Raw genomic sequence first — 121,925 nt, forward strand, 5'->3', positions numbered from 1 at the left:
CAGCATTGGGCTAGTTTAACTTGCAATTGCGTAGCCATACAACACTGTACAGAAATTAAATTTATATCATTTTATTTCACACAAGTAGAGATTTCTTTTGGTGGTATTTTATCACTACTGTTTTTATTTTTTATTATATAAACAAGAAAAGCTCAAATTTTTTTTTTTAAAAACCCCAACATTTTCTACTTACTTTCTGTTATTAAAAATATGCAATAAACTCAAATGTTGTCATTTATTTCATTTAGGCCAAAATGTATTCTGCTATACAGTATGTCTTTAGTAAAAAAAAAAATAAAATCCAAATAAGTATGTAATAATTGGTATGTGTGAAAGTTATAGTGTCCACAAACTATGGTATATATACTGGATCTTACGCAGCTTTTACTTTCTGACTAACATTTCTTGTGGTGCAAAAATGCCAGGGCAGTACAAAAACTCCCCAAATGATCTCTTTTTGGAAAGTAGACATCCAAGGAAGTTGCTATGTTGAGCCCATGGAAGATTTTTTTTTTTGTTTTAAAAAAAGTAAAAAAAAAAAAGACAATTCTTTTTATTTTTAATTAATTATTTTTTTTACACAAAGTTGTCACTTTAATGAGATATTTCTCACACAGGCCATGGGTGTATGTGGAATGACAGCACAAAACACGTTTTACTACTTCTCCTGAGCATGGGGATAACATAATGTATATGTGAGACTTTTTGGCAGCTTAACTGTGTACAGGAGCCCAAAATCCAATGACCACATTCAGGCTTTCAAAGGTATTCATTTCCTCATTTCACTTCTTCACTACCTATCACAGTTTCAGAGGCCCTGAGATGCCACGATAGCACAACCCCAACCCAATGACCCCTTTTCAGAAATTAGACACCCCAAGCTATTTGCTGAGAGGCATGTTGTGTCCATCAAAGATTTTATTTTTTCCCACAAGTTTTTGAAAAATTACAAAAAAAAAAAAATATTTCTATTTTTTTTTACACAAAGTTATCACTTTAATTAGATATTTCCCAGACATACCATGGGAATTACACCCCAAAAAACATTCTGCTGCTTCTTCGGCGTATTGGGATATGTGTGAGACTTTTTGGGAGCCTAGCCACGTATGGGAGCTGAAAGTCAATGACCACCTTCAAGCTTCCAAGGGGAATATTTTCCTTATTTCACTTCCCGACTACCTATCACAGTTTTGGATGCCCTGGAATGCCAGGATAGCACAAACCCCCCAAATGACCCCTTTTCAGAAAGTAGACACCCTAAGGCTCCATGCACACTGGGCTTAAAAAAAAACGTCTGTTTTCTTTGGAGTAAAAAAACGTTCATATAGAGCATTTTTTGTACAAAGTTTAGACGAGTTTAGGAGAGTTTTATGTTTTTTCTGCCAGTAAGCTCCAATCAGAAACACGAATCAGAAGGGTTTTTGTTCCTGCCTCTAAACGTTGATCTTTAAATATGCCTGTAAACGTCCTAATGTACATGGACACGTAGGATAACACTGAGTTGCTTCTACTGGCAGAATACAAAACTCTTGTAGAAGCAATGTTTTTTACACCAGCGTGCATGAAGACTAAGCTATTTGCTGAGAGGCATGTTGTGTCCATGGAAGATTAATTTTTTTCCACAAGTTTTTTTTATAGTGACAAACTAAATTTTTTTTTTTTTTTTTTTTACACAAAGTCCTCACTTTAGTGAGATATTTCTCATGTATGTCTTGGGTATATGTGGAATTACACCCCAAAACACATTCTGCTACTTCACCCGAGTCTTGGGATACCACATGTGACAGACTTTTTGTCAGCCTAGCTGTGTACAGGGGCCCATAATCTAATGACCACCTTCAGGCTTTCAAAGGGCGTAATTTCCTCATGTCGCTTCCTCACCACCTATCACAGTTTTGGAGGCCCCGAAATGCCAGGATAGCACCACCCCCCTCTCCAATTTACACCTTTTTGGATAGTAATCAATCCACACGTCGGTGACGTCACTTCCAGTCATGCACAAAAAATTATCTCCATGTTTTTGGTTGGAATACTGCTCTATACATTTTATTCTTATGTGAGTGTATGTTTTACGTTATATAAGTCTTTTAATCATAATACGCAATAAGATTTCTCCCCTTTCTTTGAGCCACTAGTGAATGGGAGATAGTGAGCACAGTTTCCTTAAAGGGACCATAGTTAAGAAGTAGCTTCAAAGAGCTGGAGGTGGAACTGCATAGATCACTTACCAAAATGCAAATGACCTATTAAGTGTAGATTCACTACCAAGGTGTGCAGGCATTGCACCTAGAGGTGGAGTGACAGCACGGTGGATTGGAGCCCAATCGAGTGTTTATGAAGACCTAATGAACACTTTTATTGTTTGTATTGTTTTGTCTGTCAGTATTTTAGGAGGACCTGATCCAGACATCCCAAGTCTCCCGCGAGCCGCGGGAGTCTCCCGCATTTGGCTGCGGGCTCCTGGACACCTCCGAGCGCAGGTCGATCCCCCGGCTGGACCTGTCACTCAGCCACAGACAGCAGCCCGAGTAGCCGAATGAAGTACAGCTGCTCGGTCTGTGGCTGAGTGACAGGCGGCTGTAGGATGTGAATGTAGTCTCGGGGTTGACGGGGATTTCAGGAGCGAGTGATTTGTCAGGTGAATGGCTGGTTTTAGCCCTTGTATCATCCCAACACCATGCTTGATATGGTGCCAGGATGATCAAATCATATTATTTCTATTACTACATTGTAATATATAATGAAAAAGTTCAACTCACCATAATGCCGAATCATTGGGAACCCTGAGCTTGTCACTTGCCACCGTCTCCTGCTACCAGATGCAGGGTGTCACTTGCCCCCGTAGCCTGCCACCAGATGCATTGTGTCAGTTGCCACCATCTCCTGCCACCAGATGCAGCGTCACTTGCCACCGTCTCCTGCCACCAGATCCTGCCACCAGATGCAGCGTGTCACTTACCACGTCTCCTGCCACCAGATGCAGCGTCACTTGCCACCATATCCTGCCACCAGATGCAGGGTGTCACTTGCCCCCGTAGGCTGCCACCAGATGCAGCGTCACTTGCCACCATATCCTGCCACCAGATGCAGGGTGTCACTTGCCCCCGTAGCCCGCCACCAGATGCAGTGGCACTTGCCACCCTGTGCTCTTGCTGGGTAAGTGCCTACCTGATTCCTACACTGACCTACCTGCCCACTACACTGACCTACCTGACCCCTTAAATGACCAACCTGACCACTATAACCTACCTGACCTCTACAATGACCCACCTGCCCACTACACTGACTTCCCTGTCCCCTGCACTGACCTACCTGATCCCCCTGACCACTACACTCCTTCCTGCACTACTACTGACTAATCCCTCACACAAATATAAGGTAGATCGGTGGATTTCACTCACCACTCCAGGCCAGGACTCCATGAGGATCATCCATAGATGTCTATCCCCTAGTCGCTCCTCAGTATCCCCCGCAGGCCAGGAACTCTGCCAGCAGCCGCCGTACACTCATCTGCATCTAGCACCGCCCCTCCCCCTCACACACACGGTCTGCCTGTGGCACGCACCTGAGGAATCATGGGGGACAGGGCAGGCTGGACCACTGGAGTGCCTGGGCGGGGGGAGACCCGGGTGCTGAGGAGTGTCTGCCTCATTGGAGGTGTATGGTGATTATAGGGGCTGGAGCCTGGAACAAGTCACTTGGGCTGCCCACCCCCACGCTACAACACTGGGCTGGCCCGGCCGGATGACATCATTGACATTCGGCAGTCAATGGAAAATCGCGAACGGCTGCATCATATTCATTCCGCGACACTGTATTGTCCCGGAATGAAGGTGCCCGGGACAGACCTGCTGATTGCGGGAATGTCCCGGGCAATCCAGGACACGTGGGCACCCTAGCCAGACCCCAAAACCAACAGCCCAGCTCTAGCAGCCAGGCCCCAGCAGCCAGACCGAGGATGAGCAGCCGGACCCCAGGACAACCACCACAGCACAGTCCCAGCAACCAGACTATTGGCCCCAACAGCCAGACCCCAGGACCAGCAGCCCAGCTCCAGCAGCCAGGCCCCAGCAGCCAGACCCTGGGACCAGCATCCCAGCTCCAGCAGCCAGACCCCAGTACCAGCAGCTGTGTGATTAGGCTGCATTTCATGGGCACTTGTAAGGCTGCATTTCATAGGCACTTGTAGCATCACCTCCCTGAAATGAGTTTGAAACCTCCCTGAAATTAGTTTTTGCAGGTTGGGATGTCTGCTTGATTGGACCATTTATTACCCTCTATAGAGCGGTCGATGTCAAATCACAGGATCCGATCCTATCTGCTATTGATGGGGGATCAATCTGGCGGATCAGATCAGATGACAGTCGGATGGAAACAGACAGGCGGTCCATTTCCATCTGACTGCCCATAGAGGGAACAAGGAATAAGTGGAGCAGACACGGACCTGTCCTCGGCCTGCTCAGTGGGGATCAACGGACAGATTTCCTCCTGAGCAGGCGGATCCGCTGGCAGATTCCGCCTGCCTGAAAGGGGCCTAAGAAGGACTCAGTCCCAAAAGAGGGGCTGTCCATATAAATGAGGGACAGTTGGGAGCTATGAGGGGGGCACTGATGGGGACAACCGATGTAAGGGGGCACTCTGATGGTGACAACTGATGTGAGAGGGGACTCTAATGGGGACACTGATGTAAGGGGGCACTCTGATGGGGACACCTGATGTAAGGGGGCGCTCTGATGGTGATAACTGATTTTAGGGGAGACTCTGATGGGGACACCTGATGTGAGAGGGGACTCTAATGGGGGCACCTGATGTTAGGGGGCAGTCTGATGGTGACACCTGATGTTAGGGTGGACTCTACTGGGGACACTGATGTAAGGGGACTTTGATGGGGACACTGATGTAAGGAGGGACTTTGATGGGGACACCGATGTAAGGGGGGACTTTGATGGGGACACCGATGTAAGGGGGGACTTTGATGGGGACACCGATGTAAGGGGGGATTTTGATGGGGACACCGATGTAAGGGGGGACTTTGATGGGGACACCGATGTAAGGGGGGCTTTGATGGGGACACCGATGTAAGGGGGGACTTTGATGGGGACACCGATGTAAGGGGGGACTTTGATGGGGACACTGATGTAAGGGGGGACTTTGATGCGGACACCGATGTAAGGGGGGACTTTGATGGGGACACTGATGTAAGGGGGGACTTTGATGGGGACACCGATGTAAAGGGGAACTTTGATGGGGACATTGATGTAAGGGGGACTTTGATGGGGACACCGATGTAAGGGGGGGACTTTGATGGGGACACTGATGTAAAGGGGGACTTTGATGGGGACACCAATGTAAGGGGGGGGGCTTTGATGGGAAACTGATGTAAGGGTGGGGGCACTCTGATGGGGACACCTGATGTTAGGGGAGACTCTGATGGTGACATCTGATGGACATATTCTGTATGTAACAGAGTTAGGGGGAGATTGGTATAAGTTCGGCTCAGTTTGAGTAGTTAGTGTGAATGAGTCCTTCCATCTAGTTTATTATGACAGACAGTGGAAATAGTGATATCAAGCTACTATTGGTGCTCAGTCAGTAATTAGCAGCAGAAAGCAAAGAGTAACAACAAAAAGATAAAATTGCTTTAATTAGTAATGTTTTGTCAGCGAACAATAAAGTTCAGCTCCGCGCGCTGACGGCGTCACCTAGCAACAGCCTGGACGTGTCTCGACGTCACGTGTGCGGAAGGCGCGCTCTGTTGTGTACAGCGGAATACCGGTGGTGAGGAGGAGGAGGAGAAGGCAGCAGGCACGTGTAGCCCCGGGACACGGTAGGTGACTGGTATGTGTTCGGGAAGGGGGAGGGGAGGCTGGTCCATGCAGAGCCTGTGTCGGCTCCTATTATGTATAGACAACAAGGAGCTCAGGCGGTCACCCCCCATTGTAGTTGATCACATATGAGGGGGATAAGCGGTGTGTCCCCAGAGAGGTGAAGCTTTGTATTGTGGATAACTAGGAATGGTTCACACCCGGATGTGTACAAAAAATACGCCACCCTTGCGCATGCCGGTGGCGTGAATAGTGCGTCTTTCAAATGCACGCGCGTTTATTGCTCGGCAAACCGCATTGGTCTCCGAGTATCTCGCATTTTGGTGTGGCGTTAATTTAAAAATTGCGTTTATTTGTTTTCTTTTTTTTTTTTTTTTTTTTGTGCGTCTCTTGAAATTAAATGGCTGCCTGGAAGCGTGAAAAAAAAAAATGTAAAAAAAAATAGAGATTGTAGTTGGAACTCCGCTTTAAGAAGTGTGTTTTTTTTTTTTTTTTTTTTTTTTTATTGCTCCACACCTAATGTGTCTTGGGCCGGTGCCAATGGGGTGTGGGGGGGACGGCACCATTCACCACTTGTTTTCTGGGCTCTTTTACCCCTTTCATGACCAGGCCAATTGCACAGTCATTAAACATTGTACCAATATGACATATTTTTTTTTTTTTTTTTTATCATTTTTTTTTCCACACAAATAGAGCTTTTCTTTTAATCACCACGTGGGATTTATTTTTGCTGAACAAATCAAAAAAAGACCAAAAATGTTGAGAAAAAGTTTTTCTTTCTGTTATAAAATTTTGCAAACAGGTGTATATTTTTTTTTTTTTTTTTTTTAATTTTTTTTTTTTTTATTTTCTCCTTCACTGATGTGCCTTGAAGCTACACTGATGGGCAGTGATAGGCAGGGCTGATGAGGCCGCTCTGATGGGCGCTGATGAGGCCGCACTGATGGGGCTATTGTTTTATCCAGCTGTATGTACTCAGTGCAGCTTATAACATCCAAGTGAAAGATATAACACCAACATATCCATAAAAAAATAAAGATTCATTACTGAGTTGGAAAAAGGATCACCCCACCCCCCTTGTGTCAGTATTTTGTTGAACCACCTTTTGCTTTTAATGACGGCCTTTAGTCTGTTGGGATTTGTCTCTACTAACTTTGGAATATTTGTCCACTCTTCTTTTCAGAACTGTCTAGGTTCAGTTAAAGCAGAGTTCCAGCCTAAATCGCAACTATGGCTTCAATAATAGATAACCCCCACCCCACCCCCATTCGTTTTTGGATGAAGGGTGTTTTTTTTTTTTTTTTTTTTTTTCTTTTGTACCTTTTCTGATGCCTTGAAGCCTTAATTTCTGGTTTTCCATTGGCTCCTGGGATTGCTATGTCCTCAATCCCAGGAGTCAATGGGCATCCCCTGCAGCTAGCATTGCGTTATTTCCTACTGACCTACAGTGGGGCGCACTTCCTTCCCACTGCGCATGCGTGAGATCGGGAGGTGCATGATGGGTAGCCAGCATGCACCTGATCCCGGAAGAGGGGTCCCAGCAGGCTTCAGATGCCCACAGTCAGGATGGCCGCTCTGTGTATCAGGAGTTGCAAGTAAGTAAACAATGCTGCACAAATAACAAAAACAAGGGACAATTTTGAGGATGGCCAATTTGTCAAGACCAAGCAATGACTGTCACTGCAAGCAGATTTTCCTCACGAATTTGATGGTATTTTGCCCGATTTCTCTTCTATCCTGACGACAAGTGCTCCAGTCCCTGCTGCAGAGAAATACCCCCATAACAGGTTATTACCACCTCCATGCTTTACTGTAGGATCGGTGCTATTTGGATGGTGAGCGCTACTGGATTTCCACCAGACATATTGTTTGGTGCTGAGGCCAAATAATTTTAGTCTCATCTGACCAGAACACCTTTTTTCCATGTGGCCTCAGAATCTTCAAGGTGCATTTTGGCAAAGCTCAGTACAGTGGTGACTGCATGTGGCCTTTCTTGAGGAGTGTTTTTTTTTTTTTTTCTTGCACCCCTCCCATACAAGCCACATTTGTGGAGAATTTGTGGTGTTGTTGTCACATGCACACAATGACCACTCTGTCATAAATTGCTGCAGTTGCTTCAGAGTTACTGTAGGCCTCTTGGTGGCCTCCCTGACCAGTTTCCTCCTGGCTCTTTCATCCAGTTTAGAGTGACGTCCTGATCCGGGGAGGGTCTGTGTTGTATCAAATACCTTCCACTTCTTAATATTAGACCTCACTGTGCTTCTAAGCATTGATAAAGCCTTTAAATTTTTTTTTTTTTGTATGTATCTCCTGACTTTATGCCTGTCCAGAACTTGACAGCGCCTTGCCACCCATAGTTGATTGTTTGCTTCAGTTGCACTACCAGGGACTGAAATGCTCCAGGAAAGCTCTCTTCATGTTGAGCTAATCAAAATGACCACAGCTGATCATGGTTCTAATACAGGTGGCTTTGTGTACCATTGAGAAGGTGAGTGGCTACACCACTGATTGAGTTTACAAGTCATTTTTATGGGGGGGGGGGGGGTGATCCTTTTTCCAGCTCGGTGATTCTGTGTTTGAATTTTTTTTTTCTGACACGTTGGTGTTATATCTTTCCCTTGGATGTTATAAGTTGCACTGAGTAAATTCAGTTGGATAAAACAAAAACTGTGTCTCTTCGTTTTCAGGCTGCAAAGCAACAAAATGTTTTTATTTTAACCGATTGCCGACGTCATTATACTGCGGCAGGTCGCCACGATCCCGCGAGCCTTTGTAACTATACGTCGGCTCCTTTAAGCGGGATAGCAGGCGCGCACGCTGCATTGCGGGAGTGCCGATGCATGTGGCTGCCAGTCGCGATGACCGCTGGCCACGAGCGATCGCAGGCACGAGAGGCACAACAGGGATATGTGTGTGTAAACACACACACATCCCTGTTCTGTGAGGAGAGACAGATCGTGAGTTTCTAATCGCTAGGAATCACGATCTGTCACTTCCTCTAGTCGGTCCCCTCCCCCTACAGTTAGAGACACACACACAGGGAACACAATTAACACCTCGATCGCCCCCTAGTGTTAACCCCTTCCCTGCCAGTGACCTTTTTACAGTAATCGGTGCATTTTTATAGCACTGATCGCTGTATAAATGACCATGGTCCCAAAAATGTGTCAAAGGTGACGCAGTGCCGAATCGCAAAAAAAATGGCCTGGTCATTCAGCTGCCTAATCTTCCGGGGCTGAGGTGGTTAAAGGGGGTGATAAATAGTCAAGGTTGATTGACAGTGAAGTTCTGCTTTACGCCCGCGATCCCCCATCGCAGGAGAACGTGTGACGCAATTTTGGGTGCCATTATTGGCACTGCAAACGCAATGCAATTCTACGGCGATGGCCGTAAAAAGCGACTTTTATATGTACTACGCTTGTCGCCTAAAAAAGGAGCACTAACTTTATTTCGAGCGACAAACATGCATCGGGCATCACACATGTTGTGTATGATATTCTGTATAACAAGTACATTTTATTATATAGCACACCAACATTTTTCTGTTGGTGATTATGTACAGTCTTAAAGGGGTTGTAGACCCTCAGTCTTTCACCTTAATGCATTAAAGCGGAGCTCCGACCCAAAAAAAAAAAAAGCTACACATACTGCAGCTGCTGGCTTTTAATAATGGGAAATGTACCTGTCCTGGAGTCCAGCAATGTCTGTCTGTTTCCATCAGCTGTCTGGTGCTGCCACCACCATTGCGGGTAAGGGAACCTGATAGTGTAGCCTTATGGCTTCACGCCGGGAACCCTACTGCGAATGCATGAGGCTCCGCTCCTCTCTCCTACTGGGGGGGGGGGGGGGAGGGAGCCCGCCCCGTGGTGACGTCATGGGCCACGGCGCAGACTCCCAGAAGTGGGAACAGGATACGTTTCAAGGACCGGTATGCTGTCCCCCCCAAAAGGTGCCAATTGTGGCACCGGAGGGGTAGAGCAGACAAATGAGCGCAAGTTCCACTTTTGGGTGGAACCCCGCTTTAAGGTGAAAAACCTTTTGTGATGCAGCAGCCCCCCCTTTTTTTTCTTACCTGACCTTGATCTTTACAGGGAGGAGCACAGCAGCTCCAGCTGGTGTCTCGGGTCCTCACTGGATAGATTGATAGCAGCAGGAGCCATTGGCTCCCACTGCTGTCAAATCCAGTGACACGGGGGCGGGGGGGCGAGGACTGTCAATGAACGCAGCAGCAGGACTCGGGAGCGTGCCCGCATGAGTTCCCCCAGGGAGAGAGGCTCTCCCTGGGGGCACTCTAGAAGAGAAGGGGCCCAGAGCGCCGCGGGGGGACCCCAGATGGAGAATCGGGGTCACTCTGTGCAAAATCCCTGCAAAGAGCGGAGTAAGTATAGACCTGTGTTATTTAAAAAAAAAAAAAAAAGCAAAGCTTTACAATCAGTTTAAGTCTTTTCCTTATGTTTTAGTGTATTGCATTTTGTGTGGTTTTTGTTTTCTGCTTCAGGTTCCAACCTCCAAGATGATTGATCCTTTAGAGAATGACCTTTTTGGTATGCCTGATTATGAACACACAGACGATGAGCACTTTCCCCCTCTACCCCCTCCACGCTCTCCTGGGGGCAGAGAAGACCATGCTGGTGATGTGGAAAATGGAGGTAATTTTACTGAAGTTACAGCAATATATCAGTCAGATTTACTTTGTGCTTTTGGTCTTTTTCCAAACTATAAAGATAGAATATTCATATAAAATGCACAGTCCACTTTTAAAGCTAGCATTCCTTCCCCCACCTTTTTCCTCATAGCTGAGAACTCAATAAACCATTGCAAGCAGGGTTGTGTACTGTCCATGAAACCTTTTTTTTATGGAGTCCATTGAGGCACACAGTCAGGTTATACTGCCACCTACAGGAGGATTGAACACTGGCAAAATAAAATGTGCATGCCAGCCCAGGATACCTCTTCTTATTCCCAGTATGCCTCAGTTCAGTGGAAAGCAGTACCAGAACATGACCATAAACACCTAGGGGTGTCCCTCAGTGAACTCCAAGAAAAGTATTTACTGCAGTTATACAAAATCCTTTTACTTTTCTTGTCCATTGGGGGACCCAAAAAGATATATATATATATATATATATATATATATATATATATATATATATATATATATATATATATATATATATATAAATTTTTTTTTTTTTCTTCTGTTGGGATGTCCAAGTTGAACCGTGTGGGGGTAGGCAACAGCGTACAACCCCTAAAAGGCCCAAAGTGAACAAACTGGGGACTGCATGCAGCTAAAGAGCTGCTCAAGCACTGATGCCCAAAACTTGCACCAGATGGGCCCAAACCCCCCAGCCAGTAGGCCAGGTGGTATGAGCTTGGGAACAAAACCAGAAGGCAAATAATGCTTACAGTAGTGAGTATGGGGGAACCCCTAAACATGGACCATAACAAGGTACTGGTCAATCTGATCCTGCAAATGCAGAGTATGTATGTATTGCATCAATAAGGGCCGAAACGGTCTCCTGCAGTTCTAAGGTAAGGGCACAGGACGGCGATTCCACAATCTTATTTGAAAGAGGTTGAGAGTACCCCAAGTCTGAGATGGTGACTGCGATTGGTGGCCCGGCCTCTTCTTAGGCTGCGGGGAGATCTGAGTTTTGCTCAGCAATGGAAAGTGTTGGTCACCAGCAAGGAACTGGATGAGTTTGGCCACAAGGTCTGTGAACTGCTAACGAGGTCCTTGATAATAAGGCAGGGGGACTCGGCCTCACCCAGCAGAGCTTGGAGGTCTCCTTATAATCATAGGGGTAACCGCTGCTCGCCCCCGGAGCCGATGTGAGTGCCTGCCGGGCTCCCGCAATCGCTCTTGACACAGAGAACCGGGATCTCTGTGTGCAAACACAAGAGACTGATCGTGTGTTCATACAAAGTGTGAACACCGATCTATCTTTTCCCCTAGCAAATCCCATCCCCCCTTCAGTTAGAACATACACTATGGAACACAGTTAACCCCTTGATCGCCCCCTAGTGTTAACCCCTTCCCTGCCAGTGACATTTTTACAGTAATCAATGCATTTTTATAGCACTGATCTCTGTACAATTGTCAATGGTCCCAAAAATGTCAAAATTGTCCAATGTGTCCGCCATAATGTCGCAGTCACGATAAAAATCACAGATCGCCGCCATTAACAAATCAACAAATGATAATAATAAAAATGCTATAAATCTTTCCCCCTATTTTTTTTTTTTTTTTTTTTTTAGACGCTATAACTTTTGCGAAAACCAATCAATATACGCTTATTGCCATTTTTATTACCAAAAATATGTAGAAGAATACACATCGGCCTAAACTGAGGAATTAATGTGCTTTTTTTAAAAAAAATAGGGATATTTATTATAGCAAAAATACAAAATATTGTTTTTTTTTTTTTTTTTTCCAAAATTGTCGCTTAATTTTTTGTTTATAGCGCAAAAAAGAAAAAACGCAGAGGTAATCAAATACCACCAAAAGAAAGCTCTATTTGTGGGGAAAAAAGGACATCAATTTTGTTTGTGTACAGTGCTGCACAACCGCGCAACTGTCAGTTAAAGCGACACAGTGCCAAATCGCAAAAAAATGCTCTGGTCATTCAGCAGCAAAATCTTCCAGGGCTGAAGTGGTTAAAGTGGAACATTACCCATAACTTTAAAAATAATGTTCTTTAGCAAGGAACATACATTTACACATTAATAATTATTCTTACAAAAGTAATGTGTGCTGTAAATGGCCTCATTTTTCCTGCTTCTTCTTGCTGGAGGCAGCCATTTTGCTGAAGCCTAGAGCCCCTGAGCAGCAGTAAATCCTAAAGGGGAACTAAACAATCGATTTGAATTAAAAATAAACTGTTACATTACTGAAATTTGGGGATTGGTATTATATTTTGCTTGTGTCCTCAACCAAACTGTCAAACCATCAAATATCGGGTGTCATAACTGATCACCTGTGCAGAACCATGGCAGGTGAAGATCAAACAGAAGTAGCTTCCTTGGCTGTAAAGAATAATAGTTTAATCCTGCTTCAAGGCTGTCAGCAGATCAGCCTCTACAAATTCAGCAGTGCCTAAAAATAGAGAGCAACTGAGCATGTGCAGAGCAATATAAGACCGTGTATTATTGGATTTTACACAGTATAGGCACTTATTTTTAATGTTTTCCATAACTATATCTGCAAAAGGGGCCGGTCTGAGGTGATCTAGCAGGGCTTAAATTTTCTGACTACTTTGGGTAGAGGATGTGAATGGAAGGTTTTGAGACTAAGGATATTCTTTGTGTCACTTTAGGAGTATTTAAGAATCCCTGCTTGCTGCTGTGATGGGCAGAGATCTGTATTCTGGAGCAAAATCCAGGGCCCTCTGCACCCCTTCATTCAACGCTTGACCCCCCCCCCCCCCCTACACGATCACATTTTAACAGACTGATGAAAAATCTGATATGATCGACACCAAATGCCGCTGCATATTATTATTATTATTATTATTATTATTATTATTATTTTAATTATTTTTATTATATTTATTATTTTTTTTTCTGAACTGTTTTCTGATTTATATGAAACATAATCAATACTCCCTTATATTTTATTACATTTAGATGACTTGGATGACTGGACCAGGAATATGGGCGAGTCACAACCAGAAGAAGCACCTAAACCTGTCAGGAGAGCAGTGAAGAGGCCGCAGCCCAAACTGGATGCCAATCGGTAAGAATTTTTTGACCTGGGTAACGGGTCAGACCTATATTTTGGTAATCTGTAGGTGCATAGTAAGCTAAAGCCACTCCAGGCAGAGAATTCATTGCACTGCCTATGCAAGAAATGCTGTAGGAAAAATCAAAGTTCACATTTTACCACCACAGAGGAATGTTTAGCACAGTGGGATACCACAGTGTGTACCCAAGTACTGCCAATGTGAAAAGAAAAATCCTCATTTTTAAGTTGTGCCACCATACATTTATTTTCAGGTTGCTTGCATTTGACTCTTGTAAGATGATACTTTTTTTTTTTTTTTTTTTTTTTTTCCTAGGTTCACACTGATGTGGTGTAGGGAACCGCATTCCTGTGCAAATTGAATGCGATTCTTTGCAGTGCAAATTGCACCCATTTATTTTGTATGGCTCAAATCACACCTCATAAAAAAGGTGCATGCGCCATCCTTTTTTTTTTTTTTTTTTTTATCTGCAATAGGAGATAATCCTATTTTCGGTTGATAATATATCGGTGTTTCCCTAGTAGGGATAAATGAATAAGGTGTAAAACTTGCCTTATTCCTTGCTGAAGCAAGTTCTTTTCATCTATGCAATCTGTTCCACGAAGCCCCCCTCTGTAAGGCGCTGGTCTCCAGCTCACCCATCATGTACAAAGCACGGTTAAAGCTGAATTCAAAAAGTTTGTAAAAAGTGCAGGCACACCATGAGTTAAGTCCTAATAGCTGCCTGCCACGTGTGGACTTCTCTTTTATTAAAAAAAAAAACAAACAAAAAAAAAAAAAAAAACACGTCCCTATATATTTGGACACAGGTGCAATTTTTGATTCTTCAGGTATTTACCAAAACATAGTTAAGCTATAGTTATATAATGGATATGAAAGGTGCGCACACTCAGGTTTAGTTTGAGAGTATGTACATCCAAATCGGAAGGAAGGGTTTAGGCGTTGCAGCTCTGTGGGCTACTCCTTCATTATTTATTCATCGATTAAGCAGGTAAAAAGTCTGGAGTTTGGAATATATTGCTGTGAACCTACATCATGCGTTCAAGGGAGCTGTCCATGCAAGTTAAACAGGTCTCTGTAAAGCTTCAAAAAGGAAACCAATCCATCGGGGAGATAGCAGCAACATTAGGAGTGGCCAAATCTACAGTTTGGTACAGTCTGAGGAAAGAAGAACGCACTGGTGAGCTCAGCAACGTAAAAAGGACTGGACGTCCACGGAAGACAACAGTGGTGGATGATCGCAGGATCCTCTCTATGGTAAAGGGAAAAACCCATTCATAACATCCAGACAAGTGAAGGACACCCTCCAGGTGGTGGGCCGATCATTGTCAGACATTCAAGAGAAGACTTAACGAGAACAAATGCAGAGGGTTCACCAAAAGGTGTAAACATTCATAAGCCTGAAGAATAGAAAAGCCAGATTAGACTTTGCCAAAAAACATCTAAAAACGCCAGACAAGTTCTGGAAAAGCATTCTTTGGACGGATGAAACAGATTAATCTGTACCAGAATGACTGAAAGAAAAGTGTGGAGAAGGCCTGGAACAGCTCATGATCCAAAGCACGCAACGTCCTCTGTGGTCACATGGTGGAGCTTGCAGTGTGATGACATGGGCATGCATGGCTTCCAGTGGCATTGGGTCATTTGGTGTTTATTGATGATGTAACAGAAGCAACTGGATGAATTCTGCAGTGTTTAGAGATATACTGTCAGCCCAGATTTAGCCAAATACAGCAAAGTTGATTGGACGGCGCTTCACAGTACAGATGGACAATGATCCAAAACACACTGCAAAAGCAACCCAGGAGCTTTTGAAGGAATGGCCAAGTCGATCACCTGATCTTAACCCAATTGAGAATTTCACTTGCTGAAGGCAAAACTAAAGGCAGAAAGACCCACAAACCAAGAACAACTGAAGACAGCTGCAGTTAGAGCCTGGAAAACAATCAGAAATGAGGAAACCCCGTCTTTGGTAATGTCCATGGGTTCCAGACTTCAGGCAGTCATTGCCAGTAAAGGATTTTCAACATGAAAACGGGGGACTCTGTATATAAAAATGGTTGCCGTTCCTAAAATTTGTACCTGATATTTTATGTTCAACCCCTTAAATTAAAGCTGAAAGTCTGCACTTCAAATTAATTTGGATTGTTACATTTTTAATTTTAGTCTGGTGGCATACAGAGCCAAAAGTATGAAAATTGTGCCTGTGTCCAAATATATATATGGACCTAACTGTATATCTGACAGATTTATGACTGTCGGGGGGATACACTGCACACTCGAGTCTGTGAGAGAGGAGAGAAGTACAGAGAACAGCTATGCTCGCCCCTCCCCTCTGCTGCCAATTCACAGAAGCCTTTGTATTTTGTGAATAAGTTCACGCAATGCAAAGGCTTGTGTGATTGGGCAGTAGGAGGGGAGGGGCGGGCATAGTAGCTACACAGACTCTACTTAAAGGGGCTGAGTCCAGTCCAAGGTTGCTGAATTCCAGGAATTCAGCTTTAATAGCTCTGTACTGTAAGTAATGATGCCAAAGGACCGCCCAGAGCTTCTGGAAGAACAGAACCGCATTGGAGTGAGGGATGGGGGTAAGTAATTTACACCATCAACTGCAACTCAAGAGTCAATGGACATCTAACCTTGTGCAGGGGACTCTATAGCTTTAAGCTGTTGTATAATCTGTTTACTAGGCCACAGGGGTATAATTCTGTTTTTGCAAAAAAGCTAGCTAGAAAGGTTGTTGGGGTTTTTTTTTTTTTTTTTTTTTTGGCGTATTCACTTTTGTGTTTATTTTATTTTTTTCCTACAGGCTTACTTCACAGCGTGGTTTACCAGCTTTACGACATCTGTTTGATGATATAAAGTTCAAAGGCAAAGGGCATGAGGTGAGGCTTTTTCTAAGGGGAAGTTTTGTGTATTCCGGTACAGACAGTCCCATTCATTATATTTCTTTCTTTTTGATTGTGAGTGTCATACATGTCAAACACGAGGCCCATAAGACAAACCTGGCTCTCCAGGCCATTTCATGTGGCACTCACACTCAAGGCTTTTTTCCAGCTGGGATGTGGTTGAATGCTGTTCCGCCACCTCTGGCTCTCACCCTTCGCTCCCAGCTCACCACTGTCACTTGTAAACACGATCGCAGTGATACCGCATATGTGTATGTCATTTGTGGTTTGTACCCGTAGTTCAGCTCAAATACAATAGTGCGCATTAACTTCTTCCTTTTTTTTTTTTTTTTTTTTTTTTTCTTACCTAAAACACATTGGCACTAACTGAAACTGATACTAATTTAAAAAAAATTGACATTTGCTCTTTAAAAATTATGATTGAAAGCAAATCCACCCTGTTTCTAAGACCCCTTTCACACTGAGCCGCCCCGGGCGTCAGCGGTAAAGCGGCACTATTTTTTAGGTTTTAAACCCCCCCCCCCCCCGCTAGCGGCCGAAAAGGGGTTAAATCTGCCCCATTGTTTTCAACGGCTGCAAAGAAGCTGCTGGCAGGACTTGCCAGTGCAGCGCCCCAGTGTGAAAGCACTCGGGCTTTCACACTGGGTTTGTTAGCGCTGTAGCGCCTGAAAAACACCTCAGTGTGAAAGAGGTCTAAGTAATTTTCTAGCGATTAAAACCTGATTTTTACTTGTAAACAAAAAGTATCCAGAATAGGCCTAGTCCTTAAAGAGGTTGTAAACCGCTGGACTTTTAAAATTTTTTTTTTTTTATTACACCCTGCAAGGTAAAGGCATGTGCTAGTATGCATCGCATACTAGCACATTATGTTAAACTTGCCTTAAAAGAAAGCCCTCTTGCACCAAGATCTCAGAGCTGCAGCAGACTCCCATCTTCATCCATCTTGCTTCCGGGTTCGCGGGCTCTGGCTCTGTGACTGGCTGGGGCCGCGATGACGTCACTTCTGCGCATGCATGCGGGAGCCGCCGATTACAGCACAGGGCTCAGCCGTTCTTTCAGAGTGCATGCGCCAGTGACATCACTGGCTGCATGTAATATAAATATCCTAAACGGTACACGTTTTAGGAGATATTTACACTACCTATAGGTAAGCCTTAATATAGGCCTACTTGTAGGTAAAAGTAATGTGTGCAACTTTACTTCCACTTGTTAAGTGGTTATAGAAACCTATTCATCCAGCAATTTGCAGTATTCCTGTGTGACCGGAGGACTTCTATTACAGAAACCTTCAAATTATATGTTCTTCTTTTTTTTTTATTCAGTGTAGTCCTTTCCTGCGTCACTATGTAGCCGTATGTATTGTAAACTGAATTGCTATACTAAAGTACTTCTCATAAACCCACAACTTGTTCTGTCTGCTAGGCTGAGGATCTGAGGTTCTTCTCAGACAGATGGAGAATTGGGCACACCGGCTTTTTCCTAAGCTGAAGTTTGAGGATTTCCTAAATCGCTTAGAAACACTGGGGAACAAAAAGAGGTGCAGGTAAGTGAGCAGTATACATGTAAGATATAGTAACTGCAATGTAATGGTATGTAGCACCTGACCTGCTTTGGTTAATTTTGCACACTCTGGGTTCTAAACCAATATAACAGTGATGGTGAACCTTGGCACCCCAGATGTTTTGGAACTACATTTCCCATGATGCTCATGCACGCAGCACTGTGGTTGAGCATCATGGGAAATGTAGTTTCAAAACCTCTGGGGTGCCAAGGTTCACCATCACTGCCATATAACAAGTGTACTAAACACGAAGGCCTTGTTTACACTAGCAGTTGGGGGGCATTAAAACCCTAGAAGTTAAGCTGTGTCTTTACCGCTTCCCCTTTTAGCTGCAGAGGCATTGGCTGGGGGTGTACACATGCTGCAGCCGAAACGCTTTGCTTCATGGCAGGCAATGCATTGTACTGGCTAAAAGACTGTATTCAGAGAGTAGTGGTTAATGATTCATACTATGTTTATAGCGCAAACCCCCCCCCCCCCCCCCCCCCCCAAAAAAAAACGCAGAGGTGATCAAATACCACCAAAAGAAAGCTTGTGGGAAAAAATGACATAAATTTTATTTAGTTACAGCGTCACATGACTGCGCAGTTGTCAGTTAAAGTAGCGTTGTGCCGTATCGCAAAAAAAAATGGCCTGGTCATGAAGAGGGGATAAATCGTCCGGAGCTGAAGTGGTTCATATACCCATAGGTGCAGAGTGCAAGCAAATATGTGGCCGGATCTTGGTGCCGAGGGGCCGCATATTTGCGTGTATTAGTGCTGAGAGCTCGCTCCTCACACGGTGACCGGCAGCTCACGAAAAGCTCCAAATCGCTTCTTACGATCGGGAGTTTTCCAATCACGGCAGTCACACGCTCATAAGCCCCGCCTCTCAGAACGCCGAACCCCTTAAAAGGAGGGCGAGAGCTGGTGCAAAGGAGTTAATTTTATGAACTTTAATGAATATGGATTTATTGTCCGCTGATAGCATCTTTTATGAAGTGGTGTTAAAAATCCTTCTTGCTGCATATTTGCACCAAAAAATGCACCTCCCTATTGAAAAGGCAGAAAGAACACATCAAAAATGCACCTTGTGTTTTTGATGCTTTTTTTTTTTTTTTTTTTTTTTTTTTTTAGTCCTGTGACCTATGAAAACACACTATAAGCACGGCAAAATCACGGGCGTTGTGAGGAGCCGTTGTCGGCACTTTTTTTTTTTTTTTTTTTTTTTTCATTTCGGCGCAGCGCTGAAAACTCTATTTTTGACCGATTTTAATTTTCGGAAGGCATAATTTCGATCCATCACTAAAATAAACCACACAGTCAGCTGGTCAGGACGTGAAATGTTGCTAGGTGGAATGCACACCCCAGGAAACCTGACACAATCTAACTTTTTTTTTTTTTTTTTAATCCTGTTGTCTATTGTGTAACATGAGTGTGGTGGCAAAAGGGTGGGCTTTAACACTCACAGGCTGCACATATATGTCGCTGGGTGGCCAATGTGTCTGGGCTAACAACTGCTAGCCGGAGAGACCAGCTCCCAGTTGTGTGACCACTGTGGCAGCCAGTCACAGTGGTCACAAGATCGCTGATCCTTCCTGCCCCCCCCCAGGCGTTGGGGTTAAAAGACTAGCCGTTGCAAAACCAAAACCTCCAAATCCAGCAGGCATAGTGTTTTTTAATGTGTATCGGCATCTTTACTCCTCTAAATTCTTCTTATTCAAACAAATTGCATGCTCTTGTGTATTTTAATTTAATGCTGATATTTTGTCACTATTCAGACCTGCCTAAAAAGAATTCGGATGGATCTGCCCATCATCCATGAAGACTATGTCAGTGATGAAGGTATTTCCTGTTCTCGCTGTATTCTATATATTCATACTGTGACTATCCTAGCTTTGTCAGGGCAGATTTATAGTAGAACTCTTCTTACCAGGAGGATGTATGCATTCCACTTAAAGCGGAGTTCCACCCATTTAAAAGTCAGCAGCTACAAAAATGGTAGCTGCTGACTTTTTTAATAATCAGACGCTCGCCTGTCCCACGGTCCAGTGATGTGGGTGCAGGAAGCCTGACTTCTTTCCCTCTCCTCTCAGCGGCGCCGGCATTCTAACTGTGGGCGCCCGGCTGTGGCTTCACAACTGGGCACGCACTGCGCATGCACGAGCCTCACTGTGAAGGCCAGGCGATCATCTGGGACCTGTGACGTGTCCCAGAAGATTACAGGGAGGGAGGGGGAGAGGTGATCTTCCTTTTGGCGCCAGGGGAGGAAGTGGGAGCTGGGTGCCTCAAAAAACAGGGTACCCACTCCCCCTCAAAAAAAAATTATATGCCAAATGTGTCATGTCGGGGTCGCCAGCACTTAAAGCGGAAGTTCCATTTTTGGGTGCAACTCTGCTTTAAGTATAATTTCTTTCTTGGCATAGTATAACAAATAAGAAACCAAAAGCAGAGAAAATTCACAGCTCAACTCACCAGCCAGCCTGCTACCAACTAAATTGAGCTAACCATTTGCGTTAAAAGTGGGTGCATGCATGCGGAGACTGCGACAAGGCACCATTATTATCCGCAGTCCTAACTGTATACAATTTTGTGAGCCTCCCATAGTAGAAGCACCTGTATAATGATAGAAGGCAGGTGAGCCTGGATGGAGTCCACCCTTCTTTAAAGGCACAGGGGCGCACTGGACACCCAGCATAGAGCATACTGTCAGCAAAGGTGTCCAGTGTATCCCCCCCCCATCAGCATTCCAACAGTACAAACAAATGGCCACTGCCCCCACCTATAACTGACCTTTGCAGAAAGGAGTACATGAAAGGGCAATGCTTGTGAAACAAAACCAAAGAAAATAGCCAGCCTGCAACCAACCAAATTAACCTAACAGTTTGCTGCCTTTGTGGTATGTGCCAGGTGTCTAGTGCACCCCTGTACCTTTTTTTTAAGGATAGGTATGCTCCATCCAGGCTCACCTGCCCTCTATCTATCCATTATAATGTGTGTGCTTCTACTATGGAGGCTCTCGAAAATGTATAGAGTGAAGATGATACTGGGGTGCCTTGTCGTGGCCTCTGCAGCTTACGCCTTTATTTGCCAATGTGTGCTAACTAAACCCCTGCTTTTTATGCAAACTTTTAAACTGGTTAATAGCAGGCTGGCTGGGAGTGGGGCTGGGAATTTTCTTTGGTTTTGTTTTCCATGCATTGCCCTTCCATATGCTCCTTGCTGCGAAGGCCGGTTATAGGTGGGGGTCGTGGCCATTTGTATGTACAAGTAAGAAACCAGCAATTTAGTGTACCGGTGGTCTCTGCGTATCATCCAAATGCCAAACCGTGCCAGTTCGGGGGGAGACTGGAAGGGTCAATTGCCGACGGAGGTTGACAATCCCAAAACTTTGACACCCCTGAGCAGTCTCAAAATATATGGTAATATGTGCCAACAGCTGCCCGGGAACCAGGGGCAGTCTGACGACCTTTTTATCCAGTGCAATCTCTGGGGAGTATAGTACACCCTATGTAAGAATGCCATCTGAATAAGTTTGTCCCTGGAGGAGATCATTTACTTCGAGCTATCCTGAAAACAGTCCTCCCTTTCTAGGGTTGGAATATTAGCCCTTCAGGCCTCCCAAAGAGCCTCCATCTTGGGGGACTCCACACAGAACAATGCTAAATAGAGGGAGGAGAGAGGTGTAGACGAGGATTCTTGGGCCAGGAGATCCTCAATGGGGTCGGTAGCCTGTCGGGGGGGTATAAGATATTAATCCCTGGCCAATATATCAAATACATTCACCTAGGAAGTCTAAATTTACTCAAAAGCTCTGTAAAGGAGAGCAATGAGCCTGCAGAGAAGATATCACATTTTTACATCCCAAGCTGGATCAATGTAAATATGGTTATGCTATACCTGCGGGATCCCCCTGGAAGCTGGAAATCACTGAAGTAGACACCGCTACAGTGACTTCTACTGGCCTCCGGGTTCCATGCTGTGTGGCTGCCCTGATGCATTATGAACACAGGGAGTCGGAATGCTCAGCACCTGCGCCATTTAGAGAATGCTTTGCATCTTCTGAATGAATTGCAAAGTGATCTTTGATTTGGACATGGTGGAGAGGCAGGGCGCTCCTTCTTCCAATCTCAGAATGCTTTGCATTCATTTAGAAAGTGCAAAGCATTCTCTAAATGGCGCCGGTGCTGAGCATTCCGACTCCCTGTGTTCATAATGCATCAGGCTGGGCTACTCAGCACGGGATCTAGAAGCAAGTGGAGATCACTGGAGTAGTGGTGTCTAATTCGGTGATTTCCAGTTTCCAGGGGTATCCCGCAGGTATGGCAAATTTATGTAAAAATATACCATGCCAGCAAATTCTTTTTTTAACCACTTCAATACCAGGCACTTTCCCGCCCAGGCCAATTTTCAGCTTTCAGCACTGTCGCAATTTGAATGACAATTGCGCGGTCATACAACACTACCCAAACAAATTTTTTATCGTTTTGTTCCCACAAATAAAGCTTTATTTTGGTGGTATTTGATCACCTCTGCGGTTTTTCTTTTTTGCACAACAAATAAAAAAGGACCGCAAATGTTGAAAAAAACAAGTTTTTCTGTTTCTGTTAAAAATTTTTGTAAATAAGTAAGTTTTCTTCAATGACGGCACTGATATGGCTGCACTGATACGGCGGCACTGATGGGCACCAATGAGGGGGCACTGATGATGGGCACTGATCAGTGGCACTTGTAGGTGGCACCGATGGGCACTCGTAGGTGGCATTGATTGGTACTTATGGGTGGCACCGATGGGTAGGTATGGGTGGCACTGACAGGTGGCACTGATAAAACTGGTGGCATTGCTGGGCAGAACTGAAACATAATGGTGCCAATCAGTGCCCATTTGGCACAGATTGGGCACATGTGGATGGCCATAGGGTACATCCACGTTGGCCATCCACGTTGCCCCTTCCCTGGTGGTCCTAGTGGAGATCCCTGGTGGTCCAGTGTGGTCATCTGAGGGGGGGCTGCGCTGATAAACAATCAGCGCAAACCCCACTGTCAGGAGTGCCGCCGGTCGGCTCTCCTCTACTCGCGTCTGTCAGACGCGAGTGAGGCTCTTTACCAAGATCGGTGGAGCGGTGTGTCAGGCTGACACACCGCTCCACCGATTGCCACGATGCGCGCCCCCATGTTATCCTGCTGGACGTCATATGACGCCCAGTCAGGATAACGGAACCACCGCCCGGCCGTCATCTGCTATGGGCCGGGGGGGAAGTGGTTAAATAATTGGAAAATTCTGATGTGGTTAAACCTGTAGCTGTTTTTTGAGAAATGATCCATTTCTCTGGTGGCTTTCTAAGTGTGTGATGTTCTTAGGTGGCCCCTTACCTAGGGGAATGTGTTATTAAACTTAGAAAATTGTGTGGCAGATATTTTTTATATTTCTGTGTTGCATTGATTAGTAATTTAATGTGACATTAATACTGCCACAAAATAAAATGGTTCCTGCCGACAGAACCTCTACAGGCATTGGGGTTTCTGTGCGATGGTTCCATACATTACATTTTAGACTTTGTCTCATTATTAATAAAGCTGGTTTTAATTTATTTGCTGCGTGTTTTATGAATATTTTTTGCATTTGTTCTTTTCCCAGTTGTTGTACAGATGGAAGATGACCGCCTTGAGTCTGAGGACTTCCCAGCTTTCCCAGAACCCTCTGCACCATCTTTGTCACAATCCAGCACCACTGAGCTGAGTGAAGAGACAAGACAGAGGATAGAGAAGAACAGGCTTCTGGCTCTGGAGAAGAGAATGCAGAAGATGCAGGCACTAGCAGATAGCCAGGGTATGAATTGCACACGCTAAAGGCTCGTTTATACTTGCGTTTGGGGGGTGGGGCGGTAAAACCCTGCAGTTGAGCTGTGTTTTTAGTGCCCCCCTCGACTACTCCCCCTTTGGCTGCAGAAGCTGTGACCAGGAGTGTACACATTCCATAGCTACAGTGTGTTGCTTCATGGCTGCAGCAGAAATACTCCCTTTTATAATTAGCGGGCACTACCGCCTGCCGAACTAGACCCATTCAAGTGAACGGGGCTGCACCGTAATTGCCTCTCAACTGTGCACAATGCACTCTGTTGCACACAAGGTAGTCCTGCATTTAAATTGGTTGTAAAGGCTAAAAGTTTTTCACGCATGAAGGTAAAAAGCCTGTGTGCTACAATCCCCCCACAGCCCCGCTAATACTCACCTGAGCCCCCTCTCAATCCAGCTATGTGCACGAGAGCCTCAGTTGTCCCAGGACTCCATCTCCTCTACCAGAATTTTGAGAAGACATGCATGACTTGGCAATGTAAGGCCACAGCTAGGCTCGGATGAAGGGTAGGACCTGCCAGTAAGAACAGAGCGTCCAGCTCTTCACTTGATCCTAGCTGTGATCTTGCTTTGCCAAGCCATATCTGTCTGGTCAAAATCCCATAACTTTCTGACCATACTATAGCCAAAAGACGGCTACAGCATGGTCATCAAGTTCTCGGAGGGGCCGTCCATGGACGTCCTCTCAGAACCCCACCTCCCGCGCATCGGGCGCACTCCTGTGACCGGTGTCCTATGGACACAGTTGCTCACAAACTGCAGTAAAAGGCCAATCACAGCTGATCACATGTAAACAGCCTTGCCAGTTATTGGCAGTCCTTTTCTCACAGTGTCTGTGGGAGGAAAGGAGAGCCGTTAACCGGCAAGCCTGTCGGCACAACGTTTGCACTGATAATCGGGGTACTGATCTTCCCCTAAAGAATGGATTGCAAAGTCTTCTACCAGCTTCTCTGTTGGCTTCCTGTTTACCTGCAACTCTTGGCAATCAGTCTTCCATTCCTTTGCCATGGGATACCTGTACTAGCAATTTGTGTCCCTGTCTTTTAGCCTCTCTTCTGCACTTCAGATATTCACTAAATTGCTGGACCCAGTATTATATCATAGGGATAGAGGGGAGGAGTCAAACAAGAACACCACATCCCAATAGATAAATTGATAGAAAGGGGACTTGAGGCCACAGAGAGGCCAAGGGACTTTTATGGTGCTCGATAAAGTAAAAATTTACAAAGTAAAAAATATATTTTTATTAATAAATCTTTAAAAAAAGACAGCCCTGAGACAAAACACTGATGAATGTTTACAGAACAATTTTAGTAAAAATATGATACAGAGCTTAATACCACTTTCTTGACATGTTTCGCTTTCTTAAGCTTCTTCAGGAGATATAATGTGGCATCTGATCAACTATGGAATGAGAGATAAGCCATAAATACTCATGTCTAAAGATAACAACCATATTAGATTCAATTGGTATACAGGTATACATCAATACAATACATTTCTGGTTATGGATCATTGCAGGGTATAAATATCGCTACATAATGTGTCAGTGGAATTACAAAGAAGAAGAATAATACATTTGATAATAATAATATAATCTTGAAAAAAAGAATCAAGATTATTATTATTATTATTATTATTGTTGTTTTCAAATGTATTATTATTATTCTTTGTAATTTCGCTGACACATTATGTAGCGATATTCATACCCTGCAATGATCCATACCCAAAAATGTATTGTATTGATGTATACCTGTATACCAATTTAATCTAATATGGTTGTTATATATATCTTTAGACATGAGTATTTATGGCTTATCTCTCATTCCATAGTTGATCAGATGCCACATTATATCTCCTGAAGAAGCTCGAAAAAGTGGCATTAAGCTCTGTATCATATTGTTACTAAAATTGTTCTGTAAACATTCATCAGTGTTTTGTCTCAGGTCTGTCTTTTTTTTTTAAAGATTTATTAATAAAATATATTTATTTACTTTGTAAATTTTTACTTTATAGAGCACCGTAAAAGTCCCCTGGCCTCAAGTCCCCTTTTTTTCAATGGACCCAGTATTCTGCTGACTTTCATACAATGCAGTGGCGTACCATCAGGGAGAAGCCAGAAGTCTCGCCATGACAGGAGAAGTAGATAAGATCCTGTCCTCTTCATAGGATCAAGATGGCTGGTATTCATCTGCTCCTCATTGCTACAAACCAGCCCAGTGGGATGTGGTACACTGACCTAGTACAACTCCTAGAAGACACTCTTGTGGGCTCTACTGGAGTGTTAGGATCTTCTGTCCCAAGGTCCAAGTTTCCATCCTGCTTCATGGTAACTGGCTTTAACGGTATGGATGTTGAAGTCCCATGAGCACATGCTTAAAAGCTAGGAAGTCTGCACCTTACAATATCCAGACATGGAAGTCGCACTTTACTTTGTGTTTTCTCTCCTACCTACAGCTGAGTTGGGACCAGTATGTGACTTTTTGGGTCAGGTTTCTGCATTTCTATTCTGTTTTTTAGATCACTGGCCTCATTCTTCTTTAGGACCTTTGTAAAGAAGGTCTTCCATGTAACGCTGTGGAATCTGAACTAGAGGTCGACCGATATGGGTTTTTCTCTGGCCGATGCCGATGCCGATATTTAGAAATCGCGGTGGCCGATTCTGATATGTGATGCCGATTTTTTTTGGGCCGATATATTTGGCCGATTTTTTTTTTTTTTTTTTTTTTCCCCTTCATCTCATAAAATCTAACAGTTAGACCCCTTTCACACTGGGGCGTTTTTCAGGCGCTTTTGGGCTAAAAAGAGCGCCTGTAAAGTGCCTGTAAAACGGCTCCCCTGCAGTCTCAGTGTGATATCCTGAGTGCTTTCACACTGAGGCGATGCGCTGGCAGGATGTAAAAAAAAGTCCTGCAAACGGCATCTTTGGAGCGGTGTATACCACCACTCCTGCCCATTGAAATGAATGCGCACCGCTGCCGAAGCGCCTGCAAAGCGTTTCGGCAGCGGCGCTTCAGGGGCGCATTTAACCCCTTCCTCGGCCGCTAGCTGGGTTATAAGCGCCCCGCTAGCAGCCGAATAGTGCCTCTAAAATGACGGTAAAGCGCCGCTAAAACTAGCAGCGTTTTACCATCAACGCATGCCCGCTGCAGTGTGAAAGCAACCTTAAGTAATAAGTGATACAGAAAATTTTTTACATTTAAACATTAAACAAAACAAACCTCCGATCAGTTCACTTGTATGTATAATTTAGAAAAAAAAAAAAACTATCTTAAATATTAAATACACAAAAACAGGTAATCAAAACTTTTGGACGAAAAAAAATGGGCTAACTTTACTGCTTAGTTTTTTTTTTAATTCATTACTGTATTTTTATTTTTTTTAAATTGCGTTTAAAAGACCGCTGCGCAAATACCGCGTGACATAAAATATTGCAACAACCGCTATTTTATTCCCTAGGGTCTCTGCTAAAAAAAATATATATAATGTTTGGGGGTTCTAAGTGATTTTCTAGCAGAAAATACAGGATTTTTACCTGTAAGCAACAAGTGTCAGAAAAGATTTAGTCTTTAAATGGTTAAACTGAGAGCTTCTACACACGGTGTTCAGTCTATTGATAAAAAAGAACTTGAAGAGATACAAATGTATCTTCTTATCAGACTTGGCAGGCTGCCCAGAGGAGGAGAGAAGATAACTTTCAGGCAACGTGCATTGACTCTATTACAGAAGTCATTTGCAAGTCACGGCTGAAGTTACAATCGGCCTTTTTTATCAGCACAATCGGCCGATGCCGATTAAGTAAAAAATGCCAAATATCGGCCGGCCGATATATCGGTCGACCTCTAATCTGAACCTGATTTCTGTCTGGGCTTCAGAAACTTCTGTTTGAACCTGTTAGAGACATTTCTGCCTCCACTCGTGCTCCCCATCCTCTGTCTGGCTTCATTCAGCAAAAGAAGATTTTCCTTCATTGTTTAGATGTGATTTGGGCAGTAAAGGTTTATCTTTTAGCCACTGCTGCTTTCAGGACCACTAACCCCCCCCCCCCCCCCTTCTCTTTTTTTGTAACCCCAGATGAACTCTAAGGTTGGCTTTTTGTTCCACCATCTCTAGCTGGCTCAGACAGACCATCATTCAAGTCTGGTCTCAAGGATCCGGTTCCCCCTATTCCTCTCATGGTGCACTCTGCAAGATCTGTGAGTGCTGCTTGGGCTTTTCGGCATCAGGCATCTGCTTCCCAGATCTGCAGGGCTGCCACCTGGTCTCTCTTGTTCACACATTCTCTAAGTTCTACCAGGTGGATGTTGTGGCCTCATCTGATGCCAGCTTTGAGCATAGTCCTTCTGGTGGCCCTTTAAGCTGCAGGCATTCCCCAGGTTTCTGATGTTTTCTTAGGCTTGTTACGGATCGTTTGCTGTGTTGCACCTTCTCCTTAGTTGGGACTGCTTTTTTTTTTTTTTTTTTTTTTTTTTTTTTTTTATTTGGCGTCCCAAAGGGCTGTATAATCTGAAGGTTTAAAACCTTGTGTTCCCCAATTGACTCCAGAAAAAAGACAAGCAAAAAATTCCTATTTTCAGAACCCATTTGGATACATATTTATACCCACTTCCAGACCAGGCTTTTCCTGGCACTTTTTGTTTACATGTAACAATTTTTTTTTGCTAGAACACCCAAACTAATAAAAAAAAAAATAAAAAAAAAAATATATAATATAATTTTGGTTTTATTTAAATGTGGGGGGGGGGCCCACAATACATAACCCAATTTTTTTTTTTTTTTTTTTTTTTTTAAATATAAAAACTTTACTATCCATAGGCGATGCTTTAAAAGCCTTTACAGGTCACCACTATATTTACAGAGGTCGTCTGGTGCTAGAATTACTGCCCATGATCTGACATTTGTGGTGATACCTCATGTGTGAGATTACCGCTGTTTGCATTCCTGTGCGAGCGACGCGCACGTTCGCCTTTGCACGAGGGGGCGGGGGGCACTTTAAAAAAGGTGTGTATATATAAATTTATTTATTTATTTTTGCTTTATTTTTTTACACTGTTGCTTTACATTTCTTTTGACAGCAATAAAAGTCCTCAACCACTTCCTGCCCGCAGTACGTCATATGACGTCCTGGGCTTTGAGTGGGGGTATTTGAATGATGGGTGCAGCTGCAGGCATCATTCACATACCATTTTTTTTCCACCGGCGATTCCCTGCACCGTAAGAACAATGATAGCTGCACAGGTGGTGGGAGGGGATGTCCTCCCTCACCTGCCCCCCTCCCCCCGCTGCCCTTCGGTGCTTCTACCAGCTTGACCCGTGCGATCAGCGAGATGGAGACGGAATCTGCCAGCGGCGGAAGTTCGTCATGGAGAATACCAAGGACCAGATGGCCTCGACTCGGAGGCCTGGGCGCGAGGTTATGACATCGTGTCCGGCCTAGCAGTTGTAAACACTGCCTTGTACTCGGCTGGAAAGCCGTGTGTGTGTTTGTTTTTTTTTTTTTTTTTTTTTTTTTTTTTTTATCGCTTTCCAGCCTGGAGGAGAGATGTGGGGTCATCTCTCCATAGAGAGTACCTGTCATGCCTATTCCTATTACAAGGGATGTTTACATCAGGGAAAGTGTAAAAATAAAAGTGCCCCCGTCCCTGCACGCAGAAGCAAACGCATAAGTACGTCACGCCCACATATGTAAAAGGCGTTTAATCAACACATGTGAGGTATTGCTGCAAACGTTGGAGTGAGAGCAATAGTTCTATCCCAAGGCCTCCTCTGTAACTTTAAACTGGTAACCTAAACATTTTGTAAAAGTGTTGCCTATGGAGATCTTTAAGTACCAATGTTTGGTGCCATTCCACAAGTGTGCGCAGTTTTAAAGCGTGACATGTTGGGTATCTATTTATTCGACGTAACGTCATATTTCACATTCTACAAAAAAAATTGAGCTAACTTTTTAGTTTTTTTTTTTTTTTTTTTTTTGTTTTGTTTTGTTTTGTTTTGTTTTTTCTTAATGCATGAAACAGATTCTCCCCCCCTCCCCAAAAAAAAACTTTGAAAAATTGCTGGGCAAATACTGTGTGACATAAAGTTGTAATGACCAACCACCATTTTATTCTCTAGGGTCTCTTCTTAATTTTGTTTTTTTTGTTTTTTTTTTTTTATGTTTGGGGGTTCTGAGTAATTTTTCTAGCAAAAAATTATGAATTTTACATGTAGGAGCGAAGTGCCAGAATAAGCCCTGGTGGGGGCAAGGGGTTAAAAAAATATATATCCATGTGACAGGTACACTTTATGGACAGATCTGGGGTCTGTAAGACCCCAAATCCCTCCCCTGCCCTTAAAAGCATGCAAAACACCATTTGTGTTTTTTGAATGCTTTTGATTTTTTAAAAATGGCGCCGTTGACATCCAGGTAAACTGGAAGTGATGTCAGGTCATCACTTCTGGTGCTCTAACGAGAAGGGCCTTCTGATTCCTCCTGTATTATAACTGTACTGTCTGCCCTCATATTGTAAAGCGCTGCGCAAGCTGTTGGCGCTATATAAATCCTGTATAATAAAAATAATACCATAGCAGAGAGCTGATCAAAGCCAATCCTGGCTTTCTTTGTCTGTCCAGCCAGTGACATGCTGCCGCTTGGGTCTCCTGGTGGGACGGGAGAGCTCAAGAGTGCCGTGGAAGAGGGAGGTTGGTAAAAGCAATCCAACGAATAGTTAGCCGCTAGGATTGCTTTTTACAACTGACCGCCGGCTCTAAACAAATGGTACCGGGATGATTCCTGCCGCAGGCGTCATCCAGGTAGAAGTGCTTGAAGTCCAGCTGGTCAGCAAGTGAATTTCCTAAGTTTAATTGGGAAGAAATAGTGATATATTAGAAAAAGAAAAGTGAATTTGCAGCTTCAAAGTACATAGATTGCACAGTTGCCTCATAGATTCTAATCCAAGGATGGGAAGGGACTCCTGTTGCCAATATGAGAGGCGTTATTGTGGAGTTCTGTGGTCGTAAACACCGGCTCCTCTGCTTACATCTTTCTGTAGAAAACATTTTGCTGAAATGTTTTCTTTAGAATGTTCTCATGTATGTAGCAATAAGTTTGAGTAAAGGTAAAAAGCACAAAAACAGATGATGACCGTTGGATGTGGGCCCTGTAAGTCGCTCAGGAAAAAAAAAAACATTTTCCTGTCTCTAGATTATGGCTGTTTGTGTAAAAGTCTCCCTTTGCTCTTTCAGCAGTGACCCCGACACCAGTTGTGTCTCAGACTCCGCCTGCTGATCCCGATGAGATTCCGGAGGATTTTGATGAAGAGTTGTTGGAAGAAGTAGACAGTGTAGTAGAAAGCAGCACACAGCCAGCGGCCAGTTCAATAGTGACCTCAACAGCAGAAACGCAATCCAATGATACAAACTCAGAAGTACAAGATGATGATGATTGATGCTTTATACATATGTGTATATATATTTTTTCTTCAATAAACTATTTTATTTCATTAAAAGTTGTCTTAATGCCGACAATGTGATCACTTTTGACTTAATCCATACGTATACCATAGTAGGGATGGAGAGAAGAGGTCAGTTGGTTGTGTATGGATGAATTTTCCAGGCCAATTGCTATTGTTTTGCCCCAGGATCAGCTGCTCCCCCCTCTCTTCTCCATAGGGGAGCACACAGACCCTGGTGCAGTTCACCTTTTAGTAATAAGCCAAACTGAAATATAAAATCATTGCACTCACAGAACAGAGACTTGAAGAAAAAAAAAAAAAAAATCTTCACGACCGCCCTATAGCAGTTTTACTGCTACAGGGCGGCCGCTGTGTGCCTATGTTTGTGTTAAAATATGTATGTGTGTATATATGTGTATATATATATATATATATATATATATATATATATATATATATATATATATATATATATATATATATATATATATATATATATATATATTTTATTTTAATATATATATATTTTTTATTTCTTGGCTATTTTTCAGAGAATATGAATAACACAAACTTTTCTTTCCCTCATGGTTAGTGTTTGGCTGAAGCCATTTATTATCAATCAACTGTTTTGTTTTTTTTTTACGTCCTCCCCTATGCACGCGCACCCTGCAGGGCGCGCGGTGCGCGCGCTGTGATCACCGAGTCACGGAGACTCGGATGATCACAGATCCGAGTAAGGGGCCGGTCCCGGCCCCTTACCATGTGATCAGCTGTCAGCCAATGACAGCTGGTCACATGATGTAAACAAAAGCTCGGTGATCAGTTTCGTTTTCTCCTCACGCTGACAGCGTGAGGAGGAAAAAAAAGCCGATCACCGGCTTATGTCAAAGGGACATCGGTCCCGAAGAGGAAGGAGGCACAGATGCCTCATCTGTGCCTCCAAGTGCCATCTGCCAGTGCCCACAAGTGTCACCTATCAATGCCCACAAGTGCCACCCATCAGTGCCCATCACTGCCACCTATCGGTGCCCATCAGTGCCGCCTCATCAGCGTACATCAACGAAGGAGAAAAATTAACTGTTTGCAAAAATTGATAACAAAATATAAAAAATATATAATTTTTTTTAAAAAATTCTGTCTTTTTCAATTTTTTTAACAAAAAATAAAAACCGTAGAGGTGATCAAATACCATCAAAAGAAAGCTCTATTTGTGGGGAAAAAATGATAAAAATTTCATTTTGGTACCGTGTTGTATGACCGCGCAATTGTCATTCAAAGTGCGACAGCGCTAAAAGCTGAAAATTGGTCTTGACAGGAGGGGGGTTTAAGTGCCCAGTAAGCAAGTGGTTAAAGTGGAAGTAAACCCTCCTATCATTTTCAGCCAAAGAAGCTGCCATCTTGGCCACTATTTAATCTTCAACTGCCATGATGCTGCACATGTGATCAGTTATGACACCAGCCATTGGATGGTTTGACAGTATGGTTGAGAGCACAACCAATGTGACAGTTACATTCCTGGCATGTGCCGGAAATTTAACTGTTTTATGAAACTATTAAATCAATGGGTTTACTTCCGCTTTAATAACGTGTATTTTGCCCCCTTTAACATCAATGACAGCTTGAAGTCTTTTGTGGTATTTGTGGATGAGGCTCTTTATCTTCTCAGATGGTAAAGCTGCCCATTCCTCTTGGAAAAGCCTCCAGTTCCTGTAAATTCTAGGTCTGGCTTGCATGAACGGCACATTTGAGATCTCCCCAGAGTGGCTCAATGATATTGAGATTGGGAGACTGAGATGGCCACTCCAGAACCTTCACTTTATTCTGCTGTAGCCAATGACGGGTCGACTTGGCCTTGTGTTTTGGATCATTGTCATGTCGGAATGTCCAAGTACGTCCCATGCACAGCTTCCTGGCTGATGAATGCAAATGTTCCTCCAGTATTTTTTGATAACATACTTCATTCATCTTGCCATCAATTTTGATAAAAATTTCCTGTGCCTTTTGTAGCTCACACATCCTCAAAACATCAGCGATCCACCTCCGTATTTCACAGTAGGAATGGTGAACCTTTCATCGTTGGCCTTGTTGACTCCTCTCCAAATGTAGCATTTATGGTTGTTGCCAAAAAGCTCAATTTTGGTCTCATCACTCCAAATGACTTTGTGCCAAAAGGTTTGAAGCTTGTCTCTGTGCTGTTTGGCGTATTGTAAGCGGGATACTTTGTGGCATTTGCGTAGTAATGGCTTTCTTCTGGAGACTCGACCATGCAGCCCATCTTTCTTCAAGTGCCTCCTTATTGTGCATCTTGAAACAGCCACACCACATGTTTTCAGAGAGTCCTGAGAGACACCTGAAGTTTTTTTTGTGGGGTTTTCTTTGCAACCTGAACAATTTTCTTGGCAGTTGTGGCTGAAATTTAAGTTGGTCTACCTGACCGTATTTTGATTTCAACAGAACCCCTCATTTTCCACTTCTTGATTAGAGTTTGAACACTGCTGACTGGCATTCTCAATTCCTTGGATATCTTTTTATATCCCTTTCCTGTTTTATACAGTTCAACTACCTTTTCCCGCAGATCCTTTAATATTGTTTTGCTTTCCCCATGACTCAGAATCCAATGCAAAGCAGGAACATGGATCCATGTCTTCCCTTACATAGTTACATAGTAGGCGAGGTTGAAAAAAAAGACACAAGTCCATCAAGTCCAACCTATGTGTGATTCCCTTAATAAAAACACCTCTCCTACTGTACACCAACACTGGCTAGGACACAGTTAACACTTTGATCGCCCCTGATGTTAACCCCTTCCCAGCCAGTGCCATTAGTACAATGACAGTGCACATTTTTAGCACTGATCACTGTATTCGTGTCACTGGTTCCCAAAAAAAGCATCAGGTACCCCCAACAATCCATAACAGACTGAAGGGGTATGCTCTTGGAGGGGGAACCCATGCAGGTTTGTGTGTTTTTTTTTTTTTTTTTTTTTTTAATTTGGCGTGGTGTTACCCTTCAAGATCATCAGAACACAAGTCGTATGCCAAAGATGGATCAGTTAAGACTGCGATCCGACTTCAGTGATATTCAACGGGCTGAAGTAGCATCAAAGTCAGACCAAAGTAGTGCAGGGACTACTTTGAAGTCGTACTAATATGAATGGTAGTCATCGGAAATCATGGGGAACGACTTGTCATACGACTTTGCAGCCCCAAATCGTAGGACAAGTCATACAAGTGTGAAAGGGGCCCGAGAGTTTCAATTTGTATGCAATCAGGCAGGCCCTTACACTACATGGTTCTGCACTGCTTGCTACAAAACTGAGGACTCGGACTAGCGTAGGGGCCAGGAGGCATGGGCCAATGTAACTATGTCCCAATAATGCCTTCAGCTGGACCAATGTATCTATGTATACATATCCATACCTGGAATTCTACTTTAAGCCCTTGGCGCCGGCCGTACACAAATATGCGGCCTCTCTGCACCTGGTCTTTAGCGCCGAGGGGCTGCATATTTGCGTGAATTGCTGTGAATACACTTGTACCGAAAGAGTGCACGCACTCCCGGCACAGTTAGCATTGCCTAATCGAAAGCTCCCGATTGCAAGTTTTCGAATCGCATGACAGCCAATCACGGTGGTCATATGGTCTTAAGCCCAGCTTCGCATCCTGACATCGTAAACCTCTTAAAGGGCCAGAAGGCACCGCCGCTGAGAGATTAAAGTCATTTTTGGTAAACTGTGTCTTAGCTTTCTTGCAGTTCTGGATTCTCACCCACCATCAATAGTGGAGGCAAATCTCACACACAGATATTACTTAAATATAGATTCCAATAGATGACCACTACTGGACAGTTATCAACCAAATAACTCCAGCTCAGAGAACCACTGCAATCCTTGGCCAATACGGTGGTCTCCAAACTGTAGCCTTTTGCTTGGCTTTATCCGGCCCTAGGGACACTCATCCTTCCACTGATACTAACAGTAGGGCATAACTTCTCCCTCTGACACAAACGAAGGGGCGCTATTCCTTCCACTCCAATCGATAGGACACTAGTCCTCCCAATGATGGGGCGCTATTCCTTCTCCTGCCACCAATGATGGGGTACTGTTGCTCCCACTGACAACAATGGGGTGCTATTCCTCCCACTGACACCAAATGATGGGGCACTATTCCTCCCACTGATACCAATGATGGGGCACTATTCCTCCTCCTCCTCCCACCAATGATGGGGAACTGTTGCTCCCACTGACAACAATGGGGTGCTATTCCTCCCACTGACATCAACGATAGGAGGGCTATTCAACCCACTAATACCAATGATGGGGTGCTATTCCTCCTCCTAATGACCACAGGGGTGCCATGTTTTTTTTTTTTTTACCACCCTTCCCCCCCCCCCCTCAACTAAAGTCTGAAGGACAGTAAACTGGATCTTCGTTGAGAAAGTTTGGAGATCCCTGCTATAGACTATCAGGCACACTTACCCTCTCCTCAATTCATATTTTATATAGAAGAGGGAAAGATCAGGTGCCACTTGCACAAACATTTGTAATATGGAGAATCTTCAACCTTGTTATTGCCTTCTTGGTAGGAAAGATGGCCCTGTCAATGGAAGAGATGTTTCGGCTGAAGACTTTATTGAGGCCGTTATAGCCACCTACACAGACTGAAGGACTTAGGGCACCTGGGACTGGCCTCAACAACAACAACCCCTTTGTGGAATTAGGTCCAGCCTATCATCGAGAGGGGGGGTGTGTGTTGGCGCAATCTGTCACCTCTGGGCCAGCCCGGCTCTCCTCTCTATAGGTAGTGTGACTACAGCGAGGGAAAGGAGTAGTGGTGCTACGAGAAGGGGAGCAGTCATCCTCTGGTGGCTCTCACCACAACACACGGTTTACATCCATGTGTGATGATCTGCTGAAATGCATGTTGAGCTGCACTGGAAAAGTGTGTTGGGTTGCAATTCAAAATGAATACAATTGGATTCATATATATTGTATAACATTATGACCACAGGTAAAGTGATAAAACATTGATTATCTCCTACAGTAGCGTATGAAAGTGGGTGGGATATATTAGGCAGCAAGTAAGCATGTTGTCCCTGAAGTTATTGTGTTGAAAGCAGAAAAAATAGGCAAGTGTAAACGATTTGAGTGACTTTGACAAAGGCCAAATTGTAACGTCTAGAGTAGACAACTGGGTCAGAGCAACTCCAAAACTGCAGATCTGTAGTGGTCAGGACCGACCAAAACTGGTTCAAGGAAGGAAAACCAGTGATAGGGTCATGGGCGGCCAAGGCTCATTGATGAGGAGGGAAGGCAGGGCCGTCTAGTCTGATCCAATAGAAGAGCTACTGGAGCTCAAATTGCTGAAAAATATAATGCTGGTTCTGATAGAAAGGTGTCAGAACATACAGACCATCCCGGTTTGTTGTGTATGCGGCTGTGTAGCCGCAGACCGGTCAGGGTGTCCATGCTGACCCGTGTCCACAGCCAAAAGCTTCTACAACGGTCACATGAACATCAGAACTGGACTAGGAAGCAGTGGAAGAAGGTGGCCTGGTCTGATGAATCACCTTTTCTTCCACATCATGTGGATGGTCGGGGGCGTCACTTAACCTCCGGAAGAGATGGCACCAGGATGCAGTATGGGAAGAAGGCAAGCCAGCGGAGGCAGTGTGATGCTCTGTCTAGTGGCCTCCATGCCTCGACAGCTCAGGACTGTTTTGGCGGTAAAAGGGGGACCCACTCGTTCTTGGGTGGGTGGTCATAATGTTATGGCTGAGCGGTGTAGATAGATTTACAAACCGTACAATTGTTTGTCCCTTGAACATGCATTGGAGGGCAGCAGACTTCAAGTCAAGTTTTATTGTCATTCCACTACACGTGAGGACATACGGTAGAACGAAATATGTATTAAGATTTAAAGGGTTAGTTCACCTTTGTCAAAATGTTTTTAGCTACAGGTGCCCCTTACCTGCATGGGCAAACTGTGCAGCTTTCAATAAACTCAATCATGGTCTTGCTATAGGTTTTGGCCATTTATGTACCTCCTAGAAGCAGGTAGTCCCCAAACTGGGGGCCCTTTGCTTGCCTTTCTTTCCAGCCCTTGGAGCACTATTTCTCCCCCTGACACCAAAAGGTGGAACACTACTCCTCCCCTAATACGAAAACATAGGGCACCATTCCTCCCACTGCCGCTGGGACATTTTCTTATTGGCCACCCTAAAGTCTGAAGGACAGTAAACTGGCGCTTAGTTTGGAGACCCCGGTCCTAAAAACTCCCAGAGATAGCATTACACTACAGTAGCTGCTCTAAAGGAGGAGGTGTCAGATTGTAATGTGTATGGTGAGCTTTAGATTTTCATGGAACTTTTTTTTTTTTTTTTTTTAGAAAGAATACAGCCACACAAAGTAATAAAATCCCTGAAAAACTTTTATGAAAAATGTATCCAAAACATTACACATTCAGCACAAAATAAAACAAACGAGCTTTATCAGGATTATGAAGGGGTCCGGATGTGTCTGAGGGTAGAGCGGAATCAGTGCAGCTCTGCGATCTCCGAGACGTCTTCAAATGGCCCTGAAACAGCCGGTAGGATCTGTGCCGAGCAGTAGAGATCCTCTGATAAAGTAATTTCTGTTATTCTCATCGATCGCGAGCACAGGCAGAACTTCAGCCAAAAAAAAACGTAAAATACGAAGGCTGTACTGAAAGTAATACAAAAAGTGGGCCTAACTTTATTAATTTACATAGGTTGTTCAAATTTGATACGTTGGTGGAGCAAATTTTCATAAAAAGTTAAGTAAAGCAGCTCCCGGTCCCGTCCTCCATTCAGTACCGTGCTGCCTCTCCCTCCTCTGATGTAGAGCTGCAGTAAAAGGTAGAAAAGAGCTACAGTGAGGGGGAAAAAGTATTTGATCCTCTTGCTGATTTTTTACGTTTGCCCAATGACAAAGAAACAATCAGTCTGTATTTTAATGGTTGGTTTATTTTACCAGTGAGAGACAGAACAAAAATATCCAGAAAAACGCATTTCAAAAAAAGTTATAAATTGATTTGCATTTTAATGAGTGAAATACGTATTTGATCCCCTATCAGCAAGATTTCTGGCGTCTTCTATACAGGTAACGAGCTGAGATTAGGAATACTTTCTCAAAGGGAGTGCTCCTAATCTGAGATTGTTACCTGTATAAAAGACTCCTGTCCACAGAAGCAATCAGATTCCAATCTCTCCACCATGGCCAAGACCAAAGAGCTGTCCAAGGATGTCAGGGACAAGATTGTAGACCTACACAAGGCTGGAATGGGCTACAAGAGCAATCGCCAAGCAGCTTGGTGAGAGGGTGACAAATTCTCAAACATTCACAAATGGAAGAAAGACAAAATAACGGTCAATCTCCCTCGGTCTGGGGCTCCATGCAAGTTCTCACCTCGTGGAGTTTCAATGATCATGAGAACGGTGAGGAATCATCCCAGAACTACACAGGAGAATCTTGTCAATGATCTCAAGGCAGCTGGGACCATAGTCACCAAGAAGACAATTGGTAACACACTACACCGTGAAGGACTGAAATCCTGCAGTCCCTGAAAGGTCCCCCTGCTCAAGAAAGCACATGTACAGGCCCGTCTGAAGTTTGCTAATGAACATCTGAATGATTCAGAGGAGAACTGGGTGAAATTGTTGTGGTCAGAAGAGACCAAAATCGAGCTCTTTGGCATCAACTCAACTTGCTGCGTTTGGAGGAGGAGGAATGCTGCCTATGACCCCAAGAACACCATCCCCACCGTCATACATGGAGGTGGAAACATTATGCTTTGGGCTGTTTTTGAAGAGGACAACTTCACCACATCAAAGGGACGATGGACAGGACCATGTACCGCCAAATCATGGGCGAGAACCTCCTTCCTCTAGACCCCTTTCACACTGGGGCGCTTTGCAGGCACTACAGCGCTAAAAATAGCGACTGCAAAGCACCCTGAAAGAGCCGCTGCTGTCTCTCCAATGTGAAAGCCCCGAGGACTGGAGCGGTGCGCTGGCAGGACGCTAAAAAAAGTCCTGCTAGCAAAGCAGCAAAAAAATAGCGGCGCTTTACCGCCGACGCACCCACTGCCCCAGTGTGAAAGGGGTCCTAGGGAGGGCATTGAAAATGGGTCGTTGATGTGTTATTCCAGCATGACAATGACCCAAAACACACGGCCAAGGCAACAAAGTAGTGGCTCAAGAAGAAGCACATTAAGGTCCTGGAGTGGCCCAGCCAGTCTCCAGAACTTAATCCCATGGAAAATATGTGGAGGAAGCTGAAGGTTCGAGGTACCAAATGTCAGCCTTGAAAACTTAATGACTTGAAGAGGATCTGCAAAGAGAAGGGGGAAAAAAATCCCTGAGATGTGTGCAAACCTGGTGGCCAACTACAAGAAACGTCTGACCTCTGTGATCGCCAACAAGGGTTTTGCCACCAAGTACTAAATCATGTTTTGTGAAGGGGTCAAATACTTATTTCACTCATTAAAATGCAAATCAATTTATAACTTTTGTGAAATGCGTTTTTCTGGATGTTTTTGTTGTTCTGTCTCTCAATGTTAAAATAAACCGACCATTAAAATTATAGACTGACCATTCCTTTGTCAGTGGGCAAACGTACAAAATCAGCAGGGGACAAATACTTTTTTTCCCCCTCACTGTACCTACAGCTTTGTGTTGGGAGCGACAGGGAAAACAGCTATAGAGGGTAGATCTCAACCACTGAAAGGTTCCCTACCCCTGCTCTATAGTAACTCTTCTTCTTTTTTTCCATTATAGGTAAATAATGGATTCCAAGCAGAAGCAATGTGTTGTCGTTGAGTTCTTGATGAAGGAGGGGAGCAGGCTGTCCGACATCCACAGAAGTCTACAGAATATTTACAGAGATGTCTTCTCATTGGTGACTCTTATCAATGATGTCATTGCGCTCCTCAATGGTGTCATCTCTATAAACATTCTGTAGCCTTCTGTGGATGTCGGACAGCCTGCTCCCCTCCTTCATCAAGAACTCAATGACAACACGTTGCTTCTCCTTGGAATCCATTGCAATGCACTGGAATGAAAAAGAGGAGGAGTTCTTAAAGAGGAAGAGATACCAACATGTGAAATTTGAACAACTTATGGAAGTTAATAAAGTCCCGCCCACTTCTGCATCACTTTCAGCCCTCGGACATTTGAAACACATCTGTGAATCATCTGACTCGCCAAATGATCTCGAATTCCGGTCAGCCCGTCTTATGATATACATACATGATGTCTGATAAACACAAAATATAAACAAATATTTCAGTAGAATTTTAGACCAAAATTAGAGCAGCAAAATATACAAAGTCTATAAAAGAAAATAAGACAATTTACTACATTTTCTTATATAAAAATATTCTTTAGTTCTTTTCAGGCAGTCTATAAAACAATGTGTGTGTGTGTGTGCGTGTGCGTGTGTGGGGTGGGGGGGGGGAGATTTACTAAAACTTGAGAACTCAGAATCTGGTGTAGCTGTGCCAATCAGATTCTACCTTCAATTAAAGTGGAACTCTGCCCAAAACAACGTGATAAGTAACGTTCTTATATATTCTTATAAACATACATTCCACATTAAGAATTATCCTACCAAAATTAGTGTGTGCTGCAAACTGCCTCCAGCATGCCTCCTGTTTCTTCCTGCTGGAGGCGGCCATTTTGCTGAAGCCCAGAGCCCCTGAACAGCAGTAAATCATAAAGCAGGACTACACCAATTGATTTACCAGTTTCAAAAAAAGTTTGATTTGATTGTGTCCTCAACCAAACTGTCAAACCATGAAATGTCTGGTGTCATAACTGATCACATGTGAAGCGCCATGGCAGCTGCAGATCAAACAGAAGCAGCTTCCTTGGCTGTAAAGAATAGGAGGGTTTACTTCCGCTTTAAGGCTGTCAGCAGATCGGCCTCTACAGACTCAACAGTGCCGAAAACTAGAGAGCAACTGAGCATGTGCAGAGCAGGGTGGGGCCGTGTATTACTGGATTTTACACAGTATAGAAACATATTTTTAATATTTTACACCGCTATACCTGCAAAAGGGGCCGGCCTGAGGTCATCTAGCAGGACTTCATTTTCTGGCTAAAGTTCCGCTTCAAGATTTGACAATAAGCCCTCGTTCACACTGAATGCGACTTTGAAATCAATGCTACTTCACTTGAAGTCGCACAATTTCAAAGCCGCAGGTCAGTGCAATTTCAGGTGCGACTTGCCTGTTATCTGTGCGACTTCACGCACAAATGTCTATGCAAGTCGCACCTTAAAAAATGCCAAAAATAGTGCAGGAACCTTCTTTTTTTTTTTTTTTCACAAATCGGTGTGGCACCGCAAAGCCTGAGTCACACCGATTTGAACAGATCCATTGCTGACAATCGGGTGCGACTTGTCACACCCGCACGTGACAAGTCGCACTGGTGTGAACAGGGGGTAAAACCTGCAAGGTGATTGGCTACAATGCAGAGCTGCACCAGATTTTGCACATCCCCCCCCCAATTTCTTGTTAAGAGTAAAGTATGCCTGTTGGAATCTTATAGGCTGACATCGGCCTGAACTCTGTCTGCTTTGCTAATGGCAATGTTTCTAAGCAACTCGCCCCGAACAAATATGAGGATGTGCGGAGTAGACAGTTCTTACCTGCCTGGCTCTTCAGGGTATCAAAGCACTCAAATAAGTAGCAGGACAGCTCACATTTAGAGGAGACGTCCGAAATGATAGTCTCCATTTTTCTGTCATGACAGGTTTTCTTTAACCACTTGCTTACTGGGCTCTTAAACCCCCCCCCTGTCCAGACCAATTTTCAGCTTTCAGCGCTGATTCACTTTGAATAACAATTGCGCGGTCATACAACACTGTACCCAAATGACATTTTTATCTTTTTTTTCCCACTAATGGAGCTTTCTTTTGGTGGTATTTGATCACCTCCGCAGTTTTTATTTTTTGTTAACATTTTTTTTAAAAAAGACAGAATTTAAAAAAAAAAAAATTATATATTTTTTTAGATTGTTATAAAATTTTGCAAACAGGTAATTTTTCTACTTCATTAATATACGCTGATGAGGTGGCAGTGATGGGTACCGATGGGTGGCAGTGATGGGCACCGATAGGTGGCAGTGATGGGCACTGGTTGGTTACACTGATAGGCAGCACTGCTAGGTGGCACTGATTGGCACCACTGGTGGGCATTGATAGGTGGCACTCATGGGCATTGATAGGTGGCACTCATGGGCATTGATAGGTGGCACTCATGGGCATTGATAGGTGGCACTGGTGGGCACAGATGAGGCAGAATTGCCTCCTTCCTCTTCAGGACTGATGCCCTTTGCATATAAGCCGGTGATGGGCTTTTTTTCCCCTCACGCTGTCAGCGTGAGAAAAAAAAAAAAAAACGATTACCGAGCTTTTGTTTACATCATGTGATTAGCCGTCATTGGCTGACAGCTGATCACGTGGTAAGGGGCCGGGATCAGCCCCTTACTGGGATCTGTGATCACCCGAGTCTCAGTGACTCGGTGATCACAGGGAGCGTGCAAAGGGGAAGACGTCATATGACGGCCTCCTGAAAATTCGGTTTCGCGCTGTGGCCATCATTTGGCTATAGCGCGGACGGCAAGTGGTTAACGCCCAACTGCTTTATGGCATGCTAGGTAAGCTATGGGTTTAACTGCTGCTAATGACACCGTCTGCATGAAGTTTCTATGTTCTTGCTGGGTTTTCCTCCACAATTATACTGGTGGGACTATTTAGCTTGAGGCTTCATTCACACGTGTGCGACTTTGGACCCTAAAGTTGCAAATGGCCCCCCCCCAACTATGTTTTCAAATGGACAACCGTTGAAATATGAGCAACCAAGGCTCTATTTACAATTGTACGGCTCCAGTTGTGCAACTTTGGATGGGTGCAACTTGAATGTGACTTGTTGTCCCTCTGCAAAGTCGGACCCCATTGTTGCACCACCGTTGCATGTAAAACATTCAGGTACGACTTTCATGCAGCTTTTTAGGGTTAACATTGAAGTCTATGGTCCTCAAGTTGCATAAAAGTCGGACCAGAGTACTACATGAACTATTTTGAAGTCGTACACATGTGAATGGTTATCATTGGAAAACATAGGGGGAGGCGACCTGTCATGCTACTTTGATGTCCAAAGTCACATGACAAGTTGCACAAGTGTGAATGGGGGGGTCTCTAAAAAGGTTCCTGCACCACTTTGGTTCGACTTTCATGCGACTTAAGTGCCATGGACTGCAATGTAAACCCTCAGGTCGCAGCTGAATATTATAAATGTGACAATTGTGCAACAGATGTCTATTATCATTGGTCAAAGTCCCACCCATCCGAAGTTGCATCAACATTGCATACAAGTTGCACTCCAAAATCGTGCGACTTTAGAGTTGTATGAGTGTGAATGGAGCCTAAAACAAATTGGCCCTGGCATGAATATATTTGTAGCAGAGCAATAAATTGCTGCTGTTTAAAAGCAGACCTTCACTCCCCACCCCTTAACATTATAGCAGAATATATTATATATACACATTTTTTTTTTTTATGTTAAGCAGGTACTTTTTGTTAACAAATGCCCCCTCACACTTCCTCAATTCTCACCTAGGTAAGAATGAAGTGCGCACAGATCACATGTCCCCGGGAGGTTGCAGGACCAAGTCCCCCATGGCGTCGCATGATCCCGCACATGCGCAGTGGGTAGCTGGCAGTGACTCTTCAGGAAGTCAGAGCCAGCTCCCATATCCAAGATGGCGGCACCGGGTATCTGCAGCGGTAAAAAGAACCGGCTGCAGGCCGACGGTCGATCGACTCCAGGCCTTGGTAAGTACGGTATATTAATAAGTCAGCAATTTCAGTATTTGTGGCTGCTGGCTTTTTTTTTTCTTCTAAAGTCTGAAGAGCCTCTTTAAAAGTAGAATTTCAGCTTAAAGTGTCACTAAACCCACATCATAATAAATGGTGTATTACACGCTGTTCATGCTCAGTCACTATGAGATTCCTTTTCTGTATTCTGAGAAAAACCTGGTTGATCCTGCTGCTCTCTATCTCACCCTTCTGTCCATGTCCCCAATTCAGCTAGAGATTTTGCAGAGCAGTGGTGGCAACTCTGCACATGCTCAGTTTTCAGTGAGTTTCTATGCTGAGTATTTCCTCCCTATAACATCTGAGCAGCTAATGTGACTATAGAGTCACACATGTGGGCGTATACACAGCCGTAAATGACAACCCACTCCCTCCCTTATCCTCCACGCCCACTAACCATCTAAACACAATGGGGGCGGGATATTACATGTAGATTAATGGAGGCTTCACCTCCCTCTTATTCTAAGACACAGGCTGGAGGGGGCGTGGCAGTCTGACTGGCAGAAGTCCGCCCACACCATGTTATTACCAAATATATATTTGTATGCCAATTTAAAACAGTTTATTGATACTAATTATTGTTATTCTGTATTCGAAAGGCTTTTTTTTTTTTTGAACATGTGACCAGCAAAAGGACTAGAAGCTCCTCCTGCTTATGTTTTCCTGCAGACAGGCTGGGAGAGAGCCGGGTCATGTGACAGCTGGATATCCATTAGGAAAATGGTACTTATATATGTTTTTTTTAATTGAAGTGCTGTCATCCACATACAGAAAGAGAATGGATAATGTAAATTAAAGTGTGTGTTTTGTATCACTTTAAACTCAACTAGCCTTAAATATGCTCCCACCCCCCTTCTAACACCTATGCTAACTAACCAGTGTTAGAAAGAGGTATATACTTACCTATTTTTTGATCCCCTTGTTTCAGCCAGCAGGGGCTGCAGGGGAGAAGAGAGAGTGCTCAACAACAGTTGGTAAAGCCTGGATTGGTGATGTCACCCATAGGCTCTTATTGTCGATCTGTTGTCGGCACTCTCTACTCTCCCCTGCAGCCGCTGCTGGCTGACACAGGAGAGCTGGATCATGTGACTGAGCCGGCCTAGCCTGAAAAAAGGTAAGTAGATAGACCGTTCTTCCACAGGTTAGTCATCATAGGTGTAATTAGGGGAGCTTTTAAGAATAGTTAAGTTGAGGCTGGAATTCTACTTTAATTAGAAGATAACCGGCATGAATACTAGTTTTACTTTACTCCAGATTTTTATAAAATCGACATCCTGTGTTCTATCAACACTTAAAAATAAAATAAAATTATAAACACTATAAAAACAAAGCTGCCACTGAGTGCAAGGATTACCAACTGGTAAGAAATACTGTTCATCATTCACTCCTAAAACATTTCAAGTCTGTTATCGAGGTCCATTCCTCCTCATTCACACACACAATGGAGAGAGATGCGGCCCGGGGAGGTCATTCCTCAGACAGACTAAGTAATGCCAGGTCACGCACTTCCTCCAGCAAGGTGTACAGGCTCCTCCCCCGAGTTTGTCTATATTCCCGATTTTGTAACCCAAATTGTTTCTCTGCCGCCTCCTCCTCTTTAGCTAGCTGAGCCTCTATTGCTGTGCGGGTCACCTCCCTAACGAGTTCCGTCCTGCCGAGATTGGAACCGGGGGTGTTGGAGGGCAGCTCCTCCTGGGAGATATGGGGCTTATTACTAATGATATCCAAGCGAATGTTGTCTGCGTGGAAGCGGGAGCTTTGTACCCGAACTCGTACCTAGGAGAGAGAGAAAAAAATTAAAAAATAAGCATCCGATTCTTTTTATAATAGGGGTAAAACTAAACCATACATAAAAACTGGGCACACCGATCTGTGCTTAACCACTTGCTTGCCGCCCTAGAGCAGTTTGACTGCTAAGGGGCCACAGCATATACACACAAATAAATATATATATGTGTATATATATATATATATATATATATATATATATATATATATATATATATATATATATTTATATGTATGAGGTGCAACGGATCAAAAAACTCACGGTTCGGATCGTTTCTCGGATCAGGAGTCACGGTTCGGATAATTTTCGGATCAACAAAAAAAAAAATCTCCCCCACTGCAATATCCACAATCTCCCCCACTGTAATAATATATTAGCATGGTATTGGCAGAGTAGGGGCACAGCTGCCATCTGATCTCTCCCCTCCACTGTACAGATCAGTACACAGAGGGGCGAGAGGAACCGGCGTCATGACATGTTTGTTTGTTTTCAAGTGATCGCTCCGTCATTTGACGGAGCGATCACGTGGTAAACGGCCGCCGGGTGTACCAAGATGGCTGCCGCTCCGGAGCTAGGCCGAAGCCACAGCCTTTCCTAAGCATGTGTGCCGATCCGAACAGGCTGAACCGCTTGGATCACGGATCGGTGACGATCCGTTGCACCCCTAATTATATATATATTACACATATACACACACAAACATATATATATATTTATATATAATGTGTGTTATATATATATATATATATATATATATATATATATATATATATATATGAGCAAAAAAGTATTTAGTCAGCCACCAATTGTTCTCCCACTTAAAAAGATGAGAGAGGCCTGTAATTGTCATCATAGGTATACCTCAACTATGAGAGACAAAATGTGGAAACAAATCCAGACAATCACATTGTCTGATTTTTGAAAGAATTTATTTGCAAATTATGGTGTAAAATAAGTATTTGGTCTCCTACAAACAAGCAGGATTTCTGTCTCTCACAGACCTGTATCTTCTTCTATAAGAGGCTCCTCTGTCCTCCACTCATTACCTGTATTAATGGCACCTGTTTGAACTTGTTATCAATATAAAAGACACCTGTCCACAACCTCAAACAGTCACACTCCAAACTCCACTATGGTGAAGACCAAAGAGCTGTCGAAAGACACCAGAAACAAAATTGTAGACCTGCACCAGGCTGGGAAGACTGAATCTGCAATAGGCGAGCAGCTTGGTGTGAAGAAATCAACTGTGGGAGCAATAATTAATAATCTCCCTCGATCTGGGGCTCCATGCAAGATCTCACCCCATGGGGTCAAAATGATCACAAGAACAGTGAGCAAAAATCCCAGAACCACACGGGGGGACCTAGTGAATGACCTGCAGAGAGCTGGGACCAACGTAACAAAGGCTACCATCAGTAACACACTATGCCGCCAGGGACTCAGATCCTGCAGTGCCAGACGTGTCCCCCTGCTTAAGCCAGTACATGTCCGGGCCCGTCTGAGGTTTGCTAGAGAGCATTTGGATGATCCAGAAGAGGATTGGGAGAATGTCATATGGTCAGATGAAACCAAAGTACAACTGTTTGGTAGAAACACAACTCGTCGTGTTTGGAGGAGAGAGAATGCTGAGTTGCAACCAAAGATCACCATACCTACTGTGAAGCATGGGGGTGGCAACATCATGCTTTGGGGCTGTTTCTCTGCAAAGGGAACAGGACGACTGATCCGTGTACATGAAAGAATGAATGGGGCCATGTATCGTGACATTTTGAGTGCAAACCTCCTCCCATCAGCAAGGGCATTGAAGATGAAACGTGGCTGGGTCTTTCAGCATGACAATGATCCCAAACACACCGCCCGGGCAACGAAGGAGTGGCTTCATAAGAAGCATTTCAAGGTCCTGGAGTGGCCTAGCCAGTCTCCAGATCTCAACCCCATAGAAAACCTTTGGAGGGAGTTGAAAGTCCGTGTTGCCCAGCGACAGCCCCAAAACATCACTGCTCTAGAGGAGATCTGCATGGAGGAATGGGCCAACATACCAGCAACAGTGTGTGACAACCTTGTGAAGACTTACAGAAAACGTTTGACCTCTGTCATTGCCAACAAAGGATATATAACAAAGTATTGAGATGAACTTTTGATATTCACCAAATACTTATTTTCCACCATAATTTGATTTGTTTCCACATTGTGTCTCTCATAGTTGAGGTATACCTATGATGACAATTACAGGCCTCTCTCAACTTTTAAAGTGGGAGAACTTGCACAATTGGTGGCTGACCAAATACTTTTTTGCCCCACTGTACACACACATATACACCATATATATATATATATATACACATATACACACACACACATATATATATATACACACATATATATATATATATATATATATATATATAAATATATATAAAACACACACACACATATACATACAATATTATACGCCACTTCTGCTGTGAATATTCACAGTAGAAGCCGATCTGCGGGTGTCGGGCGCTCGATGTCCTCCGGCACCCGTCGATTGTCAGTAAACACCACAGAATGGGGATTTGCAAACAAGGCAGGTCTCCTTTCTGACAAGGGGAAAGGGATGAATTCTGTGTTCCTTCAAAGCAGGGACTCAAATCCATCTCTTCCCCTAGTAAAAGCACCACACACACACTACACACAAACACTGGCTAAGCACACAGTTAACCCTTTGATCACCCCTGATGTTAACCCCTTCCCAGCCAGTGTTCTCAGTACAGTGACAGTGCATATTTTTGCTTGATACCCACTGATCGTCGAGCAAAGAGACAGAACGGCGATCAGCCTATGTAAACAAGGCAGATCTCTATTCTGACAGGAGGGAAGGGATAAGATTTGTGTCCCTGCAAAAGCAGAGAATAAAATCCATCACTTCCCCTAGTAACAATCAGCTCACATAGTTTAGTAAAACACATGTTGGGTACACATTTAACCTTTTGGTTAAGGATTTCTGCCTTCCCACAGTACAAGCACCTACTACACGGTTAGCAAACACTCCCTAAGCACACATTTAACCCTTTGATCGCCCCTGCAGTTTAACCCCCTTCCCAGCCAGTGTCATTAGTACAGTGACAGTGCATATTTTTTAGCACCGATCACTGTATTATTGTGTCACTGGTCCCCAAAAAGTGTAAATTGGTGTCCGATTGTCCACTGCAATATTGCAGTCCCGCTATAAGTTGCTGATCGCCTCAATTACTAGTATATAAAAAAAAAAAAAAAAAAAAAAAAAAAAAAAAACACCTTTCCAGTATATATCCCATAGTCTGTAGGCGCTATAATGTTTGTGTAAACCAATCAATATACTTTACTTATGATATATTTTTTTAACCAAAAATATGTAGCAGAATACATATTGGCCTAAATTGATGAAGAAATTTTTTTTTCAATTATTTTTATTGGATATGTTTAATAGCAGAAAGTAAAAAATATTTTTTTTTTTTGCAAAATGTACTTTTTTTTTTGTCTGTTTATAGTGCAAAAAATGAAAAAACACAGAGGTGATCAAATACCACCAAAAGAAATCTCTATTTGTGAGGAAACAAATGACAAATTTTATTTGGGCACAGCGTCGCACGACCGCGCAATCGTTAAAGTAACACAGTGCCGTATCGCAAAAAATGGCGATTTTTTTTTAATCTTTTTTTCTATCATATAATGTTTAATTAACATTATTATTATACAGGATTTATATAGAGGCCAACAGTTTGCGCAGCGCTTTACAACATCGGAGAAGACAGTACAATTACAATACAATTCAATACAGGAGGAATCAGAGGGCCCTGCTTGTTAGAGCTTACAATCTAGAAGGGAGCGTCAAGTGGAACAAAGGGCTGTAGGGGATGATCTGATGGACAAAATAAAAATACAGTTCTTAGGTGTGGGTAGGGTAGGCTTCTCTGAAAAGGAGGGTTTTCAGGGATCGTCTAAAAGCTAATAGAGTAGGAGATAGACGGACAGATCGGGGTAAGGAGTTCCATAGGCTTGGAGAGGCTCTGGAAAAGTCCTGGAGGCGAGTATGGGAGGAGGTGATGAGAAAGCTAGAGAGCAGGAGGTCTTGAGAAGAACGAAGAGAACGATTAGGTTGGTATTTTGAGACTAGGTCAGTGATGTAGCTGGGGGCAGAGTTGTGGATGGCTTTGTAAGTAGTTGTTAGTATTTTGAATTTAATTTGTTGGGTGAGCAGAAGCCAGTGGAGGGATTGACAGAGAGGAGTAGCAGACACCGAGCGATTGGTAAGGTAGATGAGTCTGGCAGCGGCATGCATGATGGATTGAAGAGGTGATAGACTATGTAGAGGTAAGCCAATGAGGAGGGAGTTGCAATAGTCGATGCGAGAGATGACCAGCGAGTGAATTAAGAGCTTTGTTGTGTCATTGGTTAGAAAGGGGTGTACTTTGGAGATGTTGCGGAGGTTGAGGCAGCAAGATTTGGACAGTGATTGGACATGGGGCTTAAAGGAGAGTTCAGAGTCCAGGACTACACCTAGGACCTTGGCATGTGGGGATGGGCTGATAGATGTGCCATCAATTTTGACCGAGAGATCAGGGGAAGAGGCACGTGGGGGAGGAAAAATGATACATTCGGTTTTGGACAGACTGAGTTTGAGGAAGTGGAGTGACATCAAGGCTGAGATATCTGATAGTAAATTAGTAATATGTGAGGAGACAGAGGGAGTGAGCTGAGGGGTAGAGAAATAGATTTGGGTGTCGTCAGCATAGAGGTGGTATTGGAAGTCGTGGGAGGCCATCAGCTGACCCAGGGAGGAGGTGTAGATTGAAAATAGGAGAGGTCCAAGAACAGAACCCTGGGGGACCCCAACAGAGAAAGGAGGAGGAGAGGAGGCAGTAGAATTGTAGGTAACGCTAAAGGTGTGGTTAAATAAGTAGGTAGAAAACAAGCAAAGAGTACAGTTACAGAGACCAAAGGCGTGGAGTTTTTTTGAGGAGGAGGGGGTGGTCAACCGTATCGAAGGCAGCAGAGAGGTCCAGAAGTAGGAGTATAGAATAACATCCCTTAGTTTTGGCCATTAGTAGATCGTTTGCTAGTTTTAGGAGAGCAGTTTCTGTGGAATGTTGAGGACGAAATCCAGACTGAAGGGGATCAAGAAGACTATTATCAGCAAGGTGGACGCTCAGTCGGTTGTAGACTAGTCATTCAGGGAGTTTGGATATAAAGGGGAGCAAGGAGATGGAGCGTAGGTTGTTAAGATTGGATGGGTCCAGTGAGGGCTTTTTAAGTATGGGGCGGACAAGTGCATGTTTTAAAGAATTGGGGAAGATGCCAGAAAGGGAGAGATTGAAGATGTGGGTTAGAGAGTGTAGAATAGAGCCAGAGGGTGACTGTAGCATTTGTGAGGGAACAGGATCCAGAGGGCAGGTGGTAAGATGGACGTTAGCAAGTAATTTTGCAACCTCTTCTATAGTGGTGGGGTTGAAAGAGGGAAGTAATAATTGTACCAGTGGACATGAGGTGTAAGGCATGGAGGGTGTCTGAACAGTAGAGTGATTAAATAGGTCTGCTTGGCAGTGAGGAGGCTGGAATTGTATTTTTGGAGTCTTACGCCACAGGCGCTCAAGAGCATGGCTGTGTTTTTTTCAGACTTCTAGTGTGATCTGTTTGCCAGAGTTGAAGGGGGCGGGGCCTGATTCTGTGTGTAGTGAGGGGGGCCAGTGTGTCCAGTGAGGCTAGAAGTGAAGTGTTTGGTTAGTGTCGTTAATAGCGCCGCTTTCATTACTATTTTATTATAAAAGTTACCTTATAGTATTCCTGCTTAGTTGTGGGCAGGCGAAGCCCACAAGCATAAACTTCCGGGATACGGTGCTGCTGTCTTACCAGCATGCACCGCCCATTCTCGCGCATGCGCAGTAAGCTTCTCATGTTGCCATCACAACGGGCGTCGTCGTCGGAAGTGCCTGCTCCGTTGTAATGGCAAACAAGATGGTGCTGTGATCTGCCTTAAATTGCATCATTTCCTGTCGGGAAATAATGCGATTTTTTTTTCTCACAGTACTGCCCACTGACTCCGGGGAAATGACTCACGTTTTCCAGGAGCACAGGCGAGGGAGGAAGTGATGCAGAGCGCCACAGACCCGGAAGTGGCAGATTAGGAGCCACCACATAGCAACAGGGCATTTCTGGTGAGTTAAAAAAATATTTTCACTCCAAATATTTTTTAATACTAATAAAGAACTGTGAAAATGTAAAAATGTTTTTCAAGGTGGAACTCCGCTTTAAGTTGCAAAAATAAAAATTGCGAACAGACAGGATCCTTATTGCAGAAAAGACACACTGTCTCTATTCTGCGAAAAAAAATACTTACATGCCAGTTTGAAATACCCTGTAGATTGTACACCGAGTTGTCTGCATTCCAGCAAACTGCCAAGATCTTCCGCACATGAGCTATGAATGGGGAGGGGCAGATGATCGACAATTCCGGCTTCTCCATTCATAGATGCGATGTTATTCACAGAAGCTGTGATACGGCTTCTATAAATGGTCAATCTGGCAGGAAAGTACAGGCAGAGTCAAACTCTCTTAATGAGAGCTTCTGACAGCTCTTTAGTTACATTAACACCGTCATACAGGAAAATTACTGCGGTGGTGTGTGTGTGTGTGTGTGTGTGTGTGTGTGTGTGTGTGTGTGTGTGTATAGGAAGGAGGAAAATGTATTTTTAAAAAAAAAAAAGAGAATCAGCACAAGGGACACAACATGCTAACTAAGTTATGTCCCTTGAGCTGATTTTTATATTTTTTCATTTTAGCTAAACTTCCAGCTTTATTTCTCTTGCAATGGGACTGTATTTGTATAACACATTTCCCTCGGTGGTCATTCATTCGTTACTTACTGTCACATGATCAAACAGACAGAATGAGGTTTGTTGTCCCCCATCGGTTATTACTGTGATTCGGTCCGGGAGACGTTGCAGTGATCCAGAGATCCAATTACAGCCATTATCAGTAAAGGACAAGACTAAGCCTTCCATGTTCTTCAAATACGCAGCTCCTTTTATGCCATACCTGGAACAATACATAATAAATATGATGTAAACACTTAGGAAGATGTACAGCCTGAAAATCAGCAACAGGGCTGGCTGTGGTATAAATATGTTCTGGATTAGATGAACCCACTGAAAACATTGCGGCGGACAAATGTGACCCGAAGTGACACTTTTTGGGGATCAGTGACACCAATACAGTGATCAGTTCTAAAAAAAATGCACCGATTACTGTAAAAATGACACTGGCAGGGAAGGGGTTAACACCAGGAGCGATCAAAGGGTTAAGTGTGTCCTAGGGAGGTGCTGTCCAACTGTGTGGGGGATGGACTGACAGCAGTACATAGAAGTCGCTGTTCCCGATTACGAGGAACAGACAATCGCTCTCTACTCCCCTTTCAGAACGGGGATCTGCCTTGTTTACATAGGCAGATCCCCGTTCTGCCTCTCTGTGGAGTGATTGCAGGTGGTCGGTGGACATTCCGTCCGCCAGAAACAGCACATCGGCTCCCGCTGCAGGTGTGCGCCCACAGTACCTATTACATGAAACGACGTACGGGTACGTCGTTTCACACAATAGAGCCGCCCTGCCGCAGTATATCCACGACGGGCAGTCCTTAAGTGGTTAACCACGTGCCGACAGGCCAACAGTATTGTTACTGCCGGTCGGTGGCTTCCCCAGGCACCGCAATGTACCAGTCCCTCTAGGACTCGCAGCAGCGCAATCTACAACAGACACAGGATTTCTGTGCTCGCCGTTATCAGGCTTTTATGAGCGGCTCAGATACCATGTGACTGCTGTGCAATCACATCACCTAGTAAATAATAGTCATGAATGGAATCCATTCATTACACCACTGTTTACTACTGTGTGTGATCTGTGATTGATCACCAGTGATCACATGGTACCTGTGCCAATCAAAGCACCCTGTACCATATGATAGTTGTGGGCCATTTACAGCATCTCAATAGTAACGATATTCAAGACAGTTCAACGATTGCTGTTACAATCCCCTGATCATCCCCCAGAATTTTACAGTGTCACTATGGTAACACTGAACTACTCTGATGACCGTATGTTAAAAAAATTAAAATAAATACATTTTTATTAAAATTTTTTTAAACATTTATTTAATTTTTTTAAACTGTCACCAGCCACATGATGAGCCACATTTTTTACATACTGACAGTATGTAAAAAAATAAAAATTGTGAGCTTTTTTTTTTTGATTGTTTTATATTTAAAAACCGGAGCTCCAGCCCCCCCCCCACCAAAAAATTAAAAGTCAGCAGCTACAAATATTGTAGCTGCTGACTTTTACTATTAGGGCACCTACCTGTCCAGGGATCCCGCGGTGTCCTCACCCAAGCTCTTCACAGCCGGTTTTCCTACTGCGCATGCGCGAATCGCGCTGCGCTTTCTAAATAGGCTGAAACTCAGCAGGAAGTGTGAGCGGTTATCTGTCAAAACCAGGTACCCGCTCCCCCCCTTAAAAGGTGCCAAATGGGCTTCAACTTCTTCATTTTCCAAAAAATTACAACTTCAAAAAACTTGCCAAGCCTTTACTAAATATCTCAGAATGTCTATTTTCCAAAATGGGTCATTTGGGGGGTATTTGTACTGTCCTGGCATTTTTGGGCCTCTAGAAATTAGATTGGCCGTCAGTACATTAGGATTTATTAATAGTTTGTAGACTCTATAAAAAAACTTTCCTACAGACTAAATAATATACATTTATTTGGGTTATTTTCAAAATGTAGCAGAATACATTTTGGCCTAAATTGATGAAGAAAGATTAATTGTTTGCAAAATATTATAACAGAATTATAAAAGATTTTTTTTTTGAATTTTCGGCATTTTTCTTTATATAGCAAAAAATAAAAAAACTCAGTGCTGATTTAATACCACCAAAAGAAAGCTCTATTTGTGAAAATATTATATAAATGTCATTTGCATACAGTGTTCCATGACCGTGCAGTTACCAGTTAAAGGGGTTATAAACCCTCATTTTTTTATTTTTATTAACAAACATGTTATACTTACCTCCACTGTGCAGTTCATTTTGCGCAGAGTGGCCCTGAACTTCCTCTTGTGGGGTCCCACGGCGGCGCTGGTGGCTCCTCCCTGCATCAAGTGCGGGCGTGCTGCCGAGTCCCGCATTTGTGTCCATTTGCGCCGCGTCATTGGATTTATTTGACAGCAGCGGGAGCCAATGGCTGCTCTCAATCTATCTAATCGGGACACGAGACACCAGCTACAGATGGTGTGCTCGTACCCGGACAGAGGATGACAGCGTCCAGGTAAGTAAAGCAGGGGCCTGGGGGGGGGGGGGGGGGGGGGGAGTGCAGGAACCTTTTTTTTTTTTTTAAATCAGTGCGGCAACGCAAAGTCAGAGTTGAAGCAATCTGAACAGTTCCATTGCTGACAATAGGGTGCGACTTATCATGTGATTTGGACTTGTCAAATTGCATGACAAGTCGCACCAGTGTGAATGGGGGCTAAAACATCATAGTTAGTATCAAAGGGTATTGAAAATAATAGTATCCCGTATTTCCCCCCCCCATCTAGAAGGTGGACACGTTCCTACCTGGGTACGAAGAGTAACACTCCATTCGTGCGGATTGAGTATATAATGGCGTCACTAGTACAGCGTTGGTCACTTTCTGGGTCCTTATCCTTGAAGAACATGCACTGGAAGAGCTCTGTAGACTGTTTCTGGCAGTTCTGGGCAGCCTACAACAGTTCAAAGGGCACATTAGGTCCCAATAAAATCCATTTCTGCACCAACCACATCATCCACCTTACCAACCACTCAGCATCTGCCACCCTTCTCTGCTAATCCCTACACTGGCGTCCGATAACTCAAATCCAAAATATTACAGACATACAAAGCCATCCACAACTCAGCTCTCAGCTACATCACCAACCTCATCTCAAAATATCACCCAAACAGTCCTCTTCACTTCTCCCAAGACCTCCTGCTCTCCAGCTCCTTTGTCCTCCCATGCTCCCCTTTCAGGACTTCTCAAGAGCCTCTCCCTTTCTCTGGAACTCCTTGTCCAACATTTACGATTATTTCTTACTCTGACTGCCTTTAGGTGATCCCTGAAAACTTATCTCCTTAGGGAGGCCCTAAACAGTCCCGGCAGGGACAGGGGCATTTGAATAGAACTACAGGGTAGCCTTTTTGCCTACTGACTATGGGCTGTGGCTTTCGAGGGGCTCTATTCTTTGGGAGATGTGTGCCTGGGGGACCTTTGGAGTGTTTTTGCTTCAGATTCAGGTCCATGTCTCCCTGAAAATACACAGACTCCGGGAACCTAGGACCTGGATACAGATTTGGGGACTCTATGCCTAAACCAGCAATGACTGCTTCACCCCCCCCTCCTAGACTCAGAATATATGTTAATATAATCAGCTCAAAACAATCTAATGCTGAGGTCTTCTGCTATACTCTGTTTATTAAGGTGTCTTTCTCTCATGGTATAATCCCCCCATTGTGTGCCTCTTAGGTGTGAACTCCCAACTTTTATTGCGTCGCCTATTGTTTGTCTGTCTGCTAGTTTTGTGTACCTTGTTACCAAACTATTGTGGGATGTTTATGTTAGCTGTTCATTAGATGTACTCATATTACTGTTTACAGTTCGCATTGTTTAGGATAATGTGATCAGGCTCTTACCTGATTTTGTGTGGTATATATTCTGTGTGAATTTACAATAAAGTCAGTTCCAGTTTGCATCTAAGCGAGTATCGTCTAGTTCTTGGGTGCAATTCTCAGCTATAATACCTGGTTCAAGTTGAGGAATCTGCATCTTGGCAGATGCTGGGTGGCAGGCAGTCCGTCACAAGAGACTATCCCATTTCTACCCAACAACTACAGATTGTCTCTACGATGGAGCCCTGTCATGGGTGGAACGTGTTAGCGATGTGACCATAGGCCAGTGGTTGTCAACTTATTAATTAAAGGGGGCCTCAAATGCGGTCCTGACGTCACCACATAATGTTCAATATACGCAATTCTGGAGAAGAGTGTCAGTGACTGCAGATCTAATAGAGGAAATGAGGGTCAGAGAGTGAGGACAGGATACATTGTTGGCGGGGGATATGCTGCAGAAGACAATACAAAACTGGGAAGATGTTACATGAGGCTGGTAGAGATCATCGCTATTACCCTAATCAATGTTCTCACTACAGACTGCTGAAGTCCGAGGGCAGCACATTATATACTATGAGGTCCCTCAGGCCGCAGGTTGGGCACCAGAACCATAGGTGGGAGGCTTGCGGCGTGTGCTGTATCCTGCGTCTGTGAGTTCCACCACAGGGCGAAGGAGAACGTGGGGGAACATACAGAAAATCGCCCTGCTGTGGACATCACCCTGATAGGTCAACCACCCCCGCGCAGCCTGTGAATCGCTCACCCGGTTGCGATTATTGATGTGACGACACAGCTCATCCAGGTCCTTGTTTCCAAGCAGATGATCTTTTGTATTCTTGTGGATAGCAGCCAGGAGAAGCCGGTGCACAACAATATCAGCATAGCGGCGGATTGGTGAGGTGAAGTGGGTATATTTGTCAAGGGCCAAACCTAAATCATACAAAATTCAAGATACATAAAATGATACAAAGTAAAAAAACACATAAGTGTTTCCTCTAAATAACAGGGTAAAAGACAGCTTTTTACTTCTTTTTTTTTCAATGGCGCCAAACTTCAGTGCTTAAAAATCTCCATAGGCGACGCTTGATTTTTTTTTACAGATTACATGTTTAGAGTTAGAGGAGGTCTAGTGCTAGAATTATTGCTCTCGCTCTAACAATTGCAGCGTATGTAACCTGTGTGTATCTGGCTCTGATACTAGCCAGTGCCTCACCAGCCACCCACCTCACTGCACGTCCCTGCAGCACTGGACCTGTGAAGGGCACTCAACAAGAGTGCCAACTATGCCCCGGCCTTTCCTTCCCTCTTCTCCATTCATAATCTGTATTATATGGTTTCTATGGATGAAAATTGATCTATGTATGGAGCAGGTAGACCCTTCAATTATCCACCTGTCCTCCGTTCATTAAAGTAGAACTTTTTTTTTTCTTTAATTTTGGAGTAAAGGAGGGTTATAACTAGGATTGGGGAAAAAAATCGATTTAAATCTTGAATCAAATTGAGAGGTCAAATCGATTCAAAATTTAAGCAAATTGATTTTTTTTTTTTTCACCGCACTGGTCCTGAAGAGCTGCGGGCAGGAGTTTTTAGGCGAGGCCGCGGTTTCGGCCTAGTCCTCGAGGCCGGATGCTGCGGACTAGGCCGAAGCCGCGGCCTCGCCTAAAAACTCCTTCCTGCAGCTCCTCAGGACTGGCGAGGTGTCCAAAAAAAAAAAAAACTCGAATCATGAATCGAGTTTTTTTTTTTTTTTTTAAGAAAATCGCCCAGCCCTAGTTATAACCCCTGTCAGTATTTGCCATCTGTGTCCCATTGCAGAGATTTCCCTTCACTTCCTGTCCCATAGCGAAACAGGAAGTGAGAGGAAATCCCTGCAAATTAAGGCAATCCCTTGGGGACCCCCAGAACTAGTGTCCCCATTGGAAGATTTCCCCTCTTACTTTTCTGGGGACAACCCAAAATTAGGGATTTTCTTTTACTTTCAATAATGATAAACAGGACAATAAGATTCTCTCTAGCGGGAGCACAGACAGCAATAAAATCTGACAGGGGTTCTAATCCCTCTCCACTCCACCCAAAACTAAAATAAAAAGTTTTGCCTTTAGGTATACTTTAATCATTTTTCATTCATAAAAACAATAGTATAGCTTTTATGAATAGAGGAGGGGGGGGCGGAAAGTGGGGGGAGGGGCATAGTCTGTGCCTCTGTCGCAGGTCCAGAACTGATATTAACCCCCGCAGCACTAAAGGATGAAGGGCCAATCACAGAGGCCCTTTACCATGTGATCAGCTGTGTCCAATCACAGCTGGTCACATGTAAACAGACTTGCCCATTATCGGCTCTCCTTTCCTCACACGCTCTGTCTGTGTGAGGAAAGTATTGCCGTTAACTGGCAAGCCTGTCAGCACATTCAGTGCCCTGATTATCAGTGCCTCCTCATCAGTACTGCCTAGCAGTGCTGCCTCAATAGGGCTCATCAGTGCCGTCTCATCACTACCGCCTATTAGTGCTGCCACCCATCAGTGCCTCCTCATCAGTGCCACTTGCTTATTTGCAAAATTTTATAATAGAAACTAAGGTACATATAGGTACAGTGTTGCATGACCGTGTACTTGTCATTCAAAGCGCGAAAACTGAAAATTGGCCTGGGCAGGAAGGGGGTGAAAGTGTCCGGTATTGAAGTGGTTAACCACACCAATTGTCAATTTGTGATGAGAAAGGAAAAAGCACACATTACTGCACTGTGGCGCTCACCATAGTGATAGAATTCCTCCTCGCTGTACGATCCGGTGGAGAAATACTGAGCGTTGGACATGGCTTGTGTGGCCATTGATCGCAGCAGCCGATTCACCAGAGGGTCAGAAGGGTCATTTGCCTTATCCAGGGAATCTGCCAGAGATTTATTAGACCTGGGAGAGGAAAAGCAAAAAGACAAACATATTGTTAGGCACAAATGTGCCGAAGGACCAGGTAACCGCCCCCCCCCCCCCCCCCCTCTAAAAGAATATGGTTGCATAAGTGTTCACACCCTTACATTAATACTTTGTTGAAGCCCCTTTTGATTTTATTCCAGCACCAAGTCTTTTTGGGTATGAGTCTATCAGTATGGCACATCTTGACTTGGCAATATTTGCCCAATCTTCTTTGCAAAAGCACTCCGAATCTGTCAGATTGAGAGGGCATCTCCTGGGCACAGCCCTATTCAGATCACCCCACAGATTTTCAATGGGATTCAGGTCTGGGTCATCCCAAAACTTTAATCTTCTTCTGGTGAAGCCATTCCTTTGTTGATTTGGATGCATGCTTTGGGTTGTTGTCATGCTGAAAGATGAAGTCCTAAGTCCCTCTTCATGTTCAGCTTTATTGTCTGGCATTTGGAACTGTTCATAATTCCCTCTACCTTGACTAAGGCCCCTGTTCCAGCTGAAGAAAATGATGCTGCCACCACAATGCTTCACAGTGGGTATGGTGTTCTTTTGGTGATGTGCAGTGTTGTTTTTGTGCCAAAATTATCTTTTGGAATTATGGCCAAAAAGTTCAACCTTGGTTTCATCAGACCATAACACATTTTCCCACATGCTTTTGGGAGACTTCAGATGTGTTTTTGCTAAATTTAGCCGGGCTTGGATTTTTTCTTCATAAGAAAAGGCTTCCGTCTTGCCACTATACCCCATAGCCCAGACATATGAAGAATACAGGAGATTGTTGTCACATGTACCACACAGCCAGTACTTGCCAGATATTCCTGCAGATCCTTTAATCCTGTAGGCCTCTTGGCGGCCTCCCTGACCAGTTTTCTTCTCGTCTTTTCATCAATTTTGGAGGGATGTCCAGTTCTTGGTAATGTCACTGTTGTGCCATATTTTCTCCACTTGATGACTGTCTTCACTGTGTTCCATGGTATATCTACTGCCTTGGAAATTCTTTGGTACCCTTCTCCTTGACTGATACCTTTTAACAATGAGATCCCTCTGATGCTTTGGAAGCTCTCTGTGGACCGTGGCTTTTGTTGTAGGATGCAACTAAGAAAATGTCAGGAAAGACCTACTAGAACAGATGAACTTTTTTGGGGGTTAATCAGAGGCACTTTAAATGATGGCAGGTGTGTACTGACTCCTATTTAACATGTTTAAATGTGATTGCTTAATTCAGAACACAGCTACATCCCCAGTTATAAGAGGGTGTGCACACTCATGCAAACACAATATTTTCGTTTTTTTTATTTTTACGTCCCCCAATGATTTCAGTTTGTTTTTCAATTGAGTTGTACAGTTTATAGGTCACATTAAGGATTGAAAAAGTTCTGAAATAATTGTCTTATGGACACGCACACAAAGCATCTTGCTATGGTGGGCACTCAGGATGGGGGAAGGACGAGGGTCTGTGCCAATATTGCCTGGTATTTGGAACTGGTCATAATTCTCTCTACCTAGAATCACTTTAAATGATGTACTTAGTAAATGCTACTTACCGAGTGTCTATATGAAACCCTTTAGCCTGTGCGCAGGCTTCGAGTTCTTTAAAGAATTCCTGACGTGGGGGTGGATGAAGCCGGAGTAATGCCTGCTGAGGGAAGCTCTCCCAGATCTTCTTGGCTACCCAGTGATTGGCTAAGATCATACATTCTGCTATAGTCTCATGAACCTGTAAAGGTTGCTTAGGAACCAAGTCATCAATGCTATTCTCCACCCCCAACTGGACCCGAACTTCGACCCCTTCCAGTTCCAGTGCTCCGCTCATATCTCTCCGTGTCCGGACGGCTCGAGCCACCTCTGTCAGTTTACGTATCGCCCACAGGAGACGGTCCAGTTTTGTGGAGTCCTGAGAAACCGGCTGAAGTTCAGGGTCAGTATTTAGCGGCTCCAGATCTCCATCCAGCAGCTGCTGAGCCACTTCGTAGCTCAACTTGTAGCGGGAGCGGATTATGGTTCTGCCATACCACACCCTTCTGATATCATACGTCGCGCCGTCCAACTCCCACATTACACTCACCGCATACCTAGGACAAACGGGAAGTTTTGAAAAAAAAAAAAAACAAACATTCTATGTACTGACAATACAATACAAAACATCAACCAAAATAAATGACATCAGAAGACAGAAACACAAACTTATATGAACACAATGATTCTATCTGCGAGTTTAACACTTTATAGGGTGCTGGAGTTCTAAATTGCAGTAAAGACAACTTAAAGTAGAACTATGGGCAAAACTTTTTTTTTTTTCCCCCATTTTTGGTTAGAGTAAGGGAGGGTTGTAACCCGTCAGTTTTTTTTTGCGCCATTTGTGTCCTATTGCGGAGATTTCCCTTCACTTCCTGTCCCATAGCCAAACAGTGAGAGGAAATCCCTGCAAATAAAGGGAATTCCTTGGGGACCTGCAGGTCACCAGAACTAACATCCTCATTGGAAGATTTCCCCTCTATTACTTTTCTGGGGACAACCCACAAATTGGGATTTTCTTTTACTTTCAATGATAATGGTAAACGGGACAAATAGAGGAGGGGGAATCTCCCTAATGGGGGACACAGACAGCAATAAAAACGGACAGGTGTCAGTTTACGTATGTGTTCGCTTCTGCGTGCGAGCAAGCGGGGACGGGGGCGCTTTAAAAAAAAATATTTTATTGTTTATTCTAATTTTATTTTGACATGTTCACTTTAATTTTTTATTTTTTAGCACTTTTATTCCTATTACAAAGAATGTAAACATCCCTTGTAATAGGAATATGGCATGACAGGTGAATGAATGAATGACTTGTATAGCACTACCTATGCGAACTGAATCGCCTCAGGGCGTTTTTTGCTGCCGGTGTCCATCTGCGGTATAGTGTGGTCTTTTACCCCGTGGGGTCCCGACGCGCTTACAAACACATACAACATACACATATTTGCCCAATTTTTTTGACAGGATCTAATTACCCTACCAGCATGTCTTTGGAGTGGTCCTCTTTATGGAGAGATGTCAGGTCTACAAGTCCCCCCATCTCTCCTCTAGGCTGGAAAGCCCAAGATAAAAAAAATAAATAAATAAATTTGAGGCTCTCCAGCCAAATACACAGTAGTGTTTACAAGAGGGTCATAGAGATAACCAGGGACCATCTGGTCCTCGGTCAGCTCTATGGTAAACTTTCGCCGCTGGCCGATGCCTTCACCGGCTCACCGTTCGCACAGGCGAGCCAGTAGAAGCACCAGAGGGCGGCGGGGAACGTCCCCTCCCGCCGCCTGTAAAAACAATCAAGAGGCTATTATTATTTTTACATGACAGGAAATTGCCTGCAGAAAAAGAAGAGATCTGAATGATGCCTGCAGCTGCACCCATCATTCAGATTTAACCACTTAAACTCCAGGACATCGTCATATGACGTCCACCTAAGGAGAGGTGGTTAAAGCAGAGTTCCACCCACTTTTCAAAGGTAATAAACTAAAGACCCCCCCTCGTTTTTGGATATTTTTAATTACTTTTTTTTTCTTTAGTGCCTTTTTTGAAGTAATAAGTGTACATCCGTTCCAGCCGGGCCGTGGCACAGGACGTCCTGTCCTCTTGTGCAGCGAGCCCCCCCCCCCCATCTTCTGGGACCTGTGTGTGTCCCAGAAGACAAGCTAGCCACTCACAAAGCGCCACTCAACTCGCGCATGCGCAGTAGGAAACCGGTAGTGAAGCTGCAAGACTCCACTGCTGGTTTCCCTTAGTTACAATGGCTGCACTGATGGACGAATTGGCCTGGGGGGGGGGGCCCAAGTACAGCAGGGACCAGGTGGGTGGGAAAGGTGTATGGTGTTAGTCCACCTTTTCATTTTTTCTGAAAAGTTGAACTTACACTTTAAAGTGGATCTGTGGCCCCTGTTTTGCAACCCCTGCTTACCTGGTTGCAGGTCCTAGATATTTAAAAGGTTCTCGCCAACCCAGTAGATCCAACGTTTCTACCTCCCGCTCAGTCCTGCACCACCATCTTCTTTGGTGGCGTCATCTGGAAGATGCTGGCTGGTCCTGGTTCAGCCAGGGTCTTCCGAGATAACGATCTGCCTGGCCACCTCTTTTATCAATGAAGGACTATGCCTCCTATGCACAGCAGGCAAAGCGCACATCATTTGCCTAGACGAGTGCTGTGCATGGGGCAAGCCCTTAGAAATGGAACTGTGATGCAGAAGCTGCAGGTGGAGTTTACACTGAATTAAAAAAAATGAACACTTCGAGAAATATTTACCAGTTTGTGACAGTAGAGGGTGCTACTGCCCATCAATAGGTATTTCTGTGTTTAACAAGGGCTGCAGCACGTTCTACATTTTATGCTGTAAATAAAGCCAAGTGGTAATATCAGTGAATACAGTTGTCCAATCAAAATGCAAACTGGTGCTGAATGACAAACATAGCATCACGCTGGCTGTGTATCAAAAATGACAGAAAGTACTGTATAATCTAATAGAGAACCTATTACAGCAATCCTGTCACAAGCAGAGCTGGATAATTAGGGAATCATTTCCCCCAAATAAATCATAATGGTAACATGAAAGCAGAGTAAGGGGTTCTACAAATACATGGGGGTGGGGAGATTAGTCAAATGACTTTTTATTGTAGCTTTTAGCCTTTTAATTGAAGAAAGCAATACCAGGCGCATTTTAATCAGTTAAGAGCGTGGCTGAAACTGTAATCTGATGGGAAACATACAAACTGAATTAATCAAAGTGAAATTATCACAGACAAGTAACCCGTAACAACTAGGATTTCACTTCTTACCTGAATAATGTCATCTTATGGAACACTGCCTTTTATTGTGCTTTATTGAATACACCTAAATATACCTAAATATACCTATACGTCCTTCATTTATACTTTACAACGTATGTAAAGGCAACATTTTTTTTTGGTAAGTTTAACATAGTAGGGAAGGGTTAAAACTCCTCTCAGGTTATTTTTTGTGGGAGATTTCCCTTTACTTTCTGTCTTGGAGAAGCAACAGGAAACATCTCCCAATAGATAGAAATTCCCATCTTAGACAGCTGACAAAGTGTCCCCATTAGATGATTTACTCTTACCCCTTGCTGTGGTCACTAATACAGGGGTCTTCAAAATGCATCCTACAGGCCAGATGTTGCTTGCCTTTATCTGGCCCTTGAGGCACCATTCCTCCCACTGACACCAACGATGGGGCACTATTCCTCCCACTGACACCGATGGGGCACTATTCCTCCCACTGACGGGACACTATTCCTCCCGCTGACACCAATGATGGGCACTATTCCTCCCACTGACACCAATGATTGGGCACTATTCCTCCCACTGACACCAATGATTGGGCACTATTCCTCCCACTGACACCAATGATGGGGCATTATTCTTCCCAATGACACCAGGAAGCCTGAATGACAGTTAATTGGCCGTTTGTTTAGAATGTTTAGTGAGCCTTGCGCTAATATAATGAATTTTCATTCACTTTCTGTCTCTCTGACCACTGGTCTTTAGGAAAATAGAGAGGGGAATCTCCCCAACAAGAGCACAGACAGCAATAATAACTTGAGAGAGTGGCTGGCCCCTAAAGGATGCCTCAAATGCGGCCCCTGACATCACCAAAAGCCCAAACAAAATATATGTAATGCTGGAGAGGACTGTCAGAGACTGCAGACCTAATAGAGGAAATGAGGGTCAGAGGGTGAGGAGAGGATACATTGTTGGCTGGGGAGATGCTGCAGCAGACAATAAGAAGCTGGGAATGTTACATGGAGGATAGTAAAGATCAATGCTATTACCCAAATCAATGTACCCACTACAGACTGCTGAGGTTCAAGGGCCGCACATCCTGTATCAAAGGGCTGCAGCTTTGGCACCAGGAACTCTATACAGTCAAGGAGTTCTGCAGGTCAGGGACTTTATTACAGATAAATTTGTGTACAGTGTGTATAATAATGCTATACTTTGGTGAACTCCACATTACCTGTCAACACCTCCAAGCAAGGAGCATAGATCTGCACTCAGGATAGAAGGCAGCATGTCATAGCGACGATCAGCGAGGTAGTATGTTGTAGCTCTGTACAATAAGAAAAATCATATTGGATACAATGTTAGATAAAGACAAAAATACAAAGGCCAGGACATGTACCTATTGGGAGAAAGGGGATATTGCGTTACCCAATCCTTGACCACCCTGTAAATATACGGTGAGCTGGCGGCAGGTACAGGTACAATCACGTACCTGTACTTCGGGCATTTCTTCCAGATCTACGGCAAGCATGCTTGTGCCCCCTGCCACCCTGTCGGACACAGCATGAGTTTGGCAGCAGATTCCAGTCAATAATTTCAGCGGAAACCTGCTAATCGGCTGTGTCCAATCACACACTGAGTTCTATTTACACAGAACTTATGTGCATAGGAACAGCGTCCTGGCTGGTTCTTCTCCCTGAAAAGCAGGGAGAAAAAACAGCCAGATCAGTAAGTAAAAGCAGCAGATATTACACATTGTTAGGGCTCATTTACACTTGCTTCGGCTTCAACACACATTAAAGCGTCTAACGCTTCAACATGCTTTTTTGATGCATTTTTTATAGGGTGTCGACCAATACCGATTTTTCAGCCACCTTTCAGGCCGATATTAGGTGCCGATATTCTGTAGATTTAACTATTTTATTTTTACACGTTCCTTTTAATTCTTTTTTTTGTCACTTTTATTGCGGTCACAAGGAATGTAAACATCCCTTGCGACAGTAATAGGTGGTGACAGGTACTCTTTATGGAGGGATCTTTGTTTTAATTTTCAGTCTTTTTTCGTTTATAAAATAAAAAAACCCAGAGCTGATCATTTACCACCAAAAAAAGCTCTATTTGTATGAAAAAAAAAAAAAGATATACATTTCATTTGGATACAGTGTTGCATGACCACGCAATTACCAGTTAAAGTAGCATAGCGCTAAATAGCAAAAAATGCCCTGGTCATGGGGGGGGGTAAAACCTTCCAGAGGTCAAGTGGTTTGGATCTATATGAAGCATATGGTGGAATCCTTAACACCTATATGACACACTTGAAGGTGGTAGTTGTTTTCTTTTTTTTTTGACTCTGCGTAATAGATACTATAGGTATGTCCTTGTTCACAAAGTCTTGACCAAAATGAAAAATTAAAAAGGTTTCCTAGCCACTCACCTATTGGATGCATTGACCACTACCCTGAATCCTAACACATCTACCATTAACAGGGTCTTCCAGATTACGGTCCCTGAGGGTATAACCACTCGTATCCTTTGGGTGCTGAATACTCTACTCACATACACCAATATTACAATAGGAATTTTGAGGACCCTTTTTCAGGTTTTTTTTCCCCCATCCATTGGAAGTCCCCCCCATTCTCTGTCATTATCTGAATGGAATTATACTCTTAAAACATGAAAAGTTGATATACTCCCACCAACGGACTATTCATAAATTTGACAAACTGTGGACCAATTGGTTAAATACTGTAATATTGAATCTACCCAACCTTACAGTTGCTAACTTAAAGAGTAACTCCACTTTTGTGGACAAAAAAAAAAAAAAAAACCCTCCTCCTCTGGGTGATCTCTGTACATTGCAGGGATTTTAACAAACTTTGTTGCAGATTTCCACCTTTTGTTATTCTGAAGCATTAGCTGTGTGTTTCTGTGTGTCTTTTTGCACAGTTAATCTAATGGGAGTGATTCTATAATTATCAACCAGCTGCTGCACCCGCAGGGCACTGAGGAAAGTTGCAGGGTCTGCATCCCTTTAGACAAGATTTCCCTTTGGGGGCATCTCACCAAAAATGACATTTTTGTTGCAGGGGATGCCTGGAATTTGACTTGTTTAGTGCGGACTTCTGGGAAAATCAGTGAGCCAATCACACAAGCAGAAAATAAAATTTCGGGGGGGGGGGGGCTCTGTATACCATATGTGGACAGAACGCCTCCAGGTGGCCACATTGCATTTCACATAAAATTACAGCGGCTGCAGATTGAAAAAGGAAAGGTCATTTTTAATAACATTCAATTACAATATGACTTGTGTCGCAATTATATTTGCTAGAATAATTAGGCTTTTTTTTTTTTTTTTTTGCTAATTTTTTGTTCATGATAGTGGAGTTACCCTTTAACCACTACATCACATAATATCATAGGGTTGCAGCAATGATGTCTGCACCTGCAGGCATCATCCCAGTATTAACATTTTCAGCTGGCGATTCAATTTACAGTAGAAATGATTTGAGTGGCGGAAGGGAGTTCTCTTCCCATTTTCTTGTATGAGCTCCTTTGGCTAAAATATTTTAAAGATTTAAAATGGAAGTGGATCCTGAGGAATCTCTTATCAGGCGAAACGTGTCGATCCACCTGTTCTTCGCTCTCTATACAGACTGTTATATACTGTATTCTTCATGCTAGAAATGTAGCTACTGGCAAATGTTTTCTTAATGGTAAAATAAAAATAGTTTGTATGAATTTTTTTTTTCTTTTTGATTGTTTGGTCACATTGACCCCTCAGTAAAACAAACGTTATTGCCTGAACACAATTGTGCAACTTTGACATGCGTCAGTAAAACCGTACATTGTGCATCCAAGTGGATTATACCGCGTTTTTTTCCAGGACAAAATCTGGCTTTCTTTAGTGGTAAATGATAATAGATATCTCCCGATTTTTTTTTATTATCTAGGGAAAACTGGCCCAAAATAGTAAAGATAATTTTTTTTTTTTATTTATTTGTAGATTTCTTGCTATTACCATAACCTACCACCAAGGAACAACCCAAAAAAAAATATTCTCCTGCTCCTGATGATCGCAGCGATACACATATATGTATGTTATTTGTACCCATAGTAAGGCCCAGAAACAATCGTGTTTTGCTTTTTTTTAATCCTACCAAAAAACACACTGAAACTGATACGAATTTAATTGTTTTAATCTTGCCCAAAATATACTAACCATGACGTTTGACCCAAACACTGACCTAGAACTACATATTTTTTCTTTTAAACACACATTTGTATATAGATAGATAGATAGATAGATAGATAGATAGATAGATAGATAGATAGATAGAGAGAGAGAGAGAGACACAGAGACAGAGCGCGCACCTCTCTATCTAGGGAAAAAGTAAACAGCGGGGCGGGCTGCACAATGACTGATCACTACGATAGCCAATCAGAGGCTATCAAAGTGATCAGGTGACCCAGAACTGGGAATCCCAGTGTCCCGATCTTTAGTACGGGACCTGTGGCTCCCAGTGAGAGCCCAATCTCTGTGCTGTTAACCCCCTGTGCAGCGTGCTTCCAGCACAAAGCCAGATAAGCATATATGCAGCCCCACAGAAAAAAGCCCAGTTCAGGCAGAGCCGCATATAATACTGTCAGCTGGAAGGGGTTACAATCCCTATTCCCTTGGTCTCTTCATTTTGGGTAATTTTCTGCTGTTTAAAATTGGGGATAGTGCCACTAATATATTTGGACAAGATACTCCACCCATTGTAACGTATACCCAGGTAACAATGATGCTTTACTTCTACTGACCTTGCTTTTGCTTCCATATCCGTGTAAGAGTTTGGCTTCACAAAGTGTGTGACGTCTGCAATATGAACACCCAGCTCCAGGTGCCCATTTTTGAGTTCCCGAATAGACAAAGTATCATCTACATCCTCGCAGCCCTTTGGGTCGATACTGAGCACCAAATGAGTGCTGCGCAGATCATGTCGATCTTCCTCTTCTGGTGCCACCCGCCATGGGTTCTCTGGACTGTTTGTGGGCATTTCTGACAGCTGCAGAGAGAGGCAATAGGCAAAGTGTAAAGCTCTGAAAAGTGGTGTCGCTATGGGTGTGCGGAGCGCACTCAGGTGGCACCCACCAGAGGGGTGACACCAGGGCTGTCAATAGCGGGGCACCTCTGGGCCTTATGCATGTCCTCAAATATGTAATTTATTGGCCCCTTCTTTTTCTGAATTGGACACAGTGAGTGATCGGTATGGATCGCTCCTGTGTCCATTAATAATTGAGCACAGTAAACTGTTTACTACACACTTCAGTTTATGAATGAACAGAAGTCTCTGTCTCCTGTTCATTCATCTTCAGTGTAGCTGAGGCTGCAGAGAAAAGAACTGAAGAATCTGTGTCCTCAATTCCTCTCTTTGTCTTAATGGTGAGATGTTAGGGGTTTGTTTAGACTCCTGACATTTCATCAAACCCCCAATAGCATTGTAAAAAAAATTATATTAAATAAAAAAAAAAAAATTATATTTATATTTATATATATATATATATATATATATATATATATATATATATATATATATATATATATATATATATATATATATATATAAAAATTTAAAAAATAATTTTACAAAACAGTGTAATTGGGGGTGGGGGGTAGTTAGACACCATGTTTTACCATGGCTCTGAACCAACGTATTTCTTATAAACTTTATTACAATCTATGGACTGAGGGAGGGTATTCTTTCTGCTAAACTTTTGCGATTGCATGTGTGCCCCGTGCAGGGCCATGTTTTACCAGAACAGAGATGCACAGGTATTGCGGAACTGAAGAACAGTTGCAGTAGAGGCCTGGCAGAGCATCACCAGGGATGAAACCCAACGTCTGGTGATGTCTATGTGTTCCAGACTTCAGGCTGTAATTGACTGCAAAGGATTTGCAACCAAGTATTAAAAAGTGAAAGTTTGATGGATGATTGTTAATCTGTCCCATTACTTTTGGTACCTTAAAAAGTGGGAGGCACATATACAAACTGTTGTAAATCCTACACCATTCACCTGATTTGGATGTAAATACCCTCAAATTAAAGCTGAAAGTCTGCAGTTAAAGCACATCTTGTTCGTTTCATTTCAAATCCATTGTGGTGGTGTAGAGAGCCAAAAAGATTAGAATTGTGTCGATGTCCCAATATTTGTGGACCTGACTGTATAACAGTGTGAAAGTTATACCTTAACCATTCGTGATTAGAACTGACCTGGGCTTCGGAGAAGGGCTTCACACTAATACTATTCTCCACCAGTATACTTTGAATTTCTGTCTCCAGGTCACCAATGGGTCCTAATGATCTCACAAAGTGTCCATTAGGATACAAAGAGGTAGACTCCCAGGAATCGATTCGTACCACCACCCGGCAATCCTGTGTAGAGGAAAAGGGAAAAAAATACATTAATAATATTCTATCAGCACAGATGTCTTCTCTCTCTTCTGCTGGTAATGTAATCATTTTCCCCAGATCAAGAGGCATGGTTATATCAACTGGTTTTTATCCTTCGCTGTGTTGCAATTCTACAACCATTTGCAATAACGGACTAATTCTGTTATATTATTCAGCCTCAGCTACGCAATTTGTGGTCTTCCAGCTGTTAAAAGCCCCCAGCAACCCCACCAAGTGGCAAGGCTTAAAGGATAAGTTCACCTTTTGGAACATGTTCCAGCTCCTGCCTCCTCTCCCCCTGATCCCTCCCTCTCCATATCCGCAGTCACAACATGAAAAACAGCACAACCGTGCGAGGCTTCAACAACATGGCTGCATCATTCATTCACAAAGTTCTGCGAATGAATGAAATACATCTACATTTTTTTTTCTAGAAAGTTACTCAAAACCCCCTAAACATTATATATGTTTATTTTAGCAGAGACCCTAGGGATGAAATGATGGTCATTGCAACTTTTTATCTCGCACGGTATTTGCGCAGCAATTTTTCAAACACGTTTTTATTTTGGGAAAAAAAAAGTTTCATGCATTGAAAAAAACAAAAAACAAAAAAAACACTGAAGTTAGCCCAATTTTTTTTACATAATGTGAAATATGATGTTATGCCGAGTAAAAAGATTCACGGTTTATAATTGCGCACAGCTTTTTTTAAAGACGTGATCATTGTCAGCCCTCTCAGAGGTCACCAATGTAAAAAGCAGAAAAACGCCTGTAATCTGCCCCAAAGAAGCTCATGTTCTTTTTTGAGCTTAGGGCGTTTTTCAGGCGACAAAACGCTTAGATGTGAACAGGTGCCATTGAAATGAATGGGACTTTGCTTGATGGGCGTTTTACAAGCATTTTATGAGCTGAAAACGCTCAGGTGTGATTGCAGCCTAAATCACATTCATACATACACATACTAGGGCCAAATTAGACAAGAGCCAGCTAAACTACCAGCATGTCTTTGGAGTGTGGGAGGAAACCGAAGTACCCGGAGGAAACCCACGCAGGCACATGGAGAACGTGCAAACTCCAGGCAGGTAGTGCCGTGGTTGGGATTCGAACCGATGACCCCAGTGCTGCTAGGCGGAAGTGGTAACCACTTAGTAACTGTGCTCAATGGGTTATTTTGCATATATCAAACAGATATAAGGGTACTCCGGTTTCCTCCCACACTCCAAAGACATGCTGGTAGGTTAATTAGATCCTGTCTAAATTGTCCCTAGTATGTATGAATGTGAGTTAGGGACCTTAGATTGTAAGCTCCTTGAGGGTAGGGACTGATGTGAATGTACAATGTATATGTAAAGCGCTGCGTAAATTGATGGCGCTATATAAGTACCTGAAATAAATAAATAAATAATAAATAAATATAACAAAACACTTTCAATGGAGAATTAAACACACCAAAAGGGAGCAAAATCAGGACTTCATTGTTGGGGTCTACATACACTTTAAAGTCCCCCAGAAAGAGCCTTTCCTGTAATGGAACAAAATCAAAGTCCCAGGAGGCACACGTTAAGCGTCCCGTGTACATTAAGCCTAAAGCATTATCAGACTACCCCCCCCCCCCCAATCCCATCCCAAGCAGCAGAAAGGAACAGAACACAGACTGCTCAGCAGCTTGTCTACAAAACCTTTCAAAATGTGCTGAGCCGTGCCAAGAAAAAAAAAACGTCACTCATTGCAAATGACAGAGTTGCTGAAATGCACAAAATTCTGTAGCCGCATAATTTGCCCATACACAAGCCGCAAAAAAAAAAAAAAAAAAAAATTAGGATTTTTGCACTCACTATAAAAACCTTTTTGTGGAGTCCATTGAGGAACACAGCTTGGCACTAAGCAACCGAGGTTATGTTGCCCAAAACTAGCATCTGTGGAGGCAAACGCACGAACCATGTAGGAGCTCATGTATCTACAGATGACCAGGTCACAAGTCTTATGGCCCTGTACACACGATCCGAATATCGTACGACAGATCGTACGACAGATCGTACAACTCGCTTAATAGTCTCAAGTAGAAAATGAATAGGTTACTAAAGTCACAAAAATTCTCGTTTAACAGAAAAGAAAATAAAAAATGGGAAGTCGTGTGTTATAATGTGTTTGTATTGTATTTTCGGACGACAACTGTACTGACTAAACGTAAAAATCGTATGATCTGGTATCGTCCGATCGAATAATATCGGATGAATTGTCGTGATCGGCCCTCGAAAGCTCTGTACTAACGATCTGATTATCGTACGATCGCGTCGAAAGCGGTATTTTTCGTCCGATTTTCAGATCGTGTGTACGGGCCATTAGGGATCTGCGGACTGAGTGAAAAGCCAAAGAAGCACTTACTGCCCCCCTAGTGGTTTGGGCTTTAAAAAGGAGTAGTACAGCCAAAGCTCATCTGGCTGTACTTTTCCTGTGGATCACAGAAGTGTAGTTCATTCAGCACTCCTGTGACTCGTTTTCAGCAGACAGCAGCAGTCAGTCCCTATGACTAAGCTCCGATGGGTGGGGCTACAGGCATTGGGGGCGTGTCCTGGATTAGGTTCAGACTGAGGTTGCCATCTCTAGGGACTACACGGACGTGCAGCTATAGGGATTCCCCCTCTTGTTTCGAAGCCGGTTGACGTCATCAAGCCGAACCAGGCTCGGGAAGGATTGCAACCATATGGTTGGGATCCGCCTACATGCCTGGACCGGCACCGAACCGGCTGCTCCCGCCCCCTCCACACCCCAGTGAGTGCTGGAGGAGCAGAGCAGAGAGCTGCTGACTGACGGTCAGCAGCTCTCTGCTCACGGAGCTCTGAGGACCAAGGGATCAGTGGTGTTTGATCACTCGGTTCTCAGTGTTTGTCGAAGAGGGACCGATGCTGGATCCAGCTAGGCATATACAGTGGGGGCGGAAAGTATTCAGACCCCCTTAAATTTTTCACTCTTTGTTATATTGCAGCCATTTTCTAAAATCATTTAAGTTCATTTTTTTCCTCATTAATGTACACACAGCACCCCATATTGACAGAAAAACACAGAATTGTTGACATTTTTGCAGATTTATTAACCACTTGCCGACCGCCTCACGCATATATACGTGAGCAGAGCGGCACGGGCAGGCAAAATCACGTACCTGGTACGTGATTGCCTTCCCGCGGGCGGGGGGTCCGATCGGACCCCCCCCCGGTGCCATCGGCGGTCGGCGTTTGGCTGGGAGAGTTGAGAGACGAGGGGGAGGCCATCCGATCGTGGCCCCCCCCTCGCGATCGCTCCCAGCCAATGAGAAACATCCCCTGCCTCTGTATAGTACACAGAGGCAGAGGATGTGATGTCATCTCTCCTCGGCTGGCCAGTTTCCGTTCCAGCACCGAGGAGAGAAGACATGTAAGTGCACAAAACACACACACAACACAGTAGAACATGCCAGGCACACTAAACACCCCCGATCCCCCCCCGATCGCCCCCCGATCCCCCCCAATCACCCCCCCCCCTGTCACAAACTGACACCAAGCAGGTTTTTTTGTTTTGTTTTGTTTTTTTCCTGATTACTGCATAGTGTCAGTTTGTGACAGTTAGCAGTGGTAAGACAGTTAGTATTAGCCCCCTGTAGGTCTAGGGTACCCCCCTAACCCCCCCTAATAAAGTTTTAACCCCTTGATCACCCCCTGTCACCAGTGTCGCTAAGCGATCATTTTTCTGATCGCTGTATTAGTGTCGCTGGTGACGCTAGTTAGGAACGTAAATATTTAGGTTCGCTGTCAGTGTTTTATAGCGACAGGGACCCCCATATACTACCGAATAAATGTTTTAACCCCTTGATTGCCCCCTAGTTAACCCTTTCACCACTGATCACCATATAACTGTTACGGGTGACGCTGGTTAGTTCGTTTATTTTTTTTAGTGTCAGGGCACCCGCCGTTTATTACCGAATAAAGGTTTAGCCCCCTGATCGCCCGGCGGTGATATGCGTCGCCCCAGGCAGCGTCAGATTAGCGCCAGTACCGCGAACACCCACGCACGCACCGTACACGCACCGTACACCTCCCTTAGTGGTATAGTATCTGAACACATCAATATCTGATCCGATCAGATCTATACTAGCGTCCCCAGCAGTTTAGGGTTCCCAAAAACGCAGTGTTAGCGGGATCAGCCCAGATACCTGCTAGCACCTGCGTTTTGCCCCTCCGCCCAGCCCAGCCCAGCCCACCCAAGTGCAGTATCGATCGATCACTGTCACTTACAAAACACTAAACGCATAACTGCAGCGTTCGCAGAGTCAGGCCTGATCCCTGCGATCGCTAACAGTTTTTTTGGTAGCATTTTGGTGAACTGGCAAGCACCAGCCCCAAGCAGCGTCAGATTAGCGCCAGTACCACTAACACCCACGCACGCACCGTACACCTCCCTTAGTGGTATAGTATCTGATCGGATCAATATCTGATCCGATCAGATCTATACTAGCGTCCCCAGCAGTTTAGGGTTCCCAAAAACGCAGTGTTAGTGGGATCAGCCCAGATACCTGCTAGCACCTGCGTTTTGCCCCTCCGCCCGGCCCAGCCCAGCCCACCCAAGTGCAGTATCGATCGATCACTGTCACTTTTTTTTGTAGCGTTTTGGTGAACTGGCAAGCGCCAGCGGCCTAGTACACCCCGGTCGTAGTCATACCAGCACTGCAGTAACACTTGGTGACGTGGCGAGTCCCATAAGTGCAGTTCAAGCTGGTGAGGTGGCAAGCACAAGTAGTGTCCCGCTGCCACCAAAAAGACAAACACAGGCCCGTCGTGCCCATAATGCCCTTCCTGCTGCATTCGCCAATCCTAATTGGGAACCCACCACTTCTGCAGCGCCCGTACTTCCCCCATTCACATCCCCAACCAAATGCAGTCGGCTGCATGAGAGGCATTTTCTTTATGTCCTCCCGAGTACCCCTACCCAACGAACCCCCCCAAAAAAGATGTTGTGTCTGCAGCAAGCGCGGATATAGGCGTGACACCCGCTATTATTGTCCCTCCTGTCCTGACAATCCTGGTCTTTGCATTGGTGAATGTTTTGAACGCTACCATTCACTAGTTGAGTATTAGCGTAGGGTACAGCATTGCACAGACTAGGCACACTTTCACAGGGTCTCCCAAGATGCCATCGCATTTTGAGAGACCCGAACCTGGAACCGGTTACAGTTATAAAAGTTACAGTTACAAAAAAAAAGTGTAAAAAAAAAAAAAAAACACAAACAAAAATAAAAAAAAATAGTTGTCGTTTTATTGTTCTCTCTCTCTCTATTCTCTCTCTGGTGTTCTGCTCTTTTTTACTGTATTCTATTCTGCAATGTTTTATTGTTATTATGTTTTATCATGTTTGCTTTTCAGGTATGCAATTTTTTATACTTTACCGTTTACTGTGCTTTATTGTTAACCATTTTTTTGTCTTCAGGTACGCCATTCACGACTTTGAGTGGTTATACCAGAATGATGCCTGCAGGTTTAGGTATCATCTTGGTATCATTCTTTTCAGCCAGCGGTCGGCTTTCATGTAAAAGCAATCCTAGTGGCTAATTAGCCTCTAGACTGCTTTTACAAGCAGTGGGAGGGAATGCCCCCCCCCCCCCCACCGTCTTCCGTGTTTTTCTCTGGCTCTCCTGTCTCAACAGGGAACCTGAGAATGCAGCCGGTGATTCAGCCAGCTGACCATAGAGCTGATCAGAGACCAGAGTGGCTCCAAACATCTCTATGGCCTAAGAAACCGGAAGCTACGAGCATTTTAGGACTTAGATTTCGCCGGATGTAAACAGCGCCATTGGGAAATTGGGAAAGCATTTTATCACACCGATCTTGGTGTGGTCAGATGCTTTGAGGGCAGAGGAGAAATCTAGGGTCTAATAGACCCCAATTTTTTCAAAAAAGAGTACCTGTCACTACCTATTGCTATCATAGGGGATATTTACATTCCCTGAGATAACAATAAAAATGATTTAAAAAAAAATATGAAAGGAACAGTTTAAAAATAAGATAAAAAAGCAAAAAAATAATAAAGAAAAAAAAAAAAAAAAAAAAAAAAAAGCACCCCTGTCCCCCCTGCTCTCGCGCTAAGGCGAACGCAAGCGTCGGTCTGGCGTCAAATGTAAACAGCAATTGCACCATGCATGTGAGGTATCACCGCGAAGGTCAGATCGAGGGCAGTAATTTTAGCAGTAGACCTCCTCTGTAAATCTAAAGTGGTAACCTGTAAAGGCTTTTAAAGGCTTTTAAAAATGTATTAATTTTGTTGCCACTGCACGTTTGTGCGCAATTGTAAAGCATGTCATGTTTGGTATCCATGTACTCGGCCTAAGATCATCTTTTTTATTTCATCAAACATTTGGGCAATATAGTGTGTTTTAGTGCATTAAAATTTAAAAAAGTGTGTTTTTTCCACAAAAAATGCGTTTGAAAAATCGCTGCGCAAATACTGTGTGAAAAAAAAAAATGAAACACCCACCATTTTAATCTGTAGGGCATTTGCTTTAAAATAATATATAATGTTTGGGGGTTCAAAGTAATTTTCTTGCAAAAAAAAAATAATTTTTTCATGTAATCAAAAAGTGTCAGAAAGGGCTTTGTCTTCAAGTGGTTAGAAGAGTGGGTGATGTGTGACGTAAGCTTCTAAATGTTGTGCATAAAATGCCAGGACAGTTCAAACCCCCCCAAATGACCCCATTTTGGAAAGTAGACACCCCAAGCTATTTGCTGAGAGGCATGTCGAGTCCATGGAATATTTTATATTGTGACACAAGTTGCGGGAAAGAGACAAATTTTTTTTTTTTTTTTTTTTTTTTTGCACAAAGTTGTCACTAAATGTTATATTGCTCAAACACGCCATGGGGATTTGTGAAATTACACCCCAAAATAAATTCTGTTGCTTCTCCTGAGTACGGGGATACCACATGTGTGGGACTTTTTGGGAGCCTAGCCGCGTACGGGACCCCGAAAACCAAGAACCGCCTTCAGGCTTTCTAAGGCCGTAAATTTTTGATTTCACTCTTCACTGCCTATCACAGTTTCGGAGGCCATGGAAAGCCCAGGTGGCACAAAACCCCCCCAAATGACCCCATTTTGGAAAGTAGACACCCCAAGCTATTTGCTGAGAGGTATAGTGAGTATTTTGCAGACCTCACTTTTTGTCACAAGGTTTTGAAAATTGAAAAAAGAAAAAAAAAAAATTTTTTTTCTGGTCTTTCTTCATTTTCAAAAACAAATGAGAGCTGCAAAATACTCACCATGCCTCTCAGCAAATAGCTTGGGGTGTCTACTTTCCAAAATGGGGTCATTTGGGGGGGGGTTGTGCCATCTTGGCATTTTATGGCCTTCAAAACTGTGATAGGTAGTGAGGAGTGAAATCAAAAATGTATGCCCTTAGAAATCCTGAAGGTGGTGCTGGGTTTTCGGGGCCCCGTACGTGGCTAGGCTCCCAAAAAGTGCCACACATGTGGTATCCCCGTACTCAGGAGAAGCAGCTGAATGTATTTTGGGGTGCAATTCCACATATGCCCATGGCCTATGTGAGCAATATATCATTTAGTGACAACTTTTTGTAAATTTTTTTTTTTTTTTTTTTTTTTGTCATTATTCAATCACTTGGGACAAAAAAAATAAATATTCAATGGGCTCAACATGCCTCTCAGCAATTTCCTTGGGGTGTCTACTTTCCAAAATGGGGTCATTTGGGGGGGGTTTGTACTGCCCTGCCATTTTAGCACCTCAAGAAATGACATAGGCAGTCATAAACTAAAAGCTGTGTAAATTCCAGAAAATGTACCCTAGTTTGTAGACGCTATAACTTTTGCGCAAACCAATAAATATACGCTTATTGACATTTTTTTTACCAAAGACATGTGGCCGAATACATTTTGGCCTAAATGTATGACTAAAATTTAGTTTATTGGATTTTTTTTATAACAAAAAGTAGAAAATATCATTTTTTTTCAAAATTTTCAGTCTTTTTCCGTTTATAGCGCAAAAAATAAAAACGGCAGAGGTGATCAAATACCATCAAAAGAAAGCTCTATTTGTGGGAAGAAAAGGACGCAAATTTCGTTTGGGTAGAGCATTGCATGACCGCGCAATTAGCAGTTAAAGCGACGCAGTGCCGAATTGTAAAAAGTGCTCTGGTCAGGAAGGGGGTAAATCCTTCCGGGGCTGAAGTGGTTAAAAAAGAAAAACTGAAATATCACATGGTCCTAAGTATTCAGACCCTTTGCTGTAACACTCATATTTTTAACTCAGGTGCTGTCCATTTCTTCTGATCATCCTTGAGATGGTTCTACACCTTCATTTGAGTCCAGCTGTGTTTGATTATACTGATTGGACTTGATTAGGAAAGTCACACACCTGTCTATATAAGACCTTACAGCTCACAGTGCATGTCAGAGCAAATGAGAATCATGAGGTCAAAAGGAACTGCCTGAGGAGCTCAGAGACAGAATTGTGGCAAGGTACAGATCTGGCCAAGGTTACAAAAAAATTTCTGCTGCACTTAGGGTTCCTAGAGCACAGTAACCTCCATAATCCTTAAATGGAAGACGTTTTGGACGACCAGAACCCTTCCTAGAGCTGGCCGTCCGGCCAAACTGAGCTATCGGGGGAGAAGAGCCTTGATGAGAGAGTTTAAGAAGAACCCAAAGATCACTCTGGCTGAGCTCCAGAGATGCAGTCGGGAGATGGGAGAAAGTTGTAGAAAGTCTACCATCGCTGCAGCCCTCCACTAGTCAGGGCTTTATGGCAGAGTGGCCCGACGGAAGCCTCTCCTCAGTGCAAGACACGTGAAAGCCCGCATGAAGTTTGCTAAAGGAAGGACTCCAAGATGGTGAGAAATAAGATTCTCTGGTCTGATGAGACCAAGATAGAACTTTTTGGCCTTAATTCTAAGCGGTATGTGTGGAGAAAACCAGGCACTGCTCATCACCTGTCCAATACAGTCCCAACAGTGAAGCATGGTGGTGGCAGCATCATGCTGTGGGGGTGTTTTTCAGCTGCAGGGACAGGACGACTGGTTGCAAATCGAGGGAAAGATGAATGCGGCCAAGTACAGGGATATCCTGGATGAAAACCTTCTCCAGAGTGCTCAGGACCTCAGACTGGGCCGAAGGTTTACCTTCCAACAAGACAATGTGCCTAAGCAGACAGCTAAAATAACGAAGGAGTGGCTTCACAACAACTCCGTGACTGTTCTTGAATGGCCCAGCCAAAGCCCTGACTTAAACCCAATTAAGCATCTCTGGAGAGACCTAAAAATGTCTGTCCACCAATGTTTACCATCCAACCTGACAGAACTGGAGAGGATGAATGAAAGAGTGACTTGTATAGCGCTACCTATGTGAACTGAATCGCCTCAGGGCTCTTTTGCCGCCGGTGTCCATCTGCAGTATAGCACGGTCCTTTACCCCATGGGGTCCCGATGCTCTTACAAACACATACACATATTTGGCCAATTTTTTCGACAGGATCTAATTAACCTACCAGCATGTCTTTTGGAGTGTGGCAGGAAACCGGAGTACCCGGAGGAAACCTGCGCAGGCACAGGGAGAACATGCAAACTCCAGGCAGATGGTGTCATTGTCGGGATTTGAACCAGCGACCCTATTACTGCTAGGTGAAAGTGCTACCCACCACACCACTGTGCTGCTAGGAGTAATGGCAGAGGGTTCCCAAATCCAGGTGTAAAAAACTTGTTGCATCTTTCCCAAAAAGACTCATGGCTGTATTAGATCAGAAGGGGGCTACTAAATACTGAGCAAAGGGTCTGAATACTTAGGACCATGTGATATTTCAGTTTTTTTTTTTTTTAATAAATCTGCAAAAATGTCAACAATTCTGTGATTTTCTGTCAATATGGGGTGCTGTGTGTACAATATGGGGTGCTGTGTGTACATTAATGAAGAAAAAAATGAACTTATATGATTTTAGCAAATGGCTGCAATATAACAAAGAGTGAAAAATTGAAGGGGGTCTGAATACTTTCTGTCCCCACTGTATATGCCTAGCTGGATGCAGCATCGTCCCCCTTCGACTCTAACACTGAGAACCGAGCGATCAAACACCACTGATCGCTTGGTTCTCAGAGCTCCGTGAGCAGAGAGCTGCTGACCGTCAGTCAACAGCTCTCTGCTCTGCCCCGCCAGCACTCACTGGGGTGTGGAGGGGGCAGGAGCAGCCGGTTCAGTGCCGGTCCAGGCATGTAGGCGGATGCAATACTTCCCGAGCCTGGTTCGGCTTGTTGACGTCAGTCGGCTTCAAAACAAAAGAGGGGGAATCCCTATAGCTGCACTCTGTGTAGTCCTTAACACAGCTGGCAGGCAAGTTGCATTTTACATATCAAAAAGAGCCAAAGCAGTTATCTACAGAGGATTGTAAAATTTGTCAGGTCAAACTCGGAAGGAATCGTAAAGACAATGAATGCAAGATGACTGAACATCAAAATAACATCCTTCAAATAGTAACCTGTTCATCAAATTAGTAGTAAAAGAATGCAAGTTGGAACATTTCTGGATTTTTTTCATAACTGCAGCTGTCCATGGCCAAGAGGCATTATTTGTCATCCAGAAGGAAAAAAAAGCAGACCAAAGGCCTAATAAAACTGGCCAATCAGATTACTTATCCTTGTTACCCATTGGGGACGTGTGTTTACTAGGTCCCTTTCACACTGAGGTGCTTTACAGGCGCTATAGCGCCAAAAACCGCGCCCGCAAAGCGCCTCTCCTGTCACTCCGAGGGCTTTCACACTGGAGCGGTTTGCTTTCGGGACGTTAAAAAAAGTCCTGCAAGCAGCATCTTTGCAGAGCTTTAAAGCGCCCCTGCCCATTGAAATGAATTTAACCCTTTATTCAGCTGCTAGCAGGGTTAAACATGCCCCGCTAGCGGTTGAAAAGCGCAGCAAAAACGACAGTAAAGCGCCGCTAAAAATAGCGACGCTTTACTGCCGACGCCCCAGTGTGAAAAGGGAAGGGTTTTTTTGGGCTAAATTACGACAGGAGGAACTGGGTCCTCTGAAGGTGTCTGAATATTCCAAGTATCTTGTCATCTACGGCGCCTGTACCTCTGTTGGCTCTTCTGAAGTCTTAATAAATTCATCTCTCTGGATGAACCGAATTGCTGTGGGAATAACTTGAATAATTATAATACAAATGGTACCTTGGATTATGAATAATTCATTCCAGAAGAATCCTTGTAATCGAAAGCACTCGTATATCAAAGTGAGTTTCCCCATAGAAGTCAATGAAAACTCAGATCATTTGTTCAACAGTGACCGCTATTGTATGCAGTACTGCATGTGGCCAGAGGTGGGGGGGGGCGCCAGAGACACTTGCAAACACTCGGAGACCGTTTGGATGCACTCTGAGACACTAGGGAACGGAGTGTCTCCGAGCGGCTTCGAGTGTCACAGACAACCCCGTACCTCTGGCCAAATTCATTGCTGCACACCACAGAGGCTTGAATCCTGCTCGTCTTGCGAGACAACGCTCACAGGATTTTTTAAAAATATAGCTTGTATTTCGAAACACTTGTAAACCTCGTTACTGCAATCAGAGGTATTACTGCCATAATTATCATCTTACTACTATATGACTACATACATAATTTTTTTGTTAACTATAAAAGATGATGTTACGCCGAGTAAATAGATATGAAGCACGTCACGTTTTAAAATCGCGCATGCCCTGCATCCAGCTAGGCATATACAGTGGGGACGGAAAGTATTCAGACCCCCTTAAATTTTTCACTCTTTGTTATATTGCAGCCATTTGCTAAAATCATTTAAGTTCATTTTTTTCCCTCATTAATGTACACACAGCACCCCATATTGTACACACAGCCCCCCATATTGTACACACAGCACTCCATATTGTACACACAGCACCCCATATTGTACACACAGCACCCCATATTGTACACACAGCCCCCCATATTGTACACACAGCACCCCATATTGTACACACAGCACCCTATATTGTACACACAGCACTCCATATTGTACACACAGCACCCCATATTGTACACACAGCACCCCATATTGTACACACAGCACCTCATATTGACAGAAAAACACAGAATTGACCTCCTGAGCCCCGCTCTGTGTGTCCGTAAGACACATAGAGCTGTGGCTCGGCCCCGCCCCCTGCTCTCTCCTAATTGGCTGCGATTGTTGGCATTGGGAAGCAATGGCTTTGCTGCTGTGTCTCAGCCAAAAAGGAAGGTAGACCGGGGACAGCCGAGGATCCTGTGCACATCGCTGGATGGAGAGGGGGCTCAGGTGAGTATTGGGGGGGGGGTGAGGGGGAAGCAGCACACAGAAGGTTTTTTACCTTCATGCATACTATGCACCTTCAGCCTTTAGAACCACTTAAACAATTCACGTTAAAAACAGGGGTTTTAGTTGCACATATATCTGGTAGCTGTTCTGTGGAGGTGATTGGAGGTTATTTACTAAAACTGGAGAGTGCAAAATCTGGTGCAACTCTGCATAGAAACCAATCAACTTCCAGGTGTTCCTGCCAAAGTTTAATTCAACAAGCAGAAGATAGAAGCTGATTGGCTACCATGCTCAGCTGCACCAAATTCTGAGCACACCAGTTTTAGTAAATCTCCCCCTACAATTGCTTATAACAGTGATGATCACTGTTGTAAGCAATCATTTTTAATGAATGGCATCCATTCATTGCCATTATGTACTATTGGAATAACTGATTGGCCACAGCTACCACATGATACAGTGATTGGCCCTGTGTGCGCCATGTAATCACTGTGACCAATCACAGGGATCATCACAACAGTACACAATAACCAGGGACCGCCACTCCTGCCCAGCCTATAGTAATATGAGGGCTGGGCGGGAAGTGGTTAAGGAGCATTAAAAACAGACCTCAAACTCCTGTTTTTAATGGCTGTGTGAACATGACCTTACAATTCAATCCCTTCACAATTCAGTTTCTTATACAAGAATAGAAATGTGTCCGTGAACGTACCTGTAATGCCTCCACTTGCTGCGTGCTGATCCGGATTTTGGGAATTCTGAAGTCCCATGGTGTCACAAGCACCTTCCGTGCGTTCTTTCCTTGGGTTTGGGTATCTTCCTTGTATGGGAAAGTAGCCACATAATCTCTCCAATTCCGCTGTAGCACTCCCACCACACGACCTGGGTGCAGACAAGACATGAATGCAGATCTGAAGGCTCACCTTTCATAGAGCACACTTCAATCTGCGACTATACAATGCACACCATACAGCAAAGTCCCTCCCGTGCAGCTCACCGGTCATCATAACTTCACTTTGTGTTTCTCCAGTTCTCTCCTCTGCCTCGTTCTCACACAGGGCTCCCGTTCTCCCCTTCCACTCAGACTTGGGCAGAACCTCTACGGCCACTACGTCTCCATCGATCGCTCTGTTCCGTGATTTGGTGCCATGGATCAGAACATCGCTCTGCAAGTCTGTATTGGCATGCAAGGATAAATGTTCAAAATGGTCTTCAAAACACCAACACTATCTAGCATGCATGTCAACGTGCAACAAAAAAGGAGGTACGCAGAAGAAACATATTCTTAATTGAAAAGCAGTCTTATCCTTCTCCATTGAGGGCAAAATGAAATTGCCTCCTAACAGCCTACCCCTCCAGCAAGGTATACTCACCCACCCAGCCACACTGCCTCAACTCACCCCTCCCCCTGCTCCATTTGCCCCCTAATGTAGTATGGCATCAGGGTATAGGGAACAATGTGACATCCGCCATGTTAAAATGCTTGGGTCTAAATGGCTAAATCGCCAGGCCCAATCCCTGTGACATGATGGGGGCGACTGTGACCCAAACTAAATTGACAGGTGCCACTCAAGGCTCCACCAGATCCTCTTATGTAGCAACCGTTTGGGGTGCAGACAAGGACAGAGCGCCGCCCAGCTCTAGTTATCTAATGAGAAAGGGAAAAGTCCTGGAAGTCACACATCTATGCAAAACCCCGTACGGTGGTGCTTTTCTTGTTTCTGGAATGCAAGGTACTTCCGGTCTGTGGAGCGCATCTAATTTCCGGCATCTAAGTTGGTCTGTCCCCTATAAATAAGAGTATCACAAGCCCTAACCACGCCCCTGATGACGCATTCTTATGTCGAAACGTTGGGTGGAGCCAAGGACGTGGGACGCTAACCAGAGACACGGCGGCCATTTTGTCGGTTGGAAACGCCGGTTCGTTTCCATATGGTTGGCAGTCTTTTTAAACATGTGAGTGCACCAGCTTTTTTTTATACAATAAAATTTGTTACCTGGATGCCTGCGCAATGAGAGTTTTTATTTTTTACATATTTACGTGGATTGCTGGAGCTTATCTGTTCGGTTTTAATGAATTGAAGCGGCTCTTGGGTTCCTTTGACTATTGGAAGAGGATTAGTCCAAAGTGTCGGTGGAGTGGATCGATCGGTACAGAGGGACCGTTGGGGGTCATTAACCAATACTAACATTGTGTGTACCCCTACACACTGATGGTAAAGGGTCAGTAGTTTTGGGTGCTGGTGGTGGCTATTTTATCCACTTTATCCGGTTCTGGATGAAGATTTTTATTATTGATGGGCTTTATTGTTTATATATCATTTTAAGCGCTACACCTTTCTATTTTATGTTTTCCTATTGTGTCCAGCAATATAGTGTCAGCTGCTCTTTCGTTGCTTATTGTATATTTTTTAAGCGCAACAGATTAATTCGTTTTATTGGTGGTGTATGACAGCCTCAGCACAAGCTCCAACCAGGCCACGCCCCCAATGCCTTTCACTCCACCCACAGAGATAAGTCATGGGGAATGGAGGGGGCAACTACATCATAAACCCAGAAATGCTCTGACAACAGAGCTTACTCATGATGGACTTCTGCAGCTGTAAAGCAGCAAAAGGAATGTAGACAGGTGAGTATACCTTGCTGGGGGGAGGGGGTGGGCTATCAGGAAGCACTATTGTTTTGAATGACCAGATGATAAAGCCTCCTTACAATTTTGTTTCCCAATACCAAAACCAATACTTTGCAATGCCGTTTGCGTCCATACAAAAATGAGTGGGAGAAAATCGCACTGCAAAGAATTGCATGCAATTTAAAACAGAAATGCCGTGCGATTCCTGTCTGAATTGCATGTGGTTTCCCGCACCGCTCCTGTGTGAACCCAGGCTTTTCATAGTGAAGTTCATACAGGAGCGGCGAAGGAAACCTCCCTGCATGGCGGGTTCCACCAGCTCCTATCCGATTGTGGACATCTGCGGCTCCTCCTGCCTCACCCATGGTTCCCCCCCGCCATCTCTTTCTAGTACTGACAGTACAGACTACAGGGATTCTAATTGGTCAGCACCGCCACATGGACGATGCTGACCAATTAGGAGCCATCTAGCGCGTACTTGTCAGCAGAGAAGAGAAAGCCGCAGGGATTTCAAATCCCCAGACCGGTGAAGCGGCAGTTAAAAGTAGCGCAGTGCTGAATAGCAAAAAAATGTCCTGGTCCTGAAGAGGGCAAAACCTTCCGGGGGCCAAGTGGTTAAGCGACAGCACAGCAGTAGCTGCCTCCTCCGAGTCACTGCTTCATCTCTGAGTGAAAATGTGGACTGAGCCATTTGTCCCTCCCATCCCTAATGTATTGAACTGTATTGTCCCCCCCCTCTACATTGTAAAGTGCGGCACAAATTGTTGGTGCTAAATAAATCCTGTATAATAATAATTTAACCACTTAAAGGACCAGAAGGATTTGCTCCCTTAATGACCAGGCCATTTTTTGCGATACGGCACTGCGTTGCTTTAACTGACAATTGCGCGGTCGTGCGACGCTGTACCAAACAAAACTTATGTCCTTTTTTTTCCCACAAATAGATCTTTCTTTTGGTGGTATTTGATCACCTCTGTGGTTTTTATTTTTTTGCGCTATAAACAAAAAAGAGCGACAATTTTGAAAAAAAAAAAAAAGCAATATTTTTTTACTTTTTGCTATAATAAATATCCAAAAAAAAAAATTTCTCATCAGTTTAGGCCAATATGTTACATATTTTTGGTTAAAAAATAATCACAATAAGCGTATATTGATTGTTTTGCGCAAAAGTTATAGCGTTTACAAAAAAGGGGATAGATTTGTGGCATTTTTATTATTTAAAACTTTTTTTTACTAGTAATGGCGGCGATCTGCGATTTTTAGCGGGACTGCAACATTGCAGCGGACAAATTGGACACTTTTGATCTCTCTCTCCCCTCCCCTGTCAGAACAGGGATCTGTTTGTTTACATACACAGATCCTGTTCTGGCTCTCGCGCATGGGCTCTGGTGTCGTGCGCGCACGCCCTCCCCCCCCTATCGCTCTTAAAGCGGCCGACACACACCTACAGCGATTCACGCAGCCGTGCCAACCTGCCGCAGTATAATGACGGCGGCTGGTCGGCAAGCGGCTAATATGGGATAAGACACTGCTGACAAGTCCAAGGTGTTGTATCCCCTATAACAAGTGATTCCAGGTGTCATAAGCACTCCTCCTCACCCTTTAGGGACGCCCAAAACTGGAGATCCTTCCCATCCTTTTCCTGTCAAACCAAGAGTTGTGATCAGGTCTATTCAGAGCCACTCTAAGGTGTCGATTTACTAAAACTGGAGAGTGCAAAATCTGGTGCAGCTCTGCATGGTAGCCAATCAGCTTCTAACTTCAGCTTGTTCAATTAAAGGGGGTTGTAAACCTTCGTGTTTTTTCACCTTAATGCATCCTATGCATTAAGGTGAAAAAACACCTGGCAGTGACCGGCCCCCCCCAGCCCCCTGTTTTACTTACCTGAGCCCTGGAACTTGACCCGGCAGGACATGCTGTCTCCTTGCCCGGGGTTCTCGGCTCTTGATTGGATAGATTGATAGCAGCCATTGGCTCAAGCTGCTGTCAATCAAATCCAATGACGCGGGCACGAGACATACATTCGACGGCTATGGACGCCAAACGCTGGACTCGGGAGCGCGCCCGCAAGGTAACCCCCTCGGGAAAGCGCTTCTCCTAGGGGGTTATGTGATGATGTGGAGCCGCCGGGGGACTCCAGAAGACGAGGGTTCGGGGCCACTCTGTGCAAAACGAGCTGCACAGTGGAGGCAAGTATGATATATTTATTTAAAAAAAAAGGTCTTTACAATCACTTTCAGCTGTGACAATAAAACCTGGAAGCGGATTGGTTCCTATGCAGCGATGCACCAGATTTTGCACTCTCCATCTTTAGTAAATCTCCTCCCTCCATAGAGTTAGAAAATATAACAGAATCAAGAAGCCTTTTTCATACCGGAGTCTTTGCCTCCCAGACCCTGAAGTCGCACAAAGGCCTCGAGCTGAGAGCGATGCTTGTTGACGCTGAGTACCCCCTGCACAGAGTAAGGACTGGTCAGTGTGTGATCATGCAGCTTCTCTCTGTAAACACATTTCACGTGTGATCGACTCACCTGCTTATATCTACCAGACTTAATTCCAGCTTCCAGAATTTCCAGCGGGAGATGCTCCTGGTACTCCTTGCCATTACTCTCCCGGCTTTCGGTTTCACGCTCCTGAAGAGCCTCGCGGATTGAGCTGTACAACTCCAGGGCTCCTTTCAGATGTGGCCAAAATGTCTCCAAGTATTCCTATGTGAAGAAGGGGGAGGAGGGGAGATCATTGATTATGTATTAGGTTATAGAGTGTATTTATCAGAAGTCTAGGTAGGATCTGTATTGTAGTTATGTTGGTCCAGCTAGGTCCAATGTAAGTATGGATTATCTCATACCTGAGGGATCGCTGTGGAAGGGAACAGTCACCACTACTTCTGTAATGGCCACAATGCTCTGTGTCCCCTACCGAGTGCCTTCCCTTCCTGCATAGTAACCACAGGGAGTCGCTCACTCAGCACCACTGCCACTCACAATGTCTCTTGCGTTTTTTAAATAAATACCAGGAGTTTTGTGATTGGACGAGGTGAAGAGGCGGGGCAATGATGTCACAAGCTCCACCCCATCCAATCACGCTTTGTATTCATTGCTAAAATGTGTTCTGTGAATGAAGACAGTGTCAAATGACCCCCTTTACCCCCCTCTTCCCTGTCCCGTAGTCACTATGCTGCAAAGAACCTGGAAAGTCGCAGTGGTCACTGTAGTAGTGCCGACTACTACAGCGATTCTCACCTTCCACAGCAGTCCCCTCAGGTATGAGATATACATACTTACAGGGTGCCAAGCTGGGCCAATATAACAATACACATCATACTTGCCTTCAGCTTTAAGGGCCGGTTCCCACTGCTGCGATGTCCGACATCGCATGCGATTCGCATTGCAGTGCAAACCACATGCGACTTCTGTGCAATGCGATTTCAGCCATACAGATCGCCGTTTTGGGCAATTCTGAATACTTTATATTTTTTTAAAACCGGTGCCATTGGCAGCCGAGTAAACAGGAAGTGACGTCGCTTCTGTGTTTACATTCAGGAGGCTGGAAGGAAGCCATCTCCGGCTTCGTTCCAGTCTGTCACTAGGCGCCGGAAGTACCGGATCGCAGATGGGGTCTCCCGGTGGGACGGGAGGCCCACTCAGAGCGGCGGCGGGAGGGTGGGGTGTCCCCTCCCGCTCCTCCGGGATAACAGTCGAGCGGCTTTTCGCTGCATCGGTTGTTATAACTGGAAAGCTGATCGCCCGCTCTAAAATACGGTACCGCATACCGAATCGCATGGGATCCGATTCCTGTCTGAATTTGCAGTTCGCACTGCGATATGTGAACTGATTTGGGGGTGTCCTTAACTTTTAAATTGACGCTCCCAGCAGTTCGCATAGGGCAGTGTGAACCGAGCCTAAAGAGTAACTCCACTTTCATGGGGGAGAAAAAAAATAGCAAATAAAAAAAATAATATAATGTATACAACGGTCACACAAGTCATACTGTGATCGAATGTTATTACCTTTCCTATTCAATCAGCAGCTCTGTAATTTTCTGCAAAATGCAATATGGTAACCTGGAGGTGTTCTGTATGCAGATGGTATACAGATCCCCCCCCCTCCCCAGATATGTAATTTTCTGCTTGTGTAATTGGCTCACTGATTTTCCCAGAAGTCTGCACTAAGACACAAGTCAGATTTTGGGCATCCCCTGCAACAAAAATGTCATTTTTGGTGAGATACTCATAGCGTTACTCAGACCTAAAGGGATGCAGACCTTGCCACCTTCCTCAGAGACCTGCAAGTGCAGCAACAGATTGATAGTTCACATGCACTCTGCACATGCGCATGGGAACCGACGGTCACGGCACGGGCCCTTTAGAAACGGCACAATCGTGACCTTTCTTCAGTACGCATGCACCAAAGAAGTAGGCGCAAGTGTATATGGTAAATCTCTCCTAAACTGTGCAGGTTAAGGAGATATTTTCAGTATCTACAGGTAAGCCTTATTATAGGCTTACCTGTAGGGAAAAGTGGTGTGTAAGGGTTCACAACCACTTTAAAAAAAAAAAAAAAAGAAAAAAAAGAAGACTTTTTTTCTTCTTTTTTATTGCATTTAAGTGTAAATATGAGATCTGAGGTCTTTTTGACCACAGATCTTACATTAAAGAGGTCCTGTCATGCTTTTTTTTATATTGCAAGGGATGTTTACATTCCTTGTAATAGGAATAAAAGTTACCAAAAACATTAAAAAAAAAAAAAAGAAAAATGTAAAGTGCCCCGTCCCGCCGTGCTCACACGCAGAAGCGAACGCATACGTAAGTTGCGCCCGCATATGTAAACCGTGTTCAAACCACACATGTGAGGTATCGCCGCGATCGATAGAGCGAGAGCAATAATTCTAGCAAAAGACCCCCTCTGTAACTCAAAACTGGTAACCTGTAGAAATTTTTAAACTTTCCCTATGGAGATTTTTTAAGTGTCAAAGTTTGTCATCATTACATGAGCGGTCGCAATTTTGAAGCACGACATGTTGGGTATCAATTTACTTGGCGTAACATTATCTTTCACAATATAAAAAGAAATTGGGCTAACTTTTTTTTTTTTATTATTATTTAAAAAAAAATAAGAAAACAGTAGTGTATTTTTTCACAAAAAAATTGCGTTTGTAAGACTGCTGCGCAAATACGATGTGACATAAATGATTGCAACGACCGCCATTTTAATCTCTAGGGCAGTGATGGTGAACCTTGGCACCCCAGATGTTTTGGAACTACATTTCCCATGATGCTCATGCACACTGCTGTGTAGTTGAGCATCATGGGAAATGTAGTTCCAAAACAGCTGTGGTGCCAAGGTTCACCATCGCTGATCTAGGATGTCTGAAAAAAAAAAAAAAAAAAAAAAAAAAAGATTATATATATATATATATATATATATATATATATATATATATATATATATATATATATATATATATATATATATATATATATATATATATATTAATAAAATAAAAATAATAAATCTTTTTTTTTGCTAGAAAATTACTTAGAACCCCCAAACACACACACAAATTATATATATAATGTTTGGGGGTTCTAAGTAATTTTCTAGCAAAAAAAAAAAGCCCCAGATTTTACCTTGTAAACAGGTGTAAAAAATAGGCCCGGTCCTTAAGTGATTAACTGCATTTTCAGTCTCCATCTGATTCATGGTTCCTGACACTAACATATGCAAGATAATAAGTGTCAGCTTCACTTTTCTGTTTTCTACATATTTACAGGAGAGGCAACAGAGGTGTCACTCCCTGATGTCATCACCTGGTTCATCCCTCTGTTACTACAGAAAGGGACTTGTGCCAGCTGATAATATCTGGTGCTTTCTATGCCAAGTAAAAAAGGATTGCTTCAGGTAGAATAGTGATATTATGGTGTCATTGTCCCAGAGTTCAGTGGCTGTCAGAATAGTGAAAGCCAAGTAAAAACAAGTCTGCTTCACAATAGGAGAACGCTCTATAGCTCTGTCCGTGTACAATATGTAACTCAATATCGCTACTATTTAGTTCTAGATGAAGAAAGAATAAAATTGGCACCATATCCCAATATTGAATAGAGAAAATATAAAGACTTTTGGGGGCTTTAAATAAAGAATTTGTGGGACTTTAAAAGGTGTGAATACATACAAATTATGTTTAAAAAATTTTTGAATATTTATTAAAATTCATTAGATAAAATGGATGGGCTTCAACAAACACATGCTTCCACTCGACATGTTTCGCCAAATTTGTTACACAGCTTCTTCAATCGATCTAAAAAGCAGTAGACCATTCATAAGAAATTTGTACCGATTTTACATAATCAAACTTTTTTTTCATAAAACAAATGCATGTATCTTTTTTTTTATGAAAAAAAAAAGTTTGATTATGAAAAATCATTACAAATTTCTTATGAATGGTCTACTGCTTTTTAGATTGATGCATATACTCCTGAAGAAGCGGCGTAACAAATTCAGTGAAACATGTCGCGCGGAAGCATCAATATGTAACTCAAACTCTATGTGGATCGATGCACATAACACGACATTTGGCGTTGGCTGCACAATGACAGACAGCAAGAAGAAATGTGACAATCACCACATAGACTGCTGCACTGCACCACTTTCATCCCCAACTCAAATAACTCTCCATCGCAGTACTGAATAGTTCAAAATATTTTTTTAAATTGTAGAAAGTTTTGTTGATAAAGCTGATGCTTGCTTACTATTTTCTTAGGCCTTGTTCACACGGGCCCTGAGACTGAGGCCTTTACTTCTGTGCCTGGCGCAGAGTTTGACAGGCTGCAGGGGCAGGTGTGCAGGCCAAATGCAGACAGTATGCACACACGCCCCTGTCAAACTCGGCTGTGCAGGGGAGCCTGTACAGACACTGCATCTGCAGTCACTAACACAGGTTGCATGCAAGCAGCTCTGGGCAGTGGCAGGCTGATAAAACAGAGGCCTAATACCCAATGTACAGGCCTCGGTGTCCATGTGAACGGGGCCCAATTCTCAGATAGGCCACACTGCCTTAAAGTGGTTGTATCCCTCTATAGTGTGTACTTGTCTCAGTCCAGAGCACTAAGTGTAATTTCTATCTTGTGCCGCCTTCCTCTGCTATAAGCATGAGTCGCTTCCGAAAAGTTTTCCTGACACCAAGAGAAAAAACAGGTGATGGGGAGGGAAATCCAGCACACAGCCTGTGGTTGACGGCCTTAGCTCTGTTCCTATGTGCAATTATGGGGTGTCCCTTCCCTCCCACCCTCCCCTCCAATCAGGTCTCCTCTGCAAAGTCTAATTCCAGTTCCCAGCCCCATTTCTGACAGCTCAGACAAGCTTTAACAATTCTGGACTTTAAAGGGAGGTAGAGAAGAGAAGATGCAGATAAACAGGTACAACATACAGAGATGAAGGAAATCCTCCTATATATCACGCGAGGCCAGTCACTTCACCGAGTATAGTAAATTTAAACTTACTGCAACTGTTTCTTTTAACTTTATCTCCCCCCCCCTACACAAAGGCTAAAAGATGTTAAATGTTTTACCGTTGTAGCCATTTGTTGAGCCTAGGCTGAGCCCTGCGGTCTCCTGGGATTGCTACGTCACAGCGATCCCAGAAGGCAGCGTGCTACTAAGTTGCAACTGTGTGCCAATTGCACAAATGCCGCTGGACAGTATAGTGGTAATCTTCTAGAAGCTGGCAGCGTTTGTGCGCATGTGCAAAAATCCCACCGTGTTTGTTCTTGGGTTTAGATACACTTTAAAGCGGTTCTAAAGCCTAAACATTTTTTACCGCAAGACCTCTTTCATACTGGGGCCGCGGCTCGTTTTTAGCGCTGTTTAAGCTGCACTTTTCTGCTGCTAGCGGGGCACTTTTAACCCCAAAACGGTTAAAAGCGCCCGTGTTGCATTGCTTCCGAAGCGATTTGGAAGCGCTGCCCATTCATTTCAATGGGCAGGGCGTTTTTGAAGCGCTAAATACAGCGCTACCAAACTGCCCCAAAGATGCTGCTTGCAGGACTTTTCCGAACATCCCGCAAGCACACCGCCCCAGCATGAAAAGTCACACTGAAATGAATGGGTGGTGGTTTTCAGGCGCTTTCCAGGCGCTATTTCTAGCGCCAAAACGCCTGAAAACCTCCTCCAAGTTCACACCTTGCAGTGTCTTGCTTTGTGTACTGATGACACCCGGTATCTCACTGACCTTAAATGATAAGACATAGACCCCTTCAGTCTCATTGATGTACTTTTGGATCGCCTCTTCATTCTCAGTCACCATAATGATGGGTATTTTAGCTTGGCAGTGCTGATAATACCAGACTGTGGAATTGTAAATGCATCTGCAGACAAATCAAAAGGAATCAGACAAGTTTAGAGAGGTCCCGTGCAGCAGGCGAGTCTGTGTTGTAATAGGACATTGTCCTAATTTGTGGCCCCTTCAGCTCACACTACCTACCTGCCCCTTCAGCCCCTTTGCCAGCACTCCATTTCTCACCACCAAGCCTGAAATCTTCCCACCGCTGTGCCTTCATAACTACTCCTTCCCAAGCACTCTCACTAACGCAGCAGACCCCCATCCTCCTGCACCTTACAAGACCACCAACCTCCAACTCTCACCACTGCACCCGACCCCCATCATCTGACCCCCCCTCCTCTCAACACCTCTCTCCTACTTGCCCTTACTTCACTTGCCGCCCCCAACAAGGACCCCCGACTCTGCACCCGCCCACAACAAGGACCCCACGACTCTGCACCCGCCCCCAACAAGGACCCCACGACTCTGCACCCGCCCCCAACAAGGACCCCCGACTCTGCACCCGCCCCCAACAAGGACCCCCGACTCTGCACCCGCCCCCAACAAGGACCCCCGACTCTGCACCCGCCCACAACAAGGACCCCACGACTCTGCACCCGCCCCCAACAAGGACCCCACGACTCTGCACCCGCCCCCAACAAGGACCCCACGACTCTGCACCCGCCCCCAACAAGGACCCCCGACTCTGCACCCGCCCCCAACAAGGACCCCCGACTCTGCACCTGCCCCCAACAAGGACCCCCGACTCTGCACCCGCCCCCAACAAGGACCCCCGACTCTGCACCCGCCCCCAACAAGGACCCCCGACTCTGCACCCGCCCCCAACAAGGACCCCCGACTCTGCACCCGCCCCCAACAAGGACCCCCGACTCTGCACCCGCCCCCAACAAGGACCCCCGACTCTGCACCCGCCCCCGGGAACATACTGGTGGTTTGTGGGGAATTCTAGTAGGGAAAAATCTGGAAACCCACTTTAATCCCTCAACTGCAGCGAACAGAGGATTTAGCTTTTTCAACAAGGAAAACACATTTGTGTAATGCACAGAAGGATCATACCTGGACTGCCAGTCTTCCACAGCTTCACCCATCTCTCTGGGGAGATAAGCATCGAGCTGAAACTCATTTGGGAAAAAGATACAATCATGGCGGGCATCGCGAAGTAAGGTCCGAAGCTTCTTGTACTGCCTGGAAAAATAGGAGGAAAGGAATAACAATAAAAATGCATTCCAATATGGAGGAAAGCACGTTCTATAAACTTTGGGTTATTGTCAAGAAGAACAAAACGTTTCAGCTGAACCTGCCTTAAGAAAAAAAAAAAAAAGGGACCACAAGGTTAATTTTTGTTTAATTTTCAAGACCATGACCTGCTATATGGACGAACGTTCTACATGGTACAGAGAACTTAATTAAAAAAAAAATCAAATTAAATTAACTTTAATTAACTTTAGAAACTAACTTCTGGTTCAAAGCTGAACTCCAGGAATATAAACATTAATTTAAATATATTCCTCAAAAGACACAACCGATAAAAAAAAAAAAAAAAAAAAAAACAACTTTGTGTGCACCCCAAGGTCTTTGCAAACCCAGATATTATTTTGTAAAAAGTAGCATTGACATCGCTGTGTTGTACATAGCCTATTGCAGAGAGCCGAGCTGAGGGAGGGGCCCAACAGGTCCCACCTACTACAGACTGCCTGCAGAAAAACTACAGGAGGGGGCAGAGACAAGACCAGTCACCCTGCAAAAGGAGAGAGCCGAGCTGAGGGAGGGGCCCAACAGGCTCCACCTACTACAGACTGCCTGCAGAAAAACTACAGGAGGGGGCGGAGATAAGACCAATCACCCTGCACAAGGAGAAAGCAGAGGGAGGGACCCAACAGGCCCCGCCTACTATAGGCTGCCTGCAGAAAACTACAGGAGGGGGCGGAGACAAGACCAATCACCCTGCACAAGGAGAAAGCAGAGCTGAGGGAGGGACCCAACAGGCTCCACCTACTACAGGCTGCCTGCAGAAAACTACAGGAGGGGGCGGAGATAAGACCAGTCATCCTGCACAGGGAGAGAGAGAGCAGCAGTAAGCGGTCATTATTACAGGAAGTCACACACTGGATTACTGCACAGATCTGGAAGAAATACACAAAGCTCACCGAGATTCAAATAGAATACACATGACCACCAAAAGAAAGCTCTATTCCTGGGAAAAGAAAAAAAGGATGTCAATTTTATTTGGGTACAGCGTCGCACGACTGCGCAATTGTCAGTTAAAGTAACGCAGTACCATACCGCAAAAAATTGCCTGGTCACGAAGGGGGTAAATCTTCTTCCGGAGGTCAAGTGGTTAACGAGTAACTCCACTTTTGTTAAGAGGAAAAAAGATTCCCAATCCCCCGCCCCCCTGGGTAATCTCTGTACATTGCAGGGATATTAATAAACTTTGTTGCAGATTCCTCCCTTCTGTTATTCTGAAGAAATCCCTGTGTGTTTGTCTGTGCCCATGTGGTAAGTGAGTGTAATGGGAGTGGTTGCTTTATTATCAACCAGCTGCTGCACCTGCAAAGCTCTAATGAGGAAAGTGGCAGGGTCTGCATCCCTCTAGATGTAACCAAAATCACCCGAATAATCCTGATGAAAACGTTCCACCCCCTGGAATGTTTGGCCTTGGTACAGACATACAAGTATGACAGTTCCAAATCGCAGGACAAATCGCGCCCCACTGCTGGCAACGGAACCGCTCGCGTCGCCGCGGTTATTAAAAAGGTTTCTGTGCTACTTTTTACAGATTTCATTGTAACTTATATAGACTTCTGTTAAATGAATTCGCAAGCCGCAATGAAAATCAGAAGGGCAAACATCGCACTTATGTGCTGCTTTGAAATTGCGCTGAAGTAGCTTTATTTTGAAGCCGCACCGGTGTGAACAAGAGGTCAAAAATAGCGCAGTGCTAAAAAGCAAAAAAAAAAAAAAAAAACAAAAAAAAAAAACGGCCTGGTCATGAAGGGCGTAAAATCTTACAGCGCTCAAGTGTACGCTTAGCCAAAACTTTCTTTTTTTTTTGGAGAATGGGGAAGGAAACCGTGTCAGGTTTTTACTCTCTCTAGGGCTCCACGAGAAAGCTTTACCCTCACTTATTGTCGACAGTTGTTTTAACAGACAGGAAGTAAGAGAAAAGCTGGGTTACAGACAGAAGTGATAAGCTAACATCTGATACCTCAGTTGACGTCTTTGTAGACGAAACGCGTCGGATTTGACGAGTCCTTTCCATGCCATTGCGCCTTTTTGAATTTTATGCTTTTGTGATCACAGAGGAGATTTTTTTTTACTTGAAGCAATACATCTTGGAATCCATGGTAAGCCTTTTTATTCCAAATAAACTTGTAACCGTATGGTTTTTCACTATGTGGAGGCTTTCTGTTATTTTTTATGGATGCTGTTAACCATAAACCTACCAAACGGTTCTGTGGTGAAAGGAGGTTTTTTTACCATCTGGGACATTGTCATCCTGATCCATATTCTCACATGCTGGGTCTAAGTTTCCTGAGGAGGAATTGCACCACTCGCTATCCAGAGCTTTTGGTTGATTGATGCTACAGTACCTTCTGGTAAGTGTATTTAATCTTCTCCCCTGGGTGGTGGATAGACACACGGCGGTGGCTCCTTTAGTCCTACACTCCTGGATTCCTTCCCATCAATATATACTAATGGATTAATGTTTTAATCACCAATGGGACTATACTACCAATGTTGATTTACAATTTGCACAGTACATTTCAGAGACACCATCAGTCTGATGAGTTTTTCGTATATGCTAATCACAATTTATTTTGTATATCACAGTATGTTGATATGTGAATACTCAACATTTGATTCTTAGCACTGCACTGTTTTCACTTTATTCATTCACACAATTTTGTTAAAGAGGAACTGCAGTCTGCTCACATAATTTGCAATAAAAACATCTTTGCCATTCTGAAGCTTCCCTCCAACCACTTTGCATATTATTTTATATATACTGTGATTCTGTACTTGCCAAATATGCTGCATAAATCTCCCTCCACTGAGTCTGGCTGCAGCCATCTTAACTGTGGGCAGCTGAAGCCACTGCCTGTTCACTTCCTGGATTTACACAGACGCACACTTCCAGCTCTGCAGCTCTCATTGGCCCTCTTATGACAAGAGAGAGAGCTGTGTATGATGTCATAAGCCTAGGCTAATGACCAGACAAGAAACAGGAAGTGGGCTGTAAGGGATTTACTGGAAGAAAAAAAATGTTTTACTATCCAAAGTTAAAAACAACAAGGGCAGAAGATTTAATAGATGGAAAGATAAAAAAATGACTGAAGTTCCACTTTAACCGCTTGCCGACTGCCCGCCGTTTGACGGCGGCAGAATGGCTCCCCTGCGCAAATCGCCGTAGCTGCCATGCATGCCCGTGATGTCTGCCGGGCATCCGCGATCGCTCCTGACAGAGCCAGAATGGGGATTTGTGTGTGTAAACACACTAATCCCCGTTCTGTCAGGGGTGAGGAGACAGACCTGTTGTTCCTAATGCTTAGTAACAATGATCGGTCTCCTCCCCCAGTTAGAACACTGAGAGGGAACACATTTAACCCCTTGATCGCCCCCTAGTGTTAACTTCTTCCCTGCCAGTGACATTTACACAGAAATCAGTGCATTTTAATAGCACTGATTGCTGTATAAATGTCAATGGTCCCAAAAAAAAAAAAAAAAAAAGTGTCAAAAGTGTCTGATCCATTCCGCCGCAATGTCGCAGTCCCGATAAAAATCGCCGCCATTATTAGTAAAAAATAAATAGTAAAAATTATATAAATATATCCCCAATTTTGTAGACGCTATAACTTTTGCACAAACCAATCAATATGCGCTTATTTTTTTTTTTTTTTTTTTTACCAAAAATATGTAGAGGAATACATATTGGCCTAAACTGATGAAGACTTTTTTTTTTTACATTTTGGGATATCTATTATAGCAAAAAATATTGTGTTTTTTTTTTCAAAATTGTCGCTCTTTTGTTTATAGTGCAAAAAATAAAAACCGCAGAGGTGATCAAATACCACCAAAAGAAAGCTCTATTTATGGTGGTGGTGGTGGTGGTGGGGGGGGGGGGGGGACGTCAATTTTGTTTTGGTACAACATCGCACGACCACGCAATTGTCAGTAAGGCTCGATTCACACCTATGCATGTTGCTTTTGAGCGTTTCTGCAGTGTTTTTTGTGATGCTTGCCACGTTTTTGAGCAGAGTTTTTGCAGCGTTTTGCGTTTTTTTTTTTTTACAGTTTGTTTTAGACTGTATACAGTCTAAAAAAAAAAAAAAAAAAAAAAAAAAAAAAAAACGCCAAAAACGCTGCAAAAATGCTGCACTTGCGTTTTTGATGCTGGTCCATTGAATTCTATTACATGCAAAACGCTGCATTTTGCATGAAAAAAAAAAGTCCCTGACCGTTTCCAAAATCGCAGAGGTACAAAAAGGCATTGATGTGAACATGTTCCATAGGAACCCATGTTAAAAAATTCCCATGCATTTCTGCAAAATGCATCAAAAAACGCGCTAGTGTGAATGGAGCCTTAAAGGCGATGCAGTGCCGCATCGCAAAAATTGGCCTGGTCAGGAAGGGGGGGGTAAATTCTTCCGGGGCTGAAGTGGTTAAGATTGTAGTGCTGGCTGCTATTGTTTATTTATGTGTCTAGCGCAGTTATTTTTATATTAATTCCTTGAACATCTATTCTACGCCTTTCCTCTGTGTGGGTCACTGCTGGAGATTTTCCCTCATCTTGTGACACTGTTGTCACCAGGATAGTAAGGAGGGGAAATAGCAGTAAAAAATATGGACAGCAGTTTTAATCCCTCTGGACACAAAACTATCAAAAGAAAAAAAAAGTTTAGGCTGGATTTGTACTTCATCCGACACTTCTCTGGGTAGAAATCCCAAGAAGTACAACCGATATGGAAGCCGGCCATGTTCCCCATTGTGAAATAGGGCAATCGGTGTGAAAAGCACTTGATTGAAACTCTCAATCAATTTAAAAAAAAAAAAAAAAAAATGTGTGCTAAATATAAAAAAAAAAAAAAAAAAAAAAAAAAAAAAAAAAAATAGTATGGTAGAGAAAGCAGGGCTCAATAATGGTTGGGTAGTGAAGGCTCACGTCTCTGACACTGGACGCCGTCCATCAAACCGTATGAAATAGGAGCGCTGAGAGGTGCGCTGATCGCCATATCTGAATGGAAATCGTTACACAAATCAAATTTGTTGCCGAGATAAAGTGCAGATTTATCATTCCTATAGCCACTTTGGATAAAACCCTGTCAGAGGACTACATAATGGATGTTAATTGTGTTTGTCTGACTCTGGCCCTTCAGGGGGAAGAAAAAAAAAAAAAACTTTTCAGTGGGTGCCGGCTTACAGGGGCTCATTGCACTTACCTGTCAAATTAACCCATTCTGCATTAAAGCCAAGCACAGACGGCAGATTTTTAACCACTTGACCTCCGGAAGATTTAACACCCACCCACCCCCCCCCCCCCCCCGACCTGAATATGACCAGGCCATTTTTTTGTGATACAGCACCGAGTTATTTATTTATTTTTTTATTACATAAACGTTTCATTGTAAATATTTGAATAGTACATAGGTACAAATGACTCTGAGCCCAATATAGTCACATAGGTAGGCAACAACAGGGCACCGAGTTATTTTAACTGATAATTGCGCGGTCGTGCGATGCTGTAACCAAACAAAATTGACGTCCTTTTTTCCCCACAAATAGAGATTTCTTTTGGTGCTATTTGATCGCCTCTGCGGTTCTTATTTTTTGCGCTATAAACAAAAAAAAAAAAAAGAGCGACAATTTTGAAAAAAAAAAAAAAAAAACGCAATATTTTTTACTTTTTGCTATAATAAATATCCCCCAAAAATATGTAAAAAAAATTATTTTTTTACTCAGTTTAGGCCGATATGTATTCTTCTACATATTTTTGATAAAAAAAAACAAAAAAATTAAAGTTACGTACCGGTAACGTCTTTTCCTGTAGTCTTTCAGGACAGCCACAATAGAGAGATAGTCTCCTCCCCTTCCTCTGGAAACACTGCGCCAGCCCATAAAATCTCTCCTCCCCTGCCAGACCTCAGTTCTTTCAAGAGTACCTCCGGCCAGCTGGGGAGACACAAGAACACATTAATAACATACCAATCAATATCATTACCATATTGCGTTCTGGTCTTTAATAAGACCCCCCCAAGCTTAGGGTGGGTAACTAGGGCTGTCCTGAAAGACTACAGGAAAAGACGTTACCGGTACGTAACTTTAATTTTCCCTTTCCGTCATTTCAGGACAGCCACAATAGAGAGGATAATCGAGCACTTACCAATTAGGGTGGGACTACAGCTTGCAGAACTTTTCGCCCAAAAGCCTGCTCACCTGCCGCCACCAGGTCCACTCTGTAATGTCTAACGAAAGTGGAGTAGCTGGACCATGTTGCTGCCTTGCATATTTGCTCTGGCGTTGCTCCAGCCTTCTCTGCCTGGGAAGTTGCCACTGCTCTGATGGAGTGTGCCTTTATGCCTCTAGGGACCTCCTTCCCTGCTAAAGAATATGCCTGCCCAATAGCTAATCTAAGCCACCTGGCAATCGTGCGTCGAGACGCTCTGAGACCCTTTCTGGCCCCAGAAAATAAAATAAATAGAGAATCAGACTTCCTTATTGTCTTAGTCATCTCTAGGTATTGTAGGATACACCTCCTTACATCTAAAAAATGAAATCTTAGTTCCCTTTCACCTGAAGGATTGGGACAAAACGAGGGTAGGACTATTTCCTGGCTTCTATGAAAGCTTGACGCCACCTTAGGCAAAAAAGCTGGATCAGTCTTAAGGACTATCCTGTCTGGCAAAATAACCCAAAAAGGAGGTCTAATTGATAACGCCTCAATTTCGCTGACCCTCCTGGCAGTTGTTACTGCAACTAAAAATACTGTTTTTAGGGTAAGTTCCTTTAACAGGCACTTGTCCAATGGCTCGAAGGGACTTCCCGTAAGGCTCTGTAAAACCAGAGATAGGTCCCACCCGGGAAAGGGAGGACCCCTGGTAGGTCTCTGTCTTGACAGTGCCTTAAAGAATCTGACCACCCATGGATTGGTAGCCAGAGACTTCTCCAGATAAGCACTGAGTGCTGAAACCTGACTTTTAAGGGTAGCTACAGATAAACCCTTGTCCGCTCCACACTGCAGAAATTCCAACGCAGCTACGGGACTCTGCACCGAGAAGGAGTTTTCTATGCACCATTTGTTGAAAAGGAGCCAGACCTTTTTGTAAATCTTACGGGTCTCCTTTTTCCTACTGTTGAGGAGGGTAAAGATCAAGCTCTCTGAAAACCCCTTGGATCTTAATATACCCTCCTCAGTAGCCAGGCCGCTAATTTCCACTGCTGCACCTGTGGACAGAGGACTGGACCCTGCGACAGAAGATCCTTTCGAGGTGGAAGGAAAAGGGGAGGTTCCGCTGCTAACTGACTGAGGATTGAAAACCATGCCCTTTTCGGCCAATGTGGAGCTACCAGAATAAGAGAGGTGCTCTCTAATTGAAACTTCCTCAGAACCGCCGGTAATAGTACCGGAGGAGGGAAGGCATAACATGTCCTGAAATGCCAACTCTGAGATAATGCGTCCACTCCCAGTGCTCCTTCCCCTGCGTTTAGGGAGAAAAAACAGGGGGTTTTCGCGTTGTCTTTTGAAGCGAAAAGATCCACTTCCGGGGGTCCCCATTTCTCGGATATGAGATTGAAAACCTCCTGGTTGAGGGCCCAATCTCCTTCCTTTAGACTCCTCCGGCTGAGAAAATCTGCGATTATATTCCTCTCCCCTCTCAGAAAAACCGCTGAGAGTGAGAGAGTGTTGGACTCGGCCCAGCTTAGAATGTCTTCTGCTAGGGCCAGCAGACTTCCGCTCCTGGTGCCTCCCTGCTTGTTTATATAGGCCACGGTGGATGAGTTGTCCGACCGTACCTGTACATGGTGGCCCTGGAGTTCCTTTTTGAAGAATCTGAGGGCTAGGCCTACTGCCCTCAGCTCTTTCCAATTGGAAGACCTCTGCAGCTCGTCGCCCTTCCATGTGCCCTGCGCTAGAAGGGATCCCAGATGTGCCCCCCCAGCCCTTGCCACTTGCATCCGTGGTTAGGATCTGTGGGACTGGGATGAGCCACAGACGTCCCTGTGACAAGTTCACTTCCTTCCTCCACCACCAAAGAGATCTCTTTATTTGATGGGGAACCTCAGACATGACTGCAGGTGGTTGCCTGTGTAGAGTCTCACACTGTGTACATGTGAAGCGACTCACTCCAGCCTGAGCCCGGCCCCCTATCAGCCCCGCGACCCGGAACCGGAAGTCGCGGGTCAAAGGGAAAGCGTCCGCCCCCCCGCCGGAAATGACGTCACCCGTCGTCCGGCCCGCTGGTTCCAAACTTTTGCGGCCTGTATGGATACAGGGGAGAGCGGACTGTCTCCATGCTGCGGCCCTGTGGACGCGATAGGGGTCCCCCACGACCTGATGCCGCGCTCGGCAAGGAAGGGGTGGCTTCAGCTGCGGTATGTACCGCCACTCTTCATCCTGGAAGCCCCTGCTTCCCTAGGGATGATTTTTTAGAAAGAGGCCACAGTCTCCCTGACTGCACCCGGCCTGGTTCCTCTGCACAGTGTCTCCCCACCGGAGGAAACACTAATAACTGAGGTCTGGCAGGGGAGGAGAGATTTTATGGGCTGGCGCAGTGTTTCCAGAGGAAGGGGAGGAGACTATCTCTCTATTGTGGCTGTCCTGAAATGACGGAAAGGGAAAACAATAAGCATACATATATTGATTGGTTTGCGCAAAACTTATAGCGTCTACAAAATAGGGGATAGTTTTATGGCAATTTTATTTTTTTATTAGTAATGGCGGCAATCTGCGATTTTTATCGTAACTGCGACATTATGGCGGACACATCGGACACTATTTTGGGACCATTGTCATTTATACAGCGATCAGTGCTATAAAAATGCACTGATTACTGTGTAAATGACACTGGCAGGGAAGGGGTTAAACACTAGGGGGCGATCAAGGGGTTAAGTGTGTCCTAGGGAGTGATTCTGTGGGGGGGGATGGGCTTCAACTCACATGACATCGATCACTGCTCCCGATGACAGGGAGTAGTGAGAACGGGGAAATGCCTTGTTTATATAGACACTTCCCTGTTCTGCGGCTCCGTGACACGATCGCCGGAAGACCAGCAGACAGCGGGCACGATCATGCTGTAGGCGGCCTGTTAGCCCCACCAATTAAAAGGGGATGTACAGGTACGCCCATTTGCCCACCGCTGCCATTGTGCCGACATATATCGGCGTGCAGAGGTCCGCAAGTGGTTAAAATATATCCAATATAGAAAAAAAATGTAAAAAAATCTAATTGCTTCATCATTGTAGACCAATATGTATTCTGCTACATGTTTTTGGTAAAAAAACAAACAAACTAAACCAGCGTTTCTCAACTCCAGTCCTCAAGGCGCCCCAACAGGTCATGTTTTCAGGCTTGCCATTATTTTGCACAAGTGATTTGATCAGTTTCACCTTAGGGCTCATCAATGATGATCCGCCCCGTGAACACCCGCTTGCTCAGCGGGGATAGCTCCGCCGATCCCCGCTGAGCAGGAAGATGACAGGTCCATCGCTGCACGCTGTGCAGTGGCGGACCTGTCAGAGCGCCGCTCTCCCCTATGGGGGATCGGATGACGACGGACCGTAGTGTCCGTCGTCACCCGATCCGATAACGGATGGAAAAGTAGGTTTTTCCTCCGTTACACTTTTCGGATCGAAGCGGGTCGGATGTCAGCGGACATGTCACCGCTGACATCCGACGCTCCATAGGGATGAATGTATGTCCGTTTTTCATCCGAAAACGGAAGGATGAAAAACGGACATACAGATCGTCCGTGTGAAAGAGGCCTCAGTGCTTTAGTAATTACCACAGCCGTTTCATCTGAGGGAAATCCTGAAAACATGACCTGTTGCGATGCCTTGAGGACTGGAGTTGAGAAACACTGAGCTATGGTATATATACTGGAATTTTTTTTTTTTTTTTCAGCGACTTATAGCGAGACTGCGATATTGCAGAGGGGAAACCGGTGACACTAATACAGTGATAAAAATATGCACTGTCACTGTACTAATGACACTGGCTGGGAAGGGGTTAAACATCTAGGACCGCTCTAGGGTTAAATGTGTGCCTAGCCAGTGTTTTTGTGTACTATGTGTGCTGCTTTTACTAAGGGACATAATGGTTTTTCTTTCCCTGCTATGCAGGGAAAGAAGATCCATTACTTCCCCGCTAACAGGACAGAGCTCTGCCTTGTTTACATAGGAAGCGCACTGTCCTGTGTGAATTTCCGATGATCGGCGGGTGCCAGCTGCCATCCAATGGCCGGCACCTGCTGATCGACATCTGCTGTGTTTAATCACAGCACACGTTTTTAGCCGGTGGCACGTGTGCCCCCTACCCGGACATGCCAGATCACGTACCTTGTACATAATCTGGCACAGGAGAGCTGCCTTGCCACCATATATGCAAGTTATATGGTTGGCCAGCGATTAAAACCCAACTCTATGTAGCTAAAAATGAGCAAGAGTCAATAGCTCATGTTGTCCAGGGGAGAGGAGAAACCATTTTACTTGCCTGATCTTCCTCCCCCCCCAGCAGGCGGCGCTCCCCTAAGATCCGCCGGTGGACTGGCCCTCGGCATCCTCCCCTCCAAAGTAGGGCTATGGACCCTGCTCTGGTGTCGACGACATCAAGACCCTAGACCAGTGATGGCGAACCTTGGCACCCCAGATGTTTTATAACTACATTTCCCATGATGCTCAGCTACTCTGCAGTGTAGTTGAGCATCATGGGAAATGTAGTTCCAAAACATCTGGGGTGCCAAGGTTCTCCATCACTGCCCTAGACTACAAGAGCACGGAGGACGGGTCTAGCTATAGGGAGGTGTGGGAAAGCAGATCTCCTTTTATTGTTCCCCTAGACATAAATGAGCAATTAACCCTTGCAGTGTTTAACTGGCAAAGGCCAGCGGCATGCTGCTGCAGTAATTGTACCCCATGCCAGTGTAGCGCCCTCCGAAAGCGATCCATGTACGTGAATAGTTTCGCTCTGTTGCTTGCTATTGCAGGATTCATGGAGGGGAAGCATGCAGTGGAGACATCAGGAGTCTTTTAGACCCTCAATATCTTCCCTTCTTTCCAAAGCAGCTAATTAAGTGCAGACTGTACTTGAATAGCTGCATCCTCGGCTATAATAGCTGAGGAATGACCGCTCTGCACCCAAAAGTGACATAATAAATGTTACTTTCAGGTTCATTAATGGCAAAGGGGGTGGTCTCTGGCGCCCCCCCCTCGCCTCTGGCCACATGCGGTACTGCATACAATAGCAGTGACACTGGAGCTGATTATATGAGTTTTCATTGATTCCTAAGGGGAAACTCGCTTTGATATAAGAGTGCTTTGGATTACAAGCATTCTTCTGGAACAGATTATGCTCGTAATCCAAGGTACTATTGTATGCGCAGTTAGCCATTATAAAACAACCCCCCACCCCCACCCCACACACACACACACACACACTTTGCATTTGTGCAAAAAATATTCTGTAATAAAGACCGCTTACTGCTGTGCCCTCTCCTTGTGCAGGGTGACCGGTTTTGTCTCCACCCCCTCCGGTAGGTTTCTGCTGGCAGACTGTAGTGGGCGGGGCCTCTGGGCCCCTCCCACAGCTCCGTTCCCTGCACAGGCTACATAGAAGCACAGCAGTGATGTCACCATTAAATTTTCTATTTAAATGTATTTGTTATTATTGGTTTGAACATTACATTTTATAAAGGCAATATCTATGTTTGCCAAGGTATTTAGTAGATGGAAAAAATGGATTGATCGCATCTTTGTGGCTATTCTGAATCTTTAGAGAATTGTTCTTACCTTAAAAAAAAAAAAAAAAATCGATCTTAAACCACTTTCGTTAATCAACATGAAAGGCAATTGATTGTTAAAACGATATTTTATTCCTTCCTGGGATTTGGAACACACTAAATAATGAACATCCCCTGAAGGACAGAGCGTGTGTTTTACATGTTAAACTGGCTATTCCTCATCTCCATAAGTCTTATTATTTCCCAGCCTGTCCTAATGTATGTCAAGTCATTAATGATGACCTCCCATTACCAGCATGCTTCTACTTCCTGAAAAAAATGAATGGAGATATCACCATTCTTTTTTATTTTTCCTTTTAACTTCTATTTGATTTTAAGTATTGATTTCCTTCATTCTAATTGATTGGAAAGATAACGAGCCACAAGGATGTGCTTCATCTGCATCTCTGTCACAACCCCAACCCCCTAGTGAAGTAGGTGATGAAAACACACAGCGATTCCATGACTGCGTGAACAGATCACACCGGCCTCTAGAACCCCCCCCCCCCCCCCATTTACCTGTAATTTGTTGTCTCCATTCAACTGTGTCCCTAAAGTGTTTGTTGCCTCAGTATTTGATATTCCTGATATGTGCCTGCTGTATACCATGTACTAGTATGAGGAAAGTCTCCTGTTCTCTTTGTATTGCTTCCTTTGTGTGAAATCCCTGGTGTTCCTGCCAGTCCCTCTGCTCACCAATTAAAAACTGACCACACTAAGCAGGAGTGCCCAGCATGGTCAGTTCTCAAGCTGTGATGGTACCTTCGTGTGCTCTCCTCCAATCAGACTTGTCCTGACACGTCCCTGTTGTACAGCCATTCTCTGGGAAGCTCAGTGTGCTGCTGCTTCCCCCCCGCCCAGCTCTTATGCAGCTGAGAACAGAGTGAATGTGATCACTTCTAAAAGGAAAAAAATATATATTTATAAAGTTTTTTTATATCTATACACAAATTGGGAGCAACGGCTGTGTCTGTGCAGCCGCTGCTTTCCAATAGACATGAATGGGACTGCCTGCATGCAGATGCATTGAACACCTGTGCAGGCAAATGCCCCCCCCCCCCCCTTTGCATGGATGTACACTTAAAGTGGAATGCTACAGTGGAAGGCTATACCTAACTAATATTAAAAAAATGCTTCCTCCCCCTTCTAACACCGATGCCGACTAACCCAGGGCTTGACAAATTTTCTTAGAATCTAGGAGCCAGCTAAAAAAAAAAAAAAAAGTTAGGAGCCATTTTTTTTTAAATCACTTGCCCAGCGCGCCAGGCAGTAAGAATTTCCACGCCTGGTGCCAAGCCAAAAAAAAAGAAAGAAAAAAAAAGTAATTTTTCTCCTTTACTGATGTGCGCTGATGAGGTTGCGCTAATGAGCAATGATAAGGTGGGACTAATAGGCAGCGCTGATGAGGCTGCACCAATGGCCATTGATAAGGTGGTACTAATAGGCGGCACCGATGATGAGGCACTGATGGGCAGCACTGGTGGGCACTAGGGTTGCACCGATACCACTTTTTTAAGACCGAATACAAGTATTGATCCTTTTTACCGATAATTTTTTTCATGTCATGTGACAGTGGCACTAATATGCAGCACTGATGAGGCATGGACTGTGTCAGTAGCTTTTTACTTTTACTTTATTTTTACAATTTTATATTTTACAATTTATACTTTGTTATTTTTTTTTACAATGCTTTCTTCTTCAGAGACTCCTCTTCATTCATAAACTGAAGCACTGTAAACAGTTATCATTGATTCTGTTCATTCAGAAAAAGAAGGAGCCGGAAATAACAGATTTACCGCCTCTTTCCTCCGCTCTCCATCCTGACAGATCTGGGGCAGAGGGGGACACCAGAGGGGGACAGTCACGGACGATTGGTGCAGCAGTGGGGGACAGTTACAAGCACCGATCTCCCTGTATAGATTTTAATAAAGCAGCTGAAAGCCGCGGGAAAGAGAGGAGGAGAAGCGGCTGTCAGCTGCTTTATTAAAATCTATACAGGGAGATCGTTGCTTGTAACCGCCCCCACCACCGCACCTATCGTCCCTGACTGCCCAGGTATCGGATTAGGCATCAGAGCATTTGCACGAGTAAAAGTACTCATGCAAATGCTCGGCATGCAACCCTAGTGGGCACTGATGAGGCTGCACTGATGTGGCACTGATAGGCGGCATTAGGCACTGACAAGCACTGATGAGGTGGCACTGATAGGCGGCACTCCCCTTCCACTCAGCGGCGGTAAGGAAAGGGAGACCGATCAAGCCTGCAACTTCAACCCCCGCTGTCAAAATGGGAAGATGATGTCGGAGGTGGGCCAGGCAGGGAGAGCAAGCTGTGCTCATCACAGCACCGCCCAACAGAGGAGGGCGCCGGTTCGCACAAAGGAGTGTGTATCTCGCTCCAGCAGGCCACAAGGCTGCAGCCTTAATTATCGTCCAGCCGGACCTTAGGTCACACACCCGCGAGGGGGGGGGGTACATGGGAGGAATCCAGACCGCTGCTGCTGTGTTGCCCAGGCGTCAGGACGCAATTTTCAGTCGCCATTGCGACCTGGCACCTGGGTTTTGTTGAGCCCTGGACTAACCTGTGTAAGAAAGGTGCATATACTTACCTATTTTCAGGCCAGTCTGGTCACGTGATCTCCCCTGTGTCAGCCAGCAGCTGCTGCAGGGGAGAGGAGAGACCGTTTGAAACCGGCTGGTAATGCCTGGGAGAGGTGATGTCTCCCATAGGCCCCTGTGGCCCATCCGTTGTTGGTGCTCCCTCTCCCCCCCCCCCTGCAGCCGCCACTGGCTGACACAGGGGAGCCGGATCACGTGACCGGATTGGTGTGGCCTGAAAATAGGTACGTTTTTACATCTTTCCTACACAGGTTAGTCAGTATAAAAGATATTAGGGGGGAGGGAGCATAAGATTAGTTAGGTATAGCCTGGAATTCCACTTTAAGTACGCCTGTGTGAATGAGACCTAAACAAGTAAATCATACGGGTAAAGTAAGCCGATGAGCGACAATAAAAAAATAACTGCACTCAGATTGTGGACTTCATTAATGAACAACAAGTGTCTGTTCACATATTGATCAATGCTTTAGTTTCCATCAGTCTGGTTTTAATTCTGCAGCAAATATAAAGCGCATTAGGGCTTATTGAATAAAAATTAGTCAAACCAAACTTTTTCTACAGATTAAAGTCAACAGTATAAAACATTACAAGCAGCATTCACCTGTGTTCAGTTGTTTTAACCACTTAAGGACCAGCCTCGTTTTGGAATTTAGGCGTTTACATGTTTAAAACAGTTTTTTTTGCTAGAAAATTACTTAGAACCCCCCAAAACAGTATATATTGTTTCTTTTTTCTAACACCCTAGAGAATAAAATGGCGGTCATTGCGATACTTTTTTTCACACCGTATTTGCGGAGCGGTCTTACAAGCACGCTTTTTTTTGGAAAAAAATCTCTTATTTGAATAAAAAAGTAAGACAACAGTAAAGTTAGCCCAATTTTTTTTTTTATATTGTAAAGATAATGTTACGCCGAGTAAATTGATACCCAACATGTCACGCTTCAAAATTGCGCCCGCTCGTGGAATGGCGTCAAACTTTTACCCTCAAAAATCTCCATAGGCGACGTTTAAAAAAAATTCTACAGGTTGCATGTTTTGCGTTACAGAGGAGGTCGAGGGCTAGAATTATTGCTCTCGCTCTGACGATCGCGGCGATACCTCACATGTATGGTTTTACCACCGTTTTCATATGCAGGCGCTACTCACGTATGCGTTCGCTTCTGCGTGCGAGCTCGTCAGGACAGGGCGTTTAAAAAAAATTGTTTTTTTTTATTTTTCTTATTTTATATGATTTTATTGCTTTTTACACTGTTAAAAAAAAAATATAATAAAAAAAATAAATTGTGCCACTTTTATTCCTATTACAAGGAATGTAAACATCCCTTGTAAATAGAAAAAAGCATGACAGGTCCTCTTAACCCAGTGGTTCTCAACCTAGGGGTCGGGACCCCCTAGGGGGTCGAATGACGTTTTGTCAGGGGTCACCGAATCCTGGCCTGAAGCCCCCACCGATCTCCCAGCCATTTTGCGGCAGCCCAGCAGGGCTGTTCCTGGAGCCCGCGGCCGCCCACTCAGCCTCTTTGCAGCTGCCCATTCAGTTCACGGCATGGCTGGGGGGCAGAGACTAGCGGTCAGCTGACTGGTGAGGAATGTTAAGTGGGATGGGCTGGAGGAGACCCTATCTTCTGATTTCGGCACATACGTGTCACTGCTACGAGACACCACAAAGTCGGAGACACAGTGAGTAACACTACCTGTGATTATAGTTGCCATTAAAAGTCCCCACTACAATTCTCAGATCAGCAGATGACCTTGATCAAGAGCACCTAAGTTGGATGGTCAGAACTCCCCCCAGCACTGCTACTCATTCCATTCCCCCCCCCCCCCCACCAAGGAGTAAGAAAAGGAATATAAATAGAGAATATATAGAAGGGAGAGGAAAAGAGGGGGAAGAACAAAGAAAAAAGGGAGAGAAAGAACAAGAAAGACGGCTGGAGAGAGCGATGGGGGAAAAAAACAAGAAATTAGGATAGAAAGAGATAAAGGGAAGAGAAAGGATAACAAAGAGAAAGAGTGGTACATCCTAAAATATACCATAAGGGGTTTTAATACTGTATGAGTGGAAGGGACTCATGGAGCGCTAAATGTACGTGGGTTAGGGGTGCAAATGACCTGTCTTGCCTTGGGTGCTGACAACCCACGCTACAAAAATAATTTTACTGTTAGGGGTCCCCACAACTTGGGAAATTTTATCAAGGGGTCATGGCAGTAGAAAGGTTGAGAACCACTGTCTTAACCGCTTCAATACCGGGCCAATTCTGACACTTTGCTCCTACATGTAAAAATCATCATTTTTTTGCTAGAAAATTACATAGAACCCCCAAACATTATATATGTTTTTTAGCAAAGACCCTAGAGAATGCAATGGCGGTTGTTGCAACTTTTTATCTCACACAGTATTTGCGCAGGAATTTTTCGAACGCGTTTTTTTTGGGAAAAAAACTGTTTTGTGTTTAAAAAAAAAACAAAACAGTAAAGTTAGCCCAATGTTTTTGCATTTTGTGAAAGATGAAGTTACGCCGAGTAAATAGATACCTAACATGTCACGCTTCAAAATTGCACACGCTCGTGGAATGGCGCCAATGTTCGGTATTTAAAAATCCCCATAGGCGACGCTTTAAAATTTTTTACTGGTTACATGTTTTGAGTTACAGAGGAGGTCTAGGGCCAAAATTATTGCTCTCGCTCCAATGTTCGCGGCGATACCTCACATGTATGGTTTGAACACCGTTTTCATATGTGGGCGGGACTTACGTATGCGTTCGCTTCTGCGTGCGAGCACACGGGGACAGCGGCGCTTTAAAAATTTTTTTTTTTTTTTTTGTTAATTATATATATATATTTTTTTATTTTGACACTTTTTTGAAAAAAAAAAAAAATTGATCACTTTTATTCCTATTACAAGGAATGTAAACATCCCTTGTAATAGCAATATGACATGACAGGTCCTCTTAATAGTGAGATATGGGGTCAATAAGACCCCATATCTCACCACTAGGCTGGGAAGCCTGAAATAAAAAAAAAAATAAATAAAAACGATCGCCGCTTCCAAGCCGAAGCGGCGCCGTTTTTTTAAATGGAGAGGCCGGGCGTGATGTCATAACATCGCGCCCGGCCTCCGACGATCATAGAGACTCCGGGGACCATCTGGTCCGCCGGAAATCTCTATGATCTACATCCGGCGCCGGCGGATCTACTCTCCGCCTCACCGATCGTAACAGTGAGTCGGAGCAGGCACCGGAGGGCGGCGGGAGGGGGGGGGGGGGGGGACGTCCCCTCTCGCCTCCCATAGGAACGATCAAGCGGCGGAACAGCCGCTATGATCGTTCCTATGGTGTAGAGATTCGCCGGCTGAAACCGGCAATATCTGAATGATGTCTGTAACTACAGGCATCATTCAGATATAAGCACTCAAAGCCAAGGACGTCATATGACGTCCATGGTATTGAAGTGGTTAAATATGAAATCTGGGGTCAAAAAGTCCTCAGATCTCATATTTACACTAAAATTCAATAAAAAAAAAAAATAAGTCATTTAAAAAAATTACATTGAAAAAAATGTGCCTTTAAGACGTATGGGCGGAAGTGACGTTTTGGCGTCACTCCCGCCCTGCAGTGGCATGGAGACGAGTGGGTGCCATCTTCCCCCCACTCGTCTCCATGCACAGCTAGAGGACTAAAACTGCTAAACAATGAGGCGGATAAGGCTGCACCGATGGGCACTGGTGAGGCAGCACTGATGGGTGGTACTGGTGGGAACAGATTGTTGGGCCTGCCCTGATTATCAGTGCTGACTATCAGAAAGCCGACAACCGGCTTGCGTTTACATCCGTGATCGGCCATCATTGGACACAGCTGATCACATAGTAAAGGCCCGCTGCGATTGGCCCTTTACCCCGATCTGTGATCAGCGGAGTCTGAAGGACTCCGCTAACACGGGGGGGGCGCACAGACAGCACGATCACAGAAGGACGTCCATGGACGTCCTCCCAGCAAAGTAAGCCCCCCACTGTTACTTTGCTAAAGTGTTCTTTAGCAAGAAACATACATTCCACATTAACCGCTTCAGCCCTGGCAGATTTTACCCCCTTCCTGACCAGAGCACTTTTTTGCGATTCGGCACTGCGACGCTTTAACTGACAATTGCACGGTCGTGCGACGTTGCACCCAAACAAAATTGATGTTCTTTTTTTTCCCCACAAATAGAGCTTTCTTTTGGTGGTATTTGATCGCCTCTGTGGTTTTTATTTTTTGCACTATAAACAAAAAAAGAGCGAGAGCCATTTTGAAAAAAAAAAAAAAAAAAAAACGCAATATTTTTTACCTTTTGCTATAATAAATATCCCCCAAAATATATATTAAAAAAATATTTTTTCCACAGTTTAGGCCGATATGTATTCTTCTACATATTTTTGGTAAAATCGCAATATATTGATTGGTTTGCTCAAAAAGTTATAGCGTCTACAAAATAGGGGATAGTTTTAGTGCATTATTATTATTATTATTAATTTTTTTTTTTAAATTAGTAATGGCGGAGATCTGCGATTTTTATCGGGACTGCAACATTACGGCGGACACATCGGACACTTTTGACACTATTTTGGGACCATTGTCATTTATACAGCGATTAGTGCTATAAAAATGCACTGATTACTGTATAAATGACACTGGCAGGGAAGGGGTTAACCAGTAGGGGGCGATCAAGGGGTTAGGTGTGTCCTAGGGAGTGATTCTAACTGCGGGGGGGATGGGCTACAACTCACGTGACAGCGATCACTGCTCCCGATGTCAGGGAGCGGTGATCTCTGTCATGACACAAGCCAGAATGTGGAAATGCCTTGTTTACATGGGCACTTCCCCGTTCCGCAGCTCCGTGACACAATCGCTGGGAGACCGGCGGACATCGAGTCCACCGTTCCCGCGGGCACGGTCATGCTGTACGCGCCTGCTATCCCCGCCTCTTAAAGGGGACGTACAGGTACACCCATTTGCCCACCGCTGCCATTGTGCCGACGTATATAGGCGTGCGGCGGTCGGCAAGTGGTTAATAATTATGCAACCAAAATCAGTGTGCTGAAAATTGCATCCAGCATTGCTCCCGTTTCTTTTTGCCGGAGGCCGCCATTTTGCTGAAGCCCAGAGCCCATGGGCAGCAGTAAATTATTAGGCTGTCAGCAGATCGGCCTCTAGTGGCTCTGATTTTTGGTACAATGCCAAAAATAGAGAGCGACTGGGCATGTACGGAGCAGGGTGAGACAGTGTATTACTGGATTTTAAACAGTATAGGCGCTTATTTTTAATGGTTTACACAGCTATACCTGTAAAGAGGGGTCGGCCTGAAGTCATCTAGCAGGACTTAATTTTCTAACTAACATTCCACTTTAAAGTGGTTGTAAACCCCCTTTTTGGACTTCTACCTATAGGTAAGCCTAGAATAAGGCTTACCTATAGGTAGTGGAAATATCTCCTAAACGTGCGCCGTTTAGGAGATAATTCACTTGTAGTCCGCCGAAAATTCCAACGGCGCATGCGCGGGGAAGAAACTAAACTAAGTGCCGTTTCTTCCCTAGCCTGTGCCGTTAATCGCGGCTCCCGCGCGCATGCGTGGGAGTGACGTCACGTGGCTCAGGCGAATCACAGAGCCGAAGTCCATGGGCCGGAAGAGGGGCCAGAAGATGGACGCTGCCTACACAGGGGACATGGCTGGATTCTTTTGCAGGTAAGTGGCACATAATGGGCTAGTATGCGATGCATACTAGCCCATTATGCTTTTCATTTGCAGGCTTTGCAGCGAGCGAAAGAGGAAGTAAAACCCTTTAGGGTTTACTTCCTCTTTAAAGCTTCAGAACTACTAAAGGAGAGGTAATGGGAAAATAGGATTTTTTAAAACAGCTTACCTGTAAAATCCTTTTCTTTCGAAGGACATCACGGGACACAGAGCCACAGTAATTACTGATGGGTTATATAGGTATCACTGGTGATTGGACACTGGCACACCCTATCAGGAAGTTCAACCCCCTATATAATCCCTCCCCCTTGCAGGGATACCTCAGTTTTGTAGCCAAGCAATATAGTGTATTAGAAGAGGGGTGGGACCTCTGTGTCCCGTGATGTCCTTCGAAAGAAAAGGATTTTACAGGTAAGCTGTTTTAAAAAATCCTATTTTCTTTCTCGAACATCACGGGACACAGAGCCTCAGTAATTACTGATGGGATGTCCCAGAGCAATGCTACCTGAGGGGGGGGAACCACGACCAAGTAGGGTGCAATCAGACCTGAGGACCCTGTACCGCTGCCTGCAGCACACTACGCCCAAAGGCGATATCCTCATGCCTTCTCACATCCACCTGATAGAATCTGGTGAATGTATGGACTGAAGACCAGGTTGCGGCCTTTTGATTTGAGCCATAGAGGCCCGGTGATGCACTGCCCAAGAAGCACCAATAGCCCTTGTGGAATGTGCCCTGATCTGAAACGGAGGAATCTTCTGTTTCAAACCGTAAGCTTGAATGATCAACTGTCGAATCCATTTAGAAATGGTAGCTTTTGACGCTGCCTGTCCTCTATTGGGACCCTCTGGCAGCACAAACAAAACATCCGTCTTGCGAATCTGAGTAGTTGCCCCTAGATAGGCCTTAACTGCTCTTACTACATCCAACGAATGTAGAGATCTCTCTTCCGGAGAACAGGGATCTGGAAAAAAGGAAGGTAGAACAATGTCTTGGTTTAAATGAAAATCAGAAACCACCTTTGGTAAAAAACTAGGATGAGGGCGTAGTACCACTCTATCCTTGTGTATAATCAAATAAGGCTCCTTACAGGAAAGAGCTGCTAATTCTGATACTCTTCTAGCAGAAGAGATGGCCACCAGAAAAATTAATTTCCTTGTCAACAAGACCAAAGGAATCTGACTTATTGGTTCAAAAGGCTGTTTCTGTAACACAGCCAGGACCAAATTCAAGTCCCAGGGGTTTAGGGGCGCTTTAACCGGAGGATTAAGACGCATCCCCCCCTGCATAAAGTTTCGGACCAAAGAATGCGAAGCAAGTGGCCGCTGAAATAATACTGATAAAGCAGAGACCTGGCCCTTGATGGTACTCAAGGCCAGCTTCATCTCTAATCCCATCTGTAGAAAATCAAGGATTCTACCTATGACATATTTCCTGGGATGCCAACCTCTGGATTCACACCAGGTTATATAAGCCTTCCAGATTCTATGATAAATCATCCTGGAAGCTGGCTTCCTTGCATTAATCAAGGTAGATATGACAGGACCTGAGAGCCCACGACTCTTCAGCCAAACCGTCAAATTTAGCGTTTGTAAGGCAGGATGGAACACTGGACCTTGAGATAACAGGTCTGGGCGTTCCGGTAGTGTCCACGGGGAACCCACCGTCATCCTTACTATTTCTGCATACCAAGTCCTTCTGGGCCAAGCGGGGGCCACCAGAAGTACCGACTTCCTTTCCTGCCTGATCCTGCGAAGGAGTCGTGGTAGTAGCAGAATAGGCGGGAATGCGTAAATCAGTGAGAACCGATGCCACGGAATCATCAACGCATCCGTCCCGCATGCAAGAGGATCTTTTGTCCTTGCCACAAATCTGTCTATCTTTTTGTTGAATCGGGATGCAAAGAGATCTACATCTGGAACCCCCCATCTTTGGCATATGGCCCAAAAGACGTCGGGATGCAGAGACCATTCCCCTGGAAGTAACTGCTGGCGACTTAGATAGTCCGCCTGCCAATTCTCTATTCCCGGGATGAAAACTGCCGATATGCATGGCACATGCATCTCTGCCCAGACTAAGATCTGGTTCACCTCTTTTTGAGCAGCTCGGCTCCGGGTGCCTCCCTGATGATTGACATAAGCCACTGCTGTGGCATTGTCGGACTGGATCCTGACCGGACAACCCTGTAGCCTGATAGTCCAGGCTTTTAGAGCTAGATGTATCGCCCGGATCTCCAGAATGTTGATGGGTAAGGTCCTCTCTGTCTTGGACCATACCCCTTGGACCGCAGCCTGTTCCAGAACTGCTCCCCAACCTGACAGACTGGCATCTGTTGTTACCACCGTCCAGGTAACCAGTAGAAAGGATTTCCCCTTCTGCAGGTTTTCGGGTATGAGCCACCAATTGAGGCTCTGACGCACCGCATGCGACAGGTGCATCGGAAAGTCTAATGCCTGAACCTTCTTGTTCCAGGTCGACAGAATACTGTGTTGCAGCATTCTTGAGTGAAACTGAGCATAGGGAACTGCTTCGAATGAAGACACCATCTTCCCTAGTAGCCTCATACAAAGGCGGACTGAGGGACCCTTCTTGGTCCTTACTGTCAGAATCAGCTCTCTCAAAGCAGTGATCTTTGCCTGGGGTAGAAATATTTTCTCCTGGCTTGTATCTATAATCAGACCTAAATACTCCAGTCTTCTTACTGGTTTTAGGAAAGACTTTTCTAGGTTGAGGATCCAACCCAGGTGTTCTAGATACCTGACCGTGGTCCTCAAGTTTCCATTCAAAGAGGCTACCGACCGGTCTATCAAGAGCAGGTCGTCTAGGTATGCTATGACAGCTATACCCTGAGCCCTTAATCTGGCCAGAGGAGGAGCCAAGATCTTTGTGAACACTCGAGGTGCAGTGGCTATCCCGAAAGGCAGAGCCACAAACTGGAAATGGCGCCCTCCTACCTCGAAGCGCAAAAACTTCTGATGAGCAGGAAAAATGGGCACATGCACATATGCATCTCTGATGTCTATTGATGCCAGAAATTCTCCTCCCTGCAGGGTGGGAACTACTGTTCGAATTGATTCCATGCGGAAGGATTGAATCCTTAGGAATCGGTTCAGATCCCTTAAGTCCAAAATGGGCCTGACATCCCCATTTGGCTTTTGGACCGTAAAAAGGTTGGAATAGAAGCCCAATCCCTGGTCCTTTGCGGGAACTATCATAATGACCTCCTGCGATAAAAGTCGCTCTAACGCTAGAAGGAGCGACTGCTTCTTCTCTGGGTCTCTGGGAACATCTGATCTGAGGAACCGAGGAGAAGGGAATTCCTGAAACTCCAGCTTGCACCCTAAGGTTACCGTGGAGACTACCCATCTGTCCTGGAAGTCCTCGTGCCAGAGCTCTGAGAACTGTCGCAGTCTTCCCCCCACTCGAGTGAGCGGGGGCGCCCCCTCATGCAGAGGTCTTAGTGTTTTGCCTAGTAGGCTTCTTTCCCCAGGACTTCTTTTGTCCCTGGGGTTGACTCTTGTCTCTGGACCCCGATGGAGGCGGCCGTCGAGACTGCCTGGAGGCTGAAGCCCCCGGCGCTGGGGAAAGAGTCCGTTTGAAAGAGGGACGCTTACTCTTCTTCTTGACAGGTAAGAGAGTGCTTTTCCCACAAGAGATTCTCTTGATATAGTTATCCAAGTCCTCTCCAAACAACCTTGCACCACGAAATGGAAACCCAGCCAGTAGCTTCTTACATGGTGCTTCGGCTGACCAATTTTTCAACCATAGGATTCTACGTATATGCACCAACCCCAGTGAAAGACGGGAGGTTTGCACGATAGAATCTCTAATGGCGTCAACCACAAAGCATAAGGCCACTGGAAGGTTAGCAAACCCCTGGGCCTGCTGTTCAGGTAATACTTTGATGACCTGCTTAACATGGTCTCTTAAGTATTGACAGACTCCAATCGCTGCTACTGCAGGTTGGGCCACTGATCCTGCTAAGGAGAAAACATCCTTCAATAGGGATTCCATCCTTTTATCTACAGGATCCCTGAGCATCTGAGCATTGTCTACAGGACAAGTCAGGCTATTATTTACAGAGGAAATGGCGGCATCAATAGCCGGTATTCCCCACATTTTAATAAACTTTTCTTCCATCGGATAAAGTGTTGAAAACTTTCTCGGCGGAAAAAAACGTTTGTCTGGGTGATCCCACTCAGAATAAATAAGCTTTTCAAGTAAAGTATGAACAGGAAAAGCATGTGCTGCTTGGAAAGGTTTCAGTGACCCCAAAGCAGAAGAGGATTCTTTAGCAGTTTCAGGTATGGGCAACTTAAATGTGGAGCGGACCAATCCAGTGAGGATCTGCACTAAGACTTTCTCCTCTTGGGAAGTCGCAGAGGGTCCCTCTCCACCTGAATCCTCCGAAGAGGAATCATCCATCCCATCCCGATCCTCTGAAAGGGATTCATCTCCTTTATCCCAGAGCTCCTCTGTCTGAGGGTCTTGGGGAACAGAGGAAAGCCTAGTGTGTTTTCTTCCACTGAGTGAAGACGTAATCACGGCCATTAATCTTTCCTCTAGACCATTAATGGTTGAGGAAAAAACCTCTTGTGTAATATATACAGGGGCTGAAGTGCCAGAAGCAGGTGTAGCCCCTGACCCCGATGGCTCTCCCTGGCTAGCCGTCCCTGGCCCATCTTTAGGGGGGGAGGATGCTGCCGACAGGGGGCCCTCAGAACCTGAACGAGATCCCCTAGTGTCTCTGGTTCCTGGGGTGCTTGAACCTCTTCTACCCCTAGTGCAAAGCAACAAGGTGTGAGGTATACAAATGAACACTGCCCGCTGAGCGATGTAGTCTGGCTAAAAGCCTTGCTACCCAATGCTCAGTCTGGTGTTACTTCAGTAAATGCTGCCTAGGAGAATGCCTGTGTCCCACCTTACATGCGACCGTCAGCTCTGTGTGTCTCAGAAGGCTGAGTGCACCTGTACAGAGTGCCTTTAATAGCCTGCAGCTGGCCTGAGTGGGAGTCTAAGCACTCTGTGCTGACATCCCGCCCCCTCCTCTACCGCCCCCCCCCCCTCGAGTTTTGAAAAAAACAAGCGCTTCCCGCGCTGTCGACTCTCCTGTCATGCTTCCGGAGAAAGGCTGGGGATGGGGGGGGGGGGGGGAGGGAGGGAGGCTGGTAACAAGATCTGCCTGAAGGGCTATCTTGAGAGATGGTGGCCATTAGGCCACAGAGCCCGGGTGGTATAACCACTTTCTAGACCCCTGTGGCCCCTCTCTAGCTTGGGGGGGAACATTCAAACATGAGAAATCCCCCCATCCACCTTACCTGCTTGCAGCCTGCTTGATACGCTGGGACATACACAGCGATTACAACACCTGAGACAGAGTCAGCATGTGTAGGTTTGTGCTCTTGGCAGCCCCCGGTGGTCACAATAGGCATAGCATGCATTTACCTTAAAGGAGAAAAGCCACTAGAACTCAAAAATTCTGTGGAATCTCCTCTTACCTTATCCAGCCGCAGGGTGCCGTTTACACAGACCCAATCTTCACCTCTCACGGTGGGCTCCGTTTGAAAAAAACGTCAGAGACTGGGGCCCCCATCAGTAGGGGGATCCAACAGTTCTGGGACCGTAAAGCACTTCGCCAGAAATTAGGAAGTTTAAAGCCATTTTCTGATCTGCGGGGTCCAGCTCTCTAAAAAGAGAAGCATTACGGGTAAAACCTCGTTTCTTCGGACACGAGGGCCGGGTACCATTCAATTCGGCTTGCCCCAGTATAGGATCTTAGGATATTCCCTTTGGAGCTCAGCACAGGACATCTTTACACGTCCATCACCTAAGACACTGGCGTAAAAACTGAGGTATCCCTGCAAGGGGGAGGGATTATATAGGGGGTTGAACTTCCTGATAGGGTGTGCCAGTGTCCAATCACCAGTGATACCTATATAACCCATCAGTAATTACTGTGGCTCTGTGTCCCGTGATGTTCGAGAAAGAAAATAGTTTTGGCACTAGTGACAGGTTCTCTTTACACAGACAGGCTACATTATCCTGCATCAAAATCATTCTAAAAAGTAAAAAGTGCTGAAACCTCACCGGCGTCCTCTCTGATGCTGAACGGCGTGACACGCTGTCTGCAGGATGATGACCCCCTGGATCTCTGAACACTCCAGCACCTCTTGGTAATCTTGCAGCACTTGGCAGTCTGGGACAACATAGTGTGTCAGATCCTCCGATAAAAGCTTTCCCTCTGGAAGAAAAAAAAGCCTCGGGTTATACAACAGGTGACATGAAAGAGATAAAAAAAAAGTCTAAATTGCCCAGACATTTGTTTAATTCCTTTTCTGCAGACAGTTATTGACCTGAAACAAGGTTGCAGTCTCTTCATGGCCTAAAGCTGACTGCGGTCACATGATCCCGTGTCAGCGAGTGGGGGGCCGTAGGGAGAGAGAGAGAGAGAGAGAGAGAGAGAGAGAGAGAGAGAGAGAGAGAGAGAGAGAGAGAGAGA

At 44.4% G+C, this 121,925-nt stretch overlaps 2 protein-coding genes and 1 non-coding gene across 3 annotated transcripts; 2 read left to right on the forward strand and 1 right to left on the reverse strand.

The window, feature by feature from the left end:
• Positions 1-5,684: 5,684 nt before the first annotated feature.
• TIPIN (TIMELESS interacting protein) lies at positions 5,685-31,352 on the forward strand. Its single transcript, XM_073623968.1, is given in 9 exon segments — positions 5,685-5,827; positions 10,324-10,474; positions 13,455-13,563; positions 16,380-16,455; positions 17,902-17,914; positions 17,917-18,026; positions 19,800-19,863; positions 23,657-23,848; positions 31,099-31,352. Coding segments are annotated over 8 exon segments (903 nt in total). The 5' UTR covers positions 5,685-5,827; positions 10,324-10,338; the 3' UTR covers positions 31,302-31,352.
• On the forward strand, positions 23,433-23,563 carry LOC141135774 (small Cajal body-specific RNA 14). Its single transcript, XR_012243628.1, has one exon.
• Positions 31,353-45,443: 14,091 nt separating the features above from the next.
• Positions 45,444-121,667, reverse strand: DIS3L (DIS3 like exosome 3'-5' exoribonuclease; the record flags this gene model as incomplete). The annotated part of the gene is given in 16 exon segments (XM_073618305.1): positions 45,444-45,981; positions 52,879-53,050; positions 55,616-55,761; positions 57,447-57,613; positions 59,436-59,590; positions 61,153-61,680; positions 65,613-65,705; positions 69,182-69,426; positions 70,633-70,794; positions 83,834-84,003; positions 84,119-84,295; positions 88,128-88,206; positions 88,285-88,461; positions 93,979-94,114; positions 95,146-95,274; positions 121,514-121,667. Coding segments are annotated over 16 exon segments (2,999 nt in total), but the record flags the coding sequence as incomplete, so codon positions are not given.
• Positions 121,668-121,925: the final 258 nt, after the last annotated feature.

Source organism: Aquarana catesbeiana, linkage group LG03 (assembly GCF_042186555.1).
Source record: "Aquarana catesbeiana isolate 2022-GZ linkage group LG03, ASM4218655v1, whole genome shotgun sequence".
NCBI lineage: Eukaryota > Metazoa > Chordata > Amphibia > Anura > Ranidae > Aquarana > Aquarana catesbeiana.